Source organism: Blennius ocellaris (genome assembly GCF_963422515.1).
Source record: "Blennius ocellaris genome assembly, chromosome: 13".
NCBI classification, from domain to species: Eukaryota; Metazoa; Chordata; class Actinopteri; order Blenniiformes; family Blenniidae; genus Blennius; species Blennius ocellaris.
In genome coordinates this window covers 15,928,373-16,064,146 of record NC_137662.1, presented here as the reverse complement: position 1 = coordinate 16,064,146, position 135,774 = coordinate 15,928,373, and the positions used below count along the sequence as shown (strand labels likewise).

The window sequence follows — 135,774 nt, the reverse complement described above, 5'->3', positions numbered from 1 at the left end:
TTATTTGTCCCAATATGTGTTCAAATCTTTTGCATGTTTACCGAATGTCTTTTACTTTAACTGATTTTGGCAAAAGCAGTTTTGGCTGCCAAGTAAAATCCTTTACCAAGTGAGCAAACATGACGAAATAGTTAAATTGTAAAGTTATAGTAAACAAGAGCAATAAAAGATTTTTGATGTCCACCAAAGGATGAAAAGTTGGTGAAAAATCTGTCATGTTTTGACGTAATCCTTAAAAGCCTACGAAATGAAATCCTGATCCAGATCACCTCCAAAATGTAATGTAATGTTATCCATCAGTGGGGAAATATTTCGACAAAACCCGTGCAGTAGTTTTGAAGTAATCTTACTAACGGACAGACAGACAAACAAATAAACGCCAATGATTTTATTATGTCTTTGGTGGATGTAATAATACTGTTACAAAATGTTTGTAAAAAGCTGGACCATCTCCTCATTCTTTGTCTTTGACTTCCATTCACATACATGCCACCAGAACAGCTGCTATACTACAGGACAGCTTTATTTATATACATCTTGATGGTGTTGTTGGCGTACGTACTATGTGCCATAGATGATGTTCAGGATAATGTTGTTGCATAATGCTGTTTGCTGTAATAGTTGTCACAAACAAATTCTGTGCAAAGGGGACATTCGAGATATTTGTTACAATATACTGTAATTTGTGTTTGGTTACTTGGTTGTGTGACTATATAATACTGACATATATGCTGAGATTATGAGACTGAACACAAGCTAAAGAGACACGCACCTCCACATGGAGCATAAGTCAGAGTGTTGACGTCTTTCTGTGTGACGTACTCTTCCCTGTGCTGTCAGATTAATCTTTGTCTGTTTGAGCAATCCAGCATCATTAATGCTAGGTGGTATTTTGTGTGATGGGCACAGAGATGAATGAGAGTGTTTGCCCCGGCTATTATTCCCTCCGTTGGAGCGAAGCGGCACAAAAATTCACTGCAGGAAAACAAGACCAAGGTCACTGATGCTTCACCATCACATCCGCATACTGTGCACTATATGAGAGCAGCAGTGCTATGGATATGACTTTGTGAGTGGATTACGTTTATTCAATGCTAATGTATAACTTGTGTGGGTTTTTTTACATTCTGATGCTGTAAGCCAGGACTTGTTCATGCATTTAGCACTTGCGAGGCTGTCTCTAATATCCAAGCTCAGTGTGAGTGCCTATTTATTCTTATTGATCTGCTCTTGGCCCGCTCTCTGGTGCACACTTGTTCCCACACAATGCACTTCCCTCAGGGGTTTTAGCAGCTCCTTCCTGACGTTCATTGAGCCCCCCCCCCCCCCCCCCACACACACACACACACACACACACACACACACACACACACACACACCCCTCCAACTCTCTTGCGCTCTCTTTCTTGCTCTCTCAGGCTCACTGTTTGTGCGGGTGTGGAGCTGAGAGAGCAGTCCACTAATAGAAAGTCTATTGACTAGGTCAGTCACTCATTGCTACTATTATAGCTGCCAGGGCCCTCCAGACGCCAGTCGATAAAAGCGGCTTGTTTCTGTTCACTGGTGAGGGGCCTTTGTCAGCACTGGAGGAAAATTAAATGTTTGATCGACCACCTTGAGATGCAGTTTATAGCGTGTGTGTGTGTGTGTGTGTGTGTGTGTGTGTGTGTGTGTGTGTGTGTGTGTGTGTGTGTGTGTGTGTGTGTGTGTGTGTGTGTGTGTGTGTGTGTGTGTGTGTGTGTGTGTGTGTGTGTGTGTGTGTGTGTTTGTGTGCATGCATGAGCACTATGCTGTGTGTCTGTACATCTTTGTGTTTGTACTATGACGAGGGGGAAAATGCAAAACAGAAACCAGGTGTGACACTGCAGCTGGAAATCCTCTTCGCTTGCCTGTCTCAGTGTGTGTGTCTGTGTGTGTGTGTTTGAGGATACCTCTAATTCTCAGGCACCTTGGTCTTCTGGAACCCAAACAGCTGGCATGACTGTCTTGCTGTTTCATGCTGCAAACCAACAAACACACGCCTCTGCCAAGTCTCCCCCAACAATATTTGGCAACGGTAGCTCAGTCTTAAATAGGACAGCGTGACATTTTTTGAACAAAGTTAACAATGTAGAGATGAGGGACCGTCAGTGTGCAGGGCTGGGTATTGGACCACTTCGTTGTCCATCTGACTGTGTACTGTCAGACTGTGTGCTACACTGTAAGAACTAATTATATTTTACATTTTCATCCAAGGTTAACTTAATCCTCTTAATCACTTTGAGCTTCAGCATTACAATGACTGATTTTTTCCCAATGATTGACCTTGTTTAAATTAATTTATATCATTACAAAGTTGCAACAATAGAATGTGGACAGTGAACTACATCATATAATTTTTTTTTCGTTCATGTTTCGAAGCATCCACAATTTGTGAAAAATCCTCAACAAGTCCCGACTGTTTCAGATCTATTGCACCATAGATGAAAGAATGGAAAAAAAAAAAAATCTGAATTTATATAACCACTTGGGGCCTTATCTGCTTTTAACCCATCATAGTTAACTTGAACGACACATGTTAGGAGGAGTTGTGACATTAAGAGACAGAAGGGGCTCAGTTCAGTGAAGTTCATACTTTACACAACAAACATTCATAGGTGTATCTTGTAAAGTGGGCAAAGAGGTTCAGAGATGTTAACCTCGACATGATAGTCATCATTAAGCAACATGTGTATTGGCACCTATGCAAATTTTTTTTTTAAACATCCATATAATGTACTTATGCGCTTCAACTATCATTCTATTTTTACTGTCTGCTGGTCTGTGCTAATGCTCCCACAAAAAGGGATGAAATAAAACCACTTGAGAAATCATTTCAGAACAGAGTACTATGTTCTGAGTTAATGTGTCCTCTGTGTGATGGAACCACCATGAAAGAAGTGAGGCAGCACTGCTTGGACAAGCTGCTCAGTGTGTTAGGAAATAGCCGTTAGGAGAGAGAGAGAGCAGGAACACAAAGTGGTCGAAAAGAGAAAGAGCCTGTTTCCCTCCAGTTGAAACAACTCGTCTGGTTTTACAGTGCATAAAGAGCTGGCATCAAATATTTGGTCAAATTTGTTATCGTGTTGGCAAGAATGAAACTGCAGGCTTGTCCTGTAAATGTCAGAGTATGTTGTAAAGGCCTGTACACACTTGGGGCAGGAGGAAAAACAATAGAAAAATGAAACACACTTGCTCGCAACAATTTCGCATCAAAATTATTCACATCCACAGATGCTCAGTCAAAGAGTTGCCCTTCATTGTTTTGTCTGATAACACTAAATCTTGTCCCCATTCTTGTTGGGATAAAGCAGATTTCACACTGAGAAAATATGTCTGCACACATATTTCAGCCACAAAAATATTTGACTTTGATTAGATCCTGAGCAGATCTCCATCAGATCAACTTTCTTAAATCACCCCATGTCCTTTAGAGGTATAAATAAGGAAAGGTGTGTTTGTGACATTTGTTCATAGTCTTTAAGATGCTTACAAGTTACATGTGTAATCTGAATATACGGTAAACATAAAGTCCTCAGGATGTAGAGGAATAAAAATCCGAACACATTCATAGAATTCAAAACAATTAATAATATGGTTCATATAACAGAGATTTACCTTGTGAGACCCATGCAAGTAGAAAGGTATTGATGTACCGCGGCACTCTTTTCCACTGCTACTGGGGAACGGCGCAGTTTGTTCATAGACCAGCTAGAACGCTGTTGCTCCTAGTCTTCATTTTCTCTCCATAGGCGTGAGGTAAAGCGTGTCCTTGTATGAAACTGTCTCACAGGCAGCCTTTTGTCCCATAATGCCAACATGCACCTCATTAGATGAGTCCCTGAGGTAATACCAGGGGGAGTCGAGGAGGCTGTTTGATTGACAGCACTGGCATTCACACTTGGGAGGAGACTGTGTGGAGACAGTGAAGCAAGGTCACTGTCAGGAGAGCATGAATATGGAGAGACGTACTACTACTACTACTTGTGGCACAGCCGACACTTGTGATTATGGAATTATGTTGCTCAACAACGCTACTCCGGGAAGTTGGTTTCCTCCCATGATTACACCCTCCCAGATTCACTTCTATGCATTATGCTAGTTACATGGTTCCAAGTAAAAAATGATCTTCATATTCAATCAAACACGATTCACATAGATCAGGGAGGGGAAACTTTATCAGTCTTGGAGACGATAGGTGGACCACGAACAAGTGATGATGTTTGAAGTCTACCCCATAAAAAGAGAAAGCGAGCACAACTGCAAAGCAACACACACACACACACACACTACTTCAGTCATATCGATGCAGAGAGAGCACCAAGACCGCAAGGTGAAGGACCATTGCAAGAGAATGGTATGTAATGCGAATGAGCTTGTCACTTAGTTTTTTTTTCCCCCGAGCCGCCACTATCCTCAGGGAGTTCCCTTCTTAGCAAAGCATGCCGCCATAGTGGGGGGAATGCCGCTGTCTCGCCACGAACCTCTAACACCTGACTCGGGCCATTACTGGGCTACTGCTGTGACAAGCTCTGACAAGGTCACTACTTCTCAGAATGTAATTGTTGTGAGTAGCACTTTTGTTTGGAGTCCTCTGTTTCTTTTCCAGCGCTTACAGTCTTAACTTCTCTTTGTCAACACTGAAATGCTTGTCAGTTGATCACAGTCGGGAGATCACTGGGAGGGAAACCTGCTGCTAATCTTGTCCCGTATTAATGCTCACAGCAGTAGGACAGGGAGAGTAGCTAATACGATTATAGCTAATTTCTGCCACAATTGTAATGTGGTTCACGAAGGAAAAAAAAATAAAAGAAGCATCTACAAACACCCCAACTCGTGCCCACAAACATACTGTAATCAGAATGCAGAAAGACGGGCAACAACTGATTGAATTAAGGTGAAATTAGCTGGGAACTTTGAGAAAGTTGTGCCGCTTCCCCTTCTGGTGACAATCCGATTAACTTCATTAACATACCTGGCTCCAGCTCCTTCACTGAAAGCAAAGACACACTGGCGGAGAAACAGCCGATGTGTATGTGTGATGGTGGAAAGTAAGAGGGGGGTGAAATTGGGATGAGGCAGTCGCCAGTGAGGAGGGGTGGAGGAGGTATTTCTATGCAGAGTGATATCTGCAGTGTGCAGGATGTGAAGCGTGTCATCTGTCATCTAATAGAAAACCTGCATGTGGCCGAAACTGAAATGTGAAAAACACGCTTTCCTTTTTCCAGTCTCATGGTTGCTCTCTGCTGCTTTTTGTGCCCATGGGGTTGACCATCCCCTCCACGAGCAGTTCCTCCACTGTCCTCCGTCTTGCATCTGTCCCCAGGAGAAGCTCTGTCACCTGTCGGATAGGTTGTGATGTGATTTTAATGCGATGGATTGAGCTGAGAAACTTGATTGGATGATGCATCTGGGACTGAGTTGTTTATCGCCCATTTTGAGACGGAGCTTCATTTGCAAAGTAACGAGCTTCTCATTCTGCTGTCAGATAAATGCATCTTCTTTATTGCTTTCTTCCAAACAGTTTTCTTGAAATCAGAGGCTTGATTGGCAAAAGATGCAGATAGTTATTTCTTTATGTGCCAGAAATAGGAAACAATACATAAGCATGCTGTTGCTGATGAGCTGTCTTACCTTTTTTTTTTTTTTTCTGGTCTAAAATTAGGTGTATAAAAGACAATAATGCTTTGTTGTCATACGAGTGAATGGAAAACCAGTCACACTTGTCTCATAGTTTACCTTTGATGTCGCTGCAGCTGTTGCACAAGGTCACTGAGACCTTGTTGCAGCTTTGCACAGCGAGGTAGCCATAATACCACTAAAGCTGACGTGCTCGGATTTAGTCTTCAGAGTCTTCAGATCTTTTAATTTAAGAAGAGGACACCGGTCATGAAACGAGTACGGCATATTTTCTCATGACAGCAGCGAGAATGTGAATCTTAATTTTGATAATTGTGTTGCGTTTTTGACTCCGCAGCCTGATGGGAAAAACAGCTGTAGGTTTAAGGACAAATTACATCATCCAACCCGGGGGATCGGAGATATATAGGCATCCCATTCAAACCCTCACAGTGTTTTTAATGCCACCATGATTGCGATGACAGCAGCCCTCTGCTTTTTGACCCAAAAGATTATACATCGCTGCTTGTGAGGAGTTCAGCCTCGTTAACTCGTTGGCCTTTTTACATTTATCTGCACAGAAGATGAGTCGACTAGCGGTGGAGTCGCTTCCCACTTTTTCCTGCTCTAATGAAGGCTAAGTGCATTTTAGTGTTTTAATGGAGTTGCATTGTACTCCATCTCATCTCATTCACTTATACAACGGTGTCTGATTAAGGCCAAGAACCAGAAATGCTCCACTTCAAAGACAAGGGTCGTGGATCGGTGGTGGGTGAAGATGGTTCATCCATTTCAGTGTTCAATTATTCATTTCATACAACATTTAAGACCTTAAATACATGGACCATATAGCGCAAAAGGCTTTCAGGAGTCGATGTCAAGATTTATTTAGCTAATTTTGTTAATGTTACAACTGTACCAGATGAATACAGATTGGTTTTGTTTTTTCTTTTTCTCTCACTCACTCTGCCTGTCTATCCGTCTGTCCATCCATCCATTTACACTCACTCATCACCTCATTAGGTTTACCTGTTCAACTTGTTTTACAGCATATAGCAAATCAGCCAAATCAAGAATCCAATGTATTTAAGCATGTCGATGAGCTTCGGAAGTTAAAATGGATTATATTTAAGTGAAACTGCTTATTGACTGGGATTTTCACACACAATCATCTCTACTGTTGACAGAAAAGCCAGAGGTCAGAGGAGACTCTCCACACTGGTTAGAGATGATAGAAAGGCAACAGTGTCTCAAATAACTGTTTACAACCAAGACATGTTGATAAGCATCACTGAGCAAGCAACGTGTGGAACTTTGAATGCGGTGGACTACAGCAGCAATGTGACCACAGCTTGTGCCACTCATATCAACTGAGAACATGAAATGGAAAGTTTCACAATAGAAGGCTGAAAAAATGTTGCTTGCCCTGGTTATTTCTCATTTGTACTGTGAAATTCAGATGGAAAGGTCAGAATTTGACATGCTCCCGCTGTCAAATATGCTCCTACTTAACCAACCTATATAACTAAATAGAGAGAAAAATACATACAACTTATAAGCAAGGGCATCTTGTATGTTATATTTTCATCTTATTGACACATTTCTTGACACACTTTACTTTTTTCAGGCTCCGTTTATAGTTCGGAATTAGATTGGTACTTTAATTCATAACATGTTGTGTCTGCCATACTGAACAGTCTCTAACACCTGGTACAGGTGTGGTTGCATTGGATGTTCTCAAATCCAGTTTTTATTAATTTATAGTTGTGAATGTGGTACACATGAATTCACATAACCTTTTGTATCCGTGCGCAACGAAGAAATCTTTTTCCGCTGATTTTATGACTGACCTCTTTCACAGATGGATACCACTTGCTCACTCACGAAATAAGAACTGAACCCATCACAAGCTCGTCTTTGTTCCCGAATACGCTGTGTTTTGCATTTTTCTTTTTCTTTGGAATGACAATTACTTACTTCCATTAACATTGAAGTGCACAATAAAAGTGCAAATTAGTCATTAACAAATCCAAATCACCTTCTGGTCATATTCGCACATAAACTGGTGGCATCAGCTGTGTGTAATTTGTCATATTAGGAATGTATAAAGATGGGCCATTTGGCTTATCCTTGGTCAGCTTTAGAAATAGAAGAGGTCTGGTTCCTTCTTTCCATTGCAATGCTTCTGATGTAAAGTGCAAGTATCAGCTTTGAAGGTGTTTACAATGAGATTAAGTTGAATGCAGAAGGAAATGTGACATTTAAAATTGTTTCATCAATTCTGATTTGTTGCCAAGACATTTATTCCTGGTTACAGACCCTTTACAAAATAAAGACTAGATTTAATGAAAATATACAAGTTAGGACTTTTCCTTGTTTCTTTACTTTACAACTTAATCTGGATCCTTTTAAATGGTCTTTTCCACTGCGAGTGAGTGGACAACGAAATATACTATGCACATTTCAGTCACAAGCACTCTTTTTAAGGTTAAGTTAATCTTGTCCAGTAATATTCAAATAAGAAGAAAATGGTAAAATAAAAATGTATTAAAGGATCTTCTGCTGATACTGCGAACATATTGGCACTATCCAACACTATTAAAGCTTAATGTCAGCACTTTGCATTTGAATGACTCACACATTTATTATTTGATGTGATGAAGTAAGAAACCCCAAAACTGGCTTACATATCGGATTTGTACAGTGAATTTTTACAAAGTTTTTACCCTTTCTGTGTGGACTCCTGCATCCCTTCATTTTCCCCATCTTACACTCTCACATAATGCTGATACAAGAAAAACCTGCTGCCTTGTTCTGTTTCCGTGCACACCTTTTCATTCGATTTGTGTTCAAGTTTGTAGGGTAATTTTCTGCTTAGCTGGAACCCTTAATTGAAAGTGTGGATTTCATGGTGTTTTTGCTTAAGGAGAGGTTTTTATCTGATTGAGCTGGTATTTTACGCACCTTACAGAAAAGCTACGTAGACAAGTGTGCATTGGCCATTTGTAATATGTACCAAGCACCAAGAATTTTAAAACATAGAGGCATGATCCAGTACAACATTGATATGTTTCTGACCTCTAATTTAAGACATATAAATTTCTTGTCGGTATTGAACATGTCAACACTTGAAAGAGGAAAACATGAAGCATGCTCTCAGGTGCCTACTTTCATGCTCATTCTTTGAGTTACTCCTGAATGTAATATTGATTGATGTCGGCTGCTCCCGTGTTGCAATTAACACTAAAGGAGCAGCAGCTTGCAGCAAGAAGATTAAGACAAATTGTACAAAGTGGTAAGGATTAAGCCTCCAGCGAGTTTTAAAACTGAAATATCATGACTTTCCTTAGGTTACAGTTCAACTGGTGGCTCTTGGTATATATCATATTTAGGATGCATTCACTACTAATGTGCATTCATTTCTTCTTCAGTCGACACCAAAACAAACCACAAATTATTTACTACACCGTATAGACTGTTTGAAATACAGCCTTGCGAGCAGTGATATGAAAAATTTACTTTTATTAGGGGTGGGTAAACAAAATGTCGCTGTACAGCAGCGATATAAAATGAAAAAAGTCCAAACCTGGAACCTGTTACCAGCTGGGTTTCAGGTCTTGTATCTTGATTGAAAGGAGATATATGTTGGTTACAGACTTTGATACCGGGTTTGGTGCTTGCTCTGCAGGCTTGGAGCTGGATTTTGAGATGACAGCAGTCACGGGGGGGGGGGGGAGAACCGTCAGATGTAGCCATCAGCTGACAGACAGACTTATTGCTCTGCCTGTCCCCCTCCTGAGTCGAGGCCCAGATACATACGGTATTAGGCCAAATGTTGCCTCCCTGGCCCAGTTTATGCACAGCCTAGTTTAGAGGAGTGTAGGTATTGCAGGACACCTCTGTAGCAGTTCTGCACTCAGTCACTTTGGATTAGAGTAGATAGAAAATGGAGCAAAAGACCAACTATATCAGTGAGATTGGTTTCATGTTGGTAATAAATTTGAGTATTTCTACCAGCTGTCATCCTTTCTGAGAAGATGTCCAACTTGATTTAAATTGAAGGATTCCCTTTGAATAAACAAGACTGATATGTCAAATGTCCTCCTGGTGATGAAATAGATTTTAGATGGAGTGAGCATCTTGTAATGAAATTTTCAGAGTGAACACGTATACCTCATCTGCCATTTACTGAGAACACTCATAAATATGTCATGGAAACGCAGACGCACACATTTACATATATGGGGGAGAAAAACACATCTGTATCTGCACACGTCTTGTAATGCAGGGGCAATCTGTCAAAACGAAACCCCTCAGTCATCTGTACTTGGAAACTTATGAAGTGAAACAGTGAATTTGTCAAGTAAGACTTTTAATTAACGCTTCTCTGGCCAGCTGAGGTACAGGAACGGTGAAAGGCTTTATTTTGGACAGGCTTGTTGGCACTTGGCGAAGCTTTCTCATTAGAAAAACAGCAAGAGACAGATTTGGATTATGACAGACGCCAAAACAATGTCCCTGCCTGACTGGAGCCAGTGAATTGTTAGCTTAGCTTAAAACGTGGCTAAAAATGAAGGAGTGATCCGTCAGATTGACTCCTGGTGTCCTTTCATTATTGTGTAACTGTTGGCCTTGGTGATAGAAGCAGATGGGGCGCACATTTACAACAGGGGCACTGACATAAATGTGTGACACTAGTATTGGTATTTTAAGTTTTAAAGCTTATGAGTGATCTTGAGCACAACTGGAGCGTATACTTGAGTCACTTTCACGGATTTATGAAATAATTCTGAGATCTTTGGCCGTTTATTTTTATTCTTTTTTGCTTGCTTGTGCAATAGATAGTGTAAAATTACTATATTGTCAGTGTTTATGTAAATAGTAAATTGGTTTCACTTTCATAGCACATTTTATATTTTATATGCTGATTTTATACAATGATAGTATTTAATGTGCTACAATGCTTGAAAAAGAGCTTCATCCCTCTTGTATATTTTAAATGTCATGCTTCTGTTACAATAGCTAATGGTTCCATTATAATTTGAACCCACAAAATGTTTAGTTTAATTCTACCTTGGATACTTCATCCACATTAACCCTCAACTTGCTTTCAATTATAGGAGAAACAATATCACAAGGAACTCAACAAACTATTTAATATAAGATAACATATTCTTCCCAGTACATAACTATAAATAAATCTCTTGGATCACACACCTGGTGTCATATTAGCGCTATTGTGTGTTATACTCTTGATTAAAGAAGCAACAGCTGAAGTATAATTACATTTTGCCCAGACAAACATTAACAGAGTATGAACCTAATTAAGCTCTTTACTTTACATTTTGCTTCACTCAGAAAACTGCATTTGTCTTCACTTCACATTTTTGTGCCGAGCTAATCTGTCCATTTCTGCTTGACACTGGCCGCAGCAGTTCCTAAAAATCTTACATAGTGTCCCTTTATTTTGGTCTGGATGCTCCTGCTATGTTCTCAGAATTAAAACTGCAGTCATTTGCTCGACATGTCTTAAGTGGTGTAACTGTTCTTTGAAATAGAAAGATGTTACAGCCACTTCATGAAATGAGGATCTTACTCCTAAAAAATTAAGTTGGCATAAATTTAGAAAATATGTCATCATGGTGGGATTAAAAATATTTCAACCTGGAAAGATACTAAACCTGGAGTTGTCAAAAATGTACTGTTCCAGACATTTAATTGTCCTTGCCCTTGAGTGCATGCAGAGTTTGTCCTTCTCGCCTGGCCCCAGCTGCCTTGATCTTTTAAAAGGACAGTCAATGAATGCCAGGTCCAAGGTCAGACTTTGGCCCTGGGACGATAGATCAGTGTGGACAGATCGGGCCTCTCTGCAGAGGTGTTGGATTGCTGCTGTAGCAAATCCCATCTGTCTTCAGGAATGGTCGCAGCATCGTTAGTGCTTGACGCAGATGCATTCACTGCTGCAGCATGCATATACGTCTTGTGCTTAGTTTGTTACCCAAGAGCCTGTGATAGACTCCCTCAGATGCCATTGGGGGCCGTTGAGTCAACATTATGATGCTTACAATGATTTTAGACAGGGGGGCTCTGACAGGTTCTAACAGAACGCCTGCTGTGTCTAGCGGAGCGTCGGAATGGAAACATGTTGCTGCAGGGCTGCGTGGGGTTGCGTCACCGCCACCGCCACTGACTGATTCTACTTATACTATTATGAAGTGGGTGACAGCTTGTCATGCTGTACTGTAATGTGCTGCTCAAATGTTTTGTTTAGCGAATAAAATAAATCAGAAATCCTCCCATGCTTCCTTTGTCCTTGGTCTTTTTATAAACGAGGCTTGAATAATTAATATCGCCCGCTTTGTCTACACCTACATTATCAGGGTAACCTTTTCCATCAGGCAGGCATTGGTATTACTCCACTAAATGAAATCGCAGCTGAATTAAAGAGAAGTTGCGAAATTTTTGCTTTGTTTTTTCCCTGAAAGCCCTTCGTGTTAGTTCATTTAGAAGCTGTTTGGAGGGATGACTCAGTGTTTACAAGCGCTGCCTTTTCATAAAGAGAAGTACTGCGCAGTAATGGAATCATCCCTCTCGCTCAGCTATAATAGACTTTGCACTTTGTCAACTGAAGACGTATCTCCATCCTGACATTCGCACCAAATAATTCTCATAATGATTCAGTTGTGGCGGGTCGCAAAGAGGAAAATGGTATAACGCTAAAAGCTCTACTGTGAGTCGCTGACTCTCCTTTAATGTGTTTCGGGTTTCGGGGTCTCATTAACACATTAACTTACTGCAGCTAATTCAGTGTAAACTCAACAGCGAGGCCGGGTCATTGTATTGTTTTCAAATATACAAGTTCAAGAGAGTGAGTGGCAAATTGCACCTACAGCACAGAGATCACCTTTCTTGCATAGCGCATCGCTGCAGAATGTAGTGTTTCAAGTGATATGGTCATGAATATGGATGGACCAAGATAGCATGCCCTACTGTGGGCTAAGTGGTGTGCCGGTCTCGTATTCTTACACCCACTGACTTGTGGCACGTAGAGGTTGAGTGGTGCAGTGAAAATGACACATCAGGTTGAATCTTTTATTTATCTTATCTCCTGTTGACTACAATGGGACATTAACAGTGCTCAGCATCTCCACTTTGCACTGATTCCATCCTCCTGTTTTCTTGTCTCTCTCTTCCTCTAACTTGTACTTTTTTATGCACAGTTACCATCCTGTTTGTTTTATGATTTTGTGTTAAAGTGTAGATTTTTTTTTTTTTTAACTCAGTCTCGGCTTCTTAAGTCAATGATTTATTATGCTCATGCAAACAAAACTTGAAGGAAAGCTGTTAGTGGTGAAGCTTATAGAATACCCCAGACTTTCTGATTGACCCCCCCCCCTCCAGTTGTAGTAAAAGCAGGAGTGTCACAATGGAAGACTCTGAAGCTGATCGAATTTTTCTCCCCCCTTCATTTCTTTCATTCTTTTTTTCTACAAGTTGCATTCAAGGTTCACTGAACAACACACACACTTCAGATCACGCCTCTGAAGCTTTCCACAGATTTCATACATATCTGTATGAATTAATGATGAGTTGTCTCTACAGTAAAAGCCTGGAGTATAATATGCATGGATAATGGTATATGAAAATGTTGGTGCGGATGGATGGAGATCTCAGTATTGCAAATAACACTTTTGAATGCGGGTGTGGATACGATCATCCTGATGAGCTCAGTTTGGGAACCCCCCTCCCCCCAATAAAAACCCCCAACTATTGCAATGTGAATTGTAAACACAGAGGCAATGTTGCCCTGTAGACCATCGATCACCGTAAGGTGCAGTTTGTCACCGTGCACTGGTGATGTCGATGCACCAATGATGTGTTATTTATAGCGAGAGAGAATAACTCAAAAACGTTATAACTTGCCAAAACCTATAAATTCAATCTCAAGTGGACCAATGATTGTGTTTCCTGCAACTGCTGAGGCAAAGCTCAGCTCTATAATGACAGTCGTTTCCAACCTCTGTGATTCAGCCGTTGGCCAGTGAGCAGAGCCATGTTGCAGCCCCTCAGTCAACAATGAGTCGCCGCAGCTTTGCTTGGTTAAAAAAACACGACTTCTCACTGATTCTCATAGTGAAAGACTGCATGCTTCTCATGTTGGTTGAAGTGGTCACTTATAAACAAAAGATACCAACCTGACAAATCCACAGCTTTATTTGTGCCTTGTTTTCAATGGTGACTGTGGGGTTTGCTATATCTGGATGGACAAGCAACCAGCGGAATACATTTCCAGAAAATAGTTTTTCCAGATCTGATTCTGGTTGTTATAGACGCCGTGCTGTCAGTGTCCGAGGGGAGGGGGCGAGCTCTATGGGGCAGTACAAATCCCTCCACTGCATCATCCTTCAGAGTTGCATAAAAATATGCATCCAAGCTAAACCTACACAGCCTGCTGTTATAGCTGGTGTTTAGTTATTAGTTATCGGTATGTTTCATCCAGGCATGTTCTTTGTACTTTTTTGTTTGGAGACTTTTGTGCCCTGCAGTGCATTTGCTGATTTTTTATTTGAAATGGACCTAAATGGTATTTTAAGCTTGACAGTAGCAAACAACTAAAGATGGAAGTTTGTCACCCTTGATCCAATGTTTTGTTGGCTGGTTGTGCCGGAGTTCATTCAGATTTTAATGTTGAAAACCAGATCTACGGTGGGAATTGGTGACGTGTTAAGGTAGCACCAGTGGTAACTGTTTGAGGTGAAACCAAAATGTAAAATGGTTTTGCTCTATAAATTATTAGTATGTTTTTTAAATTTAATTTCCTATTAGAAAAAGGCAAAAAAAAAAAAAAAGACAGAATAGGTCTAAAATAGTTGCTCCATCGCAGTCTCCAAATTTGCAAATATACCGAAAAATGCTGATGGCACACTGGAACTGATGATGTTACTTGCAGGTTGGAAGGATTTTCAGAGTTGATGCTGGCAGCTCATTAAATTTCCTACATAAAAAAACAGAACCTTTGCTTAAAACAACAACAAATGATCTCAGCCAAAGCACAGAATCAATGAATAGAAAGAAAGTCTGGGTTTAAATTATTATCAGTCTTTCTGTGTGTAGTTTAAGTTCCTCCATGGATATACAGTTTATTAGGTCATTTGGAGACTGAGCGATTTTACATCTCTTTGTGTTAACCCTGTGATAGACTAGTAACCGATGTGTAAGATTAGAGGATAGACAACCAATCACAGAAAAAAAAAGTGTATTTTGTCTATAAGAAACAATAAAAGTGGGGACAAAAAACACAGATCTGGACTTTTGCAAGAGAAAATAGATATAAGTTGTCATCTTCATTATATTCATCATCAGGTGTGTTTACAAATGTGCCCAAGGTACACAGCTCACAGCAAGTCTCCCACTGCCCGTGTGGATGGCAGCGTCACATACAGACATCCACCCAGTAGCATCGTATCACATATGATATCCCCACCCTTAGATACATCTCTGTCATATATTATGTAACATCTGCTAAAATATGCAACTCATGGCACAGTCATCCTCTGCACGGACTGTGATATTGCCACACAGACATCATTTCTACTGTGAATACACCAGTGCTGCAGAGAACAGTCAGTTGAAAGAGTCATCAAAACAGTCATAATGAACACAAAAAATAACAAAAACAAAATGATCTCTGGTTTTCTTGGAATTGTGGTGGCATCAAATGGTCCAAGCAGATTAGTCCCACATTTGGCAGGTTTTCAGAAATTGATGATTCAGATGTTTATTTATTTATTTTTCCTGATAGGACTGTCTTCAAGCAAATAATCAAAAGAGTGACTTCCATTCACTCATGGCGCCTTAATAGTTGCCAGCTCCTTTCTTTGGGATGAGCTTATTGACCATTTGAAAAAGATGACTCAATGGGGGACATGTTGTCCTTCCAGTGCTGAAATATCTTTGTCTTCTCATAGTATTCGTAAGAAATGCATTTCCCTAATCACCTGTGGCTCAGTGCAGATAAGCACTATAAATACAAAATTTCTTGAAACACAAAAATTAATTTGCAGCTTTCACTTATTTACATAACATCTTTTTTTTTTTTTTCTATATTAAACTATTTCACTTCAAACCCACATACATTATTATTACAGCAGATTGCATAAAAACCACGACTCATCTGTATTTCTGCAGAAAAGAAAAACCCCCACTTCTAATCAGGTCATGTGTCGTTCACTCTCGTCACCGTGAAATGAACAAAGCAGAAAATGAAAATATATTTAATGTGTTTACAGTGGGGAAAAAAAAAAAAGGTTCAACCATTAAAAACTCACAGAGGAATTTGTTGTGCTGTGTTTTAGTCTCAAAGAGAAATGATGCCCAGGGGCAACCTCAGCGCCTGCACAGGAAAGCTTCTCTTTGCTCATCCACACAACCGCAACAAACAATAAAACTTCACAAACAAGTCGGAGCCTCCACAGACGGGGATGTTACGTAGCGGCCATTGGTCTGAACGTCAGTACCGAAAAGGTCACTGAAAGGTGAACTGTTGATTCTGCTGCAGGCGTGTGCAGTAATGCATTACGAAGCTATCACTAGCAAGTGACGCTATCACTGACAGTTTCCAAAAGGCAAGTCAATGCAATGTTTTACTTTCTGCATGCATTAACTTACATCTCAGGTGCACTGTACACTGACTGCTACATGGGTTGAGAGCGAGAGTTTTTTTGTAAATTTTTTTTATTTTGTCTCTCTGGATATAGCAACAGAAAAATATAAATTTTATCTACATGTTGCACATCTCTACTGAGAGAAATTCTTCTCACCTCCACACTGCATCTGACATCAGGATTTTTAATGCGGTGGGAATGTTTTCAACGGTGGTTGAGAAAGTTGCATGGACCCTGTTTAGAGTCAGAGTTTGGAAGTTCTTTCTTTTATCTCAGTGTTTTAAATATATGAAGGTGGTTCAAAAATGACACTTACCACCACTTGAAATGAGACAGATCCATTACATCGAGAGACAACATAAGGTTCAACCCCCCCCAAAAACAAAAACAAACAAAAAAAAAAATGTTGCTTGAAGTCATGGGAGTTCATGCGGTCTGTAATGGCTGAGGTCTTGGGAGTTTTCTTGTCCTCGGGTTCGAAGGTCAGGGCCTGAGAAGGTCTCAAGTGGTCTGAAAGTGAGCGGTGCATGAGGACACATGGAAACAGAAGACCCTGTGGAGACCTGGTCCACTGACAGAGCACTTGGTGGACTGCAAGTTAATTATTATTCCTGCTGTTCGTTGACGATCATTGTAACTGTTATTACCACTCTGGGCATTGCACTGACATCAGTTCAGTTCTTAGGATTGTGGTTCACACTGGAGTTGCACGCAGCTGCAGTCCGTTTGACGGCTGTCGGTGTCGAGGACTCCTCAACACTAAAGAAGTTCCGAAGATATATTTTCTGATCGAAGATAGAAATTAACACTCGTACAGTGATCCACACGCACAGACACGCACACACACTGAAGTTACTCTACGGTAATTTCTGATTCTCCTCGGTTTGCGAGACAAGGCCGTCTTTCGAAAGTTTGTTTGTCCAAAATAATCTCTGTCTTGGTTTCCTCTTCGTTCCAGTGTGGCCTGCCTCGTGGCTTACTGCTGGTGTTGCTTCAGGCTGGAAACAAAACACAGGAAGGAATTTGTTAGTCTTGTCTCGTCTCCGACATAGACAGATCCAACAAGACAGGCCTCTTTAACCACAGGGAACATCGAGCCCTCTGGGGAGAAAAATATTCCGTTTCTGCCATGTTTGGTCCACGAGAAGTAATCTCATTTACCTGTACATTCATGTCTCATTGGTAATGTAGCGTGGATAAATAGACTCGTCATTGGTAATATGACATGTAAAATGCAATGTAGTCGTAATCTTGTGTTGTCATTATTTGCCACGAGGAAGAATTCCCGTCTGCAAAGAACGACAGCTCTACTCCACATGAAGCATGAACCAATAATCCTGTTTCACAAGCTTCTCGTAATTACCGCTGTTTATTATGCCTTCTATCTGGCTGTACCCCACATTAAAACAAAGCAGAAAGATAGTAGTGTAAACCCTGGTGTTTAAGGTGTAGTAATTACCGTGGATTTGGCCTTTATCTCAAACTGCTGATTGTTTTTTTATGATGACAGATGCTGTGGCTGTATTCTGTCGCTTTATCGCTACAAAACAAAGCAACTGTGGTGGCAAACATGCCACACTTAATTAAACAGAGATAACTTAGATTGAAGATCATAGAAAGCAGCACACACCAAACTGTGTAAGCGTTCATTTTTTTTCCTTCTTAGCACCGAGATGTTTTAATCGCTAACGTGATGAAAAATCCCACAGCTAATCATTACAAAGTTTCACTGCGATGACATTATCAAATTATTCAGCGTTGCCTGAATGTGACAAAAGAAATTTCGACAATAATGCTCCTCTTTGTTGTCGCAGCAGTGCTTTTTGTATAATTGTTCCTCTTGCCAGTTTCTTTTTACTTTCATGATGTAGTTTTGAAATGTTTGTTGAAATGTCCCTTTACCTGAGAGCTAAACAACGTCAGGCTCGCATCAAGAAAGGAATAAGATATTCACCTTCACATGTGGCTGTGGGTGTGAGCTCCAGAGGAAAACTTCTTCACTAAACGTGCGTAGGACAATTTACCATTAAAAAAAAAAGAGAAGCTACTCATTGATATTGCCCTAATTGGAGAACACACACACACACACACACGCACACGCACACGCACACGCACACGCACACGCACACACACACGAAGGTTGAGTGAGAGGGAAAGAGGGAGGGTGCAGCGGACGCCTGAGCTGTCAGCACCTTTCCCAGTAATGGCTGTTAAAACAGTGGCCTCTCCACCCTGTCTGCTCTGTCAGGACTCATCTAGTGTGCCGAGCTCTCCAAAGAGAGCCAGGGCATGACTCTGGTAGCTTGTGTGTGTGTGAGTGTGTTTTCTTTTCTTTTCTTTGCGCAGGGGACAGGTAACAGCCAGGGGGGGGGGGGGGAACATGATGAGTGCAGCAGCGTGGAAACAGTACAGGGCCGGACGAGGGGTCAAAGGTCACAGTGACGTGTACAGCAGACACAAACTCAAAATAGTTGATATTTTTATTCTTTGGACACATAAATAAGTAATTATTTGAAAACATTGATGACAAATGTATTAGTAATAATACATGTATTGGTAATAGTTGTTAACCTTCAGCCTTTTCAAAGGGGCAAAAGTCACTTGAGCTATAATTTATTGTAAACTTTTCATGACTCTTTCTTAAACAGTTTCCATTCAGCAGATTATTTTACATTTATATTGTTTATATAGTGCTCTGCACTGATTTTATAAAACTTTTTTTTTTTAAACAATCTACCTTAAATGAATGGAAAGAAATTAGGTCTATATTATGCATGTTATAATATAATTTGCATTGAAGCATATAGTGTAATTGCTCGTAGGATAGACAATACATACAAGATTAATATAGTATGGGAATGACTTTTTTATATGTGGATTCAGTACAAAACTTGGTGAAGGAATTTTGTGTGGAGTGTCTTATTAACTACAAAATGATAAAACAATAGTTGTGACAGCTTTCATATTAATCATTTATATAGGCTGCATTATACAATGCACTAGTGTACAACAATGACCGGGATGTCTGACAAATCTTTTATAAGGTAACTAATGGACAAATGCTCATAATGTGAGGAGAACGTCTCTCTAGTTCTATATCCAACGATAACTTGTTCTTAAAGTTTAATATACTGTATGACAAGTAACTGAGTAGAATAAGAATTATTAGTGTTAGCCAAGTAATCAAATTTGATTAAAGATGGCAGATGTAAGTTTAATATGTGGAATATTAATACAGTATATGAAGAATGTGTCATATATAAAAAATAGCTCTATACGTCCAGAAACAAATGTTTTAACTTGACAGATTTCAGTTGCTCATCTTCAGTGCCATTTGTCACACCATTGTAAAAATGTCACCCGAACGCTCGGTTTCTATGGGAACAGCCTCATCCTAAAAAATTATGGAAACAGTTTTTGTTGTGTTGCAACTTTGCTGCATTCACAATACATCATTCCATTGCTTACATTGCAGAATGGTTTTGAGATAATCTGCTTCTTTTGGGGGTGCTGTAGCTCTGCACACTGCTGTTGGTGTGTGCAACATGAAGTTTGGGGTGTGAATGAGGGCACTGGGAACAAGGAGGCGTGAAGTTAGAAATAGGACGATGTCTGACACAAACAGATCCAAGGTGAAGGGCAGAAAAACAGAAGGTGAAGCCAAGGATGGGGGTAGAAAGAAAGGTTATGGCCTGTGAGGGGATGGGGTCGTTAATAGAGTAATCCAATGATCTGTCCGAGGGCCACACATGTGGAGGAGGGGGTAAGATATATGAGAATGAGAAGGTGTTAGAAAAAGAGAAAGGGCAGAAGGAGTGCATGTGCCTGTGTCTGAGAGAGACATCTGTGAGGATGTGAAGGTCACCTTGGTGCAGTGTGTGTGTGTGTGTGTGTGTGTGTGTGTGTGTGTGTGTGTGTGTGTGTGTGTGTGTGTGTGTGTGTGTGTGTGTGTGTGTGTGTGTGTGTGTGTGTGTGTGTGTGTGTGTGTGTGTGTGTGTGTGTGTGTGTGTGTGTGTGTGTGTGTGTGCGCACGCGTGCGTAAGGTAAACACAGTCCAGCAGTTGCCAAGGGAAGCAAGATGTTTATCATGATTCAGGCATGGTACCCCCCCCAATCCCCACTCTCACTACCCTCCCCTTATTAACTTCAGGGACACTGATGCTCTGGGCAAGGTGTGTGTGCACATACATAGATTATTTGTTTGTGTGTAGTTTTGGGCTGAAGGTGTGAGGTAAGACAAGGATAAAAGCCCACGAGGGGACGTGATAGGCCCACATGCACGTGTATGTGCACGTGCATGTGGGTGTTCAGGTGTGGTAAAGGAAGCATGTGAGAAGTGAGTGAACCGGCAACTGTCCTGAATTGACCCTTCACCTTGCCTCGAGCAGAAAGAGGAATGCACATAAGTCAGGGAAGTGACACACGCGCGCGCGCGCACACACACACACACACACACACACACACACACACACACACACACACACACACACACACACACACACACACACACACACACACACACACACACACACACACACACACACACACACACACACACACACACACGCAGCAGGCCTATTAGCAGGTCGATAGCTCAACCATTTGCATTAGGAGTTGCTTCACACTCTGCACTGTAATCTCTCGCACTGGTTGCCACCCGCTCTCTGCCTCTCGCTCATGTTTGTTTTGTAGTCTTTGTTCTCTGTGATACTGATGCTGAATAATTACTGGGGTGAGTTGGCTAAATGGATTGTCCCAGACCACGCCATCATACCCCGGGGGCTCGCGTCAACGTTGTCATACACAAGTGCAGGCTACGTACATTACTACACATAAGAGCAGAGCACAGATTGGAATTGGGTAAGAAAAAAAAAACAAAACTTCAAAGCAAAGGTCATGTTCCTCCAGTCAGCGATCCGAGTGTGAACAATACTATAAAGTTAGTTAATGCATTAGCAGTGCCACTGGTCGGAGCTACGTGACCACAGTTCACATAAAGTAAGCTGCACTTGACTGTTTTTATTTTTTTTTCAACAGTTTATTTCAATATCTGTATTTTTGGACAAACTTCACAGGAAAGATTTAATTGCAGGTTGAAAAAAAGAGCATAGCTTTGAGAGTGTTTTATATAATGACCAGTATGAAATAAACAGAAGTACATTTATTAATTTTGACCGTTATTTTAACTGGTTTGCTACTTTAATCAGAAAGGTTTCATCATTTTATTTATTTACTTTTCCATGGGACTTTTGAGATAAACAACAATTCTCTGTGTGTCCGTCAGTGAATTTAAAGCGCAAACTCTGTAACACGATAAATCAGATGAGTGAAGAGTACCCCACTGTGAAAAGGTTCCTATTGAATGTGAAGTGTTCGACAGGAGGAAACAACTGATAACACAGCTGAAAGTGAACCACAAGATACCAATTACCAATGACTGTTTAAAAACGACTCATTGAATTGCTCTTGGTTTTTACTTGAGTAAAAAGGTCAAACCAGTATTTATGATTAGAAATGTAAATCTATACTCTTGATTCAAAATATCTGCATTTTAGTGCTTCTGGTGAAAGAGTCCGTCTGTTAGACATCTCATGAAAAAAATGTTGTAAACACTATTTATCAAAAAGAACATGATTATTGCATGAAGAAGGTCACATCTCCAGCACTGTCCACAATGTCCAGTCGCTGAGGCTGGTAACAGCCTGCCATTATCAAAAACTCACCAGATTTCTGCACAGAAGTCGGGCTGAAAACAGTTCAGTCCCTGTCGGCTGATGGCCTTATGTGCCCTCATTAATTTCCACTTGCTCTTCAAGATAGCCATCAGTTTTTAAGAGCGCTTTTAGTTAGTAACCAATGTTGGGATTTATTTTTCATCTCTCTGCTTCAGCTGCTGTTGCCTGCTTTCGTCTCTTTGTCTGCCGGCCAACGAAGTGCATTGACTTTATTGCAACATACTGTATACTGTGAGAATCTTCTGCCAAGTTTATCTATTCACATTTCTGCCGATCTCCTGTACCGGTCCAATTACAGCATCCAGTCTGCATCAGATGTGTGATGTCTGCGGCAATTCAAATGACCTGCAGCTGACTGCGTACAAAGCAGATGCTCTGGACAGATAAGCAGAGCTGGCAGATAGATGCATCCAGCTTTCTTAACAACAACAACAGAAAAAAAAAGAGGAATCTGTTGTTTTCTTTTGGCGACACATTCCTAATGCCAAACATCACATACCCACACACACTCAAATAGACATGCATGCAGGCTTCATGGACGTTTTTTTTTTTTTTTTTCAGTGAGAACTAATCCCCTGCAACTGTCAGCTGTGCCTTCATCTCTAGAAAGCTTCTTACACAAGTCAAAGCTCATCCTTAGTGTGAAATAACACACATATGACCTCCACACATATTTTCAAACTTATGTGGAAAACTGCACCTAACTTTGTGGAAGTCTTCAGGTTTTATAACCAACCCCCAAAAACGAATGGACCAATCACAGTAGCCTTTATTTATTAATTTTTTTTAATAATAGTTTGACATTTCTGCATTCACACATACACACAAACATAAAGTAGCCTGGACGCTTAAAGAAACAAAAAATGGTGAAAGCATTTATACTCATTCCATATTCTAATGATTTAAAACCAATTCTCTAAAAGCACTTCATCATTCCTGGGCTGTTATGTGTTCCAATTTATATTTGGTAAAGGCTTTGGAGTTTGTGTTTTCTCTTATTTGTGCTTCAAACTGTGCATTTCTGTTGTATGTGTGTGTTGTTTTCTCATGTCAGTAGAAAATTATGTCTCCTACAATGGGCAGTAGAGTATTGTTTTGTCATCACACTGCCAAACTATCCTTGTCATGGCGAGTTTAAGATCAATCCGCCATGATAAGGGACTGAAGACTCAGTCTAAAGTGGTCTTGAACATGCATTCCTGTTTCCTGTATCGCGTTTCACCTGGGCGACTGGATGAAGGGAAAGGAAGTGAGGTTGATGAGGTAGAACCTTCGGTCTGGTTCTATTTCCCAGAGAATCGATATAACAGCGTAATAAAGCTGGCAGGACATATTTCCAGTAGCAGTGTTCAGCCTTGCAGACTTCAGAGTGGAGCACGTGTTTGCGATACACTCTAGACAGTCACATGATTAAATAGCCTGTGCTTTGAGAGTCCTGTAGTTGACTTTTTCCTTTTTTTCACACACCACAAGGCTGTGATCCTGCAGATCCTACAATATACTGCAATGCCAGTAGAGTATTTCCAACATAAAATGTAACTGATTATTTAACTCCGCCCTGCCCCGGCGCCTACTGCGTGGTGGAACCACGGCTAAAGACTCACTGTGCTCATTGTATCACCTCCTCCTTATGTTGCATTTTTACCACTTATGTGGATAAATGCCAATCATGCAATTTTGATTTGTTAAATACATCTCACAGAAGTTGGATTCAAAATCATTCTCAAAGCACCAAAGAGAGAGTCGAAGCTCTATCCAGTCTCCGGTAAGTAGGTTCTTATCAAATGCTGATTAATGTTTTGGTGCCATTGAACAAGGCCATGTGAAATGCAAATTTATTGTATTTCAGCGAGTTTGTGAAGCACAGCAGCCTAATTCCTGCATACAATGTCAACAATCACTCTGTGTGCTACAAAGCGCATCCTCGCCTTCTGTTGACGTCCCTGTGACTAATCCCAAATACATTTCTTTTCTCCTGAAATATGACCAAAGCCCACACATCTCTCCAAGTCACCTTTGCCTTCAGACAGCTCGCTGTAAGCCTGTCTGATAGTGTGGATGAGGGACTTCCTCCCCTTCAGTCCGGTGACCCATCAGTGCTTACACTGTAAATCTCTCAGGCACCTCTCACTCTCGGTCTCAACCGTCTTTGCCCTGTGAATGGAACCTCTTCATCCTTTGCAGTAGAGCCCTGCAGCTTGCACTTTCACCACACGGTCCACTCCAAACCCTCGCTGGCTCCACGTTACAGTTCAATGTAAGGGGAGTTGTGACACTGCTGCATGTCTGTTTCACTGCCTCATGCTGTTCTGTCACCACTTCATCCCACCTACGTCTGTACGACTGCACTTCTCCATCTGTCTCGCCTTGTCAGCGTCTTCTCCGTCTTTTTCCTTCTCTGAAGCCTTTTTATGTTTGTTTTTTTTTCTTGCGTCTCGAACATGACGTCTCCCCACAACTCGTCTCTTGTCGTCTGTGACGCACGCCGTCTCTGTTCACTTGTTCACCGCCAGGAAACACAACTCTTTCAGTGATGGTGACCTCTTTTCCATTTTGTGACGGTAAAACTGACAGAAGTGGCAAATTATGACACCACCACCCCCCCCCCCCCCCAAGATTTTCATTCTCTGTGACGAGACAATATACAACTGGAGAACGACATTTTCCAGGAGTTCAGCTCTTCTCATTGTGCGGGCTGGAGAGGGAGAAGAGCAGCGTTCGGTTTCTTAATGTTGCTTTGTGGGATGTAACAGTTAATGGACATTCACAATTTTATTTTAGACATAATAATGCAGTTACAAATCTTGCAGGAAACTTTCCACCAATCTACACCTGTGAAATGTTTCCCTTTGTTCGACACACTCCCCTCAAGTACCTCAAGTAAGTTTTCAGTGCTATTTGATATTTTATTTTTGTACTGATGTGAGGCAGTGCAGTATCTATGCACCTCTGAAGATGACAAATATTTCCTCATACTTCTCTAACTAGATTGACTGGATTTAGATGGGGGGGGGGGGGGGGGGGTTGGCTGTGGATTTGTCAATGTGCAATGAGTGAGTGCTTTTCCCCATTAAAAAACAAAACAAAACAAAACAAAACAAACTTTTAGTATATGGCAGTTATGGATTATATTTATAGTATTTTTTTGAGTGTACTAAGAAATTCGTCACCAATATATGACACACTATTGATTTTAGTTTGTGATTGTAGGGTTTACAAGTGAAATGCTCTTTTTCTCAATTTTCCATAAATTGTCAAGATATCAAAGCAGCCTTGGAGTTATGAGTTATGAGAAGTAGGACTTAACAAATAGTTGGAGGGCTGCCGGTCAGGCTTCAGCAGAAATGCTGCTGTGATTGTGGTGAGAGGGATTTCTGAAGCTGTCTGACCACAACTTGGATTTGTGGAATTTATTATTAAATAATATTCAGTTGGTCTTGTAATACTTTCTTATTATATTATGTTTCTTATCTTTTTACCCACAGCTTTGATTTTTGTAAATGATTATCTACAATAATCTTTATTTCCTTTTTGTATTGATCCAACTCTAACTCCATGGTATTATATTTCATTTTGTCTTTGTGGGATCTCAGTGCTGCATCCCATCACTCCATTTTGAGCACAAACAAATGAACACAGAAACAATCCTACTGTATTTCCAGCTGACCATTCTTGTGTAAACAGTTGTAAAATGCACAAAAAAGGTACATTTGAATACTTGCATGATCTCACTCACGGCCTTATTCTTAATTCATCACCTCCAACATGCATGCAAACCATAAGTGCAATATATTTTCATGACCATGAAATTCGCATTGTAGAAGATCGGGCCCTCAGTTACTATTACAACATGGTTGCCCTCACATGGCTGCTCTAGTTATGTCCACTGCAGTGGTGTTTCACACTGTCACACTGTAATTTAGCCTGCAATTTCCTTATTGCTAAACTCATAAGGGCCTATCCGATGTTTACTGTTACTTTAAATGATGGCATTTAGAGGGCCAATTGCCCTCTTTGGTAATGAGGTCAAGAAAGAGACAGATAATTTGGGGAGAAACTGTGAATTGAATCTGCTCCAAAATGTAATGCTCATTGGCTCATGCTGTTGACTTCCTGATGAGAGAGAGAGAGAGAGAGAGAGAGAGCGAGAGACAGAGAGAGAGAGAGAGAGAGAGGGAAAAAAAAGCAAAATCCTGCTGACAAGTGGACAAACAAATTGAAAAATAACATAAATCCTTTTCAGTTTACAGTGACCTGTGATACCGGCGTTCACAATTCACTCTCGGCTTTAGCAAAAGCTGGCCTAGTTTCTCTCTTCCTTCTTTCTTTCCGTCTTTCTTATTCTTGTTCAAGCTGTTGTTTTTCTCACTGCACCCACTGCTCTCCAAGAGTTAACTTGTTTGCAGAAGTTTGCTGTTTGCAGCACAGACAAGTTATGCTCCAGGGTGGTTAAATACAGAAATTGTAACACTCTTAAAATAAAGACAAGCAGAAAAACAAAACAAGCGAGAGCTGCAACAGCGTTACATCCTCGAGCGCACTTTTATCTGACAAATATTCCATTCACAATGCAAATAATTTTTTTGACATTGCCGTATATAGAGAGTGATGTATACATGCACATAGACACATTGCTTGTAACCATGCTTGTGGCTCTGTCACAGTAAATACATGACCTATAACTGCTCCAGATCACAACTTTCTGCCTGCTGATGGATATAACGCACCACAACGTTAGTTGTAATTAGATTTTCTAATTACAGTGATGAAAGTGACCAAATGTATTTGTGTATTGTGACATTATCAGTCGACTCGACATTACGGTTGTCTGCTACACAGTCCGTCACATGACCTCAGAACCGTAGCTTAATGTGACATTTTAAATTGAATGGTAAAAAAACCCCAAACATATTACATTTACGTTTTACATTGGACTTTTTCTAACATTAGCCTGAACTAATGGGTCCCCGTAATTATGAGAGAAATCATAGGGACAGCTTTAAGAGATCAATACATCGACTTTTACCATACCGCTCTTATTAGAGACATTCATGCAACTGGCTGACCGCAACTTTTGTGGTTCTGTGTTATACCTCAAGTTTAGACTTTACACTTTTTTTCTTCCAAACTAAGATTTCTTTTCTGAAATTCTCCAATAAAGTTTATAATGGTGTCATGAGTGTGTGCTTGTGGGTGTTCAGATCTCCATCCAATCACTGCAGGGTGAATACAGGCAAACGGACATGGAAGTGATACCGTATTTTCTGCCCTATAAGGCGCACGGGGTTATAAGGCGCACCTACATTGATTGACATAATTTACAACTTCATTCATATATAAGGCACACCACCCTATTAGGCGCATGGAATAGACCAGTGGTCAGCAACATTTATAGCTCAAAGCCATTAGGTTACATTTTCCACTGATTCTAACACCCAGAGAGGTGCACACACTTTATTTTAATAGCCTAGCTGCAGCCTATGCCAGGAGGACACTACACACAAAACCTTCTTCACTGCTGGTTGACAACTTACAACTACCGGTAATAATAATAGTAATAATAAACTAAACTACATGAACTAAGCAACAAAAACACAACACAACACAATTATTACCGACACCACAAACCAAATATAACCCCCAATAATTGTATTTAAAACACCACAAACAGCTGCAATGAATTATGGGAGTTTCTATCGGCTGCACTGAGGAGCTCAGGTTGAATTTGTCGCTGCAAGGCATGATGTCCCATCATGCCTTGCAGCGACAAATGTTTTGTGTTGTTGGAGGTTATTGTGGCTCGTTGTTGGGCTTGGTGTTGTGTTGATTGTGTTTATGCTGTGTTTTTGTTCCCCAGTTTAGGGAGTAATTATTTCATCTAGTTTATTTTGGTTTGTTAGAATGTTGGTGTGCAACCATGAGTGATTAAGGTGTTGTGCGGAGTGTCGTCCGCTCTGAAGATCCGGTTGCGAAGTTAGAGTTGTCAAAATAAAAGCTTCTGGTTGTTCAGTTGTCAAATAGCAATCTTGAGTAGAACAATCGTCCATATATAAGGCGCACCGGGCTATAAGGCGCACTGGCAGCTTTTGAGAAAATTTGAGGTATTTAGGTGTGCCTTATAGGGCGGAAAATATGGTACATTTTGAAGCAGATTATTCTTGTGAAAATTGTCCAAACACATAAGACCCCTATTTCAATAATTCTGTTTGTGCAGGAAGTAACTCATGATATCATTGCACAGCAGAACTGGATGTACAATGTCTTTGCATGAGCATCCAGGTTTGCATACAAGATCTTAATAAATCAGGCCCAAAGACTACAGAGTTTTTGAGTGTATCTTATTGGTGCCCATAAAAAAAAAGCAGAAGGAAGGGACCCTGGTTGTTCACTGCCTGTTCACTCAAAACCTCCACGCACCATGAAAGAACCCAGCACAAATGGCATTGTTTCAGAAAATTACACTCTGCCCTTCCTCCAGAGGACTTGACTCACTCTGTCTGTCCAAAACGCTAAGTGGTTGTACTCACTTGTTCTGGTGCTTGGAGCCCTGGAGGTGTGCATGGTACTGCTCGATGGAGTTGAGGACCACACTGCAGACACTGCAGGAGTAACTACTGCGCAGTCCTGGAGAGACACACAAAGGTACACTGTTCACTGTGAGTGTACTTTCCGTGAGAATGGTTCATAATCTATAGAAATTACCATCATTATCATCCTGTGGATCCGTACAAAAGACAGAAAGGCAACATGAGCAACAACAAAACCTGAACCGGCACTCTTATTTTTACACTCAGCAGTACTGGGCAATTTTCCTAATTAGAGAGCATCTGGAAAGAGATTTGATTGGACTAATAATGAGCAGAAAACCCGTTTCATTTTTAGACGTTTGGAGTGGCGCAATCTTCTTTCTCCTGCCTGTGTGTGAGCGTGTGTTTGTGAAAGGATTGAACTTCAGCCGGGTTCACGGTGAGAATTAGGACACAAAAAGGAGAGGAATAAGAAACAAACTGTGCAGTAGGTTGTGTGCATGTCTTATTACTGAGCCAGGCTTTATGTGCATGCACATTTTCGTTGTGTGGGTGAAAGCATGCTCAAGATGGTGCGGCTGAGACACAGATGTTAACTAATTAGAGGGTTTGCAGGTGGTCGCGATGAGCGCCCAAAAATAGATGGATGAGGATGGAGATTCTGAAGGAGCAGGAGGAAGAGAGACGTAGGAGAAGGGGGCGTGGGCATTAGGTAGAGGAAACGAGCGCAAAAAGAGGAAATTGCCGGGTGAAAAAAAAACCTGTGTTTATAAGGATGAAGGAGAGGAGAAGGATAATGAGTTATCGGGGCACTGCAGTGGTGTTAAATGCATGTCAGGGTTTAATGGCCACAAGAGAGCCATGAGGTTTATGGACTCCCCAAAAAGATTAACTTTTACACATGTGGTAACCGCAATTTGGCAATTTCGAAAATCTAGAAAGAAAGAGCTTCCTCTGCTGTTGCGGATGGGGCAATCGGCAGCAGGGCATAATTTGCTGTGCGTTCTCTGCTTGAGACATGAATAACAATTTTTGTTTGTGATCCATGATTTGCACGTTGCAGAGCCGTCACTGCAGAACTCCAGTGATGATGAACCTTGACACTTTGAGGTTGTATGACAGAACAGTCAAAATTTAATTGCTTGGAAGTATTCGCTTGTCCACACTCTCCCTCCTTCTTGTCTTTGCTGTTTTCTTTTGGCTGTTTTTCTTAGATGATGAATATGTAATCCCAGGTGTGTGTGTGTATGTGTGTGTGTGTGTGTGTGTGTGTGTGTCTGTCCTTTTCTCTGCTGTCATTACTGTCCTTGAGATTTATGACTTGTCTGTATATTCCATCACCTATTGACCTTCTGTGGTGATAATTGGTGAAGAATGTTGAGAGATGAAATTGTAATACAGTCAGCAATGGTGGGAGGTCATTTAGACTGGGCCAGAGCTGCATAATGTGGCATATCTCCTCCCTGTTGCCTCCAGACTTGCTCTGTTTCAGGGGTGATTAAGGACAAGCAGCCATTTACAACAAACTCACCAATGAATTGAGCTGCCTGCAGTCAGCAGTGTCTTTGCTAAAACGTTGATATTTCGCATCTGTTTGCATGACAAAAATTAGACATCTTAATTTTAGAAATTGTCATTACTTTAATTATCTCATATAAGAAAAACATTTTTGGAAAGGGGATATTTTAGGGAAGAAAACTATAAAGAGTCATATTCTTTTTGGTTTTGTCTTTTGTAACTCCACGGCACTGATTACACAGGAAGGGCTTTTCTTGTATATACGATGAGCTGCATTGACTTTCTGTGTATCTATGTGATCAAAGCTAAAGAGGGCTTGCCCACTTTTAGCCTGATTGATGTCACTTCATCACCAGCTGGCGGAGTATCACCGACAGATCGACAGTATGCTGCAGTTTGTGTCCATGCCAGTCTTTTGTCCACACGTGCACAGACACCGTTTGTGGTTAATGAAGCAGCTCTGGCATAAGACCACGTTGCTTCCTAATCCATGTTAATTACTTGCAGGGAAAAAAAAAGAAATGCATGCACAACCAAGTGACAGCATGCAGCTCAGGGTTGTGATCGTGGGTTTTTTTTTTGTGAGCATGAGCGGTATTTGTGAGGGTGTTCTAAGCCTTGTTAATTACACACGCAGATATGCCAAGGAGAGAAAGAGGGGGTGCGATGAGCAAAGGCAGTGGGTGTGGAGCTGTTTTGTGGCGGCTGTTTAATGTACAGAGCCTTCTGGCATTTCTGGCACCCCCCGGTATGGGGACGCATAAATGCTTGTCAGAAAGGTAATGGGCTACATTGTGTGTACAGAAAAATGAGAAAATTGTTACAGAGAGAGATTTTATAATTCTCCTGCAGCTTCAGTATTTGATTTTCAGCCTTTTTCCTCTTTTCCTTCTCTTCAGCAGCATTAATGACCTGTTTTGGAGCTTGATATTCCATTAGGTTTCTCTGCCAAGCTCGAATTGCATCTCCTTTTATTTCCACGCTCAGGGGGGATTTCAGGTGGTGGTCAGTGCTGGCATTTGTGATAATCTCATGATGCACGAATACTGTGGGTTAAACAGTGGGATGATTCTATAGCACAGAGGGAAATGAGGCCTTAAGCATACTGTATAATCACTTGACGAGTCACATATGGATAATTTCAAATTGGAGCTTCCTCTGTTTTCTCCTTCTTTCCTGTGAGGCTAAATGCAACTGAGGATCTCACTGTGAGGTAATTCTATTCATGTTGCTAGTAGGATATTAGTTTATGGAGCTCTTACTACCCAAGGGCCTTTGTGTTGTGGCACACTATCAGTTTGCCAAGCCTGTTGCAAGATTAAAAATGAACTGAGTCCAGAAAAAGAAGCCCATTGATATGCAATCAAAAACAGCAGTCTGCAGTATAAGGCTTGACAGTTTCTCTCTCTGGAATATTTCACAAATACCATCGCGGAGAAGGGCTGCATTTTGGGCGAGAGTCAGATTGAATCCATGACACTTTGAAGGAAAAGTTACTAATTAGTAAAAAGAGACTAATTAGTTGCCCAACCAGTGTGACAGTAATTGGAAAGAAAGCTTGGAACCAAAACATGTCCATACACAACAATTATGTAAATTTCTGACTTTACATAATATGGCCACACTCTTTTATGTGTTTTCCAGTTTGAATCTATGAAATTATTATTGTGGTATTTATAAAGGTGTCTGATTGTATCTTCACTTTTAATTCAAAATGGAGTTAAATATTCATCAAAGTATTTACATTTTTGGCCATAAATAAACCAGAACAACTAACTTCACCTTTACTATTACGAGGAGTTAGAGAAAACAGTATAATGCACTTTTCATCACATTGAAACATCCATCTATCCTCTATACAGCCTTGTTCAAGCATGGTCACATGGGGCTGGAGACAATGGCAGGGTACATTTTGGACGGGTCTCCACTTCACCACAGAGAAAACACAAATATCTTTGTGTAATATAGAGTCACTGGTTAGCCTAAAGGGCTTGTTTTTGGTCTGTGTGCAGAAACCAGAAAACCTGAAGAAAAGACTTGCATGCCTGGGCAAAACTTGGAAATCTAAAACCTGCACTTAAATTAGGCAATTTTCACTATGAGGCATGATGTAAACCTCTCTACCACTCTGCATGCAAGCCTCTAAAAGATAATAAACCAGTTTTTTGTGTTTTATTTTGACTGATTTTTATATCTCCACTAAACTAAATCCAGTTGAATGAATCTCTTCCTATGCTGAATATTCAATCTGCTAAGTTTGCAGAGGGCAGGTTGACGGTTCACCAGAAACCAGAAGCTGAAAACAACAGTGGTGAAGATAAAACCAAACTCTCAGGTTGCCTGCCTTTAATTTACCTCTGAAAATGACCTTTGTCTATTGTTGTGCTTTCAGCACAGATTGGGAAACTCATGATTACAGAAAACATTAACAATGGCTTTACAGTTTAGAGTAGTTGACACTTCCTTTGGTTGGCTCAACCTCATGCGGCTGGATCTGAAACACTTGTAGTACATCATGCAGATGAGAGCCTGTGTGTAAGTTTGTGCTACAGTGAGTGTGGCCTCATGGGAGAAGAGGTCATCTCTGTCTCACAACTCCACCGTCGTCATCAATTACACCGTTTTTTTTCTCTCTCTCTCAGCTTTAGTACTTCGCGCTCTCTCGGGCCCTCACACTCACAGACACACTCACACGCACGCACACACACACACACACACACACACACACACACACACACACACACACACACACACACACACACACACACACACACACACACACACACACACACACACACACACACACACACACACACACACACACACACACACACACACACACACTGCAGTCCTAGACACTTATCTCACTGCTTTTAATTCTCTCCAGAGAGCAGACACAATGCGCTGGCTCTGTCTTCAGGGGTTTCTACCCCTGTTGTGATTTATGTAAAGACACAGCCGAGTCAGGCGGGCTCCTATTCCACCCCCCCCCCCCGTCAGTAGCCACCACTACTGCAACTCCCTCCTCCACCTTCTTAATCCATCACCGAGTGTTTTGTCTGGCACCTCGCCATGGAAAATAACGACAATCTCCCCTGTGCCCTGTATGTGCAATTACACCGGAAAAAATCCAAGAGTGAGAAATTGTGTCTATATAAATGTCATGGGGATTTTGTGATATGGTTTGGTTGTGGACAAAAAAAGAGGTAAGACGGACTATGCAAGTACAAGTAAAGGTCAGTGTCATCAATAGGATGCCACCAGAGAAGACATTACTTGGTTTTGGTAGTCATAGTTTAAGAAGACGAGATGCTGGTGCGTAAATGATTCACCTGCGCATTGTGGGGCGCTAATGAGGATGACAGATGAGACGTGACGACAGATCAGAGCCCCCGGTGGCGCGCGCACAAACATTTACACACAAAACCACAACAAAGAGACAGAGGAGGATGGGGAAGTAGACATACAATGTGAAGAGAAAAACTTTCCCAAAGGGAAAACAGAGGACAAACGGACTGAGATGAATCTGCATTTGGCTGAGAAACAATTCCTCATTTCCACACTCTGCCTTCCGTTGTGTTTTTGTCTCTTCGCTCAGCAGGCCACCTGCTCGACCCTCCCTCTTGGTTGACAATCAATACACCTGTGACTTCACACCTGAAGTGGTGATAAAAGCCAATCAAATGTGAGAATCTTGCAGCAACTGACATGTCTTGTGAAAAGGAACAAACTCGACTTGACAATAGCGCTGCGCTCCGATGAAGCAAGTGTTTGTGACTAACAAACAAGTGATCGATGCCACTCATAAAAGATCACGTCAGCGGTGAGGTCACTCAGGAATCCCAGACCAGTTCACTGTCCTTGGAAAAGAAGATGTTTTAGATTTTACAGCGGGACTTTGCACTTCACAGCACAACTACAATTGATGAATCAATTTCTGCAAATATTAAAACCTATTGTAAAATGTCAAAATGCCCCTTTGTGTTACGGAAACAAAATTAGAGTCAAATCTCCAAAATAAATCCGGCCAAGTTTGTGAGATCTGGGTCACACTGTGTGGATGGAGGACGATATCTAACATGACACCACTTAAAGCCTCTGAGCCAGTGTAGGCGGCAACATGACTCATACTTTTAATATGATTGGCTTCTTGAGATGATGGTTTGTGTCATGGCACCTGGAGCACGCAACGAACAGCACAGCTTCAGCTCTCAGGGGATTTGCATTGCTTTTGCCAGCGTGTGCGTCGTGTGTTGCATTGAGTGCTCAACTTGTAAATGTGTGTGGTCGAGGTGTTGCGAGGCAAAACAAAATGTGCGTGTTTTTCTACGTGCTGCCGTACAATAATGTTAAATAAGATCGTTCATCTGGAGCCCAAATAGAAAAGAAGCTCCTTTGCCAAATACTATTCATAATTTCATTACCCTTCTAGCAGAAATTTGTGTTTGAGTATGTGAATCAGAGCGATCCTACAGCATGGAAGTGTTTGCGTGGGAGAGCAATAAACGCAGGGCGAACGACGTGGTATTCGAATTAAAACCCAGGATGGTAACTAATTTAATCTCAGCTGTGCCAGTTATTAATCTAAATTGATTTCACTTTCATTGTTTAACTCTGTTTGACATGTTTTTCTGTGTCATGTTTCACATGCACAAATAGTGCATGACGTGCTTTTATTCAGCTGCCTGAGCTGACCCCGCTGTGCAGTGCATTATCTCCTGTCTGTGCTTTTCTGCACACTGCAGCGCACCAGCCCTAACAAGTATGAAAACTCTGCTGTAATCTGAGCGGACCGGGATCTCCTTCAACCGCCATGGAAAGTTGGAACTGGCAAACAGAATGAATAAGTTGTGTCAAGCTCTCACTGAGATTCACAGTTAATTAGGGGAAGATGAATGTTTGAGGCGGATGATAGGCAACTTCTCAGGACTTTTTCTCCAAGTAAACAACTCTCACAGCGAGATAAAAACATTTATTATGATACGTCTCCATAAAGTTCAAACAGTCAGAGTCACACTCGCAGTCCCTGGCGTCCTTGGTGGGAGCCAAGATCCAAAAATGATGGCTGCTACGATTACAACGGAGCAACTTAACACAATTTTTTTCGTTGGCGAAATGGTACGTGTTAATGGATCTTGTCTTTCAAAAAATGAACCCCGGTTTAGGTTCACAGACAGGGACCTTCAAAGTACACTTACACTGTTACACTATTCGAAAAGAGCTTTGGGTGTTGTTACTGTACGAGATAATAAATTTTTTCCTTCAATTGCATTTTCACAGATCGCTGCATTTTACTCATTGCATTAATACTGTTATTGCTTCTGTCCTACAGTTTTTAAAGCTGAAGCTGCCCTTCCACTCGGTAAAGTGATGTGCTCTTTTTTAGCCTTCATTTATCGAGCCTTTATTTAGCCAGGAAAACCAAATTGAGATTAATATTCTTTTTTAGCAGAGGGGGATGAAGGTCTTGCTCAGGGACTCCCAGTGCATGTTTTTTGGTCCGTGGGGGAAACTGGAGTACCCAGAGGAAACTCACATACACACAGGGAGAACATGCAAACTCCACACAGAAAGGCCCTGTATTTGAAACCACGTTGCTGTAATCGGTTTCGCTTTCATGCATTCGATTTGTTGGTGTCGTGGCTGATGGGGCATGCTGGCAAGAAAGACGTCGAATTGTCTTGCAAGCTGCCACTTTATCAAAGTAAACACATGGTTATGGTCATGCTGGAACAAAACTACGAGGCTCTGCGGTTGCTAACTCTTAGCACTCCACTCACCTCTCACCACACTCCAGCAACCCCCCTTTCAGACACCACAGAAAACTTAAGTTAGATAGAACTTGTACAGAAGATGGATGAGTGTATACACACACACACACACACACACACACACACACACACACACACACACACACACAGACACACACACACACGTAATGATTGACTAGTGGACAAAAGTGGGCAGGAGATTAAACCACGGAGGACAGAAGTGTGATGTCTCTGATAGAATGAACTGGTAACATTAATGACTAACACAAAGAGCATGGACCAACATGCTTCACAAGGATACTTCTGTTGGGGGCCACTCAACCTCATGGAAGGGGGAGGGGAGACCACGTTTTGAGAACAAAGAGATCACATGGTCAGAATGGAAAAGTTCGCCATTGATCCCGGATCACCCCCCTTCCAAGGGGCAATACTAGAGGCCAACAGCAGGGGGAGCCTGAGAGCTCCCTCACCAGCTGGAAGGTCCAGGGCGGGCCCTCCGTCAGGATTGGTCCACATGACCCAGAGCCGGCTGGAAACCCGACACCAGCCAAAAGGTATAAAACACCCCCGCGGGGGTGACTTCTTTCTCTCCAATGTTGAAACCTGCGTAAAGACGGACGCATCCGTTTCGCACGGAGACGAAGTGCCACGTGTGCCCGCGGACCGGGCCCGGAGTTCCACACCGAGCCGGACGAGCCGACAACCACTGTGGAACTACTTCTACTTTTCCCTTTTTCCTTTTTTTCTTCTTCACCGGAGTCCGAGTGTGCAGCTGGTAGCGCACCCTCCTCCCGCATGCAGACCTGAAGCCGCTTCTTCTCCCCCCTCCTCAAAAGAAGCGCTTGATCCTCCTCGGATCATCCTGTGGACTTTTCCCTGTCCACAGACCATTTTAGCTTGTTTACCTGGGACGCCAGAGAGAAAAACAAGCTCCAGCCGGGAAATCAACGCACTTTCCCGGCCGCCGGCAGCACGTTCACCCTCATCAAACTGAGTAAGGCTTAGAGTCTGGGCAGACAATGAGAATAACGTGACTGTAATATTGCTGTGTGTTTATTATTGTGTTGAAGTCAGGGACGCCGATCCCTGTTTCCAACCCATCTGTGTCTGCGCGTTGGATTTACATCCACGCGAACCTCCTCTCTCTCTCTCTCGCTCTCTCTCTCAACTTGCACAGACCATTTCTAGACTGTGTAGTCCAAGACAGTGTGCAGAGCTGAACATATTCTGTCCACTGCCCTTCTCCCTCCTCTTCTCTTTTCTCTCTCCGCTCCACTAACCGCGGCGCAAACTCAGCAAACAGCTGTTCCTGTGTGCCGCTCCACCCGCTTCTGTGACCGTGTGTAGTTCACTGTCCCTGGGATTTCTCAGCCACGAGCCCCCAGGCGCGCTCCGAGCAGGCTCACGAGCCGTGCACGAGCACAGTGACGTCACGCTGTCCAGAAGGAGTGCGCCAAGCGCCTCTGGTGGCCGCGTTGGTGATTGCAATCTCTTGAAAGACCGCCACTCGGTGGACAAGTCGAGTCATTGCATTCTCCCTCCGTGCGCCGCCGCGCCCCTAGTGATCGTTCCGGTTACTGCCTCGAACCAGACGCCTGCCGCCATCTAGTGTCCGTTCGAGGTCATTACACCCACACACACTGACCCTCCGACGCCTGCCGCCACCTGGTGGACGTTCGTGGTCATTACATCCCCACTCAGGCTTCCACACACTCACACACACACACACACACACCCTCTTTCTTTGTACATAGTGTTTGCTGTTTAATAGATTAGATCTTCGTGTTTGATTGTTTATTACTTAATTGTGTTTTAATAAATGATTTATGAATTATTTTTGAATAAATACTTTTTGTTAATAAACGCATTTTAACTGAATTGATCGATTCTTGGTTATCATTGTGTATTTATTGTTGACAATTCACTGGTTTGTAACAGTCTGTGCTCGAAGCTCACACCTTCCTTGTTATTTAATATTGTTATATTTACACAGAAATATTAACTTTACTTAAATAACCCTTTTTGACAAACGAGACTGAAATTTGGTATTAGCTATTTCCAGCTTAGCTGGTGGTGCCCCGATTTAATTATTATTTGATAAATAACCAATTTATGCAAATTAATAATTTTTATTAATAAATTATTTTTGATAATTTATTAACTTTTGAGTAATTACTCAATTACTCTAGGAGTTGCTGATGAGTAACTAACCGTTTACTTCATTAGTAATTCCAACTTTTCCTAAATTACTTTTAGTAATCCATTACTTTCAGTAATCCATTACTTACAGTAATTATTTATGCTAATTACCAACCATAAATCCCAACATAATGGTGCCCCGTGTGAGGGTGTTTTAAAACCAGTATTGTCACAATATCTGCATAATTTATCCAGAATTGTCTGTTTAGTTTTACAACCGATAACTTTGTTTCTCTCAGAACTTAGTTTTTCGAAGAACACGTTACAGCACTGCTAAGCAAAGTCAACTGTGTTTGTGAAGTGGTAAAGCCTTCTTTGTCTTGCATTTTCATGCATTCTTTTATTTCTGGCATAGAGATAAATGTACACTAACCCGCTATTGCTCACCCAAGGTGCTAAAACCACCCTGTTAACTTGAGAGAGGTTACAGTTAGAGCAATTAGCAACCTTTAGAGTTGGAAGCTACAGGTGTAACCATCACCTGTGCATTAACAACATTTTGGCACTTTTCAAAACACAGCTTTCGCGTGACTCCTACCATGAGTAGTCAGAGACACTGCGTGCTCGGAGCAGAGACTCCTCGGGAGCCACATGACCCAGCCCTGCAGACTGTGGTCGCTGGTCTCCTATGCCTCTCCACACAGGAGAGAAGAAACCTCAACAGCTACAGCTTAGAGACCTGTGAAGCAGAGATCAGGCAGCTGTTAAGCTATGTGAGGAACCCGGTTGGTCAGGTAGAGCTCACCATTCCGGATGTGTTAGGCCACATTGCACTGCTCTACCAGCGCAAGGCCGAGCTGCAAGCCCTGGAAGCTCAAGAGCAGCTCTCCCAGCTGCAACTTTACAGTTCGCAGCTGAGGATTAACCATGCCCAGCTGAAGCTGGAGAACTCCCGCCTGCGACAGGAGATCCAGGCCAGGGACGATCAGGCTCCTTATACGGAACCTATTGGGTTACAAACCCGAACTTCTGTGAAAGAAGTCAAAACAGACACATCATCTGATGATTCATCAGACGATGAGTCAGGTTATGGCTCTCAGCACAATGAGCCAAACCACATTGGGGTAAAACCTGGTGCAGCTCTCAGCAGAGATGCAGCACATCTCCGCAGTCTGGAAAATGTCCAGTCAGATGGACAAATTACCCCAGTTATGCGCATTCTTGAAGCTGTCCAGTCAAGTGGACAGCCTCCTCCAGGTCTCTACAATCCTGAGGTGGTCCAGTCAGGTGGACCGCCCACCACAGGTGAGTGTAGACTTGGAGCTGTCCCGTCAGGGGGACAGACTGCATCAAGCTTCCCCGCAGCCATGGCGAGGGGGGGGCTTGACATACAGCCAGGGGGGCGTGGCACAAGACACCTGCCCAGTGTTGTGGGAGTTGACTGCATCCCACTGAACCGACACCCAGTCCCCCCAGCTTTTCACTTTAAGGACCGCAGGGTCCCGGTGTGTTATGACACACATGCATCGGTGCTTAGCCGCACCTCAATGCGCTCTCACAGCTCTTTCACTCCTGTCCAGGAGAATGAAAAGAGTTATTCTCCAGCACCTCACAGTGCTGTCAGCTTTGGTCGTCCACTCACTGGAGACCCTCTTGGTCATCATGACCCTCACTCTCTCCACCGGAGAGAACCAGGGGGGTCCAGCTCAGATGACTCGGACCATTCCGGTCCCCCAAGGGAACGTGGTCTTCGGACCCGCCAGCTTGAGTCCCTTGCAGAGGATGTAGAGCAGTTCAACCCAAACAACCCGGAGGTTAGTATAGAGGACTACCTCCGGGAGGTTGAACGCTGCCTCCTCGACCTGCCTCATCCTTCGTCACGTGAGAAGCTGAAGCTTCTCTGGAAGACGACGTCCAGGAGTGTCCATGTTCACATGGAATCCCTCCCACCTGCCATCAGAGATCATTACTCATCCCTTTGTCATGCACTTAGGGAAGAGTATTCTCTGTACAATGATCCTGCCTCTGCAACCTTTGGTGCACTTGCCATTACTCAGAAGGAGGCGGAGCCTCCCAGAGAGTACTATAGGCGCCTTAGGGCCGCCTACTTCCAAGGCCGCAGTGCACCGGGGTTGGATGAAGACCAGACTTTAAAATCGCTCTTCATTAACAACCTCCACAACAGTGTGCGGTTCGATGTCGCTCTTTTCTGCAGGACCAAAAACCCCACCATGAAAGACCTCCGCAAACACGCGCAGATGGTGTGGGAGCTGCGTCACAGTTCAGGTGAAAACCATGATGGTGACGCAGGCGTCCTCAGAACGCAGGCGACGGGAAACACGAACCCGGCACCTGTAGGTCACGAGGTCCCCTCCCCCACACTTGCTGTGGATGGGGAACCCGTTAGATGTCCACAACCTCGACCACGAGGTGGACAACGGCCCAGAGGTAAGAGATCAGGCAGACCGAGACCTCACCACTCCCAGCGGAGAGGTAAGTCTCACAACCGAGGCCGAGGTCAGACCCAAAACCACTGGGACGCAGACGTCCCACAGTGGATTAAAACCTGCCTTAAGGAGGTGATGCAGGACCTGAACCCGCCTGGTCAGAAGGAACCCGGCTCCCCTGAGGAACCGGACTCCCGGCCCCTGACCGCATGACTAGGCCGGTCGCCTCTCCCCTCCGCACACAAAGTTTGCTTTGTCAGGAGGAGGAGGAGGAGATCCAGGAGGTCAAACAGGCCCTCAGAACCAACAGAGGAGCCCCCTTTGACATTCTTGGGTGATCTTGTACGCAATGGCACTGCCAACCGCGTATATACTTCAGTGATGGTAGGGGGTGTAGACACCCTCGCCCTGCTTGATTCTGGGTCAGAAATCACCCTCATGTGTTCAGCCACCTTCACGCAGGTTGCTAGAACCATGCGTGCCCTAGGAAAGCCACTTCAGGTGGAAGAGTGTAGCATAAACATCAGAAGCTTCACTCAGGACGTGTCTCCCATCACTAAACGTGTCTGGGTCGACATAACTTTCCAGGACATGTCGGTGACACATCCCATCTATGTCACTGACCTGAACACAGAGGAACTTCTTATTGGTCAGGACCTCTTAAACCGACTGGCCGTGCTGATGGACTGCAACCAATGGTGCCTTTGGTCTCAAGTCACCAGCCCGACTCCCCTTGGCCCTGAACCAGGCCACCAAGCTTTCAACAGCAGAGTCGATGCCATCCAGTCTAGAGGTCCCCTACCAATCCTTGGGTCTCTCCCAGAGTTTGACCCCAGCCAATCCACTTCAGGGCTCCCTGACAGTCAGCATCCGCCGCAGGTGACGAGCCGAGACCCAGTTCAAGCACACCACTCTTTACTCTTGTCACTGAAGGACGTGAGTTCTTCTTTGTATATGAGTACTTCTTTGCACGCCCACCACACCGTGGGGGGTGCACACATGGATGTAACGTCGGTTCCGGAGGCACCTTTGGCGCGCTGGTCCGAGAAATCGGCCACCGACGCCGGCCTGCTTAAAGTTCCGAGCCACCGCTCACTTTCAGCATGGTCACTTCAGACCTTAACCAAGGTCCCTGGTTCATGTGCCTCCTCGACTCGCTGTCCAGATCCCGTGCCGGTGATCTGTGACACATCTCTTCTGGAGCTGAACAATCGTTCAGCCAACCCGCAGGTCCACAATCTGACACGCGGTCAGATTAAAGTGACCGCATTTCCACCGTTAGAGATGTCAACTGACAGTTCATTTCACAATCTTGAACTGATGGTGCCTCTCACTGACAACCTGCTGTCGTCCCTCACCAGTGACGACACGCATGACACCGCTCTCCTCATTCCCACAGCCAAAACCATCACCAGCGCTCACCATGTCAACCTCAAACAGGTTCTCCATGGAACAAAACCGAGCACTGAAGGTGACCTGGTTGTGCAGGCTCCGATGACTCAACCAGAGAATACAGACACTTCAGGTAAACAGACCGCGTCTGTACCAGAAGAACCTTATTCAGGTTTCGAGTTAAAAACCGAGCCACACCCTGCTAAAGCTAGCGCTTTACACAGCAGAAACGAGGAGATGCATTCATTGAGGTCTTCCGCGATTATCACACGATCACACGAAAGGGGGGTCACAGACCTCCACCTGGCGTGCGTCCCCACTGACCTCGAGGCACCACAATCTTCTGTACACCAGTACATACTCTTTCTAGCTGTATACGCGGTAAAGCGGTGCTGGACCACGAAGGTGGTCCCCGCTAACCAGTAGCAGCTAGTTTCTTCCTTTGGCAACCGCCAGTTCGCCTGGAACCGGTGCCAGTTCGGCTACTTAGACCCACCATCGGTGTCTACCATCCTTCTCCACACCATGATGAGTAATATTGCTGCTCACGGCAACCCTCATCTATGTGGATGACTTCCTCATGCGTCACTGTACCTGTGAGGAACATTTAGCCGAAACACGACACGTCCTTTATCAACTTCTGGTGGCGTGAACCAAACTTGCTCTTAGCATAACTTGGGATGCTACACCAAAGTTGAATTCATTGGGCTCATAGGTGGCGCTGATGGGACTGAACCCCAGCAGGGAGAGTTCATGCCAGTCAAAACCTCAGAGCCCGACTAACGTGTCATAACTTGGGAGCCTCCATCTTGACACAGCCACTCCGGCTGTTGCCCTCCTTCTGAACCAAGCGTTCAACCACTGGAGCTTCCCATTCTTTGGTCGACTCAGACAGGCACACATGCCACACCCAGTGTCATGGCCGCCCTGTACGACATTTTGGTAATGGAGGCCAACCTCCATTCACCATACCACTCCCAGTCATTTTCCCAGGTTGACAGAGTCAACCACAGCACCACACACATACTCCGGTATGGCAACAGCGGTGGTACAGATGGAGACGTGAGCCTCCAACGGGTGTTGGTGACCAATCGGTCCACCATACACCACTCCACAGGTTCCACTCCCTCCAAAGAATGACTGGTAGAGAAATGACCTTACACTGCACCTTCTGGACCAGCCAGAAGAGGTCAGTGTTGTCACGGCCTGCACTGCAGAGCCACTCAATCAATTTACTCCCTCGGAGTAAGGTCGACTCCTCCCCTAGCGAGGGGGGAGAACCTCCATTCCATTTCAGTAGGGTTTAGTGCCAGCATGCTCAATCCCCATCAGGTGCATGTACTAACCCCTGCCACCATCAGAAATCTAACCCTGCCTCCTTAGACAACGTGAGCAGTTACAAAGCTCGAGTTGAACCATTCAGGGAAATATAGTCACTGTAAACTCATATCCAGCTCTGTTAACACCACTTAGCATGCCTTAGACTCAGTCGAGTATTGGTTAGGAGAAATAACCCCTGTGTGTAGTCAGAGATCTCACACGAGATCGAAGGGAGATGAGCTCCTCCGTTAGCAGCTTCAGTACAGGTAGAACCACCTTACTTGGCTTCACTAACCCGGGTTGAGAAATTTCTCAAGACTAACACCACCACGGTTATACGACCTTCACAGATACATCTGACAGTCTCGGCAGTGCTATTTTAACCTCTGTGAAACCACAGAGCCAAGAGTTGTGATTTCTTCAAAACTTAGCCATTATTAACAGAAATAGTGTGTACAGTTTGAAGTCTCTGTAGTGAAAGTGGGTTTTGGAAGGGAACACACACGTGCACCTCCACACACCACACTTCACTCTTACTCCTCACCGGAGCAGATGCACCAAAACCCCCCAGACGGCTGGTGGCTTTTGGACACTTGCTCACTGGTGCAACCACATCCACAGTTTACAGATCAGACTCTACTCCCCGCATCCGGTACCTCCGCTTTTGTAAACTTGTCCTCGAGCTGCCTACTAACCCATTTCCCTCCTGTTCTTCAACTTTCCTGCCCCTTTCCTACCTCTTTCATGTTCACTGGTGATGCACTTGTAAGAAATTAAATGTATGGGTGCTTAGATAGTTAGAACAGGAATAGTTGGTCTGCCCAGACTAGCCTTACCCTGCCCAGACTAGCCTTGCCCTGCTCGGACAATAACCTCATGTATGAACTGTTGGACAGAAAATGACCTTGTGTTCCACAGGACATTGGGACATTCACAGACTCATAGACGTTTCGGCCCAGGTTTGCTCCAAAGCCTGAGATCCGCATCCCACTCTTCGGACCAAAGGGGGGATGTTGGGGGCCACTCAACCTCATGGAAGGGGGAGGGGAGACCACGTTTTGAGAACAAAGAGATCACATGGTCAGAATGGAAAAGTTCGCCATTGATCCCGGATCACCCCCCGGATCACCCCCCTTCCAAGGGGCAATACTAGAGGCCAACGGCAGGGGGAGCCTGAGAGCTCCCTCACCAGCTGGAAGGTCCAGGGCGGGCCCTCCGTCAGGATTGGTCCACATGACCCAGAGCCGGCTGGAAACCCGACACCAGCCAAAAGGTATAAAACACCCCCGCGGGGGTGACTTCTTTCTCTCCAATGTTGAAACCTGCGTAAAGACGGACGCATCCGTTTCGCACGGAGACGAAGTGCCACGTGTGCCCGCGGACCGGGCCCGGAGTTCCACACCGAGCCGGACGAGCCGACAACCACTGTGGAACGGCACAGTGGTTGTCCGAGTCCGAGTGTGCAGCTGGTAGCGCACCCTCCTCCCGCATGCAGACCTGAAGCCGCTTCTTCTCCCCCCTCCTCAAAAGAAGCGCTTGATCCTCCTCGGATCATCCTGTGGACTTTTCCCTGTCCACAGACCATTTTAGCTTGTTTACCTGGGACGCCAGAGAGAAAAACAAGCTCCAGCCGGGAAATCAACGCACTTTCCCGGCCGCCGGCAGCACGTTCACCCTCATCAAACTGAGTAAGGCTTAGAGTCTGGGCAGACAATGAGAATAACGTGACTGTAATATTGCTGTGTGTTTATTATTGTGTTGAAGTCAGGGACGCCGATCCCTGTTTCCAACCCATCTGTGTCTGCGCGTTGGATTTACATCCACGCGAACCTCCTCTCTCTCTCTCGCTCTCTCTCTCAACTTGCACAGACCATTTCTAGACTGTGTAGTCCAAGACAGTGTGCAGAGCTGAACATATTCTGTCTACTGCCCTTCTCCCTCCTCTTCTCTTTTCTCTCTCCGCTCCACTAACCGCGGCGCAAACTCAGCAAACAGCTGTTCCTGTGTGCCGCTCCACCCGCTTCTGTGACCGTGTGTAGTTCACTGTCCCTGGGATTTCTCAGCCACGAGCCCCCAGGCGCGCTCCGAGCAGGCTCACGAGCCGTGCACGAGCACAGTGACGTCACGCTGTCCAGAAGGAGTGCGCCAAGCGCCTCTGGTGGCCGCGTTGGTGATTGCAATCTCTTGAAAGACCGCCACTCGGTGGACAAGTCGAGTCATTGCATTCTCCCTCCGTGCGCCGCCGCGCCCCTAGTGGTCGTTCCGGTTACTGCCTCGAACCAGACGCCTGCCGCCATCTAGTGTCCGTTCGAGGTCATTACACCCACACACACTGACCCTCCGACGCCTGCCGCCACCTGGTGGACGTTCGTGGTCATTACATCCCCACTCAGGCTTCCACACACACACACACACACACACACACCCTCTTTCTTTGTACATAGTGTTTGCTGTTTAATAGATTAGATCTTCGTGTTTGATTGTTTATTACTTAATTGTGTTTTAATAAATGATTTATGAATTATTTTTGAATAAATACTTTTTGTTAATAAACGCATTTTAACTGAATTGATCGATTCTTGGTTATCATTGTGTATTTATTGTTGACAATTCACTGGTTTGTAACAGTCTGTGCTCGAAGCTCACACCTTCCTTGTTATTTAATATTGTTATATTTACACAGAAATATTAACTTTACTTAAATAACCCTTTTTGACAAACGAGACTGAAATTTGGTATTAGCTATTTCCAGCTTAGCTGGTGGTGCCCCGATTTAATTATTATTTGATAAATAACCAATTTATGCAAATTAATAATTTTTATTAATAAATTATTTTTGATAATTTATTAACTTTTGAGTAATTACTCAATTACTCTAGGAGTTGCTGATGAGTAACTAACCGTTTACTTCATTAGTAATTCCAACTTTTCCTAAATTACTTTTAGTAATCCATTACTTTCAGTAATCCATTACTTACAGTAATTATTTATGCTAATTACCAACCATAAATCCCAACACTTCTAACTCCAAAACCTTTAGTAGTGCAATGGCCCTGCTGATTAATGTTGATCTTCCCACATTTTCCCTTCGATGTGCCTGAAGAGGCAACCTTAGGGTGTGATCCCACCTCATAAAAAAGGCCTTCATTATAAGGTTAACATTTGGTGACTGAGCAGCTGATGACTACATAGCCAACAATCTGGTGTGTTTTATTTCTGTAGCACACATTCACACTACATTCACACATGCTCCTCACTGAGGAAGGTGACTTTCAAAGCTCATATTTTTATACATTTACTGGAGGGAAATAGACTTACACATACTATATTATATGCCTGTACTTTGTACGGTTTCAAAAGCACCTCTGTATCTTATAAGTCTCCATTAAGATAAGAGGAGGGTGTCATTTGAGTACTTCTCTCAGACCACCGAGAGGCCACAAGAGAGGTCATAAAGCGCTATTTTCAGAAGATGACTTCACACCCAGCATTTGAAATCTTAGCGCTGGAGTACCTTTTTATTTCAGCTAATTCTGTTGAGGATATATAGATAGATAGATAGATAGATAGATAGATAGATCTTTCAAACCAGTAAATTAGAAGAGATGTGCCAGAGTTAACAATCAGAGGCTCACTGCTTGTTGTCTTCATCTCAACATCTCGTAGAAACACGCAAGAACAAACCGGAATGGACTTTAAGTCAATCACGGAATGGTGGCGCCCCGGCGCACTCTATTGACCAGCTGCCACTGATGTACAACTTCACATGATTGGCTTTGACACTAGGCATCTGTGACACATTGATTCTTTATTGGATGCACACATGGGAACATGGAAATTCTACTCTGATTTAAAGAAACAGCCTATGGTTTGAGGATACATTTTATTTCCTAAAGGTCTTGTTTTTGTTGCCATATTTTTAGAAACCACTGTTTGTTTTATCTGTGTGCAACTGGTGTGTATTAGTTCAGTACATCTACGCATGAAATGTAGACCGCACTCAAAGACTTATGAACATTTCACACGTCCGTTCTCATTCCCACAGGTCTTACATGTACTTCTCCCACTTATCGTCTTTCCTTACATAAAATCCCAACACTCATGTTGACCTTTCGCGGTTGCTTGTGTTAGGCCTGGGTCCAAAACACTGACCTGTGGTCTCCGTGGCATCCAGACTGCCCGCGAGCTGCTCCAGAAGGCGTGCCCTGGCTGCGTTCCTACGGTGTTTTTTGCCCTCGTAGTGCTGCTGGGCCATCAGCGGGTTGTTGAACCAGGCTCCACACAAGCAGCAGTACTTACCAGCCTCTCTCCCACCATTCCCACTGACCACCGCCATGGGCCAGGGTAGGGCAGCGGGAGGAGGGGGGCACGTGGCAGCGTCAGCCGGCAGAGGAGTGGAAGGAGAGGAGTCTTTGACAGGCAGTGAATGGAGCAGTGGCAGCAGATGAAAAGGAGGAAAGAGTGAGGGATAATATTAAAATGAATTCAAATGCAAATTAAGTTCTAATACAAAATGACAAGACATGAAAATATTTTCATGAAATTACATTAACATAAAAATGAACACTCACACACGCTCTCGTTAGATAAAGTAAATCCCAAAATCATGCTTCCCCAGAAAGCGCATTTAGACATTTATAATTAAAAGCAATAGGTTTGTAGTGATTAGGACTGAGAACAAGAAAACAAAAATTATGCTGAATGCCACAAGTCAGTGTTGTTAAGTCAATGGTTTCCAAGCTTGACATTTTTTGTTCAAGGAAATTTCAGAATACATTTTTTTTTTTTTATCTCCTCACCGTAGAACAATGAGTAAAATGCTTCATCGTGGAGCAAGCAACTGTAAATATTGTTGAAACTGTGTAAAATACTCTGATTGTAAAACTGCTACTCTCCTGAAATCCCTTGTTTTTGTTTCTAATGTTGAAGGACCACTTGCTCATGTGAATTGTCCCCACTAAAAAGGCTTGGCAATAATCCCTGTTTTCTCTTGCTGTAAAACTATTGCAAATGTTGACTGCCCTTGAAGGCTTAAAATAAATATGTATATTGACTTATGTACACGTGTGATGCTGCAGTGCGGGTGTATATCAAACATACAGCTCCATTGAGTGCCAAAAATGTCAAATCAAATCTGGAATTTACCCTCTTGACTTGAAATGTTTTTCTAGAGAAATGTGAAAATACATGGGAATCAAATGATATATGTGCCTATTAATTCAGCAAATTCTGCAGTTCTAAGCACATACAGTATATGTATCACCTAGGTTACACAGACTACAACTGAAATAATGTCAGCAGCACCACTTGTCAGAAAGCTCTTAAGAAAACGTCTCTCTGCTCATGTTTACTATTCGTCTTTTTTCAATCTCCATCATCTTCTCTCTTCTCTCCTATCTCTCCTCTGCTCTGAGGGAATGAAAAAAGAGAAATGGTAGACTTCCAGGTGACCTGCTACTCATGACATGACACTAGTTACCATGGTGATTGCCCATTAATAGCCAAGAGGCCCTGACATGTCCGCAGGATGCGACCGCGTCTAGCGCAGAGAAGACTGCGTATGTGCAAGAGGCTGTGTGTGTGTGTGTTTCTGTGTGCATGTGGTGCACTGCATGTGCAATCCACGTTTCAGAAAATGTGTGAAGTCACTTGTGTGTGTGCCTGCGTGCGTGCGTATGTGAGAATGAAGCTCAAGAATAGCTCGCCCGCATGTGCATAGTAGGGTAAATGTACCAAAAGAAATCCTCCGGAGAGGTGGGGTGTCAGGTCCATGGCCAAATTGCACGAGAACACTTACGGTGCCAGATGGCTTGTCCAAATGTGCCAATTCGCTATCCACAACATGTCAATGACTCTTGAGTTACACCAACTGTGAGTACGCAGCAACAATGTTGCGTGCGCAGACAATTAACATGACAAACAAAATCCCACTCACGCATACTTTTTAGACCGAATGAGTCATATCACTAGCTCACTGATAACAATTGAAGAGCCGTTGCGAATTATTGAGCGGTGACCATGAGAGTGAAATGTGCTAGTTTCTGTGTGTTTTTAATGTGTGGGCCAATGTTGACTTGATTCTAGCCCCGTGAGCTGATTGGCTGCTCATACCTTGATGTGTCTTCAGGCTCTGTTCGCATAGTTACGGTATCTATGGCCATGTCTCTTCTCATCTTGGCAACCACACCCACTCATATTCCCCTTGCTTTTGTCTGCCATTGCCACACGATTGTCTCAGTTACAAAACTCAATCCTAGAACTCTTTTTTTTTTTTTTTTTTTTGTCATTTCATTAAACTCAAAGCCCAAGCCATCCTCAAATCTCTGCTGTCTCACTCGTGTGAGTGTTTGTGCATGAGTGAAGCTCCTCGCCTCTGACAGCTCTGTGGAACAGCACGTGGCGAACAGCAACAGGGAGAAATCCTCTAATGTATTTCATCTCTCCAGCCCTTGTTTTCCCACCATTTCTCCTCTCCTGACTGTAATCTGTGCACACTGAAGCGGAAGTAAGAGTTTTTCACAGAGTGGGGCACGGGGAGTGTGTGTAGGAGTGCTGGTTTTGAATTGTGTGGGGGTTTGGACTCAGGTACAGGCTGTGCTCTGTCTCTTAAGGGGGTCAGCATTGCTCTCCACACTATGTGGTTGGTGTGTATGTGTTAATGCATGTATGTTAGAGTCAATGCGTCGACAGTTACAATTGCATCACTCATGCTGCTTGTGTGTGTGTGTGTGTGTGTGTGTGTGTGTGTGTGTGTGTGTGTGTGTGTGTGTGTGTGTGTGTGTGTGTGTGTGTGTGTGTGTGTATTTCTGAGGAATGTGCGTGCCGATGTGTGCTTTAGCCTGTCAACTTGGCTGTGCATCTTGTGCAGAGCGTTCATCTCAGAGTGATCATGAAGGGTACTTTTGACTTTAATCTCTCCTGAAATCTTTTTCTTCTCTCCCAGGTCACTCTTCCTCTGTTCTTGTGCTAGTTCTCATGTTTCTTTTCCTCCAGGTCCCACTGCCAGAAAACCATACAAACATCACAACAGCGCCTGTGCAGGAGTGACACTCTCGCAAAGTAGGCCAAAGTTTAGCTAAAGTCACCCAGGGGCTTGATTATAATGTCCCATTTTGGAGTGATTGTGCATTTACAGCCTTTAAATTTAATTCGGATCACATTATGTAAAGCTCCCTTGGGGACAACTAGCCAGCGCAAACATAAAAAATGCTAATCGCAGGCAACAATCACAGGCATGAATTAAATCTATTGGCGACTGTTATTATTATATAATCTTTGTTATTTATGATAACAATTTTATGACTTGGAGCCGTCTTTGTAGTTCTACTTCTTAAACCGGTGATGTTTCTGATTTTGTTAACATTTCCTGACACATTCATCCTCCAGAAAATACTGAGGCTTTACGTTAAAAATGACGAAAGCACTCAAATTCAACTTCAGATTTAAAAACAGAAAACAAAAACAAACACTTGGATTATGTAATTGTGTACGAACAAATAGGGGAATGTGTTTGATGACTGTTAATTGACTTGGTCTTTAGGAGGAATTGACTCTGTGAGCAAACATCAACATTGAAATCCAATACAAGCCTTGATTGGCTTCAATTCAAAGGCACCATCAAACAAGCACAGGTTTTTAGTTGCAATACTGAGAGAGATTGATGGACACAAGTTTACTTCAGCTAAATCATCCAGTCAGTATCCAAATCTCTACTATTCAGTCTTAATTAAATTTAACAAATGAGTATACCCCCCTCAAAAAAAAAAAAAAAGAAGAAAGGAAAAAAATGGGTTTCACATATTTCCATGACTTGTTAATCTGCATTGCAGTTCAGTAGCTGGTGTGAGATTCACAGCTCAACCAGTGCAGTGTTTGAATGTGTGAATTTCTTCATGCTACTGATGGCAAATCCAGACTGCACTGATAAGCAGAGGGTGCCAGATACCTGTGTTTGTAGGGCTCGCCATGGCTGTGTGGAGACTGGGAGGCTCCCCCAGCACCAGGCGGACTCTCTTGGCGTGAGTTTTGCCCTGGTAGTGAGACTGCGCCACGATTGCAGACGTGAAGAACATGTTACACAAGGTACAACACTTATTTCTGTCTACTTCTGTCTCAGCACAGTCCTGCAGGAGATTAAAAAAGAAAAGAAAAGACAAGGACAGTAAAAGAGAGTGTTAGAAGATGTCTCGTGGGGTCACATTTACATCATGGTTGAGGGAAGAGTGGGGGAATGGAGGAGCAATGAAAACAAGACTGGTGGAGGTCAGATTTGATGTGAAGAGTAAAGTTAGGCTTTGCACAAACGCTATTGGCGCACGCACACACACACACACACACACACACACACACACACACACACACACACACACACACACACACACACACACACACACACACACACACACACACACGCACACACGCGCACAAGCTTCACTGCATTCTAGGGACATTGCATTGACTAATTAACTTGCCTTCCCCTGACCTTGAATTAACCCTAATCGTTGTTTAACCTCAAAACCCTCCCAATGGCATTTTCAGTCAATTGTTATTATGTAAACGGGGCCTTAGTGCCTTTTCAGCCCTTTACTGTAACCATCACGACGAACCCGTATAAGTGCTAACTCAAATCATAGTTTACAAGCTTTAATGCTCCAGTCTAAATATCGCCACAATGCAGAAACATCCGAAACGATCACCTAAAACAGAAATTGGTCTGCACACACGCACACTCAAAGGCAAAGAGGGGCCTGATCAAATATTCATCTGTCTCTCTGGGCTGAGATCGTAGCTTGGCCCTTCCACCACTGCTGCTTCATTACTAATGATGAGGGGGAGTTGCTCCCAAAGGGAAAAAGAAACGACTCCCCGATTGGCACAAATGAATACATACAACATACACAAATGCACACATGAGGATGTTTGTCTTTAGACCATAGCTTGAGTTGAATTCCTCAACCTTGAAGATAATTTTAATTGCAGCTTGCCTAACGGTAAACTCTATTTGTAACTCTGACAACAATTTTGAAAATAAATGATTTACATAGACATTTTTTTTCTTGTCCTTCTTAGCAAGTGGATCCATACATTGTGGTTGTGTATGTACTGAAGAACGTAGTTGATTTAAAAGAAAATCTAATAAATTAGGGGTGTTGTAATTAATTAATCACATCTCAGCATTCAATACAAAAATATAATTTTTCAGTTCACACTGATTTTGGCAGATTTATCAATAATAGTCAACAATTATATGTTTGTCGATGGACCTTACAGCAGCATGTTTAGCACTGACGTGATAGAAAATACTTTTTGAAGTCACTTGTGCTCTTATATATCCTTCCATCCCACATAGGCTCGAAGTTTCCATTCACTGGGCTGAGCAATGCACTCTTATCTGTTTCATACATCTCATCCCCGAGCCTGTTACTGCTTTCCACAAGAGTGTTTGTAATCTGATGCGTCTCGTTCAATGCTATTGTAGCTTCGGCAAGGATGTACTGAAAGCAAGACAAGCAATAGGCTGGCAAACTGCCCCTTTATTAAACAAATGGTTACTGTCAACCATAAGAACGCTGGAAGAAAGCAATGAGGTTGCTCAGTTACTAAGTTCCAGCACCTCCTTGAGCTCTCCGTCTATCCACCTCTTGTCACACTTCAGCTTTCTTAAACACACGCCGTCTTGGTTCACTCTCTAACCCTTCTGCCTGTGCGGGGTCAAGATGTTGATTTGGGGATAGCAGGATGTAAAACATAGGGTCACTACAGTATGGTCTGTTTGCCCGCAACTAAAAAGAACATTTGCAGGTGCATTGTGAGACACTCCGTGTTTGAGTTGAAAAATATACATGTGTTCAATTTTGTTTTTTCTGTATTTAATTGAAATGAATGCATTAAAGTCCCATTCCTAGCATACACGTATTTATTGTCACGCATGAATAGAGAATGTAAGGTATTGTCCACATTACAGTGATTTGTCTTTTTACATCTTTACCAAAATTGAAATTAAAATATGGAGTAGATTCATTGATCTAGTTTTGACAAATCATCCAGAACTGGCACCTAAGCCAGGATATACAGTCTATACAGGATATGCAGGCTATACAGGCTACCAAAAACAATAAATAAAAAATACCTGCTTGAGAAAACTGAAACAGCTGCCCTCATGCTTTGTCTTTTCTATCTGTTCATTGGTTCGGCTAAGATCCTTTTTGCACCCTTCAAAGAGAATCTAACTGTTGTGCACAATACCATTTCAATGCTTTGAACTTTGTGACCACAGCTTGGAAATGATGTTCCTGTTTCACTATGCCTACATGCACAAAATGATGTCAAAATAATAAATGTATCTGGCTGGGTTGAGCTGAGGCGAATGCAGGCCATTTTGGGTTTTACAAAGACTTTTTGGGGAAAAACAGAACAGCCAATCAGCTCATCAATCAGCATCAACAGACAGGTCACCTCACAATGCTCTTGTGACAAAAGCAAGGCGGATCACCTGCAGGCATGTTCCAAAAAAATTCTGTGACAACCACGCCAAAAGAAAGTGGGCTAATGTCGCAGCATGTTCCACATGCTCATTTATGCAAATTAAAAAAAAAAGAAAAATGGGGACAGAATTTTAAAAAGATGCAATCAAAATTAGTTTTCTCTTCACATTGAAGCTTCTTTTCATCCAGAATTTCTCAGTACCCTTTCTAGTGTCACGCCACCACTCTTCAGCTCAGGTGCCAAATAAAGCTGGTGGAGAGAAACCTCAGTCTTCGAGGGGTGTGTGTGTGTGTGTGTGTGTGTGTGTGTGTGTGTGTGTGTGTGTGTGTGTGTGTGTGTGTGTGTGTGTGTGTGTGTGTGTGTGTGTGTGTGTGTGTGTGTGTGTGTGTGTGTGTGTGTGTGTGTGTGTGTTTTAGGTCAGCCCTGGTTAGCATCATAGGCAGTGGATGGGAGAGTTAAGGACACCTTTACCTCCGAGGCTTTGCTTTGTCTCTCAGCCATCCCATCTTTTTCTTCCCTGTTTTCCCTCTACAACTCTCCTTATTTTGCTTTTTGTCTTTCTGCCCAGCCTTCACTCTCAGCCTTTTTCTCTCTCTGTCTCCCCTCCGCCCCCTCTGGGCACCATCTCAGTGACTCTGTGTGTTGTGGGATGAAATATTTATCTGTATTGGCAGGCCCTCGCCTGCCCTCCTCCCCTCCGTCGTTCTCTACCACCTTGTCTCCTCTCTCCTCCTCCCAGTCTGTCCCTGCTGTGATCATGTTAAAGGTTTGGTATGACTGGTTCCAGTCCTCCACCCCCCATTACCATTTGTATCCCAGTGTTTTTTTTTGAGGTAAAATTTTCTGTGCTTTATTTGCACGTGCAACATTTCTTTCCATGCTTTGTATGAAAGACAATAGCAAATATGAAAGTGAAGTGAAACCAGCTTTTCTATATTCATCTGATGATCTTTTTTCATGATTGCAGCCTGGGAAACAGTGACCATGAGGAAAAGTCCGACTTCGTCTCCTCTCTTTTCTTTCAATGAAAGGACATTTTTTTTCCCAGCAATCCTTGTCCACATTTCCCTTGCTCCTTTATTACCATTTCTCCTCCAACTCCCCCCGGATTTGTACTTCCCGCACCTCCTTTCTTCTGTTTCACTATTTATCCTATTGTTCTCTCCTTCCACTTCACCACCCCCTTGCCTACTGTGAGCTTCACTGCTCTCATTTCCAACACCGCTGAGATCTTGTTCTGCCCTGTTCTCCTTCTACCAAGACGAGGAATATCAACCGCAGTGGGTCGATGTCCCACAACCACAAGCTTTTCCTCCTGATTTGGGACAAAAAGCCAGTGATGCTTCTCCGCGGCAGCCTCACAGTGGCCTCACCTGTCAAAACACGCTGAGAAGTAAAAGCAGCCGGTGACAGATATGTGACTGAAACACAAAGACGCATCAGCTTAAAAGAATGACATATGTTACACCAGGGATTTGGTGACAGTGTGTGGAAAGTTTGAGACAATCCCAAGCGTGTGGGTGAGTGACATGTGAATAATTGTCAGCTCATTACAGCTGCCACTCCACTGAGCCACTTTAAACAATGAACTGTATCTGTGACTCACTGTTTTCCTCTGTCATCTGTCTCCTCTGAAAATCATCAACCTTTCTCTTTGATTTTGTAATTTCCGCCTTCGCTGGTTTCCACTGTTCCCCTCTGTATCTAGTCATACGCCGTCTCTACCTGTCGCACCTCGTGCATCTGCCGAGACTCATTTGCATGTGACCTCAATGTTGTGTGTGTTGGTGTTTGTACGCGCACGCCGCCTCTGTTGCTGTTTATCCAGTGCCTGACAGTCACGTCTGTATCGCAGAATATTTTTGTGTTTGGGTGGCTTCAACCAGCTCATGCACCAAACAATAGACTGCTAATTAGCTGTGTTTATCTTTCTCTCCTTCTGTTTTGCTTTTTCTGTGCTCCTCCATACTTCTCCCCCTGTTCTGTGTTGAGGCGCTGTGGGAAACATTTCTAAATATACACATGAAGCAGCACAGGGAAACAGACGCTCTCATTTGGAGTTTGAAGATGCTCTGAAAGTGTAAATCCAGATGAACGACAGTGCAAATATAGTGTTAGCGGAGAAAAAGAGTTTTAAAAAATAATGTATTGTCTGTAACAGTTTTCTCATAGTTTTTTAGCGTGGATGGAAAATGACACATGCGGAGAGACGGAGCAGGCGAAAGCACGAGGAGAAAAATCAATCGAGTCTCCTCCCCTTTCTTCTGTGTGCACCTTCGCGACCTACTTTCTCCATGTTCGTTCTGTGACAACCACTTTCACCTACACACACAAAAAAACCTGAAGGCATGGCATTTTACACCGGCATTTCATTTGCTCTGTGAAAAGCCTTTTTTCTGCGCTTCCCATCGGACTGCACCGTGTCAATCAGTAACAAAACAGAGGACCAAAAACACTAAGATGAGGCACGGAGAAAGACGTGCAAAACTCCCCCTGGGAGGAGGAAAAAAAAAAAAAGATGAAAGAGATGGAAGAAGAAAAGTTGATTTCAAATTGAATGGCGAGAATTTCATCTCGGGAGATGAGTTTCATCTTTGTTCAGTTGACATCAATTTTTCTGCATTGTCAGATAATCAATGTCACATCTCTGTGTGAAAGGTTATGAACAAAGTGCTGGCTATGGCACTCACAACTTGTGTGTGTGTGTGTGTGTGTGTGTGTGTGTGTGTGTGTGTGTGTGTGTGTGTGTGTGTGTGTGTTTGAAAATATGTACATGGCCTATTTATGTGTCTTCAGTGTCCCACATGAGGTGAAAGCCACGACAGGCTGACTCATGTCACTTAGGGAGACAGATGGAGACGCAGGTGTGTGTATTTGTAGGCTGTGGGTTCGTGTCTTTGCCAACCCAGAAGCCCTTGACATGTTATTGGGTGTATGTGTGTGTGTGTATCACTTCAAGTTGTGCATCAGTGTATTTAAAGAACTATGGTTGATGTAGTTGAGCATTAAATATTAGAGCAGGTGCCCATAAATAGTGTTAATATTGGTCGGTCGATACAGACTGATAATCTGAGATTTCCCCAACAATTTTTTTTTTTTTAATGGACACAAGACAGCAGTATGCATTCACAAAACATCCAACAACTCCTCCCTTTATTTCATGATGTCCAGTGTCAATGTTGAAAAAGCTGACTTTGACACAGGAATCGATCGTTCATGGGGCAGAAAGGGTGAACACAACAACAAATCTTCTCTCAACTTTTGCACTTCATAACAACTGTTGAACAACCATTTGAATTGTCATTATGGACTGACTGTATAAAGATGTGCACTTTCACTTTTCCCTCAATAACTTTGCTTTCTCACAGTTGCATGACTTGTGTGTTTCAGAGAGTAGCCTGTTTCTAATGTTTATCAATAGAGAAAACTCAGGAGTTAACGTATCAGCTTTCATGGACAAAAAGCTAATGGGATTGTTCTATTGATTGGATTGGGGAGGAACTGCTTTTATCCGTTCGGAATCTAATTGTACAGACCAAGATAGCTTCAATCAGTTTTAACTCAAACCAAATGCTTGTTGTCCTAGCTATTAATTATTAGTTTTGAGCTTCATATCTCTCAGATGTTACCAATAAAAACAAAACAAAAGTAATTCCTTGTTGTTTTACTGTGTATCTCGTGTTGGCGGCAATTTTTATCTCTCTCTCTTTAAGCCTTATTCCACCAGCACTTATTTCCACCAGCTGTGTCCTTAGTGTGTCCTACATGTGTATTTTGTGTGTGTATGTTTTTGTTTTAGACGTTTTAGGGACAAGTTAGATAAATGGGACACACATTGTGCTTTCCTAAACACAATAGTCCATCACACATAAACACTCGCCCATAGACTCACACAAGCACAGAAACGCAACATTTAATCAGCTGAAAAATAGCAGTAACGCTCCATATCTGAATCCCAAGCATTCCCAATTACGCGGGAGATGTGAATGCAACCTCAGCAGAACAGTTGCAGAGCGGAGCTTGGAAATATACAAACACAATAGCCTACCAAGAGCGTGCACACAAACATTGGTAATGTGCTGACCTCCTTAGCCATGGCCTGCAATAGTCAGATACAGAGCTGCTTTGGCGGCACTTGCCTCCCCTAAATCTTACCAGAAACACAGCAAAGGCATAATCTCTATTGGGAGAATCAGAACATACAACTGCACACAACAGATCAAACAAATATTCCCCTGAGCTCTTGGCTATAGTAGTTCAGGCTGAAAGTGGACCAGCCGAGCAAGGGATTAGACCGAAGCTCCGCAACTCAGGTTTTAGTAATCTACAGTGGATGAAAGACAAATTCACTGACTGGGTAAATGAATGTCCTTCAAAGCACATCAGTACTGGTGTTGCATTATCCATACATCCATGCATGTTCTGTACGGTTTTATTCAACTTTGGGTAGCAGGGTGCTGGATGGGATCCCAGCTGAAATGCAGAGAAACATTCACACCTATGGATAACTTAGAGGTACTAATTAATCAAGCATTCAGGTCACGCATTTCCTCGCATAGCCTGGACACTGCACTTTGCTTGCACCTTTTAGAATATTTACATTTGTGTATTTTGAATGGATATTATATTTAAGTTTATTGTGTTTACAATTTCTTAAGTCTATTTTATGTCTTTTTCTTTTTGCTGAAAGCTGAGACTTCCAACTGCATTTTCATGTATGGACGCATATCGATAATGACAAAAAAAAAGTATTTTGATTCTAATCGCAAATGCATGTTTTGTACTTTGAGAAAAAACATTAAATCTCCTGATAGAAAGGCCGTAAACCTCGATACAACTCAGGGATCTTTTGAGTTTTCTCGTTTAAGGACCTAAATTATGTCTCCGTGATATAATGTGCCTCCATCTCTCGCTCTCTCTCTCTCTCTCTCTCTCTCATTCTCTCGCTCTCTCTCTCACACACACACACACACACACACACACACACACACACACACACACACACACACACACACACACACACACACACACACACACACACACACACACACACACACACACACACACACACACACACACACACACACACACACACACGGGTTGAGGAAGAGCATACTGGGTTATCTGGCCTCAGTCTTTTGGATGGCGGTCCTCCGTCTTCAGGGTGAAGCATGTAGAACAGACGTACCTTGTTGGCATGTTTCTTACTCTGAGAGAAAGAAAGATAAAAAGATCACCAGTGAGTTGAGCTTTAATGTTTCAAGCGAGTCAAGTGAAGAAAAAAAAAAAAAAATCAATGACTGTCACTCCATCTTGGCAACACCGTTCCAAGCTTTCATCTCTGTTTTGGCTGATGATGCTTGTAGACAATCTGCCCCCGGGTAGGTGACTAATGGCTCGGGTCAGCCTCGGCTTTGTATAGCTCTGAGTAATATGTTTGAGTACGGAGAAGTGAAGTGGCGAAGACTCTTTACTTCAACTGTACACGCCAATACTATAACTGGCTGAAGTGAGCTTTAAAATAGATTAGATGGCACAAAGTAAAATTGTAGACTATTTCAGAAATGATCTCCAGAAAGGTGTCAGCATTTTTTTAATCTGTCATGTTGGCATAAAAACTGGCATAAACAGAAAAATTTGACTTTTAGGAACAATATGTCACTGTGCAAATATACAATAGGGTCTATGTGTTTTTCTTTACTCTTGTGTGAATTACTTCAGGTTAAACTTTGTAATGTGTTGAATACCACATGATATTTTTAAGGACATGATTAGAGGAAAAGCTATTGTAGAAAATATTTAATCACTTTCTCAGCTAAACTTGGTATTTAGCTGTGAAGACTGACTTCACATGGGTGTAAAACATAATGAGGAATATTGACTTTTCTTCTTATGTGATTTAGGGCGATTCTAACTTTCGGGTTGACTTTCAAAACTATGTCTTAATTGTCAGCACAGCAGTGACAAATGGCCTTTATTCTTGCGATTCCTCAAACACTAAATACATTTCTCGACTTTTTTTTGTATTAGATATAATCTAATGTATAACATGTTAAATTATATGGGCTAATGTGTTATGAGGCTTCAGCAGAGTCAGTACAAAGTAAGTGTTTACATTGTGACCACTGACCTAACATTGTGTGTTTTCCTCTTTTGCTGTGGAAACGGTCCCGACCTGGACTCTACTAAGACATTATCAGCAGACTCACAAGGTGGAAGAAGGTTCCTCCAAGGAGCCACATGCATCAATGACCCATGGATGCTCATGAATCATGACCCTGTTCAGCTCTTTTCCTTCCTGAGACCACTTTCCATAGATACTGACCACCTCTGCCTGGGAACACACTTCAGGAGCTGCACTTTGTGATCCAGTCTGTTCATCACAATTTGGCTGGAGTCAGACTTACGCAAAAACTTTAGTTTGCCCTTTTTTCCTGGTTGTAAAAAACAAACTTGTTAAAACAATTTTAGGAATATCTTCTCATATAAAACATGTTTGAACATTCATTTTCACATAATTTTTTCTGCTAACTTCATGCTTTTTTTTTTAAACACAATGATATTGCAACACTGGAAGCTATTGTGTATGTATTGATTAGTACACAAACCTAACAAGAGTTTGTCCTTCATTTGCCTGTTTGAAAAGAATTTAAGGACTCAAGTCTGTAAGCTATAAGAATGAGCAAAATACCATAAGGTTTATGTGAAAGCACAGGGAGCTGTCCTTGTAGCTGCTGGCTGACATTTTCATACAGGACAATGGAATTCACTGCATATACTCCAGAGTAAATATTAGTGACTGTATGTGTGTTTAGACAGCACTGTGTGTGTTTGTGTTCAAGGATGACATTGCTACTATCTTCCTGCATGCGTACAATTTTATTGGCATTGGCTGGCCTTCACTCCTGCCTGTTATATAACATCTATTTATCTCCATTTTCTGCTGCTGGGGCAATTTTCCAACACCATGATACCATCACGAATATTGTACTATAACTGCTACGCACTTTTATTATAAGACATGGGGTTCAAAGTGACAATTGCGATAATGACATATCTGAAGAAAGAAATGTGAAACCCTGCACTGACTGGAGATTGTGATGACTGAATTAACTGGTCACCTTTTGTCGAATGCTTATAAATTGTTGGGTATTTTTGGATGTAATTGAATATTATGGCACACAATTGAAGCTAATGGGAGACTCTGAGAAGACACTGTACTTACTGCTCCAATGCTTAGATTGAATCCTTTGCCCCAGGAGAACAGCCCCCCCCACCCCACCCCATCACCACCACCTCACATGCCTGCTCACTTGTCAGATGTCTGCTAATGTGCTTTGTCAGTGTGTGTGTGTGTGTGTGTGTGTGTGTGTGTGTGTGTGTGTGTGTGTGTGTGTGTGTGTGTGTGTGTGTGTGTGTGTGTGTGTGTGTGTGTGTGTGTGTGTGTGTGTGTGTGTGTGTGTGTGTGTGTGTGTGTGTGTGTGTGTGTGTGTGCGTGTGCATGTTTATAGGTGTTTAAATGGTCACATATTCTACGGTTTTGAGAAATGGGCTAAAAGCGGGACCTCGTGTCACCATGGTTACCCGGCACTGACCCTCAGCGCTCGTCGCACTCTAATGGACTCTGCATGTCTCACTATTTTTTTCCTTCTCTGGTTTTCCAAGTGTCAAAGTGAGTGGGCGGGAGTGCACAGGGCAGAGGGCAACTGTGAAAAAATGCCCGTCACATCATTCTGGTGTGTTTGTGTATACACAGAAAGTTCAAGACAAATCGGTGGTGAGCTGGGCAAAAGAAACAACGATACAGAGTGTGTATGAAAAGAAGACTTTAAAATGTGTATTTAAAAAAAAATAAAATAAAAATTCTGCCCAAAAAACTCTCATGAGCCTGTTGTTACCCTCGTGTCATAAAAACCCATCAACCTTTACCTTGAGCAATGGAAGACTAATGCAAATTTAATATTTAGAATTTTTTTACTTTGATAATAAATTAGTTGCTTAACATCCTTTTTGTTGTCTTAATGACTTGGAATAGGTTTTTGCCCAGGAAACACTCTTCGAAACTAAACTTCTTCAACAAACAAACCTTTTAAGCTTTAAAAACATCTTCAGCTCCCTGCAACCCACGTCTAAATAAATGAAGTGTAGAGAATGAATAGATGGGTGAACTCAAAGCATCGTCAAAGTTTAGTACCGACTCCTGTACAGTTTAGCTGTCACCCCAGTGTTGTCCTGGTGTGATCAAATGACTTGCCATTTCGTTAAACCGTGTACAAAAAAACCCCGCAAAACATTTAATTTTTTCTTTCACCTTGAAATTTTAAAGTTGTATTGAAAAAGTGATGTGGCTAATTTTCTTTTCTTTGTTTTTATTAATTACTTTCAAACTCTTCCTACTTTCACACAATTTTTTTCTGCCTTTGATCTACTGACCTACTGTGACTGGCGCCACTGAGGACACGCAGTGATGCTGCTTGTCGACTCGTCAGCTCTGCTCGAAGCTGCGTTTCTGCCAGACTCAGGATGAGGGACAGAAATGGATTACTGTCAAGTGGATGTTGTAGGTACACAGGCGTGCAGACACATACACACTGCGAGTGTCCCTGCTCCAGTCTCTCAAGATAAGGGCCTTGTCCTCATTAGTCTGCTTGTTAATCCCAATTGTGTCTTGTAATCAAGGACGACCTCAATGCAGTGCATTTCATGCAAGCTTACACTCACATAAACACGTGTGCACTGCATTCACACACATCTGAATCTGGGTTGAATAATGCAAGACCTGATTATTTAATGGCCATCCATTAAATTACTCGTTGAGTCTGCTGACAGAGGTAGACTACATTAAAACACATTGTGTGTGTGTGTGTGTGTGTGTGTGTGTGTGTGTGTGTGTGTGTGTGTGTGTGTGTGTGTGTGTGTGTGTGTGTGTGTGTGTGTGTGTGTGTGTGTGTGTGTGTGTACGCAAGCTTGCAAGTAACTAGCATTACCATGCTGCATTAAGTCTATGTATAATAGATGAGCACCATTTTGAACGGCACAAGCACAAATTGGTACAAATAAGGCAGTTGCAGAGTGTACAGGAATCTGCCTGTGAATCACATTTGTTTGTTTTCTGCAAAAGAGCATTTCCCCCCCCCCCCCTCACGTTTCACTCCAACCGGAAAACATTTTTCCCAGGTAAAATGTAGGCAGAAGGACTCACCTCATAGTGAGCGGTGCGCTGGGACTCGGAGATGAGCTGGGCATTGCAGATGTTACAATAGCTCTCTGTGAACAATCCTCCATCCACGACTCCTCCATCCACAACGCCCGCAGACTTCATCTTCATCTGAGACTGTACACGCACACACACACACACACACACCCAAACATATGCAAATAGGAACATGATTAAAATGCAGGACAGAATAAATGTCAGGGAAGCTTGCAATGTGTGTTTGGGGTGCATGAGCATGCAAATATCTTATCTCAATTTAGAAATACCCCCCCGCCCCACCACCACCACAGAATGACAAATTCATGATGACAGCTCAACTCAAAATATGTAGAGCTTCTGTCAGAACATCCTCTCATGGATGACTTTGGCTCCCATCTTGGAAACAGTGGCCTCAGGCCATAGCTTGAGTTTTTGTGTGTTTGACTTGGAAAAGAAACTAATTTGTTGTGTATTTCTTTCATCATTTGAAAACACCTAAACATAAAACTAAAAAGACTTGCCTCCAGTCAGCTGTGATGCACTCGAGTGTCTCAAAACCATAGATGGGTAGAATACTTTATGAATGATAAAGTAAACGTGTTGTTGCATTAGCATAATATTACTCAAGTGAAAGTCAAGAGTAGGCGTCCAAAAATGTACTTAAGAGTAATTAAGTGACGGGAGTAACTAGTAAATAACCTCATTAATGTTTGGTGAATTGGGATGTTTATAAGTTGGTATGTGCAAACTGAGAAATTGGAAACATATTTTCCACTAACAGAACACAATGACAGAGCTTCAGAGTCAAGGATTTCATCTGTGTTATGAATAAAACATTTGTTTTCCTTTTTCTTCACAATTCTAAAATATTTTAAATGGCATGGAGTGTAAAGTATGAACTTAAACACATTCCTTTGCATCAAGCAAGGAAAAACATCGAATATTGTCCTAAAAATAATAGAGATTTACAATATCTAAGTTAGTTTTAATTATTTAAAGGTATACAGGAGGATTTTCAGGAATTTTAGGAAAGAACTGCCCTCTCCACCGTTTGAAAAAAATGCGCATGCGCAACGCTGTACCTGCTCCCGAGACGGAACGCCTACTAAAACGCGTGCGAGAGACATGCACGAGCCCAGTTCTCCTCGTGCACGCTCTGTTTACAAGTCACAAGTCGGCATCGCTCACATAAGCTCACTTTACAAGAAGATTTGCACCAGAGGGGGTGAAACTGTGTAAAAATGTCCGAGAATAATGCGTCGGGTCGGCCACCGGCATGATGACGAGCGCAGGGACGAGCACGTACGACGGGCTTACGTCATATATCACCAGAATGATTGACAATTGGGAGGACCAGTTATTTTGATGATCCACCCGGAAGAAGAAAATCCTCTACTATACCTTTAACTTGACCCATTTTTAATTTGTACTTTTTCGACTTTTATGTGGAGTATTGAGGCGGAGACTTACAACACAATGTGAATGACAGTGATGTTATGTGAAGGCCAAGAGGATATCAGTCATGTGGATCACCGTGGAGGCTGTGGTCAGAGGTAAACCACCTCTTACTGCCTGGGAGCAGGAGAGCAGCTCCCCTCAGGCTGGTTGTTCTCTGGCTAGATTTCATCAGCCACATGTTTATATGTTGGCTATACCTGAATGCTTATGTGTACTAAAGTCGTTTTTATTTATGGAGCAGTGAATCATCTTCATAGAGGGCGCAAACTTTGATTAGACTTTTAACAAAGATCTGAAATTATCTATAGTTATGTGTTGTTTCTATACATGTATTTTCATTCCCTATCATGGTATTTATTTACAACCGACAAACAATTGTCATTATAAAGCTTGACTATTTACAATTACTTTGGGTATTCAGAGATGTTAAAATCTGATTTGTGTATTGCTGGAGTCTTAGCCATATCAATAAGCACACTACAAGAATGAGTGAACTGATGAGCTGCAACTTCATATGCGTGTCAAACACCCTAGACTGCAATTGGTAATGTCCCTATGCCTATAATTGTGATATACTTGGTTCATGCAATTTAGAGAGTGCAACTTATGAGAGTTACACTATGAATCATGATTCTATCTCAGCAGCAGTAGCAGCCGGAATTTAATGGCTGTGCACTGCTGCTGAATGCATATTGGGAAAACTTTGTAACCCTTTACTTAAACTTCTAGCATTTTAGAACACAGGCAGAAAGTGATAATGATGCGGTAATAAGAATAGTGCAGCCGTGTGGGTTACAGCTTCAGTTAACTGTTGAAAAGGTTGAATGCAGGATCCCCTGGTGAGAAACTGTGTCTTAAAACCTTGTCAGAGCTCAGAATACTGAACCAGTAAAACCAGATAGAGGCAGCAACCCACTGGGAGCTGTGGCTCTCGCTTCTAACAACCTGGCAGCAATGTTTTCCTTTTCTTTTACACTGAGTCCTCTAATAGAAATGGTTTAATGATGTGCACTGGGGTCTTCTGTTAAATTTTCCATTCTCTTCATTATGTGTGCCCTGAAGGCACCACTCTGACTGGGTTAGGGTGAGTAACGGGTCTGAAGGGAAAGGTCCGGGAACATCAACTATTAAACTGGATGAGGTCTTTTGGCCAAGGAAACAATGGGGCCAAAGTGTTTTATCGCCCGGGTGCTGCAGTGGTCATCTCCTGCAGCTTTGAGAGAATACGGTCTTTAATACAGCATGGCATCTCCAGAATTGCACATAAACTCAGACAAAACCTCGTCATTGTGTCAGCTGAGAAAGGTAGTGACGGGAATTGGTATCCTTTATCTCATGTCCAATGCTTAATTACTTTTAGCCAATGAATTTGCTCAATGCTTCACGCACACATGAACACCAACAGTCTATTATCGGTAAGGGAATTACCCTCGTCTGTTCTTCTTGTCTGTTTAGTGAACTCTGGGTTTTCCAATCGACGACAGTCCTGCTGTAGAGACACTCTAATTTGTAATGGAAAGTAAAACACAACTCAGCCCTATACAATGATACTGAGAACCACTGTATTTGATTAAAAAACAACAGATGTTTCTATTTCTTCAGCTAGTAGTCAGTAAATTCTTTAGGAACGCATGCCTGTGAAGTGTAACGATCCTTCTAAAATGCCACAAATCACAAGTTTAGTCCAGAGGCCTTAACATCTTATTGCCCACACTATAGTGTGCTGCATGGCACAAGGGTATAGATGTATTTTGCACGCTGACATAATTCAGCCGAACATATAACATTCCAGTGTTTTGAATCAAGGAAAGACCTTGTGTTGTTTCACTGGACGTCAGCCAGGCAGACGCAGATGTTTCGTTTAATCTCTGGGCTAATTAAAAGCGAATGTGGGTGCAGAAATATCCTTATCTGCCTAATATCTCTATTACTTCTGATTATTACATGCAAGATGGGAGAATCAGGATAATTAATAGAGGCAATCTGTTGGTTAGATAAATGGAAAGGCAAGGCTAACAGAGCAGAAAGACAGAAAGACAGATTGTGGAGCACATGACAAGAGAGGTAAGGCAAGAGGACAAAGGAGGAATGGGTTTTAGTAAGAGCACTGAACATGACAGTGTATGGCATGGGCTCTGTCTCAGTTTTTAATCTTGTTTCCCAAAATAGGCATGAATAATATGCAAGTTCTTTTTTATGCCAGCACTATTATACTATCAAAAAACCATCAAAAGGTAAACTATACCTGTATTCTATTTTTGTCTCCGATGCATGCAAAGGTTAGTAGAATAAACTATTTCAGTATTTATGGGGGAACTATGTAACGAGCCCAGAGGGTTTTTTTTATTCACCAGTCAGCGTCAAAACAATGACGCAATGCAAGACCATTTACTACAAGGTGAATAGTAACATACACTACTATACAAATAAAAGGATACAAACTATGCACAAGAAGTAGGTTAATGTCAGTTGATGTAATCTTGCTTTTTATTAATAGAATGTATAATATTGTTAAGCCAAGTGTTTGCTAACATGTACATTCCAACTAGTGATGCACTGATCCATGTTTTTTCACTTCCGATCTGATACCCGAATTTGAATATCTGCCGATACAGATACTATTCCGGTACCGGAGCTCGGTTTGTGTTATTATTATTATTATTATTATTAATATTATTATTGTAGTTGTTGTTTTTATATCAGGCTGTAATAAACTCCACTCTACAGGCAAGTATGAAATGTACAAATATATGCATGTATTCTTTCAAAAGGCAACTTGAGGTTAGTATAAGGTCAGAAAAAGAAGCAGTGCAAACTATTTTTGCTCAATTTGGACAATGTGGTGGTCTGCATGACGTCATCATCTCATAATAAACTTGTTATATCTTTAAAATCTCATAATCACTTTAATAATCCGTGGGGAAAATATTTTGCAACTCAGCACAAACAGCAGTGTTTCCAGCACTAACGCAGCACAAATGATTGGGACTATTTTCATGGAGTTTGGTGCAGAGTAGGACACAGCTTCATGGAAGTGTGAATCGCATGCTACAGTGGAGGAGCTGCTCTTCATCATGCAGCCATCAATGAGGTTCTTCTCAGCGAGCTGGCACTTTAAAACGGTGACGTCTGGAGTTTCTGCCTCGCTGTACAACAGCTTTGCAAACATCCACGTCAATGCTTTGTGATGTTTTGAGTGTAAAATACATCCAAAACAGCGGCACGTTGTCATGAAAAGTTGAATTGCACAGTGCGACTATGCGAGCCTGCTCGCTGGCTGCAAACTGTGGAATGTAATTCCTGACTCATGACTCCGCACCCATTGAGACCCGCCTCCCGTCAGGAAATCCATTTCACATTTTGCAGCCAACGAGCAGAGCAGCCGGCAGGGAAACACTTGTGGAGTCATTCCAGCAGACAGTAAATCACAGACGCGGCTTCATGGATAGGAAATCTCCGCAGGTTGGCTCGGAAATTTCTGATCCGTGAAATACGGTGATACTGGATCGGATCGACCCCACCCCTAATTGCAACCTTGAAATATTTAACAAATCATTTCTGTCAATACGAACTACATTTTCTCTGCTGTTGATAATGACTTTTCTGTCGACGTTCCATTACCTCAGTCAAAATTTTGTCTTCAGCACTTGGATTGTAGGGTCAAAGTGCAAAGAAGACACAGAGAGCATTTTGCTTATTGTGGCACTAACCACCGGCGATAAAAAAGCTTGTCATCATTGGAGGCAATCTAAATGCAGAGAGATACTGAGATGAAATTGTACTACCAGTGACAATCCCATAAATCCACAGCCTGGGGTCAAACTCTAACCTGCAAGATGATAATTCGCAACCGGACAGAATGATGTCCATCACTAGAATTTAGGAGTAGAGCAGATTGAATGGGCTGTCAGGCCAGAGAGACCAACACAACCACTTTAGGTGCCTTGCAACAAAAGCTAGTTGAAGAATGGAATCCATCCCACAGCATTGAGTGGGGAAGGTGCCTTCTGCATATGACTGAGGCTCCTGTTTGTTCAGTGAATAAAGTGTTTGATGTCTTGTAAAAATATAAAGAGTAATCTGAGGGTTAACATTGATCACTCCAATAGAAAAAAAGAACACTTATTACAGTTATTGTAAATATTCAACAATATTGCAACTACAGCAAGTTGGGGCCTCAGTTGAAGTAAGAGCATGACAAAAAAGGTAGAAATAATAGTAGTAATAATATAATCAGTCAGGGATTGTGAGGAACCCAAAAGCAGACTCTACATAAAATTCAACAGAGCCGAGGCAAAGGCATTCAAAAGCACAATCCATGAGCGAAGTCAGAGGCAGAGTCCAAAAAAATTGAACAAAGTTAACACGGGGAAAGAAAACACAGATGACGCAGGATGTCAGAGGCACAGAAGTGAAAAGACAACTGAGCACAGAAACATGAGGCAAGGAGGTTTAAATACACTGAGATGAGGAGGGCACAGGTGAGACTCGTTAGACACTAATCAGACAGAGGAAGGAGAAGTGTACGGAGACACGAACAGACAGGTGAGTACACAACAAAACGGGACGGATGAAGACACGTGAGAGACACAGGCTTTACACAGACACAGTAAAAACAGGACATTATGTGTTCTAAACTAAGAGCAGTGATGAAAAATCTAATGCCGCATTACTCTTCTGTGATGATGAAAAAAGGCAACAACAAAACAGCTGAGTAAAAAATACCAGCTTATAGACATTAGCAATAAAAATAAGGTAACTTTAAGTCAGGGGCTTCAAATCCATCTCCAAAAGTGAAGGTGAGATAAAAAACGCTAAATCTAAAGGCTCCTTCAGGCTGTGGGATGGAGAGACAGCAGCTCTTTCGACGTTTTTACCGATGACAAAAGTAATCTGTTACTAACAGATTATTGCCATGAATCCCGAAAGACACTGATAGTTGACAAGGAGTTCGAGGCAGGAGACAGGCGTCGCAGGGAGCGACCAGGTGGAGATACCGAGGACATCTGGTGGTTTACATGAGGTGATAACACTGTATAAATAAATTGTCAAAAAGCGCAACTGTTGAAGTGAGGACAGAGATAAATATTACACAGAAACAGGAACTCAAATCAAAAATGAAAAAGCTCTAAACTCAATTAAACAGAGGACTGCAAAGACGATAACTCTTAAGTGAGGACAAAAAAGCCTCAGGCATCTGAGGAGAGGATGAGCCTGTGGGGGATTCTCTTGAAAGGCCACATCAAGTATTTAACACAAGTGAACTCTGAGCCTTCGCTGAAATCTCAGCCTCTGGCTCCTCATTCATTAAAAAACTGTCTCTGAGCTGGACGCGATTTATTTTTTTTATTTTTTTGATATCTCGTAAATAGAATCACTTAAGACTCTTTTCTGCAGCCTGGCCTGAGAATATAAATTAAGCTGTAATATGACTTGCAATTGTCTTGTAAGTGACAATCTAATTTATTGAAAAATCTTTTAAATTTGCATGTTCTCCCCTGTGAGCGTTGGCTTCCACCAGGTACCTGGAGTTCCTTCCACAGTCCAAAAACAGCAACGGCAAACAATAAAAGCATAACTTTTAATATATGCTTCAAATTGTAAATATTGAATATGTCTTTATCTATAGTCTGCAACTGTTTAAGTTATGGTTTTTACAATAAAGGTTATTTCATGTAACCTTCAAGGACATTAGCTTTTTGCATATTTAATTTTATTGATTTCTTTTATTTGTATTTCTTAACTCACAATATACCTTTATTGGTGAACTGAAATGAAGCTGTAGCATACAATGCATCCCTCATTATAGATGTGAAAATGGTGATAAAGACTGGAAACAGCAGGTGGCTGAAGGAAGAGGGGCTTTTCTAGAAGAGGGCAGCATCTGTGAACTAAACTGCCTGCTTCCACTTTTATTCTTAGCTCCCATTTCATATCACTTCTGCTTTTGGAATAAAGTAGCTCTAATTTAAACGGTCAAATTATGCATACAGACGATGAAATATTGACATCAGCCTGTGAGCCAATGACCTGTCCAATGAGTCACCAGCGGGAATAACAAGAGAAAGGGTTGCAGGGTTAATACTGTGGAAGTCTATATCATGAAAGCACTGGGCTTGTCACTTTGATGTTTCGCATTACAATTTTTGCCCATTTCACTCTTGATAATGTAATCTTTTTAAACTCTGTCTGCCCCTCACCCCTTCAATCTACACACACATATACACACACACACACACACACACACACACACACACACACACACACACACACACACACACACACACACACACACACACACACACACACACACACACACACACACACACACACACACGTTGAAGATTCATAAGCCTCCCCTTTGTATAGTAACAATCAAAGGTACTCCACAGAGAGTCAAGACTTCAAAGGAGCTGGAGACAGAATCTCAATCGAAATTCACATTTCATTCTGTTTGCACTGCAAGAACTAGCTTTGTAGTATTCTAGTATCTAAATGCAAATGGAATACATGCACAAGCTCAATTACAGAGGAGGCACAAGTGCACAAGGTTTGGTGTGGAAAATAAAACTGCAGCCTAACAGAAGCAGATGACATGAATAAGCAGTTTGATGAGTCTATTTCTCAGCGCTTCACTCCAACAAAGGGTATATTCTCTTTGGAAGACAAAGAATAGACTCAAGGTAAAGCAAAAACTGCAAGGTCATGTATATACTCCTTTATAGGAGTGTTCATATGTTTTTTTTAATTGATTCTTTTTCGACCCCATTTTGTGTTGTGTAGCAAATTGTTTCAGGGATTAAATTCACTTCTCTGAAATACTGACTTGATATTGATGGTTGAAAACAATCACGAAACTGTATAGCATACTTTCTTTTTCATCTCTCCTCTTTTCCCCCCATCTATGCAACCTCTTTTTTTTTTCCTTTTGGTGGAAATATGCCCTTTAGGGCAGAGATTAATCATCAGAGATGTTGTAGTCGAAGTGAAGAAGTGTAGATAAACTGTTGTCTTAAGTATCTCACTAATAAATTGCAATGCAACCTGTGGCAAGAAACATTAATTAATCTTACGGATATGTCCTGATGTATTTAATGATACTGATGCACAATATATGACAGATGTGTGCTCCCAGCTCCACTTTTCTGAAGAGATCTTGATGTAAATGAGATGTATTGGATAGATGGAATTTCAAGACGAGAATTAAAAAACCTCTCCAAGGTAAATGGAGTTCACTCATTTAGCACCTTTCAGCCACAAGACAATTTAAAGTGATTTCACAGAGCCTATAAAGCCACTAAGCCAGAGTGCTGAACATATGGTATCAATTAAAGCGTCTACTGAAAGAACATCAGAATCTTTTATGATTGAAATGTGGGACTCTTCTGGAAGCTAGTCCACCTCTTTGGTAACAGCCAGAAGATTTCCACAAGTATACAGTGAATCAACTTTTGCGAAGGTTTTTGATTTGATGACAATGAACTCTAATATCTCTGGTGGTGTTCTGGCATTTTGCCTCGTGCCTTCATAAACTTAGCATTTGTGGTGGACTGAAATGTCACAGCAAATATTGGAAGGATTTTATGCCTTGGTTATTCTTTGTGAGCCCATGACATTTACTGAAGCACAATCATGAGGGAAATATGTTTGATTCATTCGCCTCTTTGGGAGATCGTTAAAAAAAAAGTCCTCATGCTCCCCAAAGCCACATAAAAAATACATGAAAAACAAATAAATCAATTTTGACAAATTGTTACATACTTGAGGATTAATTGCATTGTGATTTTTGTTGGTATTAATGAATAACTGTTGCCATAGTAACAGGTTAAACACAGACTATTTGATCTGGATTTTAGCCTTTAGATGTTAACAAATGAGCTGTGTCCTAAATCACAAAGTCAACAGGTGGGAGTGTCAAGGTCAGTATGCATGAAGAGACCCGTGATCTTCTGGGAGTCTGAAAAGTTAGTGGAATGTGCTTGACAGTATTTATACTCAATGGCGGCCACCTTGGCACTGAGAAAATACACGACAATTGCTCAACCTGTGGAAATACCATCACAACCCTTGAACGCTTCTTCTTTTTTTCACACTTGGATGAAACAGAAAAGAAACGAAAACCCAAATGACACATGAAGAATTTTCTTCTGGGTTCTTTATTGAGCTTCGTCTGTCCAAATGAATATGAACCTCCATCTGTTAAATGGGTTTTACAGTGTTGTTGTCTTCCAGTGCTCAAAGGCCAGACTTGTGTTTTTTTTTTGTTTTGTTTTGTTTCTTGATCTGGGATGATGTAATTAATTCTTGATTGTCACTTACTGTCCAAAACACCTTTTTAATGAAGAAATCATTCATGCCAATTCCTTAAAGATGACCCAACGTGAATTCTGTTTACATCCAGTAAATTACTGCTGTCGGCCTGATGGAGACATTCATGTGGCGGATCTCCTTACAGCTTATCTGTGCTGACAGACACAAAACTGGTTCTGAAGCCAGAGATGCCAAATGCAAGTCAGAATCAGTGCAGATTGAATCAAATTCTCTGCAGCACTTCTGTGCCGCTCCTCTTTCTCATCCTAATGTAAATTCACAATGAGGTCAAGTTAGTTTATAAAGAAACTATTAGTCACATCAATTCATCTAATTTGTTTGGTTTCTATAACCTCAATTTCTTCAAAAGACCTCCTTTCTAGACGAAGGTACTTGGCTGGTTTTCTTCATAAAGATCTTTCTCTGTGGACCATTAGTTGTTAATGGTATTAATAACGGAACGACCGCCTCAGGCCACAATGTGGAGTCATTAGAGGGTGAAAGACTATTATCCCAGGCAAAGTTGGGTTTTTTTTTTTTTGGTTTAGCTGAGTACATCTCTGCCTCTGTGTGTGTGTGTGTGTGTGTGTGTGTGTGTGTGTGTGTGTGTGTGTGTGTGTGTATTCAGTAACACACTTGTCGCCAAAGTGAGCTAATGGTGGGAGACTAAAAGCGGCCTGAAGTTTGAATGGGGGCTGTTATTTCACTGTAGCATATGGAGAATTCTATGGTGGGTTGCAACAGAACTGCTGGGGTTTGTATTTCATTAGCAACTCATTATGCTATTTTTATATTTAAGAAGAATTGACTAAGAAGTTCTTAGGCACAATTATGTTGTCGTCCCTAAAAACAGGGACACTGCAGTAAGCAGTGACTGAAAGTCACATTTCAATGTATAGATGTTCCCAAATCTATGCAACCACTTAATGTAAATAATAGAATGGTGCATCTCAAGGTGCAATATACGACTGTATACTATATGACCATATTACAGCAAAACAGAGTGGATTTCCCATGAGGCAACATGTACCTGAACACAAAGATAGGCATTCAATACTGAGCAAGAGTAAAAAATACAAATAACACGTTCCCAAAACATTGGAAAAACAAATAGCAAGCGTAAAAGAAATGAGATGTCAAATGAGTAGTGTGACCAAACAGACATAAACCACATTATTCTTTGTAATAACTTCCATGACTCTGTTTTTCTTGACACTCTGACTTACTTTATCCTTGTGAAAACCAATTGACTGCAAACAGCTCGTCAGTAATGTGACATTTTCTCTCCAAATTAATGAAATGAGCCTCTTGTTCTGAGGGACCAAAAGATACAGAGCCATCACAGTGAATGCGCCCCCGACACTGCATTCGACTATAAAGCAGGTGTATAAATAGTTACAGTATAATGCAGCTGAGAGCTGATGATGTATTTTAGCCCTCGAGGGACATGTACACAAATATCATAGCAGCATCAACCGTCAATCCCGGGGCTTGTTTTATACATGCGTATGTGTCTGACTAAATGTAAGCTGCCATGCCTGCAGGGAGTCAGAGGTGATAAACCTATTTTATACTCCTTTTGTATGTAGTGGATGTTTGTGAGTGTAATGCTGAATTATGTAGATTTAAAGCATGAAGAGCTTCCCTTGATTGTTACTGCACGGTCAGCTTTATTGTAAAGTAACCGTCGAAGTAATAATGCACAGTTCTGGCTGTTTTCAGGCCGAACACGCAGGATCAGTATTTCTTGGGATTGCTCTTATGAAGATTGATTGTGCTTACCTTTCACACTGCTCAGATCTTTTGTTTACTCAGTTTGCTGGTCGCTCTGCTCTTTAAATTGGTGTGAGTTTTATTACTTTTAAAGAATTGATTCAGCCTTTTGGATTTTGGCTCTTGGATGTTGCGGTTCCTCGAGGTGCAGCAACAGGAGCATGGAAGCAATCAAGGACATGGATTGTGCTAATAAAATCAATTAACTGTTAAATGATTAAATTAAGAAAAGTATAGCCTTATGTTGCAGGGAATCTAAAAGTAATATTCACCAAAATTGGGAGGATGTTTATCTCAAGCTTACATTCAAGCAGGAATGCGTCTGAAAGCAAATCTCACCTATAAACTCAACACATGTTCACGGCCACTATACTGAATCTTTCAAGCATATGAGCTTTATTTTTTTCCATTTCATGCATAAAACTGAACATATTTTCAAAAAAAAGACTGTGAGTTTGATCAAAGTGTTGAGGAAAAGAAACTTGTTTATTTTCGCCCAGAGCTGTTAAAAATAAATGTAGCTTTTATACAAATATAACTGATAATTTGATACATCAGCAAGTTATTTATTGTATGATTTGTTGCTTGGTTTCAGCAAGATTGCACTATGATTGCATACAAAAACATAATGCACATATAAATATCATATCCTAGGTACAGTATGAGCAAGCACACAGCCAAACAGAGCAGTACTAATATGTATCAGATAAGACTCTGTGATGACCTCCAGTTCGCACAGACACAGAGATATGAATTAAAGAGGGTGTCACCTCACCTTGCAGCACTGAACCGACAGAAATGGACAGCATGGAGAGTTTGAGCTCCTATAATGTTGCTCATGTGAGCCTGCTTTTGACAATGTGTCGTTTGACAAAGCAGAAAAACTGATCTGTAAAAATGCGGAAGAAAAGAGCCGATTCCACATCTGATAAGCTTCTTTTTTTTCTCATTCACTAATGCACCCACAGTATCACCCCCCTCTCCTTCGCCTATTTCCTCTCTATCTGGCAGAAGGCCAGTTTCCGAACATGGTGACGGAGAAAAAGAAAATTGATTTCTAAAGAGCTCTGTCTGCTATACCGGATATGAAATATGCAACCAGTTATTTAGTCTAACACTGATATTAACATAACACGACAGTCGTGTCAAGATTTATATATTAAAAATGTATCCCTTGTTCGCTCCAAGAAATTCTTGAAATAGGCTAAATGTGATGTATTGTCACTTCTTCAAAGGGAGCCAAATCATTGTCAAAATTAAATGGTTTTATTGATATCTAATTTGTTCAAGAAGAGAAGAGAGCTCTTTGGGAGAGTGGCACTGATGCGTTTATCAGGCACACGCGGTATCTTGATCATGTTGGTGCGGCAGGCGGCTCCATATTAGTTATCTCGCAGCTATTAATGACTGAACACTGTAAAGGGCAAATGGCCCACACCGTGATGTACATGGTCACACACGTTAACGGAGCTGCAGATCCACCCCCTGCAAAGACGACTCACGGTCTGCAAAAAGGTCACAGCTCAGTGTGTGTGTGTGTGTGTGTGTGTGTGTGTGTGTGTGTGTGTGTGTGTGTGTGTGTGTGTGTGTGTGTGTGTGTGTGTGTGTGTGTGTGTGTGTGTGTGTGTGTGTGTGTGTGTGTGTGTGTGTGCGTGCGTGCGCGCGTGTGTGTGCGCGTGCGTGTATGTGTGTGAAAAGATATTTGAGGAAGATTCATTGCCTGTTGCTATGGAGCACGGCAAGAAGAAAACATACACGTGAAGACGTACACCTACACACAATGCACCATCAATCCTAAAGAAGCTAGAATGATCACCCGCCCCTGAAAATACGCACGCACACACGCACACACACACACACACACACACACACACACACACATGCTCAATCAATCCCTGTCCTATTAAAGAAAGCGAGGAAGCAGCAGCCACTTTTCAAGATCATCATGGCTTCAATTATTGCTCTTGGTGCTCTTGGCTTTGACGCTGTGTGTGTGTGTGTGTGTGTGTGTGTGTGTGTGTGTGTGTGTGTGTGTGTGTGTGTGTGTGTGTGTGTGTGTGTGTGTGTGTGTGTGTGTGTGTGTGTTTAATGTACGGCAGAAAATCTGACACTTCTCTTCTTTGTTGTTTTGGGAATGGGTAAGTTATCTCAGTCAGTTAATCGGCTTTTCCCTCAGAGACAATGAAAGAGAGACATGTGAGACAATGAAGATTCTGTACATAAGCAGCACTTCATATGAAGTCTCTTTGCATATGTCTGACATTATGAAAATGCCAATTGTCATACTTAATTTATTTCGAGTTAATTTTCCTTAAGACCATTTGTGCCTTAGAATGTAATTTATAATGACACATACAGAAAGCTGGTATGTTAGCTAGTACAATCCACCTTCTACACCACTTTATCCTGTGCAGTAGCAGGGTGCTGGAGCCAATCCCAGCGAGTATGGGTGAGGGCAGGACAGACCCTGGACAGGTCACATCACAGGGCAAACACACATAGACACAGACAACCACACACACTTCACACCTATAGGGACAATTTATGGTCATCAATTAGCCCATGACCTTGTTGCTTTGAGGTGAGAGTGCGAACCACAGTGCCACCATGAGGCCTATTAGAAATATAATAAAACATATAAACAAGAATTTTGATGACACAAAATATCCAAGCCTATGCTTCTTTTCATTGTTTCTCATTGAGGAAAACCACCTTGCAGTTTTAGTTACTCATGGTAAGTCTAATAAGTAAAAAAATTTTCTGGACCCTGAATACAGTTTATCTACACATGTCAAAGCAGTTGTTGGATTATGGTCTAAAATGCTGAATATGGTGTTTTTCTCTTTAATTGTAGCTTTCAGATACTCTCTCGGCCTATCTTCTGCATTGACCTTAAGTACAGTAAAAGTAAGGGCAGGCAAGATCGATTGGAAAGCAGGAGATCACTTGTGCTGACTCCTGATCAATAACTGTATGTAAACAGAGCATGAAGCCTCAGCGCAGCTTGGGCGGCTGGGCTTCATGTGGAAATTTAGAAGCAGTGTAACTCAGCGGAAATGCAAGAGCACAGGAAAGAGTGCAGTGAGTGTCGCCTGAGGAGAGAAGAAAAAAAAAAGATTGAAGCGATGGCTGCATGTGATGGCAATGCCATCATGGCATACATACATTCCAGCCGTTTGCCTACATGACACTTCGTTACAGTGAGTCTGTGTGATATTTTGGGATAGTCCATAACGTCTGAGTGCATCTATCTGTGGCTTGGTCATGTTGACATGAAGGTGCGAGTGCTGAAAAGACCATAAGCTGGTGTCATCCTGCCACAGACGCCTACCATGAGGCTGACTGGACATTCCTCCCAAAGTGACAGATACTCACATTGAGATGGCTCTGAATGAGTTGGACAGGCGTCAGTGTAACTGGATGCAGCATCAAAATAAATCCATATAATATCTGACATCTGTCTGATTTTCATATTTCACTTAAAGTTCTTATTGAAGGTGGGACAGAGCTTGGATTTGCACCATGAGGGAACGCTCTGTGTCCAATTTAAACTGTGCCATGGTTGCCAACTATCTCAAAATTCAATAAGAAGTGAAGGATAACTAAAATCTACTGCAATTTCCTGTAATAGTCTATTGCTGGGAAAATAATCTGCAATTATGTTTGATAAGCCATTCATCAGTCAACTCATCTATCCAGTCCAAAGTCCATTCATTCTCTGGTTTCACCTTTTCCAAAGTGGGATTTACTTGCTTTTTCTATCGTTGTGTCTGTGCAAACTAAATATTTTTGTGGTAACGCTGTTGGTCAGAAAAGGCAACAGTTCCAGCTTCTTTATGCTAGACTATTGCGACAATTCCTTGAAGTTTTGAAGTCTGACTAATTAACGAAGAAGAAAACGATGCGAATTGACTGACGATGCCATTGATGTAATAGACGTAACATAATATCAGTTTGAAGGTATGTTTTATAGATATACTGAGTGAGTGAACAAACTTTCCCTTTTCTGCTTGGAACTGTCACACGATGACTATCGGGGTAACGGACAATAAACAGAACCAGTAAACAGTGATTTCCCATCAGTCCAGCGTCCTTTGCTCACCTTGCGCAGAGGCAGCGACTCCTCTCCACCAAGCCGACAACCATCCGCCAACTGCGTCCCTTAAATCCTCTCAGCGCACCTGTGCGTAAAATCCCTCCAAAACTTCACCGGGAGCCGGAGCTGCTCTGCATTGAGATACTTTCGACTATTTCTTCTCTTCAATGTCCGTCGTCCTCCTACAACCAAGGAATAAAAAAAAAAGGGGGGGGGGGGGGGGGGGGGGGGGAAGAAAGAAAAGGCAAACTCCGCGCTGCAGCTCTCGGTCGTGATGCGCGTGTCCTTTGGCGACTCCTCTTTGGTCCGTCGTATCGCGGAGGCGCGAGGAACAGGAGCTCTGTTGATATCATCCACTTTTACTCCGACCGAAAAGCTCCGCGGTGCGGAGGGAAAGCAAAAACCAGAAGAATATTTAAAAAAATAAAAATAAAAAACTAAAAGAGAAGCGTGAAGAAGGAAGGATAGGAGGAGGAGGTGGGGAAGAGAAGGGGAGGAGAAGAAAGTGTGAGCAGCCTTTAGTGGGATGAATGAAAGACAGAACGCGCTCTGCGCTCACGCAGCGTGCGCGATAGTGTGCGTCCGCTGAATGCTCGATTTGTCGAGAGAGCGAGGCTGGCGGAGCGAGGAGGTCTCTGCACGATGCACCCACCTGAATACGATCTCACTTAGGAAAAAGAAAGAAAAACACTTTCCTGGTCATAATATCACTGTCACATTGATGTGGCGTGTCTGTCCTTTTTTCTTTCTTCGTGACCCCGGAGTGTTTACGCTGCACTCCCACAATCACCTGGTCACACTCACTTACTCTTCATAATCGCTTGTAATTATATTATGGCGCATAGACAGTGTTGTTGCCATCAGGGTGGTGCCAGTGGTGTTAAATGCTGACCAATTAAAAGGTCAGATTCATGCACCCACATGAATCTCTGCAGCCCATGGAAGATAACTGCCATTTGTTGCAATCCCATGAATAGCTTGACCTCTTAACGCCCCTAAAATTGTACAAATTACACGGTCCAGGAAGGACATGACACTATTCACTTGTGCTTACAGTCCACAGATGTAATCTGACTTGCTAAGAGGAGTGACAAAGTGTGAGCCTATACAAACCGCTGAGACCTGTCCTAGCTATTTATTTTCTCAGTTATGATAGGATTATGTAGTTTCTCTCACCATTTCCTCTGCTGTTATCCTTAACATATTGCTGTGGTATTCGTTCATCCAAGTTCCATACCAGCTACAAATAATGAACCCCCTGGGGGTCAAGCTTATTCATAAGGCTCATACAGACCAAATTAAATCCAGTTGGCTGAAATTAACACATTCCAAACAAAATATCAACAATATGAATTTTTCTCCTGATTATGTGAAGAGGGAACATCAATGTGTTTTTATCATATGTATTCATAAGAATAACTCCCCTAAAATATCTGCATTTATATCATCCTTTTGCTTTACAAAGCATGCAATTTGAAGGCTTCTTTGCTGCAGTGATTCTTTACAGGCTGGAAAAGTCGTTCACTCTTCGGGGTGCATAATTTCCGAAGCCTTCAGTGTACATACTATCAGGATTTGATGCTGATATATATTTTTTGGGAGCAAAACGGTTGCTAGTTTTCACTGCAGTATTTGAGTGAAAGCTATGTGGACTGTTGGATCGCAGACTTTTTGTTTGACACCTCTGATCTACACTGGTGTCACACCCGGCTGGAGCATATCCAAACTAACACTTGGCAAATGGTAGAATAGATCCTTGACAGGTCACCAACTCATCACAGAGCCAACACATACAGAGCACAGGGCACGCTTACGCGTAGCTACAAAGTACCCAACATTTTATTCAAACAAATACGCATTATCATTTATATATTATAGGTGGACTGACTGGTTCATCATAAACTGAGTGATTTAAATTTTGAGACTATTCATCCAACAAGTCAAACAATTCAAAGTAATCTTGGCAACCTTGTGTGGGACATATGAAATTTGAAGTTACTTTTCACCGCAGTGCACTTCTACAGTTCAGACCAGGTTAATGTGGTAAACATTCTGTATGTCAGGTTTAAAAGAAACAGCCATAATAACTTTAACAACTTGTTTGTTCCACAGTGGTCTTTTACTTATAAATTGCAGTTCTTGTCTTCATGTTACATTTCGCTGCAGACATGCTGATTTGACTTCAAGGACCAGAAAGCAGGATAATGAATTGTCAACAGACAAGACACATAATGAAGATAATTCGCAGCGTGTGGCTGAATGTGTGATTCACCGGAACAATAGACACTTACGCGTTAAAACTGGCAGTTTCTTCAAACTATTATCTCAGGGATCCCAAATTGCTGCAAATGAGCCCATATTTCATGAAGAATCATTTTGAAGTGGATTTTGAATAAACAAACCATTGCCTTTGAGTCCCAATCCAACCAAGGCAACATTACACAGCCGTGAATCACAATCCAACTCACAGAAGCCCAGTTTGGTGCCAGATTGTTCAGCACTGCCAACATTATCCACCCTTGATCTATCAAAGATGGCATTAATTCATTGTGGCCTGCGAACGACAATCATATGCAACAAATTTAGAGCTTAGCTAAAAAGAATGACATTGCCGTTCCCCTTTTTATGACTTATTTTTTTTTCTGTTCGATTATCCTGTCTTTTTGAAATGCCACATTTTCTTGCTGGTGTATGGATGTGTATTCATTCCGGGGAAATGGGCGCCTATTACACGCTTTCAGAAGCTGTGACAGCAGCCCTCAGTGAACAAGCCAAACACTTTTCAGCTCAGACAATGTACCCGGGCGGACAAACACACACATGCAAGCATGGACTTGAAGATTCCAAAAAACGCATAAACTCTCTGACACAATGCACATCGACAGGATGAAAAGACCAATTTATCAAACCACCAGCCAAGGCAGGCCTGAGGAGCTACGGTGCCAGCATTGGTCTGGAGAAAGAGAGCAGGATATGCCTCGGTGTGTCTGTGTGTAACTCTGACTCTTCCTACTTTTTTTTTTTGGGCATAGACAGTGAAGTCACGTTTCCTAACGTGGCATGCTCCTTTGCCTGAGGGTAATTTTCCCAACTTAAATGCTGAGAGCTGACGAGCTGGCAATACAAGTGGAATAATTATTCTTTCAACTGTCAGGTGTTTTGATGTGCAGACAAAAAAGTCTACATTGGTTTGTTATGAAGAAAATAAAAGAGAGCTTGAGGAAGTGCGATATGGTAGTGGGGTCTGCTCCATGTTTCTCATTAAAGTGCAAGATCAGTGTTCATTCATGGGGCATTATGGCATTTACAAGCCCAAACTAATCCACTATTAGAGGGTTGCTGAGCAGAGAAAACACAGAGCAGTGACTGGAACGAGGCCATGTTCAAATGAAAAATGAGCAGCACCAATATGTGTCTCACATATGTGTCTTCCGTCTGTGAACAACTCAGCAGGCAAAGCACATCGTCATTTAAAACATGTCTTCATCGGCTGTGAGAGGTACAGAAAAAGCTAATTATAAATTTCAAATAGAAATTGATATCTCAAAAATAAAAAAAAACTTGTGTAAAACCTCAGCATCCGCTCAGGTATTGTTGAGGTTATTTCATTGATTTCAGTCATAGTGAGTTGTGGAGCTGCCCTTGTACTGAAAAAAAAACAATACAGCAAATATCACAAATGAGCTAATAAACAATCAGTATTGTTTCTGTATGTCTTTCCAGGAACTACATTGATCCTTAGTGGCATAGATTTTACTTAAGTAATGTCTTGAAGATGTTGGTCCATATTCTCATGACAGCGTCATACATTTGCTGCACATGATGATCTCACACATCCTCTATTGGATTGAGGATATAGTTGTACAGTAAAGTCATTGTCTTTAGTTTGCAAGACCAGTTGGAAATAACTTGAGCTTTATCTTATCTTGCTTGAATTAGCTGTGAGATTCCCCTGTCCATCCCCTGAACTTTTTAAGAGAACCAATCATGTGTTCCAAACCTGAAGCATAACTCAGAAATGGTGACTCATCAAACCGTGCAAAATGTTTTCAATCTTTTATTGCTCTTTTTTAGCCTCAGCTTCCTATTTTCATCTGACAGGAGTGATGTTTGGTGCCGACTGCCCGTCTGCTTTAGAGTTAAACACGTGCGTTCAGAGATAGTCTTCTGCATGCTCTAATTATAACAGAATTAACAAATAATGAATACATATATTGATTATTATATTATTTATTTATTGATAATAACTAATAAATATATAATATAAGTGATTATTTGTGTTACTCTTTACCTTTTTCATCTTAATATACTATAGGTGTTGTCAAGATTTTGGCATCAAAAAAGCCATTTTCACCAGGAAACTGCTGCTCAGAAGATAATTTGTGAGTTTGAGGCCAAACTCTGTAAAGAGTCATTGTTATTTAATGTGTAATTGGTGAAACATTTAGACCAGCTTGTCTGGCAGTGACACATATTGTCACATCCAAAGTCACCTCTTGTCTCCACAATCGTGTTCATATTGAACATCAACATCATTTGTGAGCTTTTTAATTTTTTCATCTGAATTTTTTCATATTTAAACTGAGTTCTTGAGAATACATTGAATTATTACCACAGTACAAAGCTAACCCCGACCTTTCAGAACTTAGAGTGAAGGCAGTGCAATTGAAACTTTCTTTGTGAAGCAACTTCAAAATAGACACTAGAAGGACAAAGAGAAATCAGCAGAGATTTAACTGATACGCCAGATTTTATTTCCACTCGTCCGCTAACTCCCCCAATGATGCAGCATTTATATTTAGACGTGAATATGAGTGTGATTATGTGTGTGGGGGAGATCATTTTAAATGTTTGTCCCCTGATTTTGTGATGTCGTCGCCCATGCGGTGCATCTGTTGGGTTTTGGCTGCTCGGATTCTGGCCCGGTCTGCTTGGTACCAGTCCAAGGTCCTGGGGCAGCCTGGTGGCGCAGCCAGTTGGTGGCCAGCCCGAGAAGGATGGATTGCCCATTATAGCTGGACGAAGAAAAAGAAGTGAGACCAGCTCCAAGGCTCATGGTCCCCAGAGTATTTGCTAAATGGATATGCCTGTTTGTCCACCGCAGGTCAGAGATACAAAAATACATTGACTACTGGGACATGTGAGGGGGCTGAACGCTTGGGCCGCGTATGCATGTAATGACTTAGGTAAATGTAGAACCTCAAGGATACCGACAGACAGAGAGCCAATGTTCTCTGCAATAAAGTGTTTATTGGCAACAGGTGAGAGGGAATCCACAGAGAGGGGTTTTATTTCAGTAGCATCAGCAACTCTTACATTCACAGCTCAGATCACTTACAAACAGCCATATATAGAGGACAGCTGACATGGGGCGTGTATAGAGGGAGCGAAATCAAAATGAGTGCGATCACCGCCCTGAAATGCAGACAAAGAAGAAAATGTAAGAACAGAGAAGTAACTGCATATTACTGTGTCAGATGAATTGCCTACGGTAACACTTTTCTGCAGTGTTTTAATCAGAAATCATACAATTACTTTGCAAAGTAAAGAATCCCCCCCCCCAAAATTTTTTTTATTAAATAAACCCTGCTGCAGGCTCATTCAGACTTCTTATGTTTCTCATTTGCATAAGCAGCCAAAGAAAGGGAAATGTGTGACATTAGCTGAGTGTCAAAATGATTCACAGCGAGGTGACAGACCCATCTGTGTCAGGATCACTGTACACACATGATCCCGGTCATCAGATGTTTCCACGCTGTAGTTTTACACTAACAAGTGTCTGTGCATGAGATTTTTGTTTTTGTGACTGATGTGAGAAAAATAAATTAGCACTTCATTTTAATTTGTTCCATACCATAAATCTTAACAGTCGAAATACTCGCTTTTTAAATTAACATTCAGACTTAAGTGTATTTGTCATAATAATATGTGTCCCTCCACAGAATGCATGCAGATTTGTATATGAGCGATTACATGTGAGATGCTGCTTTTAGAGAGAGATGACTTTTGTTGACCTCCGTGGATGTTTGATAGAGTCTGTTGTGCTGCAAACACTGGCTTTGTTTCAGGAACCATCCTGTCTGTCAGCTGGTCGCTGTGGCCATCTAGAGGAAACCTGAATACAATGCAGTTTCTGCAAGCTGAGATCCTGTGTAACATTATAAATTACTTTTACCTATGAATACAGTATAATCTGATCAGTGATTAAACACATTGTGGTTAGTAATCTGGTGATCGAGGTTGTGGATAAAATTCACGGCCTTTGTTTGTGGCGCTTGCATGTTCAGTGTGCCTGGGTTTTCTCTGGGCAATCCAGTTTACTACCACAGTATAAACACATGCATGTGAGGTTGTGAGGTGACTCTAAATTTCCTCGGAGAATCTTTCGTTGTTTGTCTTTAAAGATGAAAAAACAAAAACAAAAGAAACAACACAGTCGACTAAATCGAAATTTTGATTCAATATTCTCCAATTAACAAGCAAACCCTCCCCATCATGAACTATTGTCACTCTCAACATTCAGTCTTTTATATATATATATTTAAAAGGAACGATATTTTAGATTTGTTTTTAATCTCCATCCCTGATATATTCTAAAGCTTGACTCCACATATGACATTGAAACATTTCCGAGTAGTGTGCACTTTGGGAATTTTTAAATTGAACTTCCCTCTAAAATCATAACCACTCACTGTTTCACAGAACATTTTCTGAATATCCCCAAGTAATAAGTTATTATTTGCTTTATACATTATTTGAATGGTTTTGAACTCCACTAGATCAATGAATTTGAAAGGTTTTGCTTGTAGAAACAATGAATTAGTGTGCTCATGGAAACCAACCTTGCGAATAATTCTTATGGCTCTTTTCTGTAATATAATGATTTTTTTTGGTAATAAACTTACATGTGTACTTCCCCATACCTTCACACACCGAGTTAGATAAGGCAACACCAGTGAATTACTGTATAAAGAGTGCAAAGTGATTTATGGTCTAACAGGTCTTTCGCTTTGTCCAGGACTGCAATACGTCTGGATAGTTTGTTTTGAACATGTGTTTCCAGAAAATGTTGTTGTCAATAATTAATCCAGGAAATACACATACAAGTTATATTAAACGATAGATGTTGTTATATTTGTCTGCACTGCATCTCTGTTTTATGTTATGAATATAATATTCTCAGTCAGGTCCCTTTGGGTGTTAAACCCACTGATGGACACAAGAGGTCAGCAGAGCACTGTTGTTCCCTCTACTAATATTCTGACATGAGAGCAGCAACAAAAGAGAGAGACAGTTCAGTTGAATCCTTCAGCAATGTTTTATGACACACAATAGAGTGAGCGCCTCCATTTAAACTAGCATTAATTACATTTATGGCGAAATGAGTTTACACACTGGAACTGAGTTTTTGTTACTGGAATCGCTTGGGGTTGATTTACTTCATCTTTTCCGCTTGGTTGCATATAATTGCATCCAAATGACTCGGTCCTCATTACAGATGTCTTCCTGGAATTTAAACACTTGTGTTGAGTCGCTGTGCATCTGATTATGTTTGGGTGTGTGTTTGTAAGTGTGTGTGCAAACACCCTCAAGACTTTAATGAGCTTACCTCACATACATGGAGATCTGTTGCTTGTGCATTGTGTCATTACCATTGTGTCTTGTTTGGCCTCGCTGCTTAACATGCCTGTGCAGTGTGTCACTTCTGTTGTCAGCCTTCTATAAGTCTTTGCTCTGTGGCCAACAGCCTGTTGTGACTCATGATTCAACTCTTCTGTGGCTCTTGGTGGGGAGATGGGGTCATCATAAACACTTAAACCTAACTTTCTCCCTCATCACATCACATCCTTCCCTCTTCTCATTACTTGCAAATTTTCCCATCATATGACCTAATCTTCTCTTGATCTGTCTGGTATGTTTAGGCCTGAGTTACTGTATTGAGGTTATGTATTTCCCACAAACCACTGACGAGGATGCTCACATGTGAGTGTGTACACTCTAGATTCCATGTGCTTGTACTGGAATGTAATATATGCTCCGTTGACTTTGACTTCATACATTAATCTCTCCATCATCATTTCAAAACATGCAGAACTGCAAGCTCTAACTAAGCTCTGTGACTTTCCATTCCCCCGTGTATCCATGCCGCTCTGAACAATGACATGATCCTCAAATGGCTTTATTCTAAATCCCTAGAAATCCGTAACAACCACCGGCATGAAAGGAAAGCAGGGTAACCCATTCCAACAGGCCATTATTCTCTTTCGTCTAAACAAAAGGGACTCGGCTTTCCAGCGAACAAGACTGCCCTCATGGTCTTGTGGTTGGGATCGAACAAAAACATTTATGGACAAGGTATTCCCCCAAGGTTTCAGGGTAGACACAGTCATGTATTTGTGTGGGTGTGGATGTTAGTTTTTACATATTTCTCTCATTTCATCCTGTGCCTAACCTTTCCCATCCTGTCCCTTGTTCCAGTAGATGATTACCGGTGGATAACTGTTGTGGTCTGAAGGCCGATGGTTGACTTGACCAATGGCTGTGTTTATATTCTGTGTGTGAGTGTGATTTATGTTAAAGGTGGACACTTTTGTAATCAAGATCAAACCAATAGAATAAAAAAAAGTCAATAAATTCATGTTACAAAGTCATCCACCCACCTCCTCACTCATGTAAACAACCAGAGCGGTGTACTGACACATTTAGCTGCAGGCAGCACCATTTAAGCAGCGTGCGTCAGGAGAGTACACCGTCTGCAGTTGAAAAATCAGTATTCAAAACTGGCCTTGGACAAAAGCTGTTGCTGTTCATGCCAAATTAATTTTGACATCAAAGTCAAACAATTTAAACTCAAAAAATTAGCTTTATCCACATGGATTTTTTTTTTTTTCATATCTGGTGGGAATTCAATTAATTTTGTTGGGGGGAAAAAATTACAAAAGTTCTTTTGACTAAACCTAAATTATTGGACAAAAAGAAAATCTATATAAAACTTGCAAATGCAAGGAATTTACACATAGTTAGTATGGGGTAATGTTTTCTGTTTGACGTGAGAAATTGATTTGAATGAAATTTACAGCATTACATAGCTGGATCAAATTATGTCAAGATCGGGTAAAGCAAACCTCAAAAGAAAAAAAGACCGACTGACTTATTATAAATCCAACTCTGATCTCATATATTGATCACTGCAGGACCTAGATTCATAGGATCTGTGCGGGACAAAATACGATGAGACAATACATTTTTTGTTCTGTGTGCCTTTAAGTGGATTGCTCATCTCGGAGAGGATCATTAATCAAAACATTCAAAAAGTAAGTAAGAAAGGGGGAAAGTGATGTGTAAAATCCTCTTGGACAAAGACACATGTCTAAAGTGAACTCGAAATTGCAGGTAATTAAGGCAACTTCAAATTCAATATTTGAATCCAAATATTTGACATCTATCTTAGCATTATTTTGAAAAAAAAAAAAAAAGCACTCATGGTGGAGTATTTTCTCCCTCAATCCCTCTTCAAAAGTCCATAAATGTGACAATATCATTTTGGGGTTGCCACAGTCTGCTGTGCTCACTGGAATCAGCCCTGCATACTTGCCTTGTTCCAATAACTTCTCCAAATGGGCAGTTTGGCCTGACCAAATAGAAACTTCAGTATTACACTCCAAGTGTTTAAACAGACGGTCACAGAGAAATGAAAGTGGTGGCTTGTTAAAGCAATCAGAAAGAATTACTTGTGAGGGCTATGCTAACCTCAGTCTGTGTATTTTGTGTGATGTGATGTGATGTGGTGTGGTGTGGTGTGGTGTGGTGTGGTGTGGTGTGTGTGTGTGTGTGTGTGTGTGTGTGTGTGTGTGTGTGTGTGTGTGTGTGTGTGTGTGTGTGTGTGTGTGTGTGTGTGTGTGTGGGGTCATATGAAGACTGTTATTCTACTAATTCAATATCCATCATTTAAGACATTTTTTTTCTTTCACGTCTGGCTCGTTCTGCCAGCATATGAAAGAATTTGTGCTAATGCAGTTCCCCTGGATATGTGTTTGGCCCTCGCTCAGTGAGACTTGTGTCAGGGATCTATCTCTTTCAGATGGACATGCAGTTCCTGGGGAAAACGTCAGCGATGTCACTTTTGTACATCCATTTGCTTCTGTGTTGTCTCTCTGGTGAGTGTGGATGTTGTTTGTCCGGGGAAGGATTCCTGCTTTGGTACCGCTGGGCTGTGCATCCATCATGGTTCCAGATAACAAGCTGTTTGCTTAATAACACTGGGGCATTCATTGTGCAACAGACTGCTGACTGAACCATCACATGAGTCTTCCATGTTCGGCTGCTGATGGCCTTTTACCTCACACCTGCCAAACTTCTGCCCCTTTGAGTCTGCTGTTTTATATAACATAGCAAAAAGCCCTCATTTGTCTATCAATTCTGAAGTTTTCTCTAACTGTGGTACTACTGTGTAGCAAATTCTGTAAAAAAAAAAAAAAAAAAAGTTGATTACATAAAGAGGGGCTTTTCGGATTGTGCCTATTATGCTTTGTTTCCTGTTTTGTGTGCATGTGTGAGTGTGTGCACCCATGGCTGACTGGGTGGTTGAGCGTGAGCACATGGACATATTCTACGTGTCCCTCCATGTGGGCACACTGTTTATATAAGCAAAGTGCGATGTGTGTGTTCTGGTCAGCTAATGAAAATACGTTCCTTCCTGACGTGGCATTTGGAACAAGTAACATTTTGGAACAAGACATGCGTGTCATCATCCAGGGACGGGGTGGAGAGGAGATTTATGAAGTGCTGAGACTGACACTGGCTTTACTCTGTATAGGCTTGGAGATAAAGATATAATCATAAACACTTACAGCCATGGGGGATCCCAGGACACACTCAAACATACAGTCTACAGGCCAATATATGCAATACACAAATACAGCTTTCACTGAAGACCACCCCCCCCCCCCCCCCCCCCCAGAAAGCTTCAGTTCACTAAACACTGGCACAATTTAAATGAAGAGAGGGGGAGAAGGAGGGCAGAAATATGTCTTCAATTTATTGTCTGCAGAAGGACATTTAAGTTGTTACAATCTGCAGATTGCAACGTCTCTCTACCCAGTCCTGAGCCTTCATGCTCTGAGCTACACTGTCCAAGAGCCCAGGTGCTTTAGCTGTAGTGCTGCAGCATGTGTTGACCATGACGGGCTATGCTCTGTCTTTCCCCGGGCCATGAGGGCTTGGTGAGCTCCAGATGTGGTCTTTAGACTTGGATGATTACATCCATAATGAAGGGACAATTGAACCCGGGGGCCTCCGCTGGGATAGTCAGAGCAGTGCGAGGTCGTATATCATTTATATACAGATGTGTGATTTAGATAGACTGGGCTGTCATTGCTTCTTGATGAGGCAATGGGTAGTTCTGCCATGCAAGTGAATTGGTCCAATGGGTGTTCCATCCAAGCTTTATGTGTCTGTAAAATGAAGTGAGGTGTGTTTTATGGGTTGTTTTTTAAGCTACCTAGTGGTAACCAAGGAACTGGTTAACATTCTGTTGCATTCGTCCATCCAACATGGAAAAAGAAATTGCAGTAAATCTCTTGAAGGTGCTCATTATCATTTGTCCCGTATGATATTCCTGTGCATTTAAATGATGGCTGGGGTAAGAACTGTGCCTTTAGAAAACAGGCGAGATTAAGAGACCTAAAATGAAAAGTTTGAGGAATGAGCCATATTAAATCAACATTATTTCAACTGAAACTTCAGCATTTGGCAGAACGCTTTCAGACTGCAATGCAGGACATTAACCAAATCCATTAAAGAGTAAGGACATTTTTATTTTTATCCGTAATTTCCGTAAGTTCCATTAATCAAATGTGCAATAAAAAAAGCTGTATGTGTGCATATATTGCTCTTATACAATGTGTGCACCACACAAAAACTGTAATGTATGTGTACACCACATCCGACACCCAGACCAGTGCCAACTAAAACAAGGATACATAAAGAAACCTCGAGAAGATTTACTGTTGGGCTGCACGATGGAGATGTAGAGTAGGGGGGTGGGTGAGTGGGTGGGGACTGAACAGGTTATAGTACATTCTCCATGGCTGACATTGAACAAATAGAATAGACCTTGGACACGTAGACACAAAATGTTCATTTAACACGTTCCTCTGTTCATGTCTTTCATCAGTGTTGAATTGGCATTTAGTTGTTTGAGCAGTGCAGTGTGTCAGTGTGTGTGTGGGTGTGCTAAGCTTTTCATGTCATGGTGGTTAAACTAATAAGGGGCAAAGTCTTGTACTGGGAACTGACTTGCGTAATCTTTGGAAATGGGTTTACTTTGACTGGTCTTGAGCTATTTGTGGATTTTGTTTAAATATGTTCTGTATTTGTAAAAAGAAAAACAAAGAAACAAAATATATTTGTATACAATTACTGAAAAGGTGTACAATTATTAAATACAAACAGCTCACTGCCAATTCTGGGTTCAAACCATCTGATCCTGATCGCTCAATTATCAATAATTTTTTCACAGTACTCTACAACATTTAACATTTCCTTTCCACCTATCATTTAATCAGCAGCATGTGAAAGAGACAGAAGGGGACACCGCAAATGATTGAAAGACGATGGATGTGGGATTGATAGAGGAACTGTCAAAGATATTAAAGCTTAAGAGCCTTACAAATGGGAAATGTATTACCTGTGTAATGAAGAGCTTGCCAAGGTCATGCTTTAATGTGAAACATGCATGACAGATTTCAATGTCGTGTACCAACGATCCTCTCTATGTGTTGATTTTTTATTCTTTAGCACTTGACTTTCTTTTTCGCCCTTTACTCTGTGTGTCTGGGATTGATTCCAGCCCCTCACAACTAAGACTTTATCACTTTAGGATGGATGGATTGTTTGGTGGGCAGATGCATGAAAGGACGGATGGATTATCACAACAAATATATATGTTATGATGTTCTTGGTATGAGGAGTGGCTCAGATTTGGATTGAGCTCTTATGCAAACTTCATCAAGGTTCTCAGCTTTTGAATGATCAATTCTGTCTCCGACTGTAGAAAAGTACACATCTTTAGTATGTTGTATCTATAGTCTGTGTGCAAACATGTTTCTTATAATAAGTCTTACCTGTTGTTGAGTCATCCTTTGCCTTTGTGAAGTGAATACTCCAAACTCCTTTTGTCTGAGGTAATGAAGAATTTTGAAGCAAATATATGAATAATGGTGGAACCAGACTAAACATGCTTAACATGAGTTTGCAGGTGTGAGTCAGACTAAACAGGATTTAGAACCAGAGACAGTAGATGTGGTTTATTTCAGATCTGCAAGTAGCTGCTCTGTAAACAAACACAAGGAAATATGCAATTAGTGTAATGAGCACACATGGTTTAACTACAGCAGCCTGTAGTGAACATCTGCAGAACAGTGACACCACGTAATTGAACATTTGTGCACGGATGTGTTCATGCGTCCTGCATCTGTAAGTGTTTATGATGTGTGGTTTTGTGTACAAGGCTGGAAAACATTGACATGTCAGATTTTTGCTCGTGCAGACTAATGATTTTGCCAGCCACCTCTCCTTTTGGAGCGGTGCAATGGCGACAACACATACACACAAATTATATTGCCCCACTACTTTTAACGCCCCTTCCCCTCAGGGCATTATTCCCTCTTTCTCTCTTATTTACTCAGGCCAGTATTAGTGCCATGGCAACCAGCAGTGTTTTGGAGAGTGCTTGTTTAGGAAATGTGTGTCAGGGGACACATGAGTGACCACACGGGACCCTCTCCGCCTCCGCAGCCACCTGAAAGGAGAGGAAGTCTAACGAGGGGGGAGGGGGGGGTTAGAAATACACCAAACAGAGGCAGAAGACCAAGTCATATTCATAGAACTTCACATTTTTTCTGTTGGGATTTGTTCTGATCTGTAACACACAGAGGTTATCAGAAATTTTCTGTGCCAAATATGTCTGTGCAATGCATGCTGTGGCCTTCAAATAATTCCAAACCATTGTTGAGTTGTGTTTTATTGTTTTACAGATACTTTGTGGATGTGAACTTTGCCCATTGCTGAACAAGAAGATGGGAGTGACAAATCTAAATGTTTGTGACCCAGAAACAAAAGAAGATGAACTTAAACCTAAAAGCCACTTTCATACATCATCAGAAGGAAAGTTGATTGAACATTTATTCATTTATGTTGGTGTATTCTTTGCACTTTCTTTAACTCTCAATATTGCACACGAATGCACAACCATGTTGAAATGTAACTGCAGTTTTCCTCACATTCCCACAGTGTTACAGTTGCAAGCCTTATGAGATGATTTTTATTTGCATCTTCTCACCTGTGAACACTACATCCACATGATGTTTCTTTGCATCGCACTTACAAACATCTGGATCACAACTGGATAAAAACAAATACTTCACTTGTCTTTTCCAAATTATCTTTAATTGTAATACTCAAATGGGTGCCAATTTATTTATTTATTATTCATTTGTGAGTCTCCTGGGTTTCATAACCAATAATGCTCTGTTTGGGCTGATGCGTTTCTCATCCTTGAAGTTCCATAACAAAACAAGACCATTTTACATCCATAGATAAATTTGAATCTGAGGTTGATTTCAACGATTATATATGTGGTGCTTGCGCACATGCAGGAGTGTGAAACATTTTCTTTGAAAATGTCTGTGCTTTTATGCATATGTTTATTGCAGTTGAATACATTTGTCACTGAGTTTGTATAAACAGTTCCAACATTTGTTTTCCCCAGTCCCAATAACACTACTGAGTCCTGGTGTCCTACAATGATATATGTTATTACTCGTGACAATTACTCTACAATATGGCTAACTGGATACACTGGGCATATGTCTACCACATTAGCTTAATTCATACTTTTTTTCTTTGATTACATTAAGCTGTAAAACACAAAAAACTAAACATATTTTAATAGAATATACAAGGTTATCATTTGCATTTTCATTCCATCATTATGTGTGGCCTGTCAATACCAGTTAAGTTTTCAGACTGAAGTTGACATACAAATAACTGTGGTATTCATTATTGAATGATATTAATCTTCTTCATATTGGCCAATTTAAGTGTTTCAGTCCAGAAGAGGGCAGTCATGTGCAGTATAAATAGGTGTTGTCCAGCACCCACATGTCTCTTGAGATAAAGTTCTTAGATTTCATGTGGTATTTTGTCTTGCATGTCTGAATGTGTGAAAAGTACTTGTGCACCATGTCTGTTGTGGCAGGACTCTGAGCGGTTGATTTGGCCCTGTCCAGCAAAGAATCTGAGGAACGTCTAAGGCCTGATGACTGAACTGGTCCAGAGGTGATGGTGTAAATCCCCCTGTCACATACTCGGCAGATACACAGTGGCTTTCATCTTCCTTGTTCCTCTATCAAACAACAAGAATCAACTATTTTTGCTCATCTGATGGCGGCTCTGACTCAGCTTCAAAGCGATTGAATGCTTCGTGTGGTTGGAGTGATAAAACATCTCCTTAATGTAAGAATGTCAATGATCAGGGCCATGCTGCTTTTGATGGAAGACTATATATAGAGCCAAGTGTGAGCGTGTGAAATATTTTAAGTGGGTGCCTATGGTATTTCACAATAAAGGCTGTATAAAACAGTGCTTGTACCTTACACTTATCATCGTAATACATGACAGAATCTGAAATAAATGACCCCCTTTGGAGCTTAATGAAGTACCAGTGGAAACAGTCCAGTGTGCTGGGCAGGTCTGGAGGTTAATGCAGGTTTGAAGTATGCGGACCACAGACACAGATGAATAGAGACCGTGTGAAAGTGAGGCCTGCTAAGCCTGTGTGAGGGGCTAACTCTCTGAGCCACTCAGGGGAAATTATGAATCAGATCGTTTTCGACACTACAAGTAGAATTTGTGCTCGGACAGAGCGAGAGAAAGCCACGGAGAGAGAGGGCCATGGAAAGAATGACAGAGGATTTATGATGTCTGAGCCCTCCTGTGAGAGGGTCTTTCCTCTGACAGGCAAGGAAATACTTCTCCAATCTGTCTCTCCGCTGACACCAGTGTGTAACAGACGCATACATGCCCCCACCCCTCAACCCACCATGTGCCCCCTTCACGTCCCCTCACCCTCACTGCTCCTCGCAAGTCCTGCCTTTTAAATCTGCTGGTAATGATGCAGCTCATTGAAAGTGGTGAGAGGAGGGGGAACGAGTGCCTGAAAAGGGGGGGGGAAATGAAGACAAGCGTAGGTACAGTCCCCAGAGCCTCAGGGATTCCCAAACTGTGGAAAATGTGTGCTCGTCATCTCTTCATCCTCCTCCAGAGAGCACAGTTTCCAGGAAGTGTAGGGGTTAAACACACACAGTTTGGTGGTCACCTCTCACCTCTGATTAGCCTAGCGTAGCTGCTAAGTGGTTTTCTGCGACTCCTCCACTCAGCCCTCCAGCTTCTCCAGCTACTTTCACACAGTGGCAGCTGGCATGATATATTTCATTTGTCAAATAGTCGTGTCTATTGTTGTGAATGGCTTAGCGGACCAGCGTGTTGTGGTTCAGTATTGCTTGATTCTATTTAGAGTTAGCATGCCCGCTTTACCTCTAATGCTGAACCGCCATACTAACTTACTCAAGCTTTGGTGCGGTTGACCTGCATAAGAGTCTGCAGGCAACAACCCCACCAGTCAAGCTTGTTTGTGGCTTTTCTCTGGGTTGATTTTGCAGTTGTTCGGCATTGAGCGGAACCACTGGCTTTGGTGTGTTTTTTTCCTCTTCTCCCACAGCTGACCCATTTCTGACCCATTTTTTCTTGTCATGCCTGATATTAGAAAAGTTTAATCATTGCTGGGAGACATACAAAGAGGATTAACATTCCTGGGTCTCCTACACTCAGACGTTGCCCTTCTCCCTCCCATTTCTCCTCTGTTTGGTCTTTCACCTCCCTTCGATTTCTTCCTAACTTCTCCACTCAGTTTTGCCCACTTTGATCTCTATGATTTCCTGTCGCTTCTTTGTTTTCATTGCTCTACTTTGGCTGTTTCCAATCGGTATCTCACTGCAAAAAAGTTTATTTATATTGTGTCTTCTTAAGTGGACAGTAATTGTCTGTAAATGTATAAGTGGACTTGTGTGGTGATGCTATTAGAACACTGTAAGCAGCAATAATGACAACATCAAATGTTTAATGACAGTGTTCTCTTCTTCCTTTATTTCCTTTGCTGAAGACTATTTGTGATTGTACTGGACAGACCAAATAACCTAGTCCTGCCTTCAGGCTTAGCGCTTAACACTATGTGTGGGTTCCATGGTGCCATGTCCTCTGTAATACAGATGAAATGTGTTTACTGTTTGTCTATACTATATCAACAGAGCATACATATGCTGTCACCTACTGTATACTCTGCTCTCTGCATGGACAGCAAGAGCAAGTCTGTATTTCATGCAGTAATAAGTTTGAAGAGAGGTTTGTGTATGTCTGTGTGACTATAAGTTATCATGTCTCTGCTTCCAGTGCCACACACAGCTCATGTTTGTTTTGTTTTTCCTTTTAAAATGTGAAATCAGATAAAATCCCATCCAGCATATATCAAGTGAAAATGAGTAAGAGGACGATTGCCGTAGCTCTCAGCCTCTTTTTGGGTGTAACTCATACTCCTTTTTTATGACACCTTTCAACTATTCAGTGAAGGAATGAGTGGATAAGAGCGTATACAGATAGAGCAGTTTTAAATCTTTCTCGGTCTAAAACCAGGTGCACAGCTGACCTTTGTATGTAAAAGAAACTGTCAAGTCTTATTTTACAGTAATCCAATCTAATACAGATTTAAAAGCAATATGTAGCCTAAGTTTGCTGATTATGAAGCCAGATTGTATCAGTATGTCTGATTCACATTTAAAGAAATATGTCAAATTGTTTATTATATTGAAGCATTCTACGTGTATGTTTTCTATGGGAAGTCTTGTGTGGGCTAAAAGTGGATTGCTTTAAGCTGCTGCCAATGTGCAGGATAGTATTTCCCAGATTTGTTTGATGTGTGATGCTATCTACTGAATGTATAGCACCACCTCAGTGCTGTCTCCAGATTGTTGAGTAGTCTGCCCGAAGCTATACAGTAGAGATTCTCCTGGCCTTTGAAGTTCTTTGTTGATGAAGTAAGATGTCATTGGTCATAGCGTGGTTCAGCTTTCCAACATCATGCTTGAAGGCTTTAAGTATTTTCAGGTTTGCTGTAGTGGATCCAACTAATTTTGGCACGCATAAAACTTTTTTTTTTTCTTTTTATAGGATACACTATTAAAACCAAGTAGCCAAAGACGAAAAATAACTAAATCAGTTTTATTGCTGCGCTGAACCCACCCTAAGCTTGCAGAGAAGTTTGAACACTGGCATGAGAGAACACATCCATGCTGGAAAGATCCAGCGGTGTTTCCCTATGAGAGGACTGCCAACCCTGATTCCAAAGTATTTGGGACAATGTGTAAAATCTAAATACAACAAGGTGCAATGAACTGAAAATATAATCATACACATATAATTGACAGTGGAATTATTCCACAATTCTAAGCAGATTGTGGAACTTCTACCCATTTTTATGTCTCTCTAAAGTTCTCTTTCTATGATTTTGTTACTGACCTGTCACCAATTAATCAAGTGCTCCTCCAGCTGTTTTTTATTTTTGTTTATTTTACATGCATTTTACATTATTTTATGATTCCATTTTTTTTCCTGCCATGTGTTGCTTTTGCCACATATTTGCTTCATGAATGACGCTATCATAAAATGTAAAAATGGAGTCATATATTTCAAAAGAGTGTAAAATCTCTTTCTTTCAACATTTGATATGTTGCCAATGTTCTGTTCATTAAATTCATTCATGAGATTAGTCAATTGTTACGTCGTGTTTGGGATTTGCGTGAATCCAGTTTTTGAAATTATGCAGTGAGGATGAAGTTGATAACTTAATAATCATCTTCATCAAAATTGTTTCTGAGTAATAGAAACTGATGACTATGATGAATATTGTCCAGTTTTGGCCCTCATGGTTTCCTGTTTGCTTTGCTCTTTCTTGTATTATTTAACTCTCTATGTTCTCCAATTCCGAGATTGGTGGTTGGTGGTTCTCTGACCATGTGTGCTGTCATCATTGATGTGAGTGGCTCAGTGAATGTGACAAATTAGTTTAAGTATATGGCGACTCCTCAAGTGGCTAAATTGCAAAACATTTATCAGGGTCATTTGACATTTCTCAAATGTGGATGAATCACAGACTTACACACCTTCAAAAATTGGCTGAGAAATAGAAGACAAGGAACAAAAACAATTATTTTTTTTATAAAAATGGCTTAAATAATTTGAAAAAACTCATGCATCCTCAGGAAGAACGTGAAAACTCCTCAGAAAGAACCCCTGTGAAACCCTGGAGAAACTCCGTCTTTGAAGCTTATTGGATTAGCTGTTTCTCAATGAATAGTAAAGTAATACAAGCACAAATATGTCAAGTGATCAATTAGAACAGAAATTTTATATTAATCCCAGAGGGATTTTTTTGTTGTTTGTATCTTCTAGCTCTAACGTCATCCATTTTATAGCGTTGTATTCCCCTTCCCACCTTATTTGAGCGCTGGCCAAGAAAGTGTTAAATGGTGAAATGGCCGTGTCATTAGTGTTATCTGTGGTTCACCCTACTACAATCTGCCCCCTTCTTCTGCTGCGGCGTTACAGCAGCTTTCATCAGTCATTGAGCTTTTCTTCTCAGCCTATCATCAGCTGCCATTAGTGCGTGGAGAGGCCCCGCTGTTGTCTCACATGCACGCACGCATGCATGTGACACACACACACACACACACACACACACACACACACACACACACACACACACACACACACACACACACACACACACACACACACACACACACACACACACACACACACACACACAGGTGACAGCGCAGGCCATTATTCAAGATTACGTCTCGCCACATGGGAGTCTTTGATAATATTTCAGCTGAAAGTCTCCAGGAATCAGGAATGTGCAGCATTTCATTGTTAAAACATTTATTTATTGGAAACAACTTTATTGCCTCGGGCTCTGTGACACCTGCTTCATGTTTTGACCTTGTCAAGGGAGAGGAACCTTTACCCAGAAACCACTGCACACGCCCTTGATTGCCGTTTGTCATTGACCATGACCAGCCATAACACACACACACACACACACACACACCACACACACACACACACACACACACACACACACACACACACACACACACACACACACACACACACACACACACACACACACACACACACACACACACACACACACGGTTTTCCGATACAGTATCAGAAAGGGGCTCACTCTAAAGGCAATGCTTGCTGACAGGTAGCCAATAAAGCCATCATTTTCTGCTACAGCAGGATGAAATATTGTCACCATTCTGTCTCTGGCTTGGTTTGAATACACGCATTCTTTTACGCTGTGGTTACTGTGACAAAGACATGACCCACTTTGTATCTTTGAGGCTTTCAAGCAGCTTATATCATCACAGGCTTTTTAATGGTATATCCATAACTCTTCCACACCATCAGCGGACAAAGTGGGAACACTGTTCCCTTTCAAATTCTTTAATAAAGTATTTATAATCACTGGAAAAAGAAAGCCCTCAAACATTTACCTGGCTAATAAAACATGAGCAGTGAATGCACCAGACTTTCACATGCCCAGTTAAGGAATAACCTTTTTTGAGCAATATGTGGCCTTTATGTGGCCTTGACTTATGCTGTGCTGTATTTCACATTTCAGAGACCAAAGTAACAGATGATAAAAAGACATTTTTATAACAGATTCTACGTTTTACTTAACATTAAAATGTTCTGTTAGCAATGGCCTCAGCTTGGACCATGATTCCAGCTGATCTGACTGAGTCTCAGAGCCCCTGTTGTTGTTGTGAAAATGTGTTGATGTTTAATTTGGCGTAGGGGAAACCTGTAAAAGTCTATTCTTGGCCTTTAAGAATTTCAATCAGGCCACCACCAAACTGCTGGCCGTGAAGCAACTGACTGTGTCGTGTTAGTGCTCCGTAAAGCACAGATAAACATGTACAAACATCAGTGACTATACTGTGCGTTTGAAGTTTCACCCTGAGGTTAATTACAGGCATTTGCATGTATGTGCTCCAAGCATGCACATACACGTGTGACAAAAAACTCTTGTGTATATCTGTATATGTGGATGAGCCCGTACAAGCACAGATTGAGCGTTGTGTGATGAGTTTGGCATAGGAAGCCACTGATTTGTTGACTTGTCCCTCTATATCAACAGAGCTGCGAGCAGTGAGTCTCCACAGTGCAATGGCAGAGAGAGAGGTTGGAAGAAGAGGTAAGAGAGGTCGAGGCAGCACTGGACCACAGAACTGTTGGGACTCCAAACTGATCATATTCTCCTCCATGCTGTGACCTGAGGACACGTACAGACACCGGCCCCACAGGACAGCAGTCATACTGTCAGCATGCACATTTATCATCGATCTGAGGTGTGCTGCAATTTCCAAGAAAACATGATCATGTTTTAAAACTGCTTAGTTTGATCTACATCCAAAACCCAAATATATTTTTCATGGCATCAAAAAAGCCTCCTCATATTTCAAACTAGAGCTTGTTAATATTGTGCAGGAGGCAGCTAATTAATTATTACTTTGCTGCCCTCAATGGATCTTCCATTAACAACCCAACTGTTGGCATTCACTGTGGACATGTGTGAATTGACTTATATTTACAGAAGCAATACTGCTTATAACAATATGAATACTGGGCAAAGTCTCATCCTAAACATGAGTTTGGATCAATGATGAGTGATTTGGTGAAATAAGAAAGCAAGGAAGGAGAAAAGAGTGTAATGGAAGGAGTATGGAAAAAAATAATAAATAGCAAAAGCAAAAACATTTTACAGACGTATGCTAAAAGACAAGTTGGAAAAAGATACAAAGCAAGAGATTAGGGAATCTGTCTCTGTATTGCTTTGTCATAAAAACATGCATCAGGTTAAATATCCTGCTATTGTCCAGGTTGTGTTCATGTAAACATCTGCAGATATAAACACTGCCAATGTATGCTATGTTAAAGAGGCAAACCATTTAAAATGACCTCACCTTTATTTCATCCATCTTATATAGCACCCACTCACCCATTTACCCAGCTGACTTTGGGTGAAAACATGTTACCAACACCAACTCTATTTTCAATTAACACATTAAGTCAGCTAGTCAATATAAGATCCTGTTTCTTCATCTTGTGCTGGAAGAAAAACATTAAAAAAAAAAAATATATATATATATAAATCAGACTAATCCTTGTAGCACACAGATGATAAAAACACAAAGAAGCCACCACTGGCATTTTCAAGCCATGACTATTTGGGCAATGAGTGTTAACGTGACAACATGACTTCAGGCAAATGGTCCCCTGGGTTGCACCGGTAAAACATCCTGCCAGGACAGCTCATCCAATGCCCAGGGTGGTGAGTAAACAGAGACGGTCAGTTCCTAATGGTCAGACCGATGAGTGTAAGGGGAATGGATGGGGCAGTTTTAATAATAGCAGGGGAGGGGGATATTTCCAGGAAAGTGGCTATGGGGACAATACAGGAAAAGAGCAGATCACATGGTAAAGTGAGTGTGATCACCGTGCAGGAATCTCCCTTTGTTTCTGCCAGTCGGAGTGCGCCACTTGAAAAATGGTGCCATTCTTCTGTTCCTAAACTATGAACTATGCAACTGCTGAGTTAACTGCTTTTGTCTGTAAGCACTGTAAACTATTACTGCATGTGTCTGGAGATGTTTGTGCATGCTGTCAGCCTGCGATTGCTCTTTCTCTCTTTATAAGCTGGCGTTGACAGACAGAGACAGAGCTTGTGCAGAGTGTGATGAAGGAGCCAGGCGAGCTCTTTCAGATAGCTGAAGGTCAAAACCACCAGGAGTTTCATCATCAGTCACTCACATCAAATGCACTGACCACAGTGCTCTACCTTATGGAACTTTGTGAGGTTCACTGATGGGTATATAAATCAGCTTATAACAGCTCTGGATTTTGAATAGTTGTTCTGCAGTGTGGAATATCACATGTGGAAATAAACACACGTCCTTGAATATATTTCAAATGCATTAACAATCGACCCCTTCCACAAGGAGATTACATTCCTGCATGTTCCATGCTTCATTCTGTTCTACGTGCAGCAAAGACGCATTCAGTGTGAATCAGCTGCAAACGTGCAGACCACAATCATTAAAGTGTGTGAACGCTACCGTACATGTGGAATGCCAACTCATTACACTTAATCTGGATTTGTGAATTTTATGTGACTTTTCTGTCAAGGGTTTAAGTATTACACAGGAGGACCTCTTGGTAGCTTTGATTTGAGAAGGCAGTGGGTACACACAAATTATGCAAGTGGATGGCTTATACTGTTTGTTGTATGGTTTTTAAAAAAGGTCCCTTGATCATGTTGATCCCTTGATGCCTTGGGCTAATAACAACCTCTAAGCCCTTTAGAAAAACCACATCGACGCATGGTGGTCCATCTGAATACAAAGCTGTTTTTCTTAAAGGAAAATCTAAATATATAAACAGAGCACTAATAACACAGGAGATTGGATGTTGATATCTTCGGCTTGCGTGTGGCGTTCACACATCGATATACATCAATTTCACACAGTGGAAGCTATATCAATTGAATATAAAAAATTTGAACAGTTTCAACTGTAAGTATTGACTTTCAAAATTGAGAAGAAAAAAACCCCTGTTCCCATCTTGCAAATCCTCCTGTAGTCCTAGCACATGTAATGCAGGTAATGGGTTTTGTTTATCTTTTGTGTAATCTCCATCTGTGTTGCTCTGCGTAATGTCAGACTGTTTAGCATGGATAGCAGTATCATATCCATCTCAGTGACTGTGATGTCACAAAATCTGTCCAAACAAAGGTTTCATCCCTCAGAAGAGGGGAACGGATGGAGTGCAGATGCTGCGAGAAAGAGGGATCTCTACTACTCTCCTACTCTACTACTATGCTGAATAATGAAGAATCTGTTAAATGAGTGAAAAAGGAGACACGGTCATCCAGAAAAGACACACCATTATGAAGTCATTGATCTACAGGGCTTCACCTATAATGGCCACAAAGCCCTTGCTGCTGGTTTGGCTTTATCTTGACTCGCTTGAACACACAAAGCAAAATGATGCCATAAAACCCATAAACATGGTGTTCATTAAAGCGCTGTATGACAATTTAAGTGTTCCTTGACTTATTGTCAGACATTGCAACACACCAACGTACGTCTGACTGACTTCAGAAGCTTTGCTTCCTCCCCCTATGTGGTGCCGCCTAACTCTGTCACCATGTGTTGAACTTCGGTGCTTTTGCAAGTCATTTAAGCCATTTAAGCAATCGGCAGAGCAATGACTTCATCAGTATATGACTGACATAAGTGCTTTCAGCTGCACTTGCCTTCACTGCATCTACACCTGGAACGTGTAGACGTTGTGATGGTCTGTGCTACTATATTAGTTTCATCTGGTGTGTTCTCACCACTTGTGAGGAAGTTGTCAGTGGTTCACACTGAAAATATTGCTTTTGAAAGTGAAAGTGGCCATCTGATGAGATATTGCTCACCACTCTGAAGGAATGTCATCACAAGAACACGTTTGAAAAGAAGAGCAGAGGATACACATTTGTATCCTCAGTGTTGGCCTGGTCTGTTTCCCTATTTTAGTGACTTTTAATGTGAAAATGATCAGTTGCCAGCACATGGCAGCTGCAGTTGTACAAGTTTGAAAGACAGGCATTCAAATGATTTCAGCATGCACTCATGAAAGCTGATGAACTGTTCCTGTGTCCTCAGAAAGCTCTGCTCTCTGTCCATCATCCTATGAACTCTGAGCTTGAGACACGTTGATGTGTGTGCAAAGATAAATGCTTGTGTCTTGACAGAAATATTCAGAACATGCAAGAAAGTGGCTGATAGAAGGCTTGATTTTATTTTGTTTTGTACATCAATACTTCTCAGTGTCACGTGGGTGGATAGTTAAAGAAAACTTAGCAAACCAGTTAAATCTGCTTTGAATCAGCTGTTTGAATTCCTTTACCTGTGTGGGCATAAGTAATGAATGTATTGTCACTTTCTATTAGCTGTACTGAAACTTCACAGCACTCCTTTCCCACCGGAGGAAACACCAGCTACCTTGTTTAGCTTGAAGGTTAGAGCGGGGTGGAAAATGTGTGTATTTTCTGATGGCAAGTGTTGTTTTTGTGCACTAAACGAAGAGCGTAAATTAAGTTCATTATTGTATTTGTTGTTTTCCATTTACCCCCTTTTGACTTTGTGAAACTGACAGAGTGAACAAGAAATACTTGGAAAATGTCATGGTGGGTCATCAGGACGTCCTATTTGTGATCTGCCAAGAAAATACCGACAGATTGATGGATGAAAACTGTACAGTACATGTGATTTGCAGGCCTGCGCCATACATCACCTGGAGGAGCGGACTGACATTGTTATATCTGACATCATCATTTTTGGGAGAGATGCGGCATCTTCTACTTAAACACCTGTTTTTCATTGGATGTCTTCAATGTCCGTGTGGTTGGACAGTTGATGTTTTGACATCCCAGGGGTAGCCACCCGGTCCAGACCACACAGCCCTCATGTCCCACAATACAAAACAACATAACTCTTCTGAAGAAACATTTTCCACTGAAACATGCTTGCTGGACTTGCCCAACAGACTCAGCGATGCCAAACATGTGTTGCTCTTTTAAAATGTTGGATCATTATTGTCCATAAACACTTCAAACGCTGCAGAGCGATTGCGCTGGAGCTGGCTTGGAGGAGCTGCTTTTGGTGGGGCGATTGTTTTTTAGGGAACGGGGGGAAAGTACAGACTGTTTTTTGGGTGAGCGATCAGCTTGTGGAAAGAAATCAGATGATTAAGTCTGCGCAGTATGTATTCACACCAAGGACAAATACCACTGGGAACCATTTATGGAGCTTGGTAATAGCTGATTTTGTGAATATTTATTGCAGTAAGCCTTGATGTTAAAATTATTGAAATATTTTGCTCGTTTCTCGATATTTAATGAATTTCGGAGCATCACTAAATGACATCCAGAAACAAAACTACAGACATGAAGCTGGGCTTCTGCCAAAGATATTGTTTTGCTTATATTATTTCAGCTTTTGAGCCAAAGAAATACTTTTGTCCTGTAAGTGCAGGACATGTGCTTTTTCATCTCAGTGACATCATATAAATATCCTATGAACAGGTCTTGGCTGAGTAGGTCCAAATTACGGACGGGGACAGTGGTGATTAAATTAATAAGACAGGGATCCTCTGGGAGTGACTGAAGCATGAGCTATACAGTGTATCATCAGGGTAGGATGGAGCAAAGAAAAAGATGAGAAGACTGGCCTGAGGCTACAGACCAGTCTTAACGGCCTTAACAGAGTTAAAGAACAGAAGGCAAAAACAAGCTTAAGTAGGCTTTAGGGCTGCTGAATAATTCTCTGTAATGCTGATTAACATGAGAACACTTGTGTAAGTAAATCCAGCTTTCATGTTAAAATGATGGAAGGCCTGAATTGTTTCCATAAGATTATAGAAAAACAGATTTGACTAAATCGATTGCTGAGTTCATTATTTGCTTATTAATCAGAGAGAATCTACTTGCAATTTCACTGTTTTGAAATTTGTTTGCATTCAAAATGATGATTCCCCCTTGACTGGTTTGGTTAGCTTTTGCAAGTACATGATTCAGTTGTGTATCTCAACATGCTGCACAATCCTCCCCACAGAACAAACGGCATCCAACACAGTGAAGCAAGATGGTGCCAACTCTTTCTGAGCTAATAACAATCCAAAGTCTTTGGACTTGAAATGTGTCTCGCAAGACAATGCATATACTTTGTTAGTCCTCATTTATTTTCCATTGAATAGATTCACCTTCACGTGAATCCTAGTTTGAATAATTAGACAAGTGGAGGGCAGAGAGGGTAAAAGGAGACCAGTTGATGACAGAGATAACAATGGCAAAGGGACTATTACCAATTAACAATAGCAGAAATGCCACACACACACACACACACACACACACACACACACACACACTCACACACACACACACACACACACACACACACACACACACACACACACACACACACACACACACACACACACACACACACACACACACACACACACACACACACACACACACACACACACACACACACACACACACACACACACACACTGATTATCCCGGTACATCTGAATAGAGACTGACTGACAAGTAGGAGATGGGAGATTATGTCAATTAGTGGCCACGGTCCCACCTGACAAGCCCGCCTCCTCTCCCAGGGTCTGACGGGGTCGGAGGTTGTGACCTTGCTGCCAAAACATGGTGGCAGCTAACCCCCAATCACAGAGGAGCTTTTTTTTTTGAGAGTGTGCAGTTTTATCAGCATGCAGGCCCACAACAACACACTTTCACCTCCCTCTGACCTTCCACTCATCCCTGCCTGACCTTGACCTCTGCCGTTGTATGCAAGAGAGTGAGAGAGGTCAACAGGTCTCGAGGGAAATGGATTTATTTATTGGCTGATGCTTGTTTTTCCAAACGGGCGTAAATCTCTGCACCAGCCGAGTGTTTGTGCATACAAGTGGGTGTGCGAAGACCAAGGACCTTAGTTTCCTCTCATTGGCTCATGCAAGTATTTGTTTTGTCTGAACTGTTGTATCCTTGGCAGCTTTCTGAATAAATACATGTGGATGTGTTTGGCTGCAACTATAAGTGCATCCTCTTTGATGTCTGAGTGTGTGAGGGTGTTAGTGTGTGGGCGTGTGTTTGTGTGTGCGCTTTCCATGCGGCTGTAAATCTCCAAACTGACATGTTGGTTCAGTGGGGAAACAGCAGGTTTGGGACACACTGATGGTCTTCACAGATGGCTTCAGGACCCTGCCCACAGGAGGCCTCCTACTCCACCTATTAATTTATTCATTTTCCACTGCAGACGAGACACCGAGGCCAATGTGATTGTTTCCGCACGCCAACATCTCCTGAGAGCAGCCTGGTTGTTTTCTTATCCAGTCTTTTCTCCGGCTCTCATTCTTTCCTTGAGCCCCCTGTCCCTTGTGCTCTCTTTCTCCTGTTTAGTGTGTGTGTGCGCGTGTGTGTGTGCGTGTGTGTGTGCGAGTGTGTGTGTGTGTGTGTGTGTGTGTGTGTGTGTGTGTGTGTGTGTGTGTGTGTGTGTGTGTGTGTGTGTGTGTGTGTGTGTGTGTGTGTGTGTGTGCGTGTGTGTGTGCGTGTGTGTGTGTGTGTGTGTGTGTGCGTGCGTGCGTGTGTGTGTGTGTGTTTGTCCAGTGTATGTCATCCATGTGCAGCAGGCTGGCTGACAGGCTTTGACAGACATTGTCAGAGTCATTGTGTTCCTGAGTCAGTGTGAGAGATTACCAAGATGAGGAATGGCTTGCTGACTGTTTTTATTTAATCACTTGCCACTGGATGTGTCTTTGCTGAATGGGATCACCAGTTGATAACGGCACAATCACTTTGCCATTTGTCTCCACCTTTCATTGTGGTTTGATTCACAACCAGATGTTGAAAAAGTGTGAATGCATCTGATTTGAAATATAAGTAAATTATAAATGTTCATTCATGCACTTGGTGTATAATAGCATAACGCAACCTTATTACAATATTTTGACACTGTCAAGATGGCAGCCTGTAATGATTGTGAATAATGTAATAATAGGGAGAGGATGTTGCAGCTTATATCCTCAAGGATTTAAAATGATGATTATTCCACAATACCCAGCAAACACTTTCATGAATGTGTGTGTCATTTAATTTGTTTTTGCAATTTGGACCGAGTATACTCTGTGTGGAGACTATTATCACATGTTGTTGTCCTGCATATTAAAATCTGAATATGGTGGAGTCATGACTAATTTAAAGTATCACAAACACAGCATATCAAATACAGTGGCTGAGAAACTGAGTGTAACAGGTATTGGATAATTAATGATATTTAAACATGTATTTACTTTTTTCCTGTTCTTTCAAAGTTAACAGATTCCCGTCAGCCTGAGAGATTATTTTAAATTATTATATATAACATTATTAATAAAGGTTTTCATAAACATAGACACATAAAAGTAATGCAAGTGATATTATGTTTTTAAAACGAGCTTAATATTGTACAGCCATACAGAAATCTAACTAATAAAAGTTTTTTTTGACGTGAACATTTATTAAAGTGTTAAAAAAAAACATTGAAATTGCCTTTGACAGTACTCGATTGTTGAAAGTATTTCAATAAATGTCTTATAAATGATTAAATACTATGCAGATCATTGCATTGTTTGTCAGATTTTATGCACATATGTATGTTCTTTTTGTTTGTACTAATTACTTTTTTCCCTCTACAATAAGAAAGCTGCTTATCCTCCAATGGCCAACTTTAAAGGGGGTGGTACTTGGGGTTTGGGTTGGGGGAAAAAGCAAAGAAAACATCCAACACAAATGCTTACAAAGTAGAAACATGCAGAGGAAATTACATCCCAGCTGAAATGCTTATCCTCCAGTCCAAACGTCACTGTCAATACTCATAATACCGAAGAGCATAGATTTCTCATGCCAAATGTACTAACAAAACACTGCCGTCTTCAGAGACATTGATGAGCAGCACTTAAGAACATCGGTGAAACTTCTGCTTCAGCATAAGTGTTTATTTCTGAGTGAGTAAAGTAGTCAATAAGCTGAAGTTGGTGTCGTTGCTTGATCGAGTGTGCACAAGAGAAATAGTGGAGAAAGCTGCCTCATGTAAGAATCACATGTAAAACTTTCTTTCATCTTTTTTCCTGATGTTGTATGCTTGCCCCAAGCCTTATAAAGGCACTCTGCACTCATGCACAAACACACACAACAACATGCAGCATCTTTATTGTATTTTACTGGGAAAAGCAGAGGAGGGCTCAGAGCCAGCTCTGTACCATTGCCCATGTGCTGCTGTTTATACTCTCTACTTCTCTTTCTCTTTTTCTAAGGAAAATCACACTGCTCTGTGCCCTCCCTTCCTGCAGACAGGTGGTATTGTGGTTCAGACGTTGAGGATGTTGGCTTACTGTCTAATGCTGTTTTAATGGTACCTTGAATGGCGGCTTTCTGCAAGAAATTGTTCTGATCCTCCAGAATGTTATATAATGCTCTCTCTCTCTCTCTCTCTCTCTCTCTCTCTCTCTCTCTCTCGCTGAGATCGAGGTAAAGGAATATTGTTGTGTAAGTTAAGCACAATTATGTGTTCATGCCTACGTTAATATTTCATTATGATCGCTTCAATAACCTTGAAACAGTTTTGACATTGCTCCACTCAGTGTTTTCCAAGGTCAATAACCTAATGAATAAATGAACAATTTAAGCTATTAATTAATCCTATATTGATGAATGAACATTGCCATTGCATCACATTTGAAGTTTAAAACAACTACAAACCATCACTATTGATCTTTGCTTGCATAGCTCTCGTCTAATATATTCTTGCATCAAAGGGGTCTATGCTTTTCTAGCCCATAAACGTAAAATGAAATTAACAAAAAAATAATTAAATAATTAAATTTTATTAACTTAATGGGATTGACAAATGTAAGATAACTGAAAAAGATCAAAATTGTATGATCGCCTGCCTCAGCACATGTACACATAGCATTTTTTTTTTTTACAGTGCATACGTTCAGGTTTAGTGAGCTCATTTCCCAAATGAGCTTCATCGCACAAGGAAAATATTTTCTCAAATATTTTGGAGAAAAAAATGGCCATAAGTCGATCACACCCATCTCAGAGGGTTTTGTCAAAAGAAATGATGTATAATACTGCAAAAATAAAAATAAATAAAAACGTGCCTGCTAACATATGGCAACTGGGTAGGTGAGTGAAAGTTTGGTAAATAAAAGTAGAAATAAAATCCTTAAATTTACCGTGCAAGTGTCATGTGTGACGTGTGTGCATGTTTGTGTTTGCGAGCACACGCGACATTCTGACGGACAGCCACTATTGAGTCGTGAAAACGCTGCTTATCAGCAGACTGCAATAAAAACAATGTGGCCATTCTTTAGCTGTGCATGTGCACATTTTGTGTGTGCAGTGAGTCGCCCCCCCATTTTTCCTGTAACAAGTCATTGTTGTAGTGCATGTACATGGAAGGGATATTTGTTTGAATTGAGGTCTCACCGGAGGAAAGTGAGACAACGTGAACTTGTAGTCATATTGGTCCCAGTGTGTGTGTGTGTGTGTGTGTGTGTGTGTGTTGGAGTGTGTATGCACTTTTGTGTGTGTGTGTCGCCAGTCCCTCATCAGGCCCTTATTAACTACACAAGTGACCTTTGAGGAGGTGCTGATAGGTGTCTGCATGATCCAGCCAAGTTTCTGTCTCCTCTCCCTTTTCACCTTCCCTCTTTTTGGCCTCTTCCACTTTGACTTTTGCTGACTTACCACGTCATGGTTAATGAAAGCTGCTCATCATTTTCCCTTCATGGTGCATGTTATCTGCTGCATCTGCGCTTTTTCGGTTCTTACGGAAGGATATACTCTAACAGACAAAGACTTTTCTTTACCTCTTTACCGCGTTTGAATTCTTAGCAGACTCTTGATTGTTCTTGTTTCCAATAAAGGAAATCCTGTCCAGCACATTTCTGTTCATTATGACTGTCCCCTCCTGTTTTTGTAATTCCACAGTTGGAAGACTATGCATTATTTCTACAATCACTTGGAAAGAGGTCACCGCTTTTCTGGCGTTCACACTTCAAACAGTCTCCAAAAGTCTCCACATTACGGGAAATAGGGGTGGAAAACAGTAAACATTGTTGAGTGTCAGAGTTTAGCCATCAGGCCTTTTGTTGCACATATATGCCAGATCTTTTTTTTTATTGTGGTCAATTATCTGTATGTGTGTGTCTGGAGTTATTGAGCTGTGAGCAGTTTTGATAATGTTGGTTTGTAGCGCTGCGGTCTGCTGTCTGTCTGCTGTCTGTCTGCGTCACCCCGTTACACTTTAACATTGAGCACGGGCGGTTTTGGAGCCATGAGTTTGCATACAACCCAGGGCCCATTGTGGATCGGTAACATTTTTGGCTTAGCATGAAGGATAAGTGAAATTTCACCTCTGTTTTTCCTTTGAAAGAGAAGGAGGTGCAAGGCAGACCATCTGCACGCTCATGATCCCTAAATACCTTAATGTCTGTGGACAAACTGCAGCTCAAATTGTGTCAGACGCTGACTTCTTGCAGATAGAGATCAATAGTAAGTATTTTGAACAGACAAAACTGGTATTTATTGACAGATGATGACATCAGAACCATTTTACAAGACTTAAAAGATTGTTGTTTTACAACAGTTTGGATCAGTGGAATAATAAATGGAAAAATTGAATAGAAGAATATAGACTTTTTATCTATGCCACAGGGTTGATATTTAAGTAATGCTGTTGCTCAGTGGTTACAAAATAGGTTGAGAAAAGCTTCAGTGTGATTGAAACTTTAGGGGTAGAAAAAAGAAATGCTAGCCCAATGCAGTGATTTACATCATATGCAATTGGCTGTGGGTGTATGTAAGTGTGTGTTGCTGACCAATTGTTGTTTTTTTCAACTAATCATCCATCTACTGGATTTGATGGACACAATTGCTTTGTTGTATATCAGACATGGGGAAAACAAAACATTCAACATTGAACATTTAAAAGAGGTATAAAAATTTCAAATATATTTATTTTATTTGTAAAACAATGATCTATTTCAGTAACAGAACTACTTACATGTTAATATGTTAGAAAATGTTGTCAAAAGTTTAATTTTCATCTTTCATTGCGACAGCAACAGTGTATTCAGGTGCTATGTTGTATGCATGATTTCTGCTTTCATACCATAAATGTTTAACTGAAGCAAATTTAAGAACTTTAGTACAAAAAGAGAGAAACATTTGAAGAATGTAGTGAGTACCAGAGACTTATCAATCCAACATTGTTGGTTCTGTCCAGAGTCTCTTTCTCTTTCTTTTTCTTCTATTCTCTAGTTTCCATTGGGGATATCCTCTATCCTTTAAATTTCCTCTCTCTCCAATTCAAAAAGCATAAAAAAAAAAAAAATCTTCAAGATTTCCTCTTTCAGGCCACATAAAACAGGTACTGTACAAAGTCAGTGGAAGCATCATTCAGTCCGTCACTGTCTTTTTCCATCCGTCCTCTTTCCCAGCAGGGATAAAAGAAAAAGGCCAAGGTTTCTACTGATCTAGTATTCATATGGATTACCTACTTTTTACATAATTAAAACATACAGTTAAGTGGATCATCTACCTTTCTTTGCTTTGATGTTGTACCTTGAAGCTCTGTGCCAGCTTGGGCAGTTGGCACATCATACAGCCCTCATACACATGATCATTTCTCTTTTCTTTTTTTTTTTTTTTAACCAAATTTTTACACAGAAACAAACCTTGACTTTTCCTCCATTTCTGCTGTTTCTGCTTATAATCATCCCATTATTAGTTTTCCACAACTCTTTGACATTTTTATTTCTCTTGCTAATGTTTAATTCAATTGATTTGTTCAACTACTATCAGGAAATAGAACAGAGTATATAAAGTGTTAAGGGTCCAATGTGAGATTTTAGGATGTCTATTAAACAGAAATGATATGGTTTCATGTTCCATGACAACCCTAAACTGAAAATGCTTGTATTTTCGACAGAATAATCTACACATGGAGGCGTTTCTTGAATTGAACTTGAAATAACAAACACAAGCAAAAGATTGACTTTAACAAGTTCCTCAGCCACTATAGGTTCTCTCACAAACCCAAGACGAAAGAGTTTCCATCCTTTATCTTATTGCTAGATGGCACAAAATGCCATGCACTGGTCCTGTATGCATTTCCTAGGGGGGTAGATCAAAGTAATTGTTTCTTTGTTTTTGGAAATTAAAATGACATCTTCCTAACTATTTCTAAAACTGCTTGTTTTTTGAATGTGGCCTTGACTATCCAGTTCATTTTATTGTTGAGAAAAGGTGCACTATCCTGCAAATCCTTGTTGGATAATGTAAGGAACTGTAAGGTATTCTGCAATGGTTTGGGATTCAGCGATGCATTCTTGAAAAGAGCATTATAATCTATGAGGAATGTGGGGTACAATGGTGGACTCGGCAAACAGGGCAGTGAGTCATGTCACTGGAAAACAGAGTGGTATGTGGGACACTGATGGGATTTCATGTACTTGATGGCGAACTTCAGCTCCTTGCTCTTCTTGTCCCACTTGTGAATAGACATGAGCAGAAGTTGTTGGTCCACTTTGCGGCCCATGATGAGGAAGTTGGAGCCGAGACTGTCCAGCTGGGAGCAGGGGCAGTTGGCGCCGTTCTTGATATACAGGGTCAGTTTCTTCAGGTCCTTCTTCCTCAACACTCCCTGCTTCAAAACTTTTTTCTTTTTTTGCGCCGCAATCAGCTTCCGGTCCCCCTTCTCCTTTTTCACCTCTTTGATTTTCATCTTCAGGACTGAAGGAGGAAAAGAGGAAGATATTCCATTTCAATTCAAATATCATTCGGTCACACATTCACACCCAGATTCCCCTGATCCTGTTTTACTCTACTGCTTTCTGCAAGAGACGTGTCGTATGTACAGTGCCAAAGAAGCAGTTATGTTCTCATCCCCCCACTGTCCTCATATGCTCTTTCATGTAGCATACTAAAACAGTATGCATTGTGTGTCTGCATTGAAAAGAACCAAGAAAACAAAACAGGGGCATATTTTTCACTTAAATACAAGTCAAACCTCAGTGTTGCAAGTTAAGAGGCAAGTATTATAAAAATAAAGTTTTAATTGTTAATCATAAGTGTCAAAGAGTTAGTCGTAACGCAAGTAATGTAAATATACTACAGTCCACAATCTCCTGACAATGATCACCTGTGCCCGTATTCATGAAGCATCTCAGAGTCCTCTCAGGAAGCTCCTAAATCAGCCTAAATATTCTATATATGCTTATTGTTATCTTTTCTGTCCATGCTGTTTTTTTTTTTTTTTACCAATTAATGTATTTGATATTAATGGTGGACGCAGGCGCAGCTTTCACCAAATCCTGTGATTGGTGGAGCTCTTATAAAAAGACAGAATGATGAAAACAACAAATGGAATGGATATCAAAAAAAAAGAACTGGAAAGCCCCACTGGACAGAGAGGCAGTGCCTGCTGTAAGCTCAACCCTGTAAGCTCATCCCTGATGAGGTCGACCACAAACGTTATTCCTGCACGATCGATCCAGTAGCGTGTCATTAAATTGTTGTCGTTAAACATATGGAGATCGTCTTTCCGCCATCTTGTCTGTTTAAGAAACTCTAAGGCTTCTTAAAAGTCCTCCTCGCTCCTTTTAATGGTTTTCCACCTTAGGAGCTTAAGATGCTTTGCGAATTACTTTTATCTTAGTAAGGGAAAATTCAAAGACAAATCTTAAAATTCGAGGAATTCTATGACTTTTTATAAGAGTGACATCACTAAGAGCTACTTTTTGCCATTGGATGCTTTGTGAATACGGGCACAGGTTTCTTTAATCTGAACTTTGCCCTGTAATCACATGTAATGTGTTTTTCTTTTAGACTAATATATCACCTATGCGTGACGAGTTGTGTATTTGCAGGCATAAAATACAGAACACAAAATCTTTGTGCTTTTTTCCCCCCTTCATGTTTAACACCCTAATGAAGTACTCACTTGTGTTTCTCAGTGAGCTTCATTTTTAAACATTGATATTTTTACATGCCAGAGATTAAAATGGTACTGCCGAGTGTTGGAGAAAGGAATTCTCTGGGTGAACATTTTGACAGGTGAAATTAATCATGGGCAGAGGCAAAGGAGCAGCGTCGGTATGAAGCTTTGCTATGTAACCAAGCCATGTTGGAAAGTAGCCATTTCATTTCTCGCCTGCTTGTCTATGGGTTGCACAAACATCCTCCAGTTTACTCTGATAGGTATACGGTACATGCGAAGTGATAGCATGGAATGTGTGTGTTGAGTTGCTTCTCAGTCGCATGCTGATTCACATCCAGCACCTTCACCGAGAGCGTGTGTTTATGTGCTGACTTCGTGTGCCTGCACGTCGACGTGCTTATTTTTATGAATGCATGTGTGCATTTGTGTTCGGTAAAGATATGAAGTATAAAGTTGACCCCTTTTCCTGCCCACTTCCCGCGTCACTTTAAATGCCCACCCATACATTCTGTCGTACATGATGCAGTGCGGCCCACAGCGCAGCCTGGCCAGCATCTTTGTGACAAGCCATGCCCACGTCTTTATACAAACTCAATCACTTTAAAGTGAACAGGCGGGGCGAGGGGGTTAAAGGTAGAAGCAGCTGGAAGGAGTAGGGGAGAAACCAATGCTGTCATATTGATGAAATCCAGGTTTTCTTTTAGCTAAAACAAGCCTCCTATACCAACCCGGTGTAGGCAATGTATCCTGTCAGACCCATGGACCAGCCCATTTTCTTTTTTATTGTGTCACTTCTATCATGTTGCTGAATAGCACAGCAAAGAATCCCCAGAGATCAAACATCAAAAGGAAACTAACTAAACCAAAAAAATGCTCCGACGGCGATAGCCGTCTAAAGATGAATAAGTAATGACGTTCATAAGGCATGAGATCAAGCTGTAATCAGCTATCGCCCTATAGAATAACACTGTAAAGTCATTCCTTCCCTTGATCTTAAAATCCATATGTCACAGTTATCTTGTCTCATCCAGTCCCAGACTTTTTTAGTCAATAAAAGCCTGTCCATGTCGGGTATCTATTTTCACATGTAATCATGTTTCATTGTAATGAATAGATTTGTGTTTCAGCTTCTAATCTTTACAAACTTAGGTTGAAAGATCGAGATACGTAATTCTCTAGATAATCAGACTAATAATTATCTCTGATTAATTGATGCCATGAGTTGTTGTTTTTTTTGTATGTTATGAGCCTGTGTTATTGCTGCAGAATGCAAGAACAAGGTGGACAAAGGCATCTTTGGTTGTTGCTGTTGGCATGGTTCAGGCTCTATCAGAGCTTTTATGTAGCCGTGGTGCCAAAACTCCTCACCTGGATGCTGAAATACATACGTATCTGTATTGGTCTGGACAAATGTCACTGTATTATAATATAATTAAACTATTCTCACTATCCCGTTCTTCACAAGTCTAGGAAGGTCATGCTGGTGCTGTTCAGAATCCTATGACTAGTGAGACTAAAGAGCTCAGTATATCATTAACTCTGAATACTGGAGCAATAGTCCATGCAAGCAGACATTCAGCTGCCTTGAACATGATGGGCCAAAAGCCTGGATGAGCAGGAATAAAGGAATAATGATGTTCTGGCCTCATGTTCAGGTTATTACCGTGGTGAAATAGTAATGCTGTAAAGTAGAACATACTGAAACTTATGTTTAATTAACACTGGGAACTAGAAACTCCTATTCCAATGTTTCATGAGAAGGCTGACAATGAAATAAATGTAAGAGATGACGATTCTTTTTTTCTTTTCTTTTTTACTTTGACCATTTTCAAGAAATACTCCCATAAGAAGGAGTTTAAAGATTCCGGACAAAAGGAGCAAAAATTGAACATAAATTAAATTATCTTTAGTTTATCAACTTTATTGAACCTCCAAAAAACATCCATTACTTGTTTTCAGAAACAATGAAAATAAGTACGTTTTTGTTGGGCTTGGATTGTTTATATGTCGTTTTTGTTTGAAGATCTTTCTAACCAAACACAGCCACTAATAAAACAGCATAGTTGCAACTGTTCAAAGTTGATAGTTAAAATGCTGTTTACTGTCTTATACATGGTTTTATTTGTGTGATTTATAATCCAAGTGAAGCCTGGCTACCGATTTCCATGAATCAACAGTGAATCAGTTGAAGTCTCACACCGAGGAGGAAACTTTAATGGAATCGTTCTTCCTTAGCAGCTTCACATTGAAAGATTACCGAGTGGTGTTTTATGTTTTAAGTAAATCAGAGCAATTGAATAAGGACCTGAACTTGATCCTATATCATGGAAGATATTTCGACCCTTGTCTAAAATCATGATGGTCACTGGACTTGTGAAGGGGACAGTCTAGAAGACCGGATTGAAATGACAACGTGCGTGTACTTTCAAAGTAGATCAGGACTGTCGGTCCTTATACTGTATATTTGACTCTATTACTTAAACTAATGACTGGTCTCTGTGACTTATTTAATCATTTTAAATGGTTGTCATTGAATTTAATTTCATTCAGATTATAAAATGTGTCTTTCTATAAAGTAAATATTATTTTAACATTTTTGATTGTGATTTCTTTTAAAAATTCTAATTACATAAATCAACACAGAGTAGAAAAAGAAACAATCCTTACATCCACTCCCCCCCTTCCCACCTCTGATTTCTTCACAACTTGTCCCCTGACTGAATCTATGAGATTACTACAACTGATTTTTCTCCTGTTTTAACAAAAAAAAAAAAAAAAAAAATCTCTGTCATTATGTTATAGCATTTCATTGTATTTCTTAATTGTAAATTAACCTGAGGTTTTGGGTGAAGTGCTTTATGTAAGCAGTTGTACTTGGGAAAACTGATGTGAAACACAATTGAGTTTGTCAGTCACTTAAACTAAGTTATAGATATCAGAGAGCATATTATCACTCTTCACTTCCTGTACTCACCAAAGTCACTGGCACAGTAGTGCTCCATGATGTTGTCTGCTTTCAGCTCGTTGTCACAGGGCGGGCACACCTTTGACACTGTGGGGGTGAAATGAAAATAATCAGTTCTCAACCACACAGAGTCCTATTTCATTGAATATGATGCAATGAACAGCAGATGATCTCGTCTTTTAACGTGAATTACAGGTCATTCCTATTCAAATGCAGACAACAAAACCAGAGGCTTGTCAGCATGAAATCGTTAGGCCTCAAGTACTCTTGAAGCACTTATTTGCAGACCCCCCCTCCTCTTGTCAGAGGCTATTTGCCGCAGAGCCGATACATAGTGCAGCAAGCTGACTGATGTTTGCCCTGCAATTACACTGGAGAAAATGTTTTTTATTGTAGGTCTTGTATATTTTGGTGGTGCAGGCGTGGTCTTGGCTGTGCAGAAAGGTAAACGTTGTGGCAGGAGCTGCTGAACACGGGACACACACACACACACACACACACACACACACACACACACACACACACACACACACACACACACACACACACACACACACACACACACACACACACACACACACACACACACACACACAAGTTGGGCCACACAGCAACCACACATTGTGAAACAGCGAAGAGAAACCGAAGCAGCAAGTCCAGTTTATTTTTAACTCCAAATTTATGGCCACACTAGCTTTGCTCGAATGAATGTTTAGCCTCACTTACTTAGATACGGGAGTTTGTGATTGTTGTAATTGTGTGCCGTCATAGTGGAGACACACAAGACAGAAGAAGTACAGGCCCTGTATGAACCTTTTTTGAATCTTGTCACACTTGATCTTGTTTATTTTTTTATTTTTTTCCAAAATTGTAAAACTGACTTTGTTTTACTTGTTTACTCTGACAAAAACACAATTGCATAACACTGTAATTTTCTCCAGAGGTTTCTCAATATAAGATTTTATTATGGCAAGTTATAAACTTTATGTAATGACAATAAGCTGGCTGCAGCTGTACATATTTAATATCAACCCATGCATCCACAAAACTGAGACCAGTTGGGCCAAGTCAGACAGCACAGTTTAATATTAGAGTTAGGGGAAGAAGGATGTGGTATTGAAGTCTTCCCAACACTGCTTATATATACCTACAGGGCCGAGAAATGTGATGAGAACAACGATGTGCTGGGTATGCAGCCTTTTTCAGGACGACTGCTAAATTTTCCTGTCATTCACTCACCGCAGTGTCCAAAATATGTTCTCCTGCCTGTTTTCCGTCTGTTCCTCTGTGTCTCAAACTCACAAACATACATTCTGCAAACAAACACAGGACTGCCCTAACACCGGTCAACCCCCAGGTTAAAAGTCAGGGTTCAGAGGTTATCGCCCCCACTCCAAACTTCAGTGTCTGGCCAGATAATGAGCAGGGTCAAAGTTTAGCATGCTTCACTGCTTGGGTCATGGCGAGGTAAAGCCCCTCACCACCAGTGTGTGTGTGTGTGTGTGTGTGTGTGTGTGTGTGTGTGTGTGTGTGTGTGTGTGTGTGTGTGTGTGTGTGTGTGTGTGTGTGTGTGTGTGTGTGTGTGTGTGTGTGTGTTAAAGGCTGTGGAACCATGTTCTTGTAGACTATCTGCTAGTATTTCTCCTCCTGAAGGTTCCCATGCTTTCACAAGCAGGAGACTTGCAAGCCCTACAGGGTCAGGTCTAATTATGTGGTGCTGACATAAAGACTCGGACAGGAGAGCACACACACACACACACACACACACACACACACACACACACACACACACACACACACACACACACACACACACACACACACACACACACACACACGCTCGCACACGTTCACACAAACACCAATGAAGAGACGACAAAAACGTCTCTGCATTTATCTGTTTTGAATGGTCTTCTGGAAGCTATATGGTTTAATTCAGACTGTGTGGCAATTCATTCTGGGTTCACGGGGGTGGTATGTTGGCAGGTGGCCCAGGTATGTCAGCTTGCAGAGCATGTGTCAGGAGAAAGTGGTTCTTTCAAGAAACTTAGTTGAGCTTGGACTGAAAAAAAAAACAAAAAAAAAAACACCATCTGGATGCCACTGAGAAATCACTTAAGCTTTGACTGCCCTCATCACTGCTCTCTGTCGAGGGAATCACAGTCATGTTCTGATGGGAATTGCTGCTGAAAAACTTTTTTTTCCTGGACATGTTCCTGCGCAGCAAATCTTTTGACATTAAGTCATTATTTCACTTTTTGCCATCAGTGGAAGAATTTTTACCATTCCATGTCATTAAATCCTGGAAACCATGCTCTTATTCTGGTTGACTTTGGACTCGACTCCCCCTTGTGTGCTCCTTTTGGCATTTGCATGCTGTGTTATGAACTCAATTACAGAAACTTTAATGTTCCCATTCGGTGTGATGAATGTTATTGTCTCCCAAAGCTATTGTTGGGGAGGGTGAGGAGGTGGGGAGTGGATGATTAAAGACAAGAGGAAAAGGACGATGGGAGCAGGGCGAGTAAGGAGGTGGTCTCCTGGAAAGCCCTGCTGTTAATCTTTAAACAGCAAGCCAAAGTGGAAATGGCGTACGGCAAGAGTCCAAGAATTTTACGGCACAACTTCACTCAGTCGCAGCTCTGAGCTTATTATCGCTTTCTCCGTTCCAGTCTCCGCTTTTGACCATGTCTTCTGTCTCTCATCTCCTTCTCACTATCATTTTCCTTCTTTATTTTTCCCAAATCATTAAACAAAAACAGACAGGTTTTGGGAGCAGATGCGGTGTTGAGGATACAAATGTGAGCAGTCAGTTTCTCGGATGTACGACAATAAGGACATTTGCGTCTTATCTCTATTTCGGACTTCATTAAATAATATTACAGCCATCTCTGATAAGAATATTTGCACAGACAAAATATCTAGGGAATAAAACATCCATGAATGAAAGAATAAACTAAGCACATTGTTTGCTTGTCATAACTGGCTTCAGCTAACATAATAAGATTGATCTCTGTGATATCATCTATTTTCTAATATAAATTAAAAAGTTATGAATATTTTTAATTAGTTTGTAAGCAGAAGGACCTGAACAGAGATGTCTGTGTATAAGAGTATATGTGTCCACTGTGATCAAAGAAAACTCTACTGCCATCCTCATTTTGTTGTAGTAATTGCTTCCTGCATAAATTATCTTTGTATAAACAATATAAATCACAGTCATCTCCAATTCACTTAAAGCATAAAAATGCCTTTGCTTGCTCATTTCCCAAAAGACTCGCTTTGTCTTTGCAGCACATTTAGGAATCTCTTTTATTTATTTTGAACTTGCACTCAAAAACATAAACACTGTAAATCACTCAATGCTTACAATTATGACAAATCTTCTTCAAATCAATTTTCACAGCTGAATGAAATTTCTTATTTTATTCACAGCGGTTACAAACATCTGTTCAATTCTCTCTCTCTCTCTCTCTCTCTCTCTCTCTCTCTCTCTCTCTCTCTCTCTCTCTCTCTCTCTCTCTCTCTCCCCCTCTCACGCTCTCTCTATTGTATCGTCATCTAACTGACATGTTTTGTGCCTCGCCTCATACAGTTTCAGAGCCTTGGCCACTTATTTTATTAGAATATCGTTCCATTCAAAGAATGTACGGGTCACTCTCACATGCTTCATTTGGACCCTTTAAGTTATGAGCAGCAACACTTATGACATAAAACGTTACTGTGCCGGAGAAGAAATGCGGCGTGTGATTTACGTCTGAGGGCCTAACATCTGTATAAATGCGGCATGCTGACAGACAGAGGAGGGCTTAAACCTGACCCATAGGCAGCCCCCGAGGCCCCTAAAACACAGCACGCTCCTTGCATCTGTAGGAATCCTATACAGAAGAGAAACTACATTCTTAAGGCCTCTGCAGTCTTCCATGCACAAGCATTGGATCACATTTTCCTTTTCATATACGAGCCAAGGCCAAATGAGAAGAGCCCATTGTGGTGCTGGGAACCTGACATTGCTGCCTGTCTCCTTTAGTGTTGCTGTAACTTACACTGGTCACATCACAGAGCGTGGCAGAGATACAGATAGACAGTCTTTCATAGCGTGCAATTTCACTGATTCTCACTGATTTGTGAATATTTACAGTGCAAACACGCAATTTGATTTATGGCATTTACCCCATGAACTGAAAGTGCAGCATCCTATCAGTGCTTATCACTGATGATTTATTGATGCTGACAGTAGCTCAGGGTAGCATCATTAAAACCATGAGGTGGAGTTGATGGGTAGCATTAACTCTGCTCTGCCTGACAGGCCGAGCTCAGCTGGCCTTTTCTGCTCACGGGATGCCTGCGCCCTGTTTTGTCAGCAGTCGGTGCTTGTCTTGTGTGCTATAATACACCGTCTTGTGTTTCACATAATCACACCCCATGGGCTGCTGACACACACAGGCGCAGGTGCCAACGCACACATACACACACTTGCGAAAAATAATCTGTACACACAGCCTGAGCTCAGGTGGTGGTGGAGTTCCTCTCCGTTTTGGCTGTGACAGAGAAGTGGAAAGTGAATCTAACTCTGTGCTGTGAGTTTCCACAGGAGCCCTCAAACCGTGCTATATCATGTAATCGCAGAATAGCTCAGATAGCATCGGGGCCTCCCGAACGGGGAGAGCAGCAAGTGGAGGAGAGTGGAGAATTCCTGCGATTGATCCCACTCCATGAGAATTACTCGGACGGCCACAAGATACTTCATTTGATCCTGGAGAACGGGAATCATCAGCGTCCTCTGAAGACATGGATCATTCCCAGGAAACTCACTTCGAAGAGATCTTAGCTGAAATCCCTTTTTATTCGGTGTGCGAGCGTGTGTGTGTGTGTGTGTGTGTGTGTGTGTGTGTGTGTGTGTGTGTCGGAGCCAAATGCTTGTCCTCAGGATGGCCTCATCGGCACATCTGAGAATCTCTGGTTCTTAACAAAATGTCAGTGACTGAGCCTTCAGGCTAGAAGTGATACGGGTTCACTCTCAGTTACACTCACACAAGCACACATTCACACACACATTCCCCAAAACTCATAATAAAGAACACACTCACATATAGTAGTTGTAATCAATTATTTGTCCATTCGTTATTGAAACCATAAAAGCCTAATATAAACTGATTTTGTCCATTTTTCCCTCCCGCTTAAAACTGTCATACAACAAAGAACGTATTCGTGCTGCTCTCGCTAAACGTTCTGTAAACCACTCGCCTCTGATCGTTATTTGATTAGATTGGATCAACAAACAGTTGCCTGTTTGAGGAGTTGACTGATGAAGTGCAAGCTGCCTCCGTCTCAGGGAGCATATAGAAGAATGAATTATGACTGCAATGCTGGAATGTCACATACTTGATACCAGTCCTAGAAAAACAGAACGGCCATTTTGCCTAATCTAACATGTTGGTGCTGCTTTAATTCACCTGAAAATCCCCCAGTGATCATTTCTATTTTTTTTTATGTGGGTGTCATTGATAAAACACAAAGATATGTCTCGCATGTGACAGACACGAGTAAAGTCAAGTTCTTGTCAGGATGTAGTTGGTCGTGCTCTCACGTCACAGCAAGAACATCCCATTTCAGTCCAGTCGGAAATCTTTCTGTTTGTATGTTTTCGCTGCAGATTTTACTCTAATTTGCTCTCACAGTCTCAAAGCATGCGCTTAGAGCTAATCGACGACTCCTAATTTTCTCTCTGTAGAAATGTGCGTATAATTCTTTGTCATTCACTTTTTGCGCAGTGATGGACTCGTACAGGGTGTACCCTGCCCTCGCCCTTATTTAGTTGGGATAAGCTCCAACGCCTGCAACCCCAGACTGTATAAACCAGTTTAGATGATAAGCAGAAGGTTGTGCATCAGCTTGATTTTCATTGATCAGCTGAAGGGATTAAGTTTGTAAATAAAACGAAACATTATCGTGGTAAACACAGGCAACTGATGTTGATGAGAAGTGATGATGAAAAGGAGAAGACAAGTGGTGGAGTAATGTGAATAATAAATCATTTTCTTCATGTGCTCATTGAAAGTAGAGAGGTAGCCACTTCTTATGCTTCAGGAAGCAGCCTTTCTCTTCCTTTATGCACTGTCTGCCTCTCTTCACTTTCCCGTGTCCCCCTCCTTTCACTGCTTCCCGTTCGGTTCTCGCAGGGACAATCAGACTGCAGCGATTCCTATTCTCTGCTGGCGTCTCTTGTCCTCTCGTGTCGACTAATTAGTGGGGGCTCAGTAATTGGCCTTCTAGCTAATTGGCCCACTGGCTGCCAGACCCAACAAAGGCTGAGCAGACTGGGACACAGTGGGGACTGTCCCCCTTCACCGTCTAAAGACTCTCATCGACTCCCTCTCTGCCTCCTTCTCAGGACTGCTGCTTTTGTGAATAGGCTACTTAAGTGGTCACACACACACACACACACACACACACACACACACACACACACTGGCCTGTCTGTCGTCCCTCTAACTGTTAAACTATATATATTTTCCTCCTTTTTTGAAACCTCAGTACAGTATTTATCTTCTTTTTCATCCATTTATGGTTGATAATTTCCTTTAATGACACTCTTTAAGAGCACACCAGGTTGGAAATCAAACATTTACCATTCACTCATTTGTTGGATGGATTTATTGGCGGTGGGTGGACGTCTGCTGAAAAAGATGTGTGTGCTTGCATGTGGGTGTGCGTTGCTTCTGTTAAGATGTGTTCGGCATCCGAGTCCAGATATCTTAACTCACTGAACGATCTGGCCAGTGGAATCTCTCACTCTCCTGTCTCTTTGTGTCCGTCTTCATCTAACCCTGAGGGAAAATAGGGACCCGTCCTGATTTGTCCAGTTGTTAGACAACTTTCCCCCTGTAGCCTTTTTCTACTCCCGTCTTGCTCCCATTGACCTCATCTGCAGAGTCTCTCGCTGAAACTTTCTTCTGTCATTAATGTAGCAGTGTGAGGCTCACATCCCTGCTTTTTAAACTTTCACTCACTGTTGTAAAAACTGTTACACATGTACTTTCTAACACATTCAACTAAAATGTTTGTATTTTTTCATAATCTGATATCAATAAATATGAAATCCAAGACATGCTCATGACAGAACATTTAATAGATACAAACAAACCACCACCAAAAACATTATGAAACATTTATTAAAGTTTCATAGTAAATATATTTTTCAATCCTGAAGTAATTGTCATGCATGTGCTGAAGTTGTCACATTATATTGTGATTTAGAGAGGACACTACAAACACAGTTTGTACTGGTGTCAACATGATACCAGTAATATCTGTTGTAAAAAAGCTTTGGGATTCTCCCTTTTCAAGCAAGCTCTTTTAAGCTTTATTTTGTGATTCCAGGCATGAAAAAAAGCCAAAATGATCTTTTAACTTAGCATAGTTGAATGAGTGTCTGCAACAGCTGGCCTACCTGGTGGCTGGGTCGCGTGGTTCCCCGTGAACTGCATGGGAATGCAGAGGTCGTTATCGATGGGGAACTTGTCGCAGGTCAACATCTCTGGCCAGGGAAAGCCGTAGGTCTCCATCACAGGAGCGCAGCTGTCCCTCACAGCCTCGCAGAGCGAGCGGCAGGGATAGATGGGCCTGTCCAGACACACCGGTGCAAACAGCGAGCACAGGAACACCTGTGTGTCAGCGTGACACCTCTTGGCCAGGAGTGGCACCCAGCTGCCCGCCTGCTGCTTGACTTCTGGCATTGTCTCGTGGTCCAGGAGGTTGGGCAGCCTCATCTTCTTGTAGCCTACATTGTGGCACAGGCGCAGGTCAGCTGGTATGTCCACACACTGGGGCTGCTTGGTGTAGAAGCGGCCATTGTGGAAGTTGTCCGACTGCCAGCTGTAGTAGTCGTACTCATCTGCGGCCGAGACGGTGAGGAGGAGGAGGAGGAGGGAGAAGAGCGACAGACCCAGTGCCAAGCTGAAGGAGCCCTGGGTTAATGCCCACCTGGGGCTCTTTTGTCCTTGTGCCATGCCTCTCTGAGTTCAGAACAACAATTCAAGAAGGTTGTATCCAAAGTCTCCAAAGTAACTCAGTGAGGACAAAATACAAAGAGAAGAGGTGAACAAGTGGGGCAGGCGTACAAGCTGTAATCCCTTCTTTTCTCCTGAGTATGGACGCAGCGGAGTGAAAACAAAAGTGTTTAATTCCCTTCTTCCCCGGACAGTCAGCCCTCTAAGCCTCCCTCAAACACCTTCCTGTGTGTGTATATGTGCCCCAGGTAGTGCAGTGAGGAGGCAGCAGTTTGGGAGAGGTGGGCACTCAAGTAGGATTTCTAATTTTTCCTAATTTCCCCTGTTAACAACTTCTTAATCTCCTTCCCTCGCCCACTCTCATAACTGTCTGCAGCCCTCCCCTGCTCTCCTTCTATCAGTCTGTGGCTGTAATGAGAAGTACCTAGGTTTTAAGGAGCAGTGGTGGTTGCTCTCCTCCACTGCCTGCCCCCTAGCAGCTCTCAGACCACTCACCTTCCTACTGGCCTCCCCTGGACTCACTCACAACGGCTTCAGCCAATCACAACTGTGGGGGGAGGCTCCAAGTGGCCTTAAGGACACTCCTCTGCCCCTTTGCCAAAGGAAACCCCTCCTCCAGAACAAGTTAACAGGAGACAGAGGAAACTTTCGCCAGCTGTAGTTTTTATGATAAATTTATCTGAAAAATGCACGAGATTCTTTGGTGAGAAACACTCCCAGCAGATGCTGTCATCCTCTTAGTCATAGTGTTTTTGTGATAGATGTCGAGCCACACTCTTTTACTCATCAGGAAAACTTAACAAGCTCCCTGCACACTGCAGCCCACATAACAAACGAGGTCTGCTTGTCATTCAAGCCTGCTCACTTCATTAGCTGGAAACAGTCTGGCAGCAGGCTTTGGCTGGCATCAACAGTGTGAAAAACAAAACAAACCCTACTCAGACGCACGCATTCACAAGCACAACTGTAAATACAAGAGATTCACTTGAAGACAGTGAATGAAATTGGTGGGAACAACTTGGAGCATGGGCGAGTCAACGTTATTGAGTACATTCTGTGCAGCTACAGGTGGCTAGGTGGTTCGACGACACTATGGGAGTTATGCTAATGTCTGTGTTGGCTGTGAATAGAGGCACGCTGTCCCTCTGTCTCTTTATATCAGTGCCACTGACACAGTGAGGGCCTTCATCTTTGGAGCAAATTCACTAGAAGGGTCACATTCAGATTCAAAAGCCTGTAGCTTTGTGAACAGGATGTGGGATCGGTGGCTCACACGGAGGGTGTTCTTGCATCTTGCATTTGATCTGCGTCACGCATTCATGCTTGTCTTCATGAGAATGCACTGTAAATGCAGGCGCATACAAATGATTTCAGATATTTTATCATGATAGAACCAGATTGTCAAGACACAGTATGGATCATCCTGCAGCTGGATGCTGCTGACACGAGGTGTGAATAAACAGACCTGCTTTTCTTGCATTATGATTATTATCTGTGCAACAGTACAAAAAAGAAGCATGAAAGTGCTTGTGTGTGCGTGTGTGTCTTTGTAGGAGTGTTTTACAACCAGTTGGAGGCATGCTTGGATGGGAATCAGGGACAGTATTATTCTTTGCCTGTAGCAGAAAAGATAAAATTCCAGAAACAGCAGTCAGTCCATAAAACTTCATTCAATAAGGTGAAGTCAAATAGATAAACATTGTGGTTTAATATAAATAAACTAGGACGATCAATAAAACCCTCTGGTCCACATTATCCAAGTGCCTGTAGGGTTTTATTGAAACTCGACTGCAAACTCATTCCCAAAGCCAAGAGAACCATCTAATCTTTTATTTACCCGAAAGTGAAGTTGAACATGTTTCACCCTTATCTTTTGAAGCTCTGGTTGAAATCCCAGTTGACTCATTGTTGTGTGCGGACACAGTTTTCTCAGACTCAAAAAGGTGCCGACAGAACAAACGGACTCAGTCTTCTCTTGGAGCAGTTTTCATAACGTGGAAAGATGAACTGGTGGTTAACTGAAATCAACCCAGAAATACTGTCATCATGACTAAAAGCATTGTTGAGTGGATACACTGTTTTGATTTTGATAACCAAGCCAAGGTTTTGGTTTTTTTTTTTAATGCATTTGCTCACTTCTTCACTTCCATCCCACCCAGGCTTTCTCTCAACAAAGTGTTATTCCCAGACAGAAACAGCTCTTAACTTTTGCACTCCAGCTAATCAATGTTACTCCAGTTAATAATCTATGGACTTTACTCTCTTGTGAAGGGCCGGTGAAACCGTCTTGTGCACACCGCACTGTCTTGGTGAGGTATCTTGTATACACTTTGGTGCAGCAGTGACCTATTTTAAGACGGCCAGCATTTCCCCTTGATACAAGCATAGTGTCCTGCCTTCAAGTCAGTAACAAAAGTGTCTTTCATGGTAATCAATCAACAATGGTTGTCTCCTCTTGTTCTCCTTCCCCTAACTGGCCCCTGTGGCCACCGGCCAATCAATTCCACTCTTCGGTTTCCAGCCCTCTGATTGGACGGGGGTTATAAGATTAGGTCCAGCCTGTATTGTTGGGCCTAAAGGTTTAGCATGGTTTGAAAAGAGTGTCTCAGCAATTGTATGAGTGAGTGAGTGTGTGTTTTGAGATGGCGGTAGTGGGTATGGGTGGTTGTGTGTGTCTCATGGAGATTCTAAAGAGGAAAGGCAGGAGGGTGTGGGTGAGGTGGCCAGTCGCCCAGATATGTCCTCTAAGCAGCGTTTGCATTCCAAACCACACAAGAAGATTGAGAGGATGATGAGAAGGACAACCGACACTTCAGCATGTTGCACGTCTTTCTCTGGCACGAATCACAGAAAACACAGGAAACGTCTGCTATGAACATACAGTATTCCCAGCAGCCTGTTACAGTTTTTGCTGAAGTCAGCGGAGTAAATAAAAATATCAACTCCACTGAATAGTTTAAGATACAGTGTAGCATAGCTTCATGTATGAAAAGCCATGCACACTTGAAAACAGCATTTAATTAATTGCAACAAGCAAAAAAAGTGCACAGATCCCAAATTCACAGCAGCTACGGCTCTGCAGACCTGTGTCACTTCAGCAAATAATATCTAAACGTTTCAGGTGGAAGGAGGTTGTACTAAGGCTTTATCCATGCAGTAACTTGGTTTTCAATAAACCCCCCACTTCCTCACCACACACGCACACGCACACATCCCAGCAGTGTAGAGCAACAATAGGGATTAGCTTGCACAACTGTCAAAACAAGTGTGAAACACTTAGACCAGTGTCTCCCACAAAGAGTTTTTGTTTGTTTTTATTTATCTGTTACACACACGGTGATTGGAACTGCAAGTTGCGCTAAGTCAGTAATTATTTAAACCAATGAATTTAGGGGAGGATTTGTATTCTGCTTGATTGTTTCTCAAGCTTAAAAAAGCAAGTAAGCGAAGTAAAGCAAAGCAAACGTCATGCTGATTTATCAATACATTGTACTATAATTCAAAATGATCAATTCAGTCAATTTTACATGATAATGGCTTTTTTTTATCCATTAAAGTGACAATCTTATCATAATTAAACTTTTTGTTATTAGACATGAATTTCAAAAGTTGTTGTCTTATCTGTGCCCTTAAGTATTTGTTTCTTTTACAGTCAGTCTATCGTTAGTCCACAATTGACAACAGAAAAGCTTTTAGCTTCAGTGGCAGGACGTGACCTTTTTTTTTCTTCTCAGCTTGTTCACTAAGCTTCAGGTCAGGAACGAATTTGTCTGGAGGTACTAGTTGCACATAGTTGCTGAAATGTGATGAAATTATGTTGGAAGATTTTTGCACCACACAGTCACATAGTGCTAAACCCCGAGATGCCCATCACAGCAGACAGTCATGCAGCTTGCTGTGTGTCTGTGTTCACTGTCTCCTGTCATTGCCCTCCTTCACACAAATTGACCACCAACCCAAGTGCCTTTTATTTATTTTTTAACTCTTTTATGTGTTTCCAGGCTTGGTGTTGCTCCTGTGTACACTCACAGACTTCTCTACAAGATGTCAGGGTTGATGCGCAGGGTCAAAAGGTACGTTCAGTCACACAATCAGAAAGAGACAATTTCTTCTCTTGCTGCCTGCTCACCACCACACACACACATGCTCAGACACTGACACACATATCTCCCTTCACTGTCAACTTAAACCCTCAACAACTGGCTTCAGCTTCTCTGAGTCGGACTCTTTGTAAAGGGGCTTTGACCAGCTCACCGTCATGGAACCCAATGAAAAGAGACAGAGAGGAGAAAGGGACACCAAAACTGGGCCTAAGAGGTTTTTCTTTTTTGTGCGTGTGTGTGCGTACGGGTATGTGGCCCTATTCTCTGCTGATGAGGACCTGAGACTGATTGCACACTAATCCATGGCCAGAGGTGGAAAGTAATGAAGTACAAATATTTGGCTACAGTATTTATCTTTTTACTGTAACATTTGAACACAGATATCTGTGTCTTCTCCTGCTCACCTTCTCTAAACTGGCTCATTTTTTCGTTTTGTTTTGTTTTGTTTTAGCATCTGCAATGATGGCTTAACAATACAGTCCGGAAAGCCAAAATCACACACAGAGGAATGCCAACAGCAACAATAATAAACTTCCTGCATTTCAAAATATGACAATGATTTAAACTGGATATGAAAATCTGGAAGTGTTCAATGCAATTTACAATGAGTGGTTATACAAGGTTTTACCGAGGGTAGAGTTTTAGTGTTACATGCCTATATACTGTACATGCTTGTCCATAATAAAACCACCCATCAAAAAATGTAAAATCTGGAAACTTGTATCAACACGTACTTAATTATAGAATATGAGTACTTTTGTCAATATCTGGATGTGAATTTTAAGGGGAAGACCTCTTATAGGTTGTTGGTGTGGTTGTAGCGTCAGGCAAGTGGAAGTTGCAGTTCAGTTTTGAGGAAGTCTACCATAACGCTGAGAAAAGTTGCGTGTGTGTGTGTGTGTGTGTGTGTGTGTGTGTGTGTGTGTGTGTGTGTGTGTGTGTGTGTGTGTGTGTGTGTGTGTGTGTGTGTGTGTGTGTGTGTGTGTGTGTGTGTGTGTGTGTGTGTGTGTGGCCAGCTTCCAGTAAAAACCTTTGAGCGATGGGAGACTTCCTCTAAATCTTGTGTCACACATAGACATGCACTTACAACCAAAAGCCAGCAGCAAACCTCCAACTGGGCGTTATTGTAACAAGGCCAGAACTGATGGCTCTCGTCAGCATTTCAGACAAATCTTACTACCATGGTGCTAGAATTCACACAATTGGTTCATGTGTGTAAGCGTGAGCATTACTTTCAAATCCATTTTGCATTTCTACACAGAAAAAAAAAAAGTGTTTCCTCCAACCGGGATGTGCACTGCGTCAGCGCCAACCTCAGACTGGTCATTTCAAACAGATTATATTTCACTGACCTCATTTACATCCACATGTATGTAGAAGTAAACTGTGGAGTCAGCTAACAAGGGAGAGTGCAAAAATGCACAAAAAAAAAGAATTAGCTGAAGATACCCCCTTTTATGTCTGCATAATTCTTTCAAAAATACTACATTTGAGGCATATTTATTTAGCCAAAACATGGAAACTCTGATTGACTTTTTATATAAGTTAATTTCAAATGGGATAAAGTTGAGAGTAACCTTTTCCCCATGTGGCATTTTTACCTCTCAATCTGTGTACTTTTGAGGAAATAAGATGTGATGGCTTCAAAGTGGAGATTTTATGCTTTTTTTTTTTTTTTTTTTTTTTTAAGGATTCGTTAGCGTCTCAGCAACTTCCACAGACTGAAATCTGACTCTACTATAATGGAGTTTTTTGTGGGGGTTGAGTTAACCTAAAGTGAAAAGCTCAAAGCAACCACAAGTCGGCTACTGCTGCTCCAGCTACATTCACATCATTGGATATGTAAGATAAATAAATGTGAGGCTTAAAAGAAAAACAATTCATTTAAATCATGTGAATCTGACCGGATTCCTCCTCGGCCTCTTTCATGCTTCGTGTCCAGCAGGCTGCAACTCTCAGTCTTCTGTGTTTCTGTCAGTAAGGTGAACCCAAGTGTGTGCTGTGTATTTCAACAGTTGCCGCTCGATCTGCTGTGATTAATGAGCTGTAGATCCCATTGTTAAACACTGCTCTGTCACCGGAGCTATCTGTTGATGTGCGTGTATCGATCTGTCTGCTTGTCTTTCAGTGGAAATATGTCAGCCAGGACAGTCAGAACCCATTTTACCTCTTCCCGCTATCTCTCCATCTCCTTGTTTGTGTATATGTGTGTTGTCTGGCTCTCTCCGCTCATCTCTGCAATGTCCGGGGTCATCAGTTAAGGATCAGGCCTCACCTCTTTTGGGAATTGTAGAGATAGGAGTTTCAACAAACGGGGAAGGATTTTTCCCATATCTCAGTGGAAGATCGCATGATAACATTTTTGTCTGATGGGAAAAGAGATCCCGGTATTAATGTCTGCCGTCAGCAGCCATTTCTCTTTATAACTCCTGGAAACATCTCCCACTCGCAGTCCTGTTGGAAGCCAAGCAAAAGATTTGCTGGTTATCCTCAGATATGTAGTGTCTCCTTTGCAGCTTGGGCTTGCTGCGCCTCAGAAATAAAGTTCATGGGTTTCTCTACTTATTGATCTGGAACAGCTGAGAGACACATCTGTTTATTTATATAAAAAAATTAAAGCTGCTTATTGAAATGCTTTTTAAGCAGTTGAATGGTTCAAACAAGTCCTCAGCAGCATGACAAACAGATCATTGTGATGGAAACAAAATCTTGTAAATAGTGTGATATAATATTCACCTACTGCATGATAAATAATGGCCGCATTTTACCACAATTTTACCACCTTTCACTTTCATCAACGTGAACATTTTTGGCATAAAAACAAAAAAATGTATGACTCTTGCCATCACAGTAAAACTCATGTTGTTCTCCAGTTCTCAGGTTCTTCAATGTGTTTAAACATTTTTTTTTCTTTTATTTAGTGTAATCAAGGGTTTGGCATTCGCAGAGGTAGAAAATAACAAAGTAAAATTACGTAGTCATTCTAGTTGATCTTAGAAGCATCCGTATCTACTTAACAACATGACAATGTTAACTGGAGAAAAGGCATCAAGTGTGTGTTTTAGATATAAACACCAGCAGTAATATGGTCAATAGCTCTTTACTGGTCATGAAAAGCTTTCACTTTGAAGGTATTCTATATTCTGTATTTGCTGCGTATACGTCTTATATAATTCATCCCATCAAACCGTTTCCATTATGTTTGACCTCAAACCTGATCTAATACTCACCAGAAATAAATATTAGCTTAACACTTCCCTTCTTCTTGAGGTAACATTATGTTTTCTCCCTCATCTGTTGATTATTTTGGCAAGAGGTTTTTTTATTTTTTGGATAATATTGAGCTTCACTCAGCTGACGGATCATCTCACTAAAGAAAACAGCGGTGCAGGAATATGTCCTCAGAAGTGTTTGAGATGCCATTTAACTCCAGATCTTGATTAAATTTAGAAACTTGAGTAAAAGCATTGAAGTACTTGTACTTCTACACAACACTTTCGCCATATCCAGGCATTTGCTTTTTAAAAAAACACAATATTTCTTAGCATGATATAATTCTAAATTGTGTTTATTACATTTTAATACCATAACAGCATTGTGTTTAAACTGTGGGTATGTGTGTAATTTAATGTTTCACCATTTATAAAGTATCCCATAAATCAAACCTGTTACAGGTTAAAAATAAAATCAAAACAGCAGTATTCACCACAGTGCGCAATATCGACATTAATCCATTACTGGTGTTCTTCCATTGCAACTACTGTATATTTTAGCTGTCTTGGGGCGAAGCACATAATTGGAGCTGTCACAAGAGCCATAGACCACTGAGGAAGTACAAGCAAACTATGCATAACTGAAGCAATGTGACATATTACATAAGGCAGTGAGTCCAGAACAAACTCTGCCCAGATAAATGAAGGTAAGAACAAACTAGTTAATTGTTCAATACAATGGTGCTTTTCACCAATGAAGCAGACAGACGTGCTACTTTACCGTGTTAATGGAAGAACAGCAGCCTCACATTGGCAGTGAGGTCGCTGTTCCAAACCACTTCATCTGTCCTCTTCCAGTCTGGTTACCATACACCTATGCTAGTTTTGGACAACACAGGTTTTGGAATAAGAAAAGCATAATTCTCTCCTCCCTCCCTCACTTTCCCCTCACTGCGTCTCTACGTCGCTCTCTCTCTCTCTCCTCGTGCACTACCCCACACATACCAATTTCCACAGATGAAAAATGTCAAGGGCAGACCACCTGGCTATTTCATGCCTGGTCAGAGGAAAATCTTCCCATCTTCATCAATGAGGTGCAGTGTGCAGAGCGTGCTCTGTCCCACTCACATATCACAGCCATTAGACAGGCATGTGTTGGGCTGCTTCCAGGGCAGAGCCTGCCGCTCCATGCACTGAAGTCCCATTCAAGGTAATCTACACCACCCCAACCAATTTCGCAGGTGCAAAAATGTGTAACAAGGAGAAATTGAGACTTATTGCACTCTTCGGATGATCCTTGGTTGAAGTCCACAGTGCAGAACGGTTCGTTCCACAAGCCAAGAAGCTGTTGTGTCAGAAATGTAAAGAATAAACAAGACCTTTCCTCCTCTGTGCCTCAAGAAAAGCCTCTACTTCTGTCCGTCATACATGAGACTCTATTACTGAGAAAAAAAAGTCCTCAATTTCATCCCCTTTTATGTATATATTATAGCTCTTGAAACTACTGTATGCTGACCATAGGTTTTTCTTCCCTCTACAGATTTGGAGAACTGCCTTGCATTTTGTGATTTGGAATCTTGCGGTGGGTTCAGATTGGTTCAGCTTAAAACAAATCTCGGTATGACTCCTGTGTTGGTGCAGGCCATCGATGGGAGTATGAACACTGCCATCCACACCATTTCCCATGCCAAACAAGTGGGCTGAGTCCATTTGAAAGAAAAAAAAAAAAAAAAAACAGATCTTCTTTCACTGGCCAATGAACTGAGAAGGTTTGATTGACGGTAAACATAGAATAGATCAAAAACCAAATATATGATTTGTATTTGCTCTATTCATAGTGCGTCACTGGATATGATGGACTTTGAAATGCTGTTTCATCACAGTTTATTGTAATTTATTAACATAATGGAGAACTTCCACTGTTTAAACTCTCAGCTGATGAAAATCCCACCACAACAGTCCAATATACCATTTGTTTATGTGTATATTGGCAGAAAGCATTCTGTTAATTTATTTTAGTGACGTTTTCAGCAATTACAATATGGGCAATTCATGACGATTTTACATCTAAATAAATAAATACAGACAAACCCAACAGTCCCACATAAAGAAACTTTGGCAAGAGTGGTACAAAGAGAGGATCGAGCCACATAACGTAGTTACATGCAGTGGTGATATGACTGTATGGAGAATGAGAAAAAGAGGGAAAGTAGAGTATTGAAGTTAGCTGTCAGCATGTCTTTTGTTTATATCTTCCAGTCAGATGCTGAAAATGCCAGAGTGAGCACAAAATGAACTGAACCCAAGTATGGAGGTTTTTTTTTTTCTTCTTCTTTTTTTTTTTTAACAACTTTGGCCAGACCAGGAAATCCCACTTGCAAGTGTGAATACTACTTTAAAGTCTCAAGGTAAACAGAGACATTAGCCACCTGGAACGGTGCTTAAAGTAAATATCATCAAAAAATCCCCATGCAACTCAGGTTTAGCCCCCTAGAGTGTATCAGACTGTCGACCTGAAGATGGCGCCTCACCACCCAAAGTCAACAATAACAGAAAACTCAGGGGGTCTGGACTGAGGCTTGCCTCTCCTCACACCTTTTAAAATCCACTTTTTTCTGAGTGGTTTTTGCAAATTAAGATGACTAAATCAGCTAAATGAGACCCAGAGATTCTCAGAAATCAGCTTAAACAAAAGCAAACGTCCTCACATGACCAGGAAACATAATATTCCACGTGACTCTTCTTTTTAATCTACAAGTGTTATTTGTTTAAACAAATGGTGCAAATGGGTTCACTGCAGCAATGCGATAATGTCCTTCTCTCTCACGCTCCACACAATTCATTACATGTCATTAATATTATGTTTCTCTCATGTAGTCTGTGCTGTTTCTGTTATCTCTTTGTACCTTGGTGCAGGATAGTTCACAGTGGATCAGGAAGTTTATGATCTGAGCCCCGATCAGCTCGTCACTATCTCTTTTATATTCTTTTCCCTCTTTCTATCCTCTAACATGAACAAGAACCGCAGAAAGTCTCCATCTCTGAGTCTGGTTCTGCAGGTTTTGTCCTGTTAAAAGTCAGTTTTTCCTTTCCATCGTTCCCTATGGTTGCCTTGAGATCACTCGCTGTTGGTGGCACTATAGAAATACAATGGAATTGATCAATGCATCAAAAATTATCTGGCCATTTTCCAATGCCCGTACATGTCCATACTTG

At 41.6% G+C, this 135,774-nt stretch overlaps 2 protein-coding genes across 3 annotated transcripts; both read right to left on the bottom strand.

Annotated features, from left to right (window-relative positions):
• Window positions 1-14,828: 14,828 nt before the first annotated feature.
• On the bottom strand, window positions 14,829-79,253 carry LOC308138050 (zinc finger matrin-type protein 4). Of its 2 annotated transcripts, XM_080506987.1 has the most exons (8): window positions 79,121-79,253; window positions 78,475-78,905; window positions 62,838-62,969; window positions 58,752-58,844; window positions 51,096-51,273; window positions 47,303-47,560; window positions 28,564-28,660; window positions 14,829-17,299 (listed from the first exon to the last, which is right to left on the bottom strand). In XM_080506987.1, exons 3-8 carry the CDS (start codon window positions 62,961-62,963, stop codon window positions 17,278-17,280), a joined length of 774 nt encoding a protein of 257 aa, XP_080363113.1. In that variant the 5' UTR covers window positions 62,964-62,969; window positions 78,475-78,905; window positions 79,121-79,253; the 3' UTR covers window positions 14,829-17,277. The 2 variants fall into 2 exon arrangements, with proteins under 2 accessions (XP_080363113.1, XP_080363112.1); XM_080506986.1 differs by lacking the exon at window positions 79,121-79,253 and having other exon boundaries at window positions 78,475-79,041.
• Window positions 79,254-110,842: 31,589 nt separating this feature from the next.
• Window positions 110,843-125,638, bottom strand: sfrp5 (secreted frizzled-related protein 5). The gene is made up of 3 exons (XM_080507185.1): window positions 124,685-125,638; window positions 117,241-117,318; window positions 110,843-113,059 (listed from the first exon to the last, which is right to left on the bottom strand). Exons 1-3 carry the CDS (start codon window positions 125,241-125,243, stop codon window positions 112,731-112,733), a joined length of 966 nt encoding a protein of 321 aa, XP_080363311.1. The 5' UTR covers window positions 125,244-125,638; the 3' UTR covers window positions 110,843-112,730.
• Window positions 125,639-135,774: the final 10,136 nt, after the last annotated feature.

Excerpts from the sequence above, each read along its gene's own strand:
- LOC308138050 (XM_080506987.1), bottom strand. The coding sequence starts at position 62,963 with ATGAAGATGAAGTCTGCGGGCGTTGTGGATGGAGGAGTCGTGGATGGA. Across the intron at positions 58,845-62,837 it reads AGCGCACCGCTCACTATGAG|AGTAAGAAACATGCCAACAA; the intron begins GTGAGTCCTTCT and ends TCTTTCTCTCAG. Across the intron at positions 47,561-51,095 it reads GGCGAGCCCTACAAACACAG|ACTCCTCTCCTTCCACTCCT; the intron begins GTATCTGGCACC and ends TGCCTGTCAAAG.
- sfrp5 (XM_080507185.1), bottom strand. The coding sequence starts at position 125,243 with ATGGCACAAGGACAAAAGAGCCCCAGGTGGGCATTAACCCAGGGCTCC. Across the intron at positions 117,319-124,684 it reads CCACGCGACCCAGCCACCAG|TGTCAAAGGTGTGCCCGCCC; the intron begins GTAGGCCAGCTG and ends TCACCCCCACAG. Across the intron at positions 113,060-117,240 it reads CTACTGTGCCAGTGACTTTG|TCCTGAAGATGAAAATCAAA; the intron begins GTGAGTACAGGA and ends TTCCTCCTTCAG.